Source organism: Helianthus annuus, chromosome 12, assembly GCF_002127325.2.
Source record: "Helianthus annuus cultivar XRQ/B chromosome 12, HanXRQr2.0-SUNRISE, whole genome shotgun sequence".
NCBI classification, from domain to species: domain Eukaryota; kingdom Viridiplantae; phylum Streptophyta; class Magnoliopsida; order Asterales; family Asteraceae; genus Helianthus; species Helianthus annuus.
The window spans coordinates 22,054,435-22,198,613 of NC_035444.2; the positions used below are offsets into that span (position 1 = coordinate 22,054,435).

Consider the following 144,179-nt stretch of genomic DNA (forward strand, 5'->3'; position numbering starts at 1 on the left):
TATATATATATATATATACTAGTAGGGTGCCCGCGCGATGCGGCGGGGGCGACACTTTGCATTGCAAAACTCGTTTCTGGTAGTTTTCTTATTCGTATAATATTTATGATAACATTATTGTGGTGGATATATGTCATAAGTTTACACATATGTAAAAGTTTTGTTCTTTTATAAAAAATAATAACCAAAAGACAAAAAATATTGTTTTTTTTGTATAAAAATTAATAATCAAAAGACAAAAAATAAAAGATAAGTTGTTATAATTGTAAAGTTTGTTTATTTTATTGGTTACATTATAAAGTATAATTTTATTCTTTAAAGTTCATAATTTTTTATAAATATCCACATAGTACTCATCCAATAAACTTTAAGTTTAAAATTTTCGTTTTTATAAAAATAAAAAATAGTATTTGACTCGTAAGTACGTTTTAGAGCTTTAACTTAAATTGTTAAATTTCGGGTTTTTACAAGTATAAAAAATTTATATTTTTATAAGATTTCATAAACTGTTTTTATAAAAAAATAGGGAAATTGGAAATAAATAATCCCTACTCACTGTTATTGCCCAATAATAATCCCAACTCATTTAATCATCAATAATAATCCGAACTATTCACTTTTGTTTGTAAAATACTCCCACGTTAAAAAAACACTAACTAGGTTAAAATATTGCTGATGTGGCTTAACATATGTGGACTGACGTGGCTGGTTAACATCTTACCTGTGTATAAAATGATTACCAGCCTCATTTGCACACACAATCGACTGAATTTGCCCAGTTTGTAGAATTAGGGTTTTGAAGGAGAGTACGATTGTGTGTGCAAATGAGGTTGATAATCATTTTATACACAGGTAAGATGTTAACCATCCACGTCAGTCCACACATGTTAAGCCACATCAGCAATATTTTAACCTAGTTAGTGTTTTTTTAACGTGGGAGTATTTTACAAACAAAAGTGAATAGTTCGGATTATTATTGGTGATTAAATGAGTTGGGATTATTATTGGCCAATAACAGTGAGTTGGGATTATTTATTTCCAATTTGCCTAAAAAATAGGATGATAAGAGTTTATATCTTTTGTTAGGACCGGTTTCGATACCGTTCGATTGCGTAACGTACGTTCGACGTGCGGAATCCGTGAACGTATGTGATCGAACACTCAATAACGTACGAGAAAACGTGATTCTATATAGATGACGTCGTGTACAATGCCGTGAATCACTTGGAGAGACTTTCTCTCTCTAGACTTACTCTCTCTACAACTAGATCTCTAATTCTCCAAATAAGCTCCAAGTCTTCCAAAAGTCTTAACCTTTACAACTAAATAAGCTATTTATAGGCACAAGGATTATAAGGATTTCTCCTTATTTACAAGTTTGCCACCTTGCCCTTTTTAACTAGTTGTAACCTAGAATGCTTAAAACTCTTCGGTTTCTTTGATTTCTGCTACGGAATAGATTGACGGAGGCGATAGACAGATATTGCACTAACAGACTCCCCCTTAGATATTGCCGTAGTCAATCTCGTAGCGCCTTCTCTTTCTCTCTCTTGAACAGAATCCCCGTGGATCTGTCTTCAGGCTCCCCCTTTCGTCAAGCTTCCATGCTTTTGGGATCGGCACCTGGATTTCCGTATACAAGCTCCTCCAGGAATGATACCTGGCTCTTTGCACGCTTTCGTTTGCCTTGAGCTCGTCTTCAGACTCCCCCTTAGACTCAACTGTCGGGATCGTAGTCTGGCTTTCATCGTTTCACAAGTTCAGGATCAATTCCTAGCTTTGTTCTACATCTGCTCAGGACTTGAAACCTGGTTAACCTGCATATCCTCTACCTCATCATAAGTTTCACAAATTTATGTCAAATTAATTCCCATAAACTTACCGGTAGAAATCATTTTCAACAACCATTTTAGTTACATCAAGTTCAAATAAATGACCTTGATTAACCAAATAAACCATTTATATATGTCATTTAAAGTTTTCAACAAACCTGTTCATCATGATTAGCCCTCGAATTTTGAATATCAGCTCTTCAAAATCAGTTGTCGAAAATCTTTTTGGCTTTTCAAAAATTTATGCTAAAACACTCCGAAAATCTTTTTGGATTTTTGTTTTAGAATGAAAAGCAGTAAACAAATATATACAAATAATATTTTTGTGAGTTTGTGTAAGAGGATCATATCAGTTCTTGAGACAAATCACTAGCACCGTTAAGCTTTAATCATGTTAAGTTCTAAACGATTCACCTCGATTGACGATATAGTTGTCCTCTTAAATTTTCACACAATTTTCAATCTATTCAGGATACGATTTAGATGTTTTAGGAACTTAGCTCAATTCATGTGTCCCACCTCTTGAATATACTCCCGTATCCAGAATCTCAATATTCAGTCTTACAGGCAAGAATACTACAATGATGTCTGTACATAAATTAGGGTATGCGAAGACTGAGGGATCTCAGGTCGATACTTCCGTATACGCAGAGAGATATCAGTTTTCGACTTTTGCAATTTGTTCCCTTTAGAGAATCTTTTCAGCTACAACAGATGATTATCAATTTTATTGTTTAATCAATCTGAGGGCTATAATGCTATGTTTCAAGCATTTTGGTGAAAGTATTATCCAAGGACTAGGTCAGAACCACCGTTCAGCAGAAGTCCCGGAATAATACCCCAGACATCATAGAGTATAACCACCTAGTATATCAGAATACGAGACCTTTCAAACGAGATTTCAGGGGTTACCTATATATCCAAGTAGTGTTCCCCACGAATTTCACAAGTTTGAAATTTTAGGTTTATATCCCGAATAAATCTACTAAATGTACGAAAACCTATCGTCACATCATCAGTAAGACCGTTTATTACATTTGACATTACATTTCTTTAGCGTGCTGTGATAGTCCACTGATTTACTATCATTTCCTCTTTTTCACAACAAAACTCATTTTTTAAATTTTTCAATATTTTTGGAATTTTCAAATTTTCTAATTTTTTAAATTTTTCTCCCCCTAAAATCAAAATATGTTTCAATTTTGATTTTCAAGGAAAATTTGAAAACTGTACAATAAAATGACAAACTGATATCGAATCACTTCAATTCTCCATCCACTTGGCGTAAACAATCAGAACTCCCCCTCACAACAAACTATTTTCCCATTGTGATTTCAAAACACTTAAGTTTGTTTTAATCAAAATGGTTTTTCCGGAAAATTAGTTTTGTGTGTTGTTTCATAAACTCGGGGTTATTTCATCACATTGTTTTCCTTTAGTTACTTGACGGAAAGAGAAATCAAGTACAACTTAATGTCCTTGATTAGTCTTTTGTAATTCGAAATATCACAGTTACCAACCTGTGAATTTCTCAAGAAAGATGCCGATACCTGTTCCACACTTACCAACCTGGGAACTCCGGCAAGTCAGGATTTTTCACTTGAAAAGATCCACCCAAGCCTGACCAGCCTCGGGTTTGATAGTTTTTACCTCAACAACTGGCTCTTCTGGTTTTGTCGAACCAGAATCATTGCCTGAGTGTGGCTTGTCTGACTTTGACCTGTCAGATTCATCGCCGACACGTTTCTTTATCTCCTTTTTCTCTGTTGTCCTCAAATTTGTAACTGATGAACTCGGCTTGTTTGACTTTGCAGTCGATTGAAGCGATTCATTAGTACTTTTATTCTTACCAACTGAAGAACCTGAGGACAAAATGCTTTCGAGATACTCTCTCGCCTTCTTCCTTTTCTTTCGCAGTCTGTCTTTTTGCCCCTGAGAAAGTTTTACTTTTGTTTCCTGAACTTTAGGTTGTTGAACCTTCTGTTCTTTGGGCTTGACTATGACTGATTTCTTTGCCTTACTTTGAGATTCAGCCCTCGATCTTCCCATTGATCTCCTTGGGCAATCTCTGGCAATGTGTCCTCGAATTTGGCAGTTAAAGCATCTTCGCGTTTCATAACTCCAATTCTGGCAGTTAACAGCAATGTGACCTCTAACTCCACAAGAGTAACACACTCTGTTATCATACCATATATCACCTTCACTCCAAATGCTCAGATCATAACACTGTCTGGCATTGTGGTAATCTGCACTCCTCCTCAATGTTGGATTTTGCTTTGTCGCACTGTGGTCAAACCTGCACCACTTATTACCAACACTTTGTAAGTTTTCATTTTTAAATTTTTCTGATTTTTGAAAATGATTGGATGACTTATCTGATGAGCTTTTATTTTCTTTTTTAGGGTTTTTCAAATTTTTATCTTTTTGTTTCTGTTCCACAATCTTCTTTACAGGTTTTTGCTTTGAGCATTCACCTTTCTCAGTAGATTGTAAAACAGTATTTTAAAATTTTTCTTTTAAATCTAAAAATATTTTTCTTTTCTTTTCTTTTTCCTTTTCATCATCAGATACATCATCACAATCTTCAATTTTGACTTTGTCAAAATTTGTGACCTTGTCACTTATTGGAACAGAGTTGATTGGTTTTGGACAGGGAAAATTCAACCTATCTGATGAAGTCACAAAACCTTTCAACTTCTTTTCAAGTTCTTCAATCTTGATCCTTGAATTCTCAGCTTCATTTTCAAGCTGAGATATTCTTTCAAGATGAGACTTGATTGATTTTTCATTTTCAATTTTAAGATTTTCAAGAACAGATTTTTCATTTTCCAAGACTTTTAACTGTTCTTGAAATCTTGTTTCATTCTCTTTTAGATTTTTGTTTTCCAATTTTATCCAGAGATCTTCATCTTCTGAAGATTTTCTTTTGCTTTCAAAATCTTTTTCATTTTCTTTCAAAATTTTGTTTTCTGTTGTTAAACTCTCAACAATCTTTAAAAATTCGTCATTTTCAGATCTCAATTTTTCACAGTTCAAACGTAAACCCTGAATATGTTCGTCATCAGCTTTCTTCTCGTCTTTCAGAGTATTGTTTTCCAATGTCAAACTCTCCACATCCTTCAAGAGTTTCACACTGTCTGCTTCTGATTTTTCACATTTCGAGCAATTTTCATTCATCTTTTCATATGTACCTGCACAAAAAAGTTTAACAAAATCAAGAGGATTCGAATTTTTATCAATATAACAACCCCTCTTAATATCGTATCTCATATTCCTTTGTGCTGCAAGACACTCATAAATTCGTTCTTTCATTTCAACAATCACATTCAAATCTATATCTTCTAAGTTCTCTTCTAACTTCACTAACAACTCTTTCTTTTTCTTTTCAATTTCACAATTTTGTGTTCTAAGCTCTCCAATGAACTCTCTTGAACTAAATTTTGAGAACCTAGAATCCTTTTTCACCTTACACACAAATTCATCCCACTCTAAAGGTAAAGCATCTTCAAACTTAGATTTCAGTTCAGCGTCTGAAATTTTTACATAATGCATTCTCAAACCGGAAAGTAAATCATCATATCGCATTTCCAGTTTTCTAAAATTCTCATGTTCCTTACGCATAAAATGTTTGAATCTTTCAAGCACGACCTCCTTTGATTGAAGATAACTATAACCATACCAATCGTTTGATTTTTTAAGTTTAATGTTTTCTTGTTCATCAAACATTTTTGCCAAATTTTGAATAATAGTGACTTGATTTAAAAAATGTTTTTCGCGCAAAGTTCACACAATTTCAACTTCTTGAAATTTGCCCCTTGTAAAAACACTTCGAATCTCCTGTGAACACACAAACAAATGATTAGTTAAAAAAAATATCAAACTCTCAAACTGAATCGGATTGTAATTGGATGTGACAGATAGACAAAACTGTGATGTCCAGAAAAAACGATCCAAATCTGTTCGTAAACGTGAATCCAAATATATCCAGATAATCGGATCAGATAACCCAAACGATCAGATCAGATTTTTCAATTTCGCGAACTGGACAATGTCGTAAAATTGGACCAGTTGTAAAAGCGGACCAAATCAGGTTAATTGGATTAATCAATCAGACCAAAATTTTCAGTCCAATCAAATTAATCAGTCAATCGAGCGGACCCAATTGTACAGTCGAGCGGACCAGCTTCACAACAATTCGAGCGATCCTGAAGATTAGTTCGAGCGGACCAGGCTGGACAATTCGAGCGATCCAGCAAGTTAGTTCGAGCGAACCAGATCTTTCGAGTCTTTCGAGCGAACCAGCCTTTCAGATAAGCGATCCAGTCCTTCAAGCGAGCCACGAATGTTCGTTCGAGCGACCTGTACTTCGAGCGATCCAAGACTTGTAATTCGAGCGGTCTAAGCTGTTCGTTCGAGCGAACCACCCTGTCCGTATGAGCGATCCAGGAAGGTTATTTCGAGCGATCCAGGAAGTCCAAATAAGCGATCCAGACCTGATTCCTTCGCGATTTCGGACCAAAAAACCTCGATTTCTCTCAAACGGCTTGGAATTTTGATCTGAAACTTGGTAGGGTTTTTATCTAGTATATTTCGCACAACATACTCGAAAATCAGCCGAAACGGACCGTAAAATCACGTTCAATTTGACGAATTTCCGTAAAAACCGTAAGAAATGAGTAGAAGATGAAGAATTTGATGAAATTGATCTCTGAATCTGCTGTAATCAGGTACGAAAATGCTGTGTTTGATCGTGCAATCGAGCTCCTTGCTCTGATACCACTTGTTAGGACCGGTTTCGATACCGTTCGATTGCGTAACGTACGTTCGACGTGCGGAATCCGTGAACGTATGTGATCGAACACTCAATAACGTACGAGAAAACGTGATTCTATATAGATGACGTCGTGTACAATGCCGTGAATCACTTGGAGAGACTTTCTCTCTCTAGACTTACTCTCTCTACAACTAGATCTCTAATTCTCCAAATAAGCTCCAAGTCTTCCAAAAGTCTTAACCTTTACAACTAAATAAGCTATTTATAGGCACAAGGATTATAAGGATTTCTCCTTATTTACAAGTTTGCCACCTTGCCCTTTTTAACTAGTTGTAACCTAGAATGCTTAAAACTCTTCGGTTTCTTTGATTTCTGCTACGGAATAGATTGACGGAGGCGATAGACAGATATTGCACTAACATCTTTATTAACTTTATATCATACTAAGTTCAAACTTTTAGTTCCTAACTAATCTTATCTATATGAGTCTACTTTTAACTAATAATCCCTAAAAATATGCAACACAATCTACTACTATGTATCTAGTCAAGTTGGTAAATAATTATTTTAGAACTGACTAATATTATCTATAACAATATAGTTGAACTTATAATTCCTAAAAATTTGGAACCCATTTTAGAATTTATCTAGTAAAGATTGTAAATTTCTGGAGTATTTTATTTATATTACTTGCTATAAAAATGTTTATAAAATAATTATTTTTTTATTAACTTTATATCATAGTAAGTTCAGTTTTTTAGTTTAACTTTAAAGTTTATTTCTTTATTACTTTTTAATTAAAAAATGCAAATTATTAAATTAATATCCAAGAATAACTGCAATAATTATTTTTTTATTAGTTGACTTATAATTCCTAAAATTTTGGGACATAGTTTACTATTTATCTACTAAATATCGTAAATTAGTATTAAATAATTCCTAAAATTTTGGGATATAGTTTACTATCTATCTACTAATCCGTAAATTAGTATTAAATAATTCCTAAAATTTTGGAACATAGTTTATCTTCTATCTACTAAATATCAAAGTTTTGTTTTGTTATAAAAATTAATAATAAATAAAGTATAGAAACACTGTTTTAAACATGTAAAGATTCGTTTGTTAATAAAAATACTAAACAAATGACAAAAAATAAAAAATAAGTTGCTATCATTATAAAGTAAGTTTATTTTGTTGGTGAAATGATAAAGTTTATAATTTTATTGTTTAAAGTCCATAACTTTTTTAAATATCCACATCATACTCATCCAATAACTTTAATTTTAAAATTTTCGTTTTTGAAAAAGTAAAAAGTAAAAAATAGTAGGTGACTTGTAGGTACGTTTTAAACACCTTTAACTAATGTTAAATTTCATTTTTATAAATATTTAAAAAATCATATTTTGATAAAACAGTTTTTATAAAAATAATAGGATGTAAAAATTTATATCTTTATTAACTTTATCTTTTTATTTAAGAAATACAAATTATTCAAAAAATCTATAATATTATATAATTATTTTTTCGTATCTGGTGTCGTCCAACAGTTTTTTTTATAGAAGGCACTAATGGATATATACGAAATCCTCGTGAAACATGACTGTTAAATTGAATAAGTTTAGTGTGCTTTGTAAATACAATCTTGAATTTACTCCAAACCAAGAGGTAGTTTTCATGTTTTGGCCATTCTTGGTAATCGAATTTATCTCTTTGGAAATGATCAAGTACGAACATGTAAATTATATAATACGAACATGATTAAGTACTAAAGTATATTAATTCAATCGAGATGTAAATTATACGTGCAATAAAATAACACAAAACATAAACTTCAAATATAAAATAAACTTTATTATTCATGGGATAGTCTATATCAAACAAAAACAACTGAAAATGAAAAAAAAACATAAAAACACTTGATATATTTCATCTAAAATCTCTACTTCTTTCATCCGTTTTTCTTGTTTGTGCTCGAATCAGCAGTATCATCTAATTCATCTTCTTTCTCATCGTCCTCAGAATCATCTAAATTTATAACCTCGACCCATTTCCATTCAGAGAGCCTCTTAGATCTTTTCTTTTGATTCTCATACTTCTGATCCTTAAAAAAAAATTTAATAAAAAAGTTAAAAAATGATTAAATAAATTTAAAAAAAGAACAAATATAGAATACAAAAATTTAAAAAAGATTAAATAAATTTTAAAATTACCTCTTCACGAAATTGACGTTGAAGCTTAGACTTGTATGGACTGAACATTGCAACATAAGAAATAATTTCAACACTATTATCACCATCATCCTACAATAAAACACCAAATAATAATATAACGAACTTGTTAATATGAAAGATTATAAGCGAAAATATTACTTAAAAACTAACAAAAGCTTGTTCGACAACTGGGGTGTTTAAATTGGTGTGTTGAATCTGAAAAATCAAATAAGTTAGTATTCACATAAAAGTAAATAAAAGAAAACAATTATTCATTATTTCGATATAACAAAACTTATCATAGAACCGACCTTAGATTCTTCAATATCGCATGCTTGTTTTATCGCATCAAGTGAATTCAGAACTGGCTCCATATTTTAAATCTGTTTAGCAATAGAAATGAAGAATTGTGAGTGTTTGCTATGTATTTATAGTAGTCCATTAGGGTTTAGTTTTAGATTGGTCATCCATTTATTTAGGAAGTTTGTTGTGAGTTTTAAGTTTTTAAAATAAGATGCACATATCCTGTTTAGTTTGTTGTGGCATGTTTAATAGGAAGTTTCTTGTGAGTTTTATCTATACTTACTATATTAAACATGCCACAACAAACTGACTCTGTACAAGTAAAATTAGGGAATATTTTAGTTTATTAATGCCGTTCAAAATAAAAAACTTGGGTAAAAAACAAATGTTAATGTACGGTAGCTAGGTAATGGTCAAAGCTGGCTTGGGTAGAAAACAAATGTTGGCTTTAATCAATTGTACATTTACGCATCGGCTATTTGTACTTTATGAACGCACGATGAAACTAAAAAAGACAACTATAGAAACGTTTAAAAAAATGTGCCGATCGTCATGGTACCTTCGGATTTTTTTAAAACATTACGGGTTGTAAAATTTGCAGGAATACATTAAAGAATAAAGAATTAAAGGGGGGGGGGGAAGTGTAACTAATTATCCATAATTATGTTAAAAGTCAAGGATTTAAATGTAATAGATTGAGGGACTAAAAAATAATTATGGTTTAAAAGACCACTTTACCCTCATTCTAGGGGTTTATTTATAAATAATGGGGGAAGAAGTTCTTAACTTTTGGGAATCCTTCCCTCATATATATATATATATATATATATATATATATATATATATATATATATATATATATATATATATATATATATATATATAATTGCGCTAAAATAAGAACCACCTCGAGTTGTAAGAACCGCGAGAACCACACCATCCGGGTCGCCGTTTACCATGATTTTTTTTACAACTAGATGTGTGTATTATAAACACAGCCGTAAAAAAAAAATTAAACGCCGCGGCCGAGGGGGTAGTTTTTTACACCACAAGTTTGGTGTAAAAAAAAAAGAAAAAAGAAAAAAAAATAAAAACACCAAACTTGTGGTGTAAAAAACTACCCCCTCGGCCGCGGCGTTTAAATTTTTTTTTTTTTACGACTGTATTTATAATACACACATCTAGTTGTAAAAAAAAAATCATGGTAAACGGCGACCCAGATGGTGTGGTTCTCGCGATTCTTACAACTCGGGGTGGTTCTCATTCTAGCAGCCCCCTATATATATATATATATATATATATAGGAGAAGGTTCATTTGAGAAGAAAATTTTATTGAGAAGAAAAATAATAAAAGGGTACAATTGTAAAACATTAAATAGTTTTTTTCTCATCCCATTTATTATTATGTTTGACTAATTAATTAGTCATTAAGACTATAATCCTCCACATTAAATATTTTTGCCTACACACATCAAAAGTTATCCTAAACATTTCGAAATTTATCCTACACATATTGAAATTTATCCTACACCACTCGTAATTTATCCTACACGCCTCGTATTTATCCTACAATATAAATGAATTTTTACTTTAATTTTTTATGAAAAATATATATCTTAAAAATAAGTTATAAATTTAATATTAAAGATGAAACTACCAATTAATGATGTATGTAAGTTTACTAACATACCCTTATAGTTACATTAAGTACAAATATTTAATGAATTCTAATAAAGCATTCCTATTGATTGAAATTTCTTCTTTTTTCTTCTTACAAAGAATTTCTTCTCATTTGAACCCTCCACTTATATAATATATATATATCTTGGGAAATACGTTCCCGTACCGATGATCCTCCTCGCTACCCAGGGACTGCCCATTCTAATGAGTAAAACCTACATATAAAAATAGTGTTAATTTATTTTCTGTGCAAAAATGTCTGTAGCTCGTTCAATTCGTGCAAGTTTGAAATGCTACATAATTTGGTCTTAAAATAAATAAATGGTGGCCTTTAGCTCATTTTTTTATACTGTATTTATGCCTCTGGATCATGTAACGATGCTTTGTATGATTCTTTTTATGTGTATAACTTAATGTTTTATATGGGTATTTTTTTATACTGTTCGCTCCTAATCATCTCTCTTACATATACACCCACACACGTGTGTGCACGTGCGTGCGCGCAGACACATATATATATATATATATATATATATATATATATATATATATAGGGGAAGGTTCATTTGAGAAGAAAATTAAATTTAGAAGAAAAAGAACAAAGGGTACAATTGTAAAATATTAAATAATTTTTCTCTCATTTCATTTATTATTATCTTTGACTAATTAATTAGTCATAAAGACTATCACCCTCCACACTAAAATTTTTACCTACATACATCAAAACTTATCCTACAAGTTTTGAAAATTTATCCTACACATATTGAATTTTATCTTACACATCTCGTATTTCATCCTACACATCTCGAAATTCATTCTACACTTTAAATTAATTTTTTTTCTTCTTTGAAAAAATATAATTTTTGAAAATAAGTTACAAATTTAATATAGTTAGCTATTAAAAAGGAAGACTACCAATTAATGATATATTTAAGTTTACCAATATACCCTTACACTAATATTAAATACAAAAATTAAATGAAATAAAATGAAGGATTCTTATTGGTTGAAAATTCTTCTTTTTTATTCTTACAAAAAATTTCTTCTCATTTGAACTCTCCACTATATATATATATATATATATATATATATATATATATATATATATATATATATATATATATATATATATATATATATATATATATATATATATATATATATAATTGCGCTAAAATGAGAACCACCCCGAGTTGTAAGAACCGCGAGAACCACACCATCCGGGTCGCCGTTTACCACGATATATATATATATATATATATATATATATATATATATATATATATATATATATATATATATATATATATATATATATATATATATATAGGGGGCCGCTAGAATGAGAACCATCTCGAGTTATAAGAACCGCGAGAACTACTTGATCCGGGCCGAGGTGGAGCAATTTTTTTTTTAAAATGTAGATGTATGTATTATAAACACATTCGTAAAAATAAAATTTAAAAAAAATGCAGTGCGTATAGTTTTTTACACCACAAACTCGTATAGTTTTTTACACCACAAGTTTGTGGTGTAAAAAACTACACGCACGACATTTTTTTAATTTTTTTTTTTTTTACGAATGTGTTTATAATACACGCATCTACGTTTTTGAAAAAAAAAATTTGGTCCACCTCGCCCCGTACGGTGTGGTTCTCGCGGTTCTTACAACTCGAGGTGGTTCTCATTCTAGCGGTCCCCTATATATATATATATATATATATATATATATATATATATATATATATATATATATATATATATATAAATACGGTAAGGTTCATGCGAGAACCACCTTTATTGCGATAACCGTGAGAACCAATGTGAATACAAACTAAAATAGCTAAAAAAAAAAAACTAACCCCCACCCCCCAAAAAAACCTAAACCCCCCACCCCAAGCTAAATGCTAACAACTAAACCTCCCAAAAAACCTAAACACCCCCCCCCCCAAGCTAAATTGTTAAAAACTAAACCCCTAAAAAATCTAAAAAATCACACAAAATTTAAAAAAAAAAATTGGCTACTAAAAGTGGCGATTTTTTTGTAAACAACATTTAATTTTTTTTTTTTTGTGTTTTTTAGCTATTTTTAGGTATTTTTGGTTGTGTTCACATTGGTTCTCGCGGTTCTCGCAATAAAGGGTGGTTCCTAATGGATCCTTCTCCTATATATATACATATATATAAAGAGAAAAATAAATAATAGAAAAAGAAAGGGTAAAACTAATTAATAAAAAATGAAGAATAATTGATTTTAATAATCCTAACTATTAGCCGTTGGCCGAAAACAGTCCCAACTTAAAAAATAACCAGTGATGGTCCCAACTTTTCATAGTATGTAAACGATTGGACCTTTACTAAACCGAAAATGATAAAGGGACAAAAAGAAATTAACGTTCTGTTAGTAAAGGTTCATAAGTTTACAATATGCGAAAAGGTGGGATCACCACCGGCTATTTTGAAGTTGGGACTATTGTTGACCAATGGCTAATAGTTTGGATTATTAAAATCCATTATTCCAAAAAATGAATATAGAGATGGTATGGTGAATGGGATTTTTGGGGGTTTTTAAAACGAGAAATAGATTTAAAAAAGTATGAGTTTTAGTTAAATTATAGGGTAAAAGATGGTGAAAGGGATGTGAAAATTATAAATACTACGGACATCTTTCCATCGTCTTTACGTATACGTTTTTTGGATTTTAATAATCCAAAGTTTGACCAGTTGGCCGATAATAATCCCAACTTAAAAAATTTCCTCTAACAATCCTAACTTGTAAGAATTTGGTCCCCATTGATCCTTTTATAACATATAATAATTTGGTCTCCTTAATAGATTCAAGTGCAACTGCAGCCTCCTTAATTGAATTAAGTGCACCTACAATTTAAGAAGGATCGATGGGGGCCAAATTCTTACAAGTTAGGATCGTTGAAGGGAATTTTTAGAGTTGGGATTATTATCGGCCAACGTGTGAAACTTAAGATTATTAAAATCCAATAACCCTTACTTATATTTATAAAGCCAGCAAAAAAAGTTTTTTTAGGTAGTGTGAAACAATAATATCAGGTTTAATTTCTCAATAAGATACTCAACATGTATTTTACAAGCATAAAAGCCATAAAAATGAATACTAATATTGGTACTGATTTTGTTTGGCGATATCGATTTGGTTCATTACATTACTTGTATGAAAGCAATTGAAAAATCAAATTTAATTATAAATGAAAATGTCGAAACCGCAAATTATAAAAAAGAATATTGGTACCAGGGCTTATTTTGTTTGATCGCTATTGTTTTGGTTTAGTACAGTCGTGATACAGTATTGGTTTATCAAAACCCGAAACCGTAAAAATGAATGCCAAAGATTTCTCCTTTTGTTTACATTAGAGACAAAGTTTTAACCAAAGATTTCACTTTTTGATTTAGTTTTTCTTGAGAATATGACCCAAAACATGTAGTTTTGTGTGTATGGTGAAAATGGGGCTATATCTAGTAGATGACTAGAAGTGGAATGTTGATAGGATAGGGACAAGCCTAGGTTTGAAACACTTACCCTTCTTGGTATGTGTGAGAAGAACCTTGATCTTGTTGGAATAAAAGTGAGAGCTTAAGTGAAGACATGGTACATGTAAGCATCTTGTCTTATAGCAGCTTGTCAGGAGGCATAATCTGTGTCTAGCAGACATGGGGAGTGCTTTGTAGAACCGAGATTTTTGGTCAAAGATAAAGACACGGAGTGTGCTTGGTAGACACGACCCATACTTGGGGAACTGGAGGGGCTTTTTTCCATCCTCGGGCAATAGGTCTTCCCCTTCCTCATCGAGGAAACCCTCATATCTCTTAAGGCGATGTCCATTTACCTTAAACGTGTCACCGTTTACTAGCTTAATGTCAAGTTTCCTTGAAAGATCCTAAGCCTAGAGATGTACAAGAGGACTGGTCTCCTTCACTGAAGTCCTTCAATCCTCGAAGATGTTGATCATGCATTTTCTTAGTTCGACTTTGTAGATTACGGAGTTATCGCAGGCTCGGTTGCGTAATTCTTCCAGTTCGTTTAACTGGGAAACCCGACTTTTCCCTATATCGTTCAAATCCAAGTTGGTGGTTTTGAGTATCCAATAAGATTGGTGCTCAAGTTTGACCGGTAAATGATAGTTTTTTCCGTAGACAAATCGGGATGGTTTCATGCCAATAGGGGTTTTATAAGATGTTTGGAATGCCCAAAGAGCATCATCCTGCGATTCTGAGTAACTGTTTTGTCGAGGATATGCTTAATTCCTCGGTCAGTTACCTCTGAATAACCATTAGTTTGTGGATGGTATGCAGTGGAGAATCGATAGTTGACTCCTTATCTTGACATTGCTTTCTCAATTTGGTGATTGCAGAAGTAGTGTCACACCCCTATTTTCCACGTATCACCGGTGGGTCCGGTGAGGAGTATCGTGACGTCATTGATATCATCATAGTCAAACAACACAACATATAAATGCACAGCGGAAGCAAAAGATATAGATTCATTTCAACTGAATAAATTGTAATTTTTAAGTATCACAAAACAGTCGAAACAGATCCACAGGCGGATCAAATAAAAAGGAAAGCTGTTCAACAGACTTTGACATCTAAAGCTTGCGAGACTTGAGTAATGATGCCTGGAGTAGCCAGCCTATTTCGTCTAGCACCTGCACTTAGCCTTTTTGGAAAATACGTCAGTTTGCACTGGTAAATACAACTTAACTGACTCATTTTGAAAAGAGTTTGAAAATTGATTTAAATGCACTTCGGCAAAAACATTTTATAACTTGGGACAATTATTCAAAATAATCTTGTATACAGTTTTACTCATTTGTCGTCCATTAGGGCCGGTTTGTAGGGCCAGACTTAAGTTAACTGACACGCCACAGGTATAATGCCCACAAGGTCGATTCCTTATAGTGGGATACCAGTTTTTACATAATGCAACTGTCAGGGGTACGCCTACACCCCGTGCTTAGGTCGTGGCCATTTCATGAATGATGCCAAGGATATCCGGGACATGGTCATTTAACCCCCAAGGGCCATACACCAAATAATATATATCAAACAGGTTATGTAAATACATCAATCACAATACGATTTAAATGACTACATACACCCGACCAAGCGGTACTTTTATAGTACCGTATCCCAAGCTCGTATAGGGAAAATAAGTTAAGGGTATTTACCTGAGCAATAGTATAATTCAATTACAGCAAGTGCACGTAGCTTTTACTGGGCTCCTAATCTGGAACGAAGGTTTTTTAATAACCTATTAGAATCCTAACGGGTCTTTAATTAAGCTTAGACTTAGACCGGTTAGTTTTCAAAAGGAAGACACGGTTCAAACGCATGATATAGCGAAGACCGGTTTAGAATGTGGTTTTGACCCGACAAGCTTGCATTCTTGTTTAATATGGGTAACTTAAACACATTCTGGATTTTGAGACAAAAATGATATGGTTTGACCCGTTTCGGCTAATACATGCAAACTAGTCACATAGGCCGATCCGAACGCGAAACATGCGTAACGGGTAACCATAAGAGTCATGAACATGTTCCATAAGTTAATATGCCTTAAATATGTTGTGACATCAGTAGGATGTCTTCTATTATGCCCAACACGAATTTAAAACCAATTTATGCCTCGCAGGGGCATTTTGGTCATTTAAAAGGTTATAAAAGGGTTTAAATATGTTTCTGAGTTTCGGGTCTGATGAAATCAGTAAAAATACTTAATTTACTAATTCTTATCAGTAGGGTATAACCTATATGTGAAATTTATCATTTCTAACCATTCTATGTACCGAAAGGGTATTTTGGTAATTTCACCTAAGGTTTAAAGGTCAAATCCGGAAATCTGACTTCAAAACTTTTACCTACTGTTGAAACATAAATGTTAACTTAAAATATCAGTAGGTATCAAGTCTTATATATCTAATATGGTTTTAATACATACTATGTGTTTAAAACGCTTAATAACGCTTAAAATGGCGATTTTGAGCTATTTCCAGGTTCTTAAGGGAAAGCTGATATTTTTATTATTCCAGAAGGCTCAAAATACTTTATTTATCATATTAGATCAGTAGAAAAAGGTTTGGGGTCAAAAGGATTTGTAAAACTCATTTTATAGCCCAAAAGGGCAAAACCGGCAATTACCGAATCAAGCTTAGAATCCTAAGTTATGCTCAGCCTAAAAATAAATAAAAATCTTCAAAAATCCCAAAATATTATATTACATCAGTGGATAATAAGTTTGGTATCAAAAATTGGGTTTAGATAGGCTATATGCTAATTATCCGGTTTAATTACTAAAAAGCTTCTTATTTACGCTAATGAGCATAACTCCTAATCTAGACCTCAAACTGATGTCAAACTTTAGGGACAAGTTTATAAATCAATGGTGAAGGTTTCTATTCTTTCACTTTTTCAAAAATCATGTTTTAAGGTCAAAAGGGCATAATAGTCAACATTTAAGCATTTAACGGAATCATGCATATGAATTGGATAACCAATGAACCAAGTTGTATACACACAGAGGGTTATACTTATAGGTAACTTGGTCCTATTAAAGCTCTAAGGCATTCCTAATTCATGCTCAAACGGGTCAGAACTGAAAGTCAAAGCATAAGTCAAACTATGCGACTTTCGGCCCCGAACCGAGCTTAAACTGAAAATTGTCGAGTCGAACATGTTTAGACATGTTCTTATATTAATTACCAAGTTATATGAGTGTCAAAACAGGTTTCATAGCTTACACATTAATAATTATGTGTTTATTGACAAAATAGCTTCCTGTTGACTTTTTGTAACCAAGTTTGACTCGACAATTGACCTAATTAGAGTGGGAATCAGAGGGAGACCTTTTAGGGGTTTAATGCCCACATAATCACCAACTCATAGGTACTTTCATATTGATAAATTACTGGAGCAATTAAGATTAATGACGAAGTCAAACCTTAATTACAACGGTTTGACTAAACGCTTATAAACTAAGCAAAACTGAATTAAAGGAGGTTAAGCATACTTACAATAGTCCTAAGCACAACTAAGGATCACTAAGAAAGATGCTTGAGCTCCAGGAACCTCCAGGAAGTGAGCTTGTGAAGTTACAAGTGAATGTGCAAATGAAAACCCAAAGTTCATGGCCTTATATAGGTTTCTTGGATCATTAAGATCATGCCAAACAAGTGTAGGGATGTTATGGGATCATTACAAGTATCCCTAGGCCTTAATATACCAGCAAACAAGCCCATAGAATCAAAAACAACCATTTTAAGTCGGTTACAAGGCTTTAACAGGCAACTGTCATGAATTTCTGCATCTGACACCCTGACACGGCCCGCGTAAGGATCCATAAGGATCTTACGCGCCCCGCATGGCTAGTCTGATCTGGTCACAAAGTTTCATAAATTGCAATTTTGGTCCCTGGTCCTTCCAAACTTGATTTTAAGCTCATTTCTTGTACTATAAACCCCCAAACTTGACTTTTAAGGACCCCAAGTCATAAACCAACTTTGTTTAGTCCCCGGTAATTCATACGTTCACCAAAAAGTCTTAAATTTCAACGTTGACGCTTTTAACCCCTCGTATACGAATATTGTCATAACTTTCTCATACTTTATCGAAACCTTGTGAAATTTTTATCACATATTCTTGTGAGTATAATTTATCATTACAAAGCTTCGGGTCCGCTAAAAGATCACTCAGAGGTATACTTTAAACATGTTGACACATTTAGCCCCTGCAGTTTGTAATTCCTTACTTTCTTTCACAATTAGCTTCGTATGATCCATGATTTATTCGTTTAAGGGTATAAACATCTTGTAGGGTTATTGAAAGATATATTTATTCATCGTTGACATTTCGAATCCTTTTACACACATAGATTCCCTGTTTGTCAACTTTAGTCCCTCTAATTCAATCCTTTACACGTTTTAAGTCCATGACACGTGTCGATACATTATTGGACATGAATTTTCATGGTGTTACATCCTCACCCCCTTAAAAGAAATCTCGCCCTCGAGATTTACTGAAATAAATGAGGGTACTTCTCTTTCATTGTGGATTCTAACTCCCACGTGTATTCGGGACCGCTACGGGCATCCCATTTAACCTTTACAATAGGTACATACTTCCTCCGAAGCTTCTTCACCTGCCGATCCTTAATCGATACAGGTTTTTCCACAAATTTCAAGCTCTCATCTATATGCACATCTGTGTGTGGTATGACTAGTGATTCATCAGCTAGACATTTCTTCACATTGCAGATGTGGAACACATTGTGAATACCACTGAGCTCTTCAGGTAAGTTTAACTTGTAAGCCACTGATCCTACACATTCGATAATCTCGAATGGTCCCATGTATCTCGGGCTTAACTTACCTTTCTTACCAAATCGCATCACTCCTTTCCAGGGCGACACTTTAAGCAGGACTTTATCTCCAACCTCGAACTTGAGGGGTTTTCGCCTTTTATCAGCACAGCTTTTCTGCCTATCTCTGGCAGCTTTCAGGCGATCACGAATCTGGACAATCTTGTCCGTCGTCTCGAAAACTATTTCAGGTCCTGATAATTGAGTGTCTCCTACTTCTGCCCAACAGATGGGCGTTCTGCATTTCCTACCATATAATGCCTCAAAAGGCGCAGCCTGAATGCTTGTATGGTAGCTATTATTGTAGGAGAACTCGACCAATGGCAGGTGTTTATCCCAGCTACCGCCTAAATCAATCACACACGCACGTAGCATGTCTTCCAGGGTTTGAATGGTACGCTCACTTTGCCCATCCGTCTGAGGATGGTAAGCCGTACTGAAATTTAAATGCGTGCCCAAAGACTGTTGGAAACTTTTCCAAAAATGTGACGTGTATCTGGTATCTCTGTCAGAGATAATAGCCACTGGTACTCCATGCAGAGATACAATCTTATCAACATACAACTGGGCTAACATGTCAGAATTGTAAGTGTAACAACTGTCACTAAAATCCATAATTAGGATGGTAATTAGCTATTAAGGAAACCCTAATTAAGAAACCCAAGTAATTCTGCACTAACCCTAAAATTTCCAGAACAATCAGAATCAGGATCAGGGCCCCTAAAACTCAGGGGGGGATAAACCCTAGCCAACGATCATCTTAATAACTCTCTGTCGAAATAGAATTTTAAAATTCTATCAACTCAGCAAGCCTACACACGCAAAAACCTACCCTATAAACATAGGTTACCACTCGCGTAGCGCGACGCCCATAGGGGTACCCCTCGCGCTACGCGACGGTGTCAAATTTCGGGTATAAATAGAGGAGTCTGGGACTTGAAATTTGGCACTTGAACGACAAAAAAACTCTTAATATTCTCTGAGTTATAGCAAATACAATTCACAAACACACACGATTATCGAAACGCTGCCGCAATCAGGGTAATAACTCGATCGCTATTACGATTCAACGTCCGGTCGATTATAACTATCCAACGATAGTCCAGGTGCTGCTCAATTGAGCTTGTACTTTGATTATTCGTCGTGATTTCGACTTGAATATTAGAGTGCTGTTCGAATTCGGACTATGCTCTGTTATTCGTTGTGAATCCGATTGAATTATCGAGTATTGCACTGATTAATCGTTGTGAAGGTTTAGTCTCGTGAATTGACGTAATTGCTGTATTAGTTACTAACCTGTTTGTGTGTGCATTGTGTTAAAACTAGGTGTAATCAAGGCTAATCAGTAGGCTTATATCTATTGCTCGTTAATCTGCAATGTGAGTCATTCTCCTTTTTAAATTGTTTTCTCACAGTTTGTGAGTAAGTATTACAATACCTCAAATTATTTTCAAGGTTATAATTACAGGGATTAAGTCTTTGTAATCACCAAATTACAGCTGGTATGTGGGGTATTGTGCACATTACTGTTATTATCACTCTATGTGAGTGAATATTACTCTATGTGAGTTATTATTACTCTGTGTGAGTACACCGTCACTATTTGGGCAACGGGACCCAATAGTGGTATGACCACAGTCACAGAAATGAATCGAGTGACAAATACCCATTCTTGATAATTGGTTGATAGAAACATTGTAATCGCTCTTAATACTGTAAATTATAACTAACGGGTCGTTTTAGAAAACAGAATGATTCACTCAGTATTTCCCCGCTGACAAAACCTTTTTCAAACATGTTTCAGGTGATCTGTGTGATCCAGGAAAAGTGCAGTAAAGCATTATCAAGCTCAGAGAAGTGGCTCAGTGTAAATAAACCAATAAAACGTGTTTTGAAAAATAAAGATTTCTGTGTGAAATCAACTTATTGTAAATTATGGGATTTATCCCTTAAACTTTGTGTAATATATTAAACGAGCATTTTACGGTGAAAAGATCCTGTTGTAAAAAGACTTCCGCTGCCGCATAAATTAAATACCACGGGAACTGCCTCGCGGGCCCCGACTCCGTCCAGGGTGGGTCGGGGGCCGTGACAGTAAGTTTCCTTAATGGGTAGGAAATGTGCTGACTTAGTCAGTCTATCTACTATCACCCAAATGGTATCATTTCCTTTATTAGTCTTTGGCAACTTGGTGATGAAATCCATCGTCACCATTTCCCATTTCCAAGTGGGAATTTCAGGCTGTTGTAGCAAACCTGACGGTTTCTGATGTTCAGCTTTGACTTGAGCACACGTCAAGCATTTAGCTACATAGGCAGCTATGGACTTCTTCAAGCCTATCCACCAATAATTCGCCTTTAAATCCTGGTACATCTTATCAGCTCCAGGATGAACGGAATATTTGGAACTATGGGCTTCCTGGAGGATAACATCCCGAAGTCCTCCATAAACTGGAACCCATATTCGTCCATTCAACCTTAGGATTCCGTCCTTGCCGTAGGATAACTGCTCCTCAGTTACTCCTAGCTTCTCATCATGATGGTTAGCTTCCAGCACTGCTTCCTTCTGTGCTGCTAACAATCGTTCATTCAAATTATTCTTTATCTCAATGCTCTTGGCATTGATTCTTATAGGCCTTATCCTTTCCTTTCCTTTCGACTTAAGGCATCAGCAACCACATTTGCCTTGCCTGGATGGTATCTTATTTCACAATCATAGTCATTTAAAGTTTCCATCCAACGTCGCTGCCTCATATTTAAGTCCTTCTGATTAAACAAATGTTGAAGGCTCTTGTGATCAGAGTAGATTACACACTTCGTTCCATACAGGTAATGCCTCCAAAGCTTCAGTGCAAATACAACGGCACCCAGCTCCAAGTCATGGGTGGTATAATTCCTTTCGTGCACCTTTAACTGACGTGAAGCATAGGCAATGACCTTGCCTTTCTGCATAAGCACACACCCCATCCCGGTGTGTGACGCATCACAATATACTACAAACTCATCAATTCCATCAGGCAATGTCAAAACAGGAGCGTTGCTCAACTTTTGCTTCAATATATCGAAGGATTCTTGCTGCTTAGGCCCCCAATTGAACTTACTATTCTTGCGAGTCAGCAAAGTCAGGGGTGCTGCAATTCTTGAGAAGTTCTCGATAAATCGTCTGTAGTACCCGGCCAATCCTAAGAAACTGCAAATCTCCGTGGGCGTCTTTGGCTCTTGCCAGTTCATGACAGCTTCAACTTTAGCGGGATCTACTTGGATACCACGCTCACTCACAACATGTCCAAGGAATTGGACTTCGCGAAGCCAAAATTCACATTTTGAAAATTTGGCATAAATTTTCTCCTGCTGAAGTAGCTTCAGAATGCAACGGAGGTGCTTCTCATGGTCAGCTTGACTCTTTGAGTATATGAGAATGTCATCGATGAAGACAATGACAAATTTATCAAGTAAGGCTTGCAGACGCGATTCATGAGATCCATGAATGCGGCAGGTGCATTAGTGAGCCCAAAAGGCATCACTAAGAACTCATAATGACCGTAGCGAGTCCTAAACGCAGTCTTGTGTACGTCTTCATCTTTAACCTTCAATTGATGGTAGCCTGACCTCAAATCAATCTTGGAGAAGTAGCTTGCCCCTTGAAGCTGATCGAATAGATCATCGATCCTAGGCAAAGGGTACCTATTCTTGATAGTAACCTTATTAAGCTCACGGTAATCAATGCATAGACGCATTGATCCATCCTTCTTCTTGACGAATAAAATTGGCGCTCCCCATGGAGACGAACTAGGTCTTATAAAACCCTTGGCTAGCAAATCATCTAGTTGCGTCCTTAATTCCTTCATTTCTGTTGGTCACAACCTATAAGGTGCTCTCGCAACAGGCGCTGCTCCGGGGATGATATCAATTCTGAATTCCACTTGCCTATCTGGTGGCAAACCAGGTAGTTCTTCAGGGAAAACTTCAGGGTATTCAGAAATGACTAGAATATCTTCAATCTTGGGCTTCTGCTCGTCGATCGTTACTTGTGCCATATAAATGACACAACCCTTCTTCATGCATCTAGATGCCTTGAGCATAGACACTTGCTCAGGCAATCCGTGCTGGGTATCTCCTTGAATGGTAAGTGACTCACCAGACGGAGTCTTAATCACTACTTGCTTCTTGTTGCAGATGATCTGGGCTTGGTTATGCGATAACCAATCCATGCCCAATACTATATCAAATCCGGCTAACTTCAAAGGAAGCAAGGACAAAGGAAAAGAGTGGTTCCTAAAAGATATAACGCATCCATCTAACATGGTTGAGGCGGTTTCTAAGGTTCCATCGGCCAACTCCACCTCATATTTCACACTTAAGGTTTTAACAGGTATATTCAGCAACTTACAAAACTTGTTATCTATGAACGACTTATCAGCGCCAGAATCTAACAATACTCTAGCATATACATCATTTACGAGGAAAGTACCTGTGATCACATTATCGTCCTGAATTGCCTCCTGCACGTTCATTTGGAAGACCCTAGCATTGGTCTTCTTGGCTTCCTCAGGTTTCTTGGCGTATTTAGGGCAGTTAGTCTTAATGTGCCCTTTCTCGTTACAGCCATAGCAGGTAGCATCTTTGATCCTTTTGCAATCAATAGTCTTATGCTCCTTAGACTTGCATAACCCACATGCAGGTGATCCTGATTGAGACTTGGTCTCAAGCCTGCATTTTCCAAAGTGGCGTTTTTGGCAAGTTGAGCACTTTGGCTTTTCCTCTGCTCGCTGACTACCTTTTCCATACCCAAACTTCTTGGACTCAGGGTTTCCCTTGTGCTTCTTATCCGACCCTCGTGAGCTATCCTCCTCACTTCCTCTTACTCTCTTCAGAGTTCTTGAGCGATCTTAACCTGACCGCATCCAAGGTGAGGGATAGAGATAGATCAGCAACTGATCTAAAAGTAGTAGGTCTCGAAGCCTTAACATTGGCTTTGATTTCTGGGGCTAATCCCCCAATGAAGCGAGCAATCCTTTTGGGTTCTGGTGTCACAAGGTAAGGGACCAACCTGGACATGGTGTTGAAGCTGGTGAGGTAAGCTTGACAATCTAAATTCTGCATCACCAATGATAAGAAATCCGATTCAATCCTTTCCACCTCATGCTGTGGACAATAGTTCTCCTTAATGAGAACAACAAACTGCTCCCACGACATATTGTAGAGCGGGATCTTCCCAGCAGCTTGAATGAGAGACTTCCACCATGCCAGTGCCTCTCCCTTGAATGATTGGGATACATACTTCACTATATCACTTTCAGCACAACCGATGATATCAACAACAGTGTCCATTTCATCTAACCAGGTCATACAATCTATTGCCCCTTTCTCCCCAGTGAAATCCCGGGGTTTGCAGGAAACAAAGTACTTATAAGTACAAGACTTGGTACGTGGCTCATCATCGAACACTATTCTCTTGGATGGAACACTGTGTTGGTTTGAGGAATGTTCGACATCCTCTTTCTTAGGTTCATTTTTCTTAGAGGGTGGTTTGCTATGAGCTTTTGAATGAGTCTTAGGAACAGACTTAGAGTGGGGTACTGAAGAAGTTCTACTATACGTCTCACTAACCTCCTTGAATTGCTCCTTTACAGCTTTAGACACAGCTGTATCAATCAGTGTACGGAGCTCGCCTTTGGTTATATTAACCCTATCATCATCGCGGCTTTCCAAAGAATGACTGTTTACTTCCTCCGACCTCGCCATGTAGCTTTAATTGCTACATAAAAGAAAACAAGGGCAAGGTTTATATAGAAGCTTATACAGTTTCTATTGTTTTAAACGATTTATTAACTATGGTTTATAATACCCATTTTAGTTAATTATCCAGGATAACCCTAAATTATATATAATAGCACAAAAGGCCTAGTCACGTAGACAGATTTAATTATTAAACCAGGATTTTATAGAATCGAGGTATTAAGGTTTGAATCAAAGTTCATTTCCTTTTCTTGACAGGGAGTTGCAGGCTACCACTGTCTTTAGTCCCAAAGGACGTTAATTATAGCCCGTGGGCACTTCATCCTTAAGGGATGATTATATAAATAAGGAAATTCAGAATAACCCTTTTTAATAATGACTTATGTGATTTTATCGGATCACACTTGGTCAAGCATATTAACATGCTTTCTGATGTTAACAAGGTTTGAATCTTTTGAATAGGTTGTACCATCTTGGCCATGTCTGCAATGACATTTAGGCTAGGTTTTACCTTTAAGATTGTTTTAATATTAAACGCAGAGCAATCCTAAATTGAGATGTTAACAAGGATCTGAATCTAATTGAGGAACTACCATCTTGGCCCTGTCTTAAGGTGACACATGGCTAGGTCTTGTCCTTTTAGATTTTACCATTTTATCATAATGGTAGATCTTATAAAAGAAAGATATTATAATAGGAATGGTTGCCTAAATGGGACTTCTAACTGAAATGACTTGCCCATGCAAGGACTAATCAGAAAAATAAGAAAGGAAACAAAATATAATGAATTAGGATTAGTCCTATGTTCTTGCCTAGACTCGAGAATGTGCAATTGTGTAACTGAGATTAAACACAAAAGGCTAGTGTTTAATTCACTCAGTGTTGGCTCTGATACCAACCTGTCACACCCCTATTTTCCACGTGTCACCGGTGGGCCCGGTGGGGAGTATCGTGACGTCATTGATATCATCATAGTCAAACAACACAACATATAAATGCCCAGCGGAAGCAAAAGATATAGATTCATTTCAACTGAATAAATTGTAATGTTTATGTATCACAAAACAGTCGAAACAGATCCACAGGCGGATCAAATAAAAAGGAAAACTGTTCAACAGACTTTGACATCTAAAGCTTGCAAGACTTGAGTAATGATGCCTGGAATAGCCAGCCTATTTCGTCTAGCACCTGCACTTAGCCTTTTTGGAAAATACGTCAGTTTGCACTGGTAAATACAACTTAACTGACTCATTTTGAAAAGAGTTTGAAAATTGATTTAAATGCACTTCGGCAAAAACATTTTATAACTTGGGACAATTATTCAAAATAATCTTGTATACAGTTTTACTCATTTGTCGTCCATTAGGGCCGGTTTGTAGGGCCGGGCTTAAGTTAACTGACACGCCACAGGTATAATGCCCACAAGGTCGATTCCTTATAGTGGGATACCAGTTTTTACATAATGCAACTGTCAGATGTACGCCTACACCCCGTGCTTAGGTCGTGGCCATTTCATGAATGATGCCAAGGATATCCGGGACATGGTCATTTAACCCCCAAGGGCCATACACCAAATAATACATATCAAACAGGTTATGTAAATACATCAATCACAATACGATTTAAATGACTACATACACCCGACCAAGCGGTACTTTTATAGTACCGTATCCCAAGCCCGTATAGGGAAAATAAGTTAAGGGTATTTACCTGAGCAATAGTATAATTCAATTACAGCAAGTGCACGTAGCTTTTACTGGGCTCCTAATCTGGAACGAAGGTTTTCTAATAACCTATTAGAATCCTAACGGGTCTTTAATTAAGCTTAGACTTAGACCGGTTAGTTTTCAAAAGGAAGACACGGTTCAAACGCATGATATAGCGAAGACCGGTTTAGAATGTGGTTTTGACCCGACAAGCTTGCATGCTTGTTTAATATGGGTAACTTAAACACATTCTGGATTTTGAGACAAAAATGATATGGTTTGACCCGTTTCGGCTAATACATGCAAACTAGTCACATAGGCCGATCCGAACGCGAAACATGCGTAACGGGTAACCATAAGAGTCATGAACATGTTCCACAAGTTAATATACCTTAAATATGTTGTAACATCAGTAGGATGTCTTCTATTATGCCCAACACGAATTTAAAACCAATTTATGCCTCGCAGGGGCATTTTGGTCATTTAAAAGGTTATAAAAGGGTTTAAATATGTTTCTGAGTTTCGGGTCTGATGTAATCAGTAAAAATACTTAATTTACTAATTCTTATCAGTAGGGTATAACCTATATGTGAAATTTATCATTTCTAACCATTCTATGTACCGAAAGGGTATTTTGGTAATTTCACCTAAGGTTTAAAGGTCAAATCCGGAAATCTGACTTCAAAGCTTTTACCTACTGTTGAAACATAAATGTTAACTTAAAGTATCTGTAGGTATCAAGTCTTATATATCTAATATGGTTTTAATACATACTATGTGTTTAAAACGCTTAATAACGCTTAAAATGGCGATTTTGAGCTATTTCCAGGTTCTTAAGAGAAAGCTGATATTTTTATTATTCCAGAAGGCTCAAAATACTTTATTTATCATATTAGATCAGTAGAAAAAGGTTTGGGGTCAAAAGGATTTGTAAAACTCATTTTATAGCCCAAAAGGGCAAAACCGGCAATTACCGAATCAAGCTTAGAATCCCAAGTTATGCTCAACCTAAAAATAAATAAAAATCTTCAAAAATCCCAAAATATTATATTACATCAGTGGGTAATAAGTTTGGTATCAAAAATTGGGTTTAGATAGGCTATATGCTAATTATCCGGTTTAATTACTAAAAAGCTTCTTATTTACGCTAATGAGCATAACTCCTAATCTAGACCTCAAAATGATGTCAAACTTTAGGGACAAGTTTATAAATCAATGGTGAAGGTTTCTATCCTTTCACTTTTTCAAAAATCATGTTTTAAGGTCAAAAGGGCATAATAGTCAACATTTAAGCATTTAACGGAATCATGCATATGAATTAGATAACCAATGAACCAAGTTGTATAATCATAGAGGGTTATACTTATAGGTAACTTGGTCCTATTAAAGCTCTAAGGCATTCCTAATTCATGCTCAAACGGGTCAGAACTAAAAGTCAAAGCATAAGTCAAACTGTGCGACTTTCGGCCCCGAACCGAGCTTAAACTGAAAATTGTCGAGTCGAACATGTTTAGACATGTTCTTATATTAATTACCAAGTTATATGAGTGTCAAAACAGGTTTCATAGCTTACACATTAATAATTATGTGTTTATTTACAAAATAGCTTCCTGTTGACTTTTTGTAACCAAGTTTGACTCGACAATTGACCTAATTAGAGTGGGAGTCAGAGGGAGACCTTTTAGGGGTTTAATGCCCACATAATCACCAACTCATAGGTACTTTCATATTGACAAATTACTGGAGCAATTAAGATTAATGACGAAGTCAAACATTAATTACGACGGTTTGACTAAATGCTTATAAACTAAGCAAAATTGAATTAAAGGAGGTTAAGCATACTTACAATAGTCCTAAGCACAACTAAGGATCACTAAGAAAGATGCTTGAGCTCCAGGAACCTCCAGGAAGTGAGCTTGTGAAGTTACAAGTGAATGTGAAATGAAAACCCAAAGTTCATGGCCTTATATAGGTTTCTTGGATCATTAAGATCATGCCAAACAAGTCTAGGGATGTTATGGGGTCATTACAAGTGTCCCTAGGCCTTAATATACCAGCAAACAAGCCCATAGAATCAAAAACAACCATTTTAAGTCGGTTACAAGGCTTTAACAAGCAGCTGTCATGAATTTCTGCATCTGGCACCCTGACGCGGCCCGCGTAAGGATCCATAAGGATCTTACGCGCCCCGCATGGCTAGTTTGATCCGGTCACAAAGTTTCATAAATTGCAATTTTGGTCCCTGGTCCTTCCAAACTTGATTTTAAGCTCATTTCTTGCACTATAAACCCCCAAACTTGACTTTTAAGGACCCCAAGTCATAAACCAACTTTGTTTAGTCCCCGGTAATTCATACGTTCACCAAAAAGTCTTAAATTTCAACGTTGACGCTTTTAACCCCTCGTATACAAATATTGTCATAACTTTCTCATACTTTATCGAAACCTTGTGAAATTTTTATCACATATTCTTGTGAGTATAATTTATCATTACAAAGCTTCGGGTCCGCTAAAAGATCACTCAGAGGTATACTTTAAACATGTTGACACATTTAGCCCCTGTAGTTTGTAATTCCTTACTTTCTTTCACAATTAGCTTCGTATGATCCATGATTTATTCGTTTAAGGGTATAAACATCTTGTAGGGTTATTGAAAGATATATTTATTCATCGTTGACATTTCGAATCCTTTTACACACATAGATTCCCTGTTTGTCAACTTTAGTCCCTCTAATTCAATCCTTTACACGTTTTAAGTCCATGACACGTGTCGATACATTATTGGACATGAATTTTCGAGGTGTTACAAGTAGGTTCCGCAATCACTGATTAGTGCTTTAGGAAGCTCGAATAGTGAAAATAGTTTATTTGAAAAGTTAACAACTATCCTTGCATTGTTAGTGGGTAAGGCTTCTGCTTTAGCCCACTTTGACACGTATATTTGTTTCCTTGTGAGTCAGGGAAAGGTCCCATAAAGTATAATCCCCATACATCAGAGGTTTCACAGATTTGGATTCCGGTTTGGGGAATCTTGTTTTCCTGATGAGATGTTCCCTGGTAGTTGACACGTCTCACAAGCCCTTACCCAAGCATGTGCATCTTTATATATGGTTGGACAGTAGAAGCCAGAATCGAATACCTTCTTGGCGGTGAAATTTACACCATGATGTCTTCCACAGGGTCCCTCATGGCACTGCCAATGGATACTGACGGCTTCTCGACCATGGACACATCTCCGAATTACGTGGTTAGCACAAATTCTGAAAAGGTAAGGATCTTCCCAGAAAGAATACTTTAATTCTGAAAGGAATTTACTTCTTTGAAGATGGGTCCATCATTTTACCATTTCGCCATTTGCGAGGTAGTTGGTGATATTTGCGTACCAAGGATCATATTTTGATTCCACCATATTCAGAGATTCAAGTGGGAATTATTCATTTATCACTTCCTCCTTTGTTCCTTCCAAGGTGGGATTTCGAGATGTGAGAGATGATATGTTGCGTTGTTTTCTACACCACCCTTATCATGGCTCTCAATGTCAAATTCTTAAAGAAGGAGAATCCAGGGAATAAGACAAGGTTTTGCATCCTGGTTCTTGAAAAGATAGCTGAAGGGCACAAGATCGGTGTAGACGATAGTCTTTGAAAGGACGAGATAGGATCAAAATTCATCAAACGCAAATACAACAATGAGCAACTCCTTTTCCGTAGTTTAGTTTTCCTAGGCATCATTTATAGCCTTGCTGACCTAGTAGATTGGATGAAAATGCTTCTCATTTCTTTGTCCTAGAATGGCTACCTCTATGTAGTAATTGGCATCACACATAATTTCAAATGGCAGTTTCCAGTCAGGCGCAATCATAATAGGGGCGTTGACCAATTTCTCTATCAACAATAGAAATGCCTCCCAACATTCGTTATTAAAATCAAATGTAGCATCTTTTTCAAGGAGCTTGGTCAGTGGTCTAGAGATTTTCGAGAATCCTTTAATGAAGCATATATAGAACCTAGCGTGACCTAAGAAACTCCTAATGGCTCTAACTAAGGCTGGTGGGGGCAATCTAGAGATTGTGACGATTTTTGCTCGATCGACCTCCATTCTTACTTGTGATATTTTATGACCAAGCATGATTCCTTCCCGTACCATGAAGTGGCATTTTCCCAGTTTAATGATAAATTAACTTCTTTTTATAACGAGCTAACATCCTCTCCAAGTTAGCTAAATAGTGGTCGAAAGTGTTTCCGAAAACGGAGAAGTAATCCATGAAAACCTCCATAGACTTTCCGAAAATTATAAGCGTTCGGTTAGATTTATGTAACTAATTCACATTAGTTAACCGAAATGGGTTTAACCTTATCATTTAAACTTCAAATTCCAGAATGTATTTAGTTTACCCACATTCTACAAGTCTTCATACGTTTTGGGTCTAAATTACATTCTATTCTAATCATCGTTTAATCTAGCGTCTGTACCGTAATTCATTCTTTAAACTAGCCGGTCTAAGTCTATGACTTGAATAGAACCCGTTAGCCTTCTAATTGGTTAATATTGCCATTATTTCAAACTAGAGCCTCCTGTTAAAAGCTATCTACATGTGTCTAAGTGAATTATACGACTGAGTTGTTAACTCTTGCATTTAAATCAAGTTATAACTTAGGTAAATACTTTTAACTTATTTTCCCTTATACGGGCTTGGGATACGGTAATTATTACCGCTTGGTCGGATATGGGATCACTTAGCCGGATTGTGGCTATCAAATCTGCATAACCCGTTTTAACCTGTTTTGTTTGATCACTTAAACATTGGGGGTTAACGCGACGGTGTCCTGGATATCCACGGCTCATTTAAGTTACTAATGGCCACGACTTTAGCATGGGGTGTAGGCATACACCTAACAGATGCAAATGCTAAAATATAATTTACCCACAAGGTTGGGAATAACTCCTTTGTGGGTTTATAAAGTGGTGTGTCGGTTAATCATGTTTCGGTTTCTATACTGGGCCCCATATGTATTGACAAACATGTAAATCTGTGTACACGATTAAAATTCTTAATTGTCCCAAGTTATAAAAGATATTTCATGCCTTGTATACCTAAATCAATTTTTTGAAATATTTTCAAATGTGTTAGTTAATTGTATTTACTAGTGTAAACTGACGTATTTTCATAAGACTAAGTGACATGTACTAAACGCAATAGGTCGGGTGCTGCTTGGTATCAATAGAGGATCTTGCAAATCCTTAGGATGCCCAAAAGTCTGTTATCATCAAATCCGGGGAAGTAAGAACGGCTTGAATCCCTTATAAATAAATTACTATTCAAACTTTAAACTGGCTTTGCGAGACTGTATCCCTGCTGACTTAGACCAATATGGTCGAGGGTAGCGTATCCTCCAAAAGAGGGACATGCCGCATTTTTCATTAATAACTTACTTAATTATCTTTCAATATTCCGGCCTTACTGGACTGTATCCCTGCTGACTCAGACCAATAAGGTTGATGGTATTGTTGCTTCAAAAAGAGGGACGTGCCACTATAACTAAGATAATCTTTTAAAATCTTGAAGTTTGGAAATCATCAAATAATACATAAAAGATGAGTCGGAGCCAAGTGATTCTATCTTGTCTGCTTGTTTCTTTATTTTATTTATTAAAAATCTTTCCTCAAAATTCAAAATTTGATTAGATTTGACGTCGACGATATTCCGGTATTAAAAGCTCTTGTGTCCTTGGACGACCTCGGTATCTTACCATCACTATACTACGTCAACGATGGGTGCACTTGCCCTAGCGTATTGTAGAGAGTGATAGTGTTATATCGTGTTTTATAAATTTAAAACTTGATAAAAGAGTAAAAGTACTTAAAATATAATAAAAAATCATACACCCTCGCTTCACGATCAAGAATCCATCCAAAAAAACAATAGTACATATACCCTAAAAGATGCTCAAGCAATTGGTCGATTAAAGGAAGTGGAAAATGGCCCTTCCTGGTGGCATCGTTTAGTTTGCAATAATTGATGCATACTCTCCACCTTATGACAGTTCTTGTAGGTATAAGCTCATTATTCTAATTAGTGATGACAGTCATTCCTCCTTTCTTAGGGAGTACTTAGATGGGGCTAAGCCATGGGCTATCTGATATAGATTAAATTAGTCCTGCACCAAGAAGTCAGATTACTTCTTTATTCACTTCTTCTTGAACATTTGGGTTCACCCATCTTTGTTGTTGTATCACTGACTTGTATACATCTTCCATGAGGATCTTGTGAGTGTAGACCACGGGGTTGATTCCTTTGATATCCATGAGCTTCCACGCAATGGTGTCCTTATGCTCCCTGATTGTTTCGAACAACATTTCTTTTTTCTTCTTTGGACAACTAAGATGAAATTACGACTAGGATCTTAGAATTTGCTTCGAGGAAAGCATACTATAATCCTTTTTAAAGTTCATTTAGTTCAAGATCCGGTGGTTCTTCAATAGAAGGGCGAGTTTGTGGCTTGTCCCTTACTTTGTTTATACCACTGGTCAAGCTCTTCTTGGACTAAGGAAACTTATTCCTCAAAGACTATTTCGTCTTCTTGTATGTAGAAGACTTCTTCCTGGGGATTGGAAATTTCATTATTTATTTGAGGATATTTCATACTTGTTATATTTATAATGGTTTGATCTTCCCCGAGTTGTAACGAAATTTATTTATAATTTTTTTTTGTACCAGAATAGTACTTATGAAGGGTCGCCCTAGAATTAGGGGTGTATTTTCAAGGATGGCAAAGTCGATAGGGATAGCTACACTATTAACTTGTAATAACAGATCTTCTCCAATCTCTTTTGAATAATGGAAGGTAAGATCAAAAAGATATATAGGAAGTTGAAAAGGAATATAGTCATAAGCACCCATTCTTTTAAAGAGTTCATACGGAATTAGACTTATGTACAAACTATCATCTATATAAACGTCTTCAATAAAAATATTCTCGACATCACATGAAGTGATCTTTTTTGTATCATTGTCTAGACAATTTTTTATTATACAATTTTTTTTATCTAAGACTAAGTATGGAATTTCTTTAATTTCTCTACCGGAAAAAAAATTCTTTTAAAAATCTAGCATAAAACGGGATATTATCTAGATTTTCGGGAGAAGTGGAAGTGACATGTACCTCTTAAATTAATGAGAAGTACTTACCTGTATCTTCATTTTTACCTTGGAGGCGTATGATTTGCCTTTCTTCTTGAAGTGCATCATTCTTGCATTCATTGGTTGTTGAGACACGACCCGTGTCTGGCCAAACACGACCTGTGTGTACTGTTTAGCATGAGGTTCCCATGGCCTGTGTCAAGTATTACACAGCAGGGTTCCTGCTCTGGTTCTGCAATATAATCATTAGAATGACTTACCATATCGTAGGAGTATGTGTAACTGATCAACTCTTCTGCTTCTTGCTCTTGTGATGTGCTTTCTGCTTCGAACTCATCCTCCTCTTTGTAATTTTCTGAGGATATTAGCTCCTTGTTGTCATATTCCATAGCCATTTGTTCTTTGGCTAACATTACGTGGATCTTGAATTTGAGATTCCGTAGGGCGCGTATGATACCTTCGTCCACTACGGGCTCTGGTTTTTTATACGAGGGTCTAATACCGAGAAAGGATTGACGGCGAAAATGTAACAATCTTGTTCCATGTGCCAATGACCACATATCATACAACGGTGGTCATATGATCTTTGATAAAAAAATCCATTTATTTTTGTTTTTTTTAATTTGATTTTTTCTATTACTGGGCTCGAGGGACCGCCTGTGTCTGGGTTCCAAAAAAGTTTAAAATTTAGTTGTTTATCGTTCTGCAACTAGGTTGTAGCACGACCCATGTTGTCACGACACGATCTATGTTTGGGTTCCCAAAATCTTTGTATCCCCGGTAACAGCGCCAAAAACTTGATGTGGTTCGGTGTGCTTATAAAATGCTGGTTATTTTTAGGTTATTTTATGCACCAGTTCAAGTTTTAATATTTATAAAAACACAATAAAATACCATCACACTAAACAACTCACGTTGGGCAAGTGCACGGATCGTTGGCATAATATAGTGATGGTAAAATACCGACTTCGTCCACGGACACACGAGTTATGGTACCGAGTCGTCGTTAATGTCTAACCAAGTCTAAAGTTGAGTCAGACGAGGGACTGTGTGTTTTTCTTAGGATCCTTAACACACACACACACAAACACACACACACACACATATATATATATAAACGGGATCAGGAGAAAACGCCTCAAGGTGTGAAAATGGTGAGAACGATTCTCAGCCACAAGATCTTAGTGGTTTATGGCTGAGATTGATGCGATGACATTTTTGTAAATAATAGGGACCTTGGAATTACCAAGAGGATTAAAATAGGAAGATCCCAACAAGGGTACACATGCAAATCACATGTCATTTCCCCCATAATATTTAAACGTCCATAACTCTTTTATACATACTTATTTAAAAAAAATTACACCATAAAATCTAGGGTTTTCTTATGTTTCCAATGAGTATACTATTGATGTACTTTTAAAAAAAATGAAATGAGTTTTTTATGGCGTTTCAACTTTATGTTTTCATAGCGTTTTCAATTGGGTTTTTACGGTGTTTTTCTGAACTTGGTGTTTTTATGGCATTTTCAACTAAGATTTTATCGCGTTTTCTGAACTAAGTGTTTTTTATGGCGTTTTTAACTGGATTTTCATGGCGTTTTTCTGAAATGGGTGTTTTATGGCGTTTTCAACTGAGTATTTTCATGGCGTTTTTCTGAGCCAAACCCCATTTTTTAGAGATGGATCATAAGAAAACTAGTTTAAATGAGAAAACAAAAAAAACTAACTAAAAAGCCTAAAAAACATATCAATTTTTTTTTATAATTTTATTATTTATTTTCGTAAGTTTTTATATATAAAAATAATTTCAAAAAAAAAAGGTATTGCACATGTGCAATAATACGGAAAGCCTAAACCACTTAACCCACCCCCACCGACACCCCCCAAAAACCTAAACCCCCACCCCCCAAAAACCTAAATTCACTTTCTCCCAAAAATCCTAAGCGCCCCACCCCCCCAAAAACCTAAACCCCCCATCCCCCCTCCCAAAAACTAAACTCTAAACATAAACCCGAAAAAAATCTAAACTCTCCACCCTCACCCCCCAAAAACCTAAACCTCCTCACCTCACACCCAAAAACCTAATCCTAATCATAAACCTTCAAAAAATCTATCCCTAAAAGTTAAACTAAACTCAAAAGCTAATTTTAAGCATGTAATGCAGATGTATAGTACACATATAATGCAGATGTATAGTACACATATAATGCACATGTGCAACTCTTTTATACATACTTATTTAAAAAAAATTACACCATAAAATCTAGGGTTTTCTTATGTTTCCAATGAGTATATTATTGATGTACTTTTAAAAAAAAAATGAAATGAGTTTTTTATGACGTTTCAACTTTATGTTTTCATAGCATTTTCAATTGGGTTTTTATGGTGTTTTTCTGAACTTTGTGTTTTATGGCATTTTCAACTAAGATTTTATCGCGTTTTCTGAACTAAGTGTTTTATTATGGCGTTTTTAACTGGATTTTCATGGCGTTTTTCTGAAATGGGTGTTTTATGGCGTTTTCAACTAAGTATTTTCATGGCGTTTTTCTGAGCCAAACCCCATTTTTTTAGAGATGGATCATGAGAAAACTAGTTTAAATGAGAAAACAAAAAACTAACTAAAAAGCCTAAAAAACATATCAATTTTTTTTATAATTTTATTATTTATTTTCGTAAGTTTTTATATATAAAAATAATTTCAAAAAAAAGGTACTGCACATGTGCAATAATACGGAAAGCCTAAACCACTTAACCCACCCCCACCGACACCCCCCAAAAACCTAAACCCCCACCCCCCAAAAACCTAAATTCACCTTCTCCCAAAAATCCTAAGCCCCCCACCCCCCAAAAACCTAAAACCCCCATCCCCCCTCAAAAAAATTAAACTCTAACATAAACCCGAAAAAAAACCTAAACTCTCCACCCCCACCCTCCAAAAACCTAAACCTCCTCACCTCACACCAAAAAACCTAATCCTAATCATAAACCTTCAAAAAATCTATCCCTAAAACTTAAACTAAACTCAAAAGCTAATTTTAAGCATGTAATGCATATGTATAGTACACATATAATGCACATGTGCAATACAAGTTTTTTTTTTTTTTGAAAATTTTTTATATATAAAAATAGCGATTTTTTATAAAAAAAAAATTATAAAAAATTGGTATGTTTTTTAGGCTTTTAGTTAGTTTTTTAGTTTTCTCATCTATATGTAGTTTTCTCATGATCCTCTCCCTATGTAAGATATATATATATATAGGGGAAGATTCATTTGAGAAGGAATTTATACTAAGAATAAAAAGAACAAATGGTACAAATGTAAAACATTAAATAGTTTTTTATTTCAACTCATTTATTATAATCTTTGACTAATTAATTAGTCATAAACACTATCATCCTTCACACTTAAAATTTTTGCTTACACACATCAAATTTATCCTACACGTTTTGAAATATATCCTACACATATTGAAATTTATCTTACACAATTCATCCAACACACCTCATAATTTATCCTACACTTTAAATTATAAATTTTCCTAAAAAACATATCAATTTTTTTTATAATTTTATTATTTATTTTCGTAAGTTTTTACATATAAAAATAATTTCAAAAAAAAAGGTACTGCACATGTGCAATAATACGGAAAGCCTAAACCACTTAACCCACCCCCACCGACACCCCCCAAAAACCTAAACCCCCACCCCCCAAAAACCTAAATTCACTTTCTCCCAAAAATCCTAAGCGCCCCACCCCCCTAAAAACCTAAACCCCCCATCCCCCCTCCCAAAAACTAAACTCTAAACATAAACCCGAAAAAAATCTAAACTCTCCACCCTCACCCCCCAAAAACCTAAACCTCCTCACCTCACACCCAAAAACCTAATCCTAATCATAAACCTTCAAAAAATCTATCCCTAAAAGTTAAACTAAACTCAAAAGCTAATTTTAAGCATGTAATGCAGATGTATAGTACACATATAATGCAGATGTATAGTACACATATAATGCACATGTGCAACTCTTTTATACATACTTATTTAAAAAAAAAATTACACCATAAAATCTAGGGTTTTCTTATGTTTCCAATGAGTATACTATTGATGTACTTTTAAAAAAAATAAAATGAGTTTTTTATGGCGTTTCAACTTTATGTTTTCATAGCATTTTCAATTGGGTTTTTATGGTGTTTTTCTGAACTTTGTGTTTTATGGCATTTTCAACTAAGATTTTATCGCGTTTTCTGAACTAAGTGTTTTTTATGGCGTTTTTAACTGGATTTTCATGGCGTTTTTCTGAAATGGGTGTTTTATGGCATTTTCAACTAAGTATTTTCATGGCGTTTTTCTGAGCCAAACCCCATTTTTTTTAGAGATGGATCATGAGAAAACTAGTTTAAATGAGAAAACAAAAAACTAACTAAAAAGCCTAAAAAACATATCAATTTTTTTTTATAATTTTATTATTTATTTTCGTAAGTTTTTATATATAAAAATAATTTCAAAAAAAAGGTACTGCACATGTGCAATAATACGGAAAGCCTAATGCACTTAACCCACCCCCACCGACACCCCCCAAAAACCTAAACCCCCACCCCCCAAAAACCTAAATTCACCTTCTCCCAAAAATCCTAAGCCCCCCACCCCCAAAAACCTAAAACCCCCATCCCCCCTCCCAAAAACTAAACTCTAAACATAAACCCGAAAAAAACCTAAACTCTCCACCCCCACCCCCAAAAACCTAACCCTCCTCACCTCACACCCAAAAACCTAATCCTAATCATAAACCTTCAAAAAAACTATCCCTAAAAGTTAAACTAAACTCAAAAGCTAATTTTAAGCATGTAATGCATATGTATAGTACACATATAATGCACATGTGCAATACAAGTTTTTTTTTTTTTGAAAATTTTTTATATATAAAAATAGCGATTTTTTATAAAAAAAAATTATAAAAAATTGGTATGTTTTTTAGGCTTTTAGTTAGTTTTTTAGTTTTCTCATCTATATGTAGTTTTCTCATGATCCTCTCCCTATGTAAGATATATATATATATATATATAGGGGAAGGTTCATTTGAGAAAAAATTTATACTAAGAATAAAAAGAACAAATGGTACAAATGTAAAACATTAAATAGTTTTTTATTTCAATTCATTTATTATAATCTTTGACTAATTAATTAGTCATAAACACTATCATCCTTCACACTTAAAATTTTTGCTTACACACATCACATTTATCCTACACGTTTTGAAATATATCCTACACGTATTGAAATTTATCCTACACAATTCATCCAACACACCTCATAATTTATGCTACACTTTAAATTATAAATTTTTTCTTTTTTTTGAAAATATGTTACAAATTTAATATAGTTAGCTATTAAAAAGGAAGACTACCATTAATAATCCATCTAAGTTTACCAATATACCCTTACACTAATATTACATACAAAAATTAAATGAAATAAAATGAAGCATTATTATTGGTTGAAATTTCTTTTTTTTTATTCTTATAAAAAATTTCTTCTCATTTGAACTCTTCTCTATCTCTCTATATATATATAGAGGCCGGTTATCATACAAATACACTAATCGTACATTATGTACGCTTCATCCATAACCGTCAGATTATCTCATTTAAACCACGTGTTTTACTATTAAAATTAATAAAAAGAAACCGCCAAGGTTAAAATCGTCCAATATGAGATCAAAACCCCTGATAATCAGCACACAATAACTCACAAACATACCGTAAAACCCAAAATCAACATTGCATTCTCCTTCTCCCAAGTTCCCTGCTACTCTCCGTTGCGATTCAACTAAGATTCATGAGTTTTGAGAAACGAAGCAAAGCAAACAACGACAGACCACAAGCGAAGAAGATGAATCCAGGTATCAATTGACATTTGCGATTTTATAATGGAATATACAGGGACTTTAATGTCAAATGCGATTTTGTTTGTTTATTAAGGTTTTAGACTGAAACATATAGTTTTATAAGATTAGGTATTGTTCACAACTACGATTTTGTTAGGGTTTATGACTGGTATGGATATTTCTTAGGTTTTGCATGATTATGCAGTTTTCTTAATGATAAGGTGATATATGTGCGATATTATATAGGGTTTTGTGAGGGTTTTGTATGACATATGCGATTTCATATGTTAAAATATTGTTTATTGAACTTTTTGTTTTAGGTTAGATTGAACATGCGAATTGATAAAAGGCACATGCAATTTCATATGATTAGTTAGTTTTAGGGGATTATGATTAAAATTATACATGCGATTTTATATTTTTTAGTTGCTTAAGGCATGCGAATTATAATGATTGACTAGTTTTGGTAATGCTTAACTAACACATTCGAATTGATAACTCATTTATGCGATTTTATCACTTAATGACTTAGTGTACATGATTAACTGATAAATGCGATTTTATAAAGGTTTTTGACTATAGCATGCGATTTTGTAGATATAGAATCTGATGATGACTTTGAAGGCCCAATATCAACACTGATAAAAGTTAACAAAAATAGAAAAAGAAGGATAGTTGAAGAAAGTTCTGAAGAGGATGACTTTGTTAAGCCACTCCCAAAAAAGAAAAAAGATGAGAGGAAATCGAAGATACCGAAAAAAAACATTCAAAAAAGGTGGAACCACATAAAACAGAACATAGGGAATTCTTCGAATACAGCAACGAAGCAATACTGCTGAGATGCCAACCTAACTCATATATGGATACTGTGAAAAATTTTTCAAAAAAACAGATTGATGAGGTGAGGGATATGGGATTTGGAGCTATTCTAGATATGAATATCAACCATATTTCGACACGATTGGCATATTGGCTAGCCAGAAACTTTGACGAGAACTTCCATACGCTAAACGTAGGAAAACTCCAAATAAAGATAACATCGGACACAGTTTATGAGGTATTTGGAATACCAAAGGGGCCAAAGCAGGTTGAAATAATAGCCGATAAGAGAAAAGTTAAAAAGCAGGAAAAAATTGAAAAGAGTAAAGAACCAGGAAATGCTGTCAGTGATACATTCATCAGCCAGTGGGGGGAAAACACGAGAATTACTCATGGCTTAATTGCAACCACAATGGATGATCAGAGAGATAGGGTACCTGTTTAAATTAAATTTCCTGGTGTACTGGATGACGTTCTTTGCGAAGATTACAAAGGCAACAACTACAAATAATAGATGTTTGCTTGGTGTAGAGGCTGTTGAGGAAATACAGAATCTAGATTGGTGCACATATCTACTTGAAACTTTGCGTCGTACACGAGCGGGCTGGAAAAACTATAAAAAACAGTTCGTGGGACCTGTTGCCTTTCTTACGGTATGCATTACTTTTTTTGTTATATAACTAAATGATACATGCGATTTTAAAAATAATTTTGTTTGATCTTGTAATTTATACAGCTTCTGTACACGCATGAGTACAACAAGAGGCTTCAGCTGTTTGAGAAAGTCGTGGAGATACCATTTATCCGTTATATCACATCTTCGGAGATTGATAAAGTAGAAGAGCATATTTCGGATAACGGACCTATGTGGGCATCAAATGAGAGTGAAAATGAAGAAGAAGAGGAGCGTTCAACGGAGCAGTATACACTACGACCGCCAGTTGACACAATAATAAGCTACAAAAGAAGGACTGCACGTGCAGTACAAAACGTAGAAACCGTGGAAGAGCCAAACGATAATGAAAACATTGATGATTTCATGGATTTCAGTTTTGAAATCCATGAAATGTCTCAGTTGAACCTTGAAATGGGAGTTGGAACACAGACACAGAAAATGATGGATTATTGCAACACTCCTGTTCAACTTTCACCATCAGTATTCTACGACACAGCCCACGAACGATAACAAGAGGCTTCAAAAATCAACAAAAAGGTAAACGCAAAAATATATTAATTTCACTTAATCCATTATATTTAACTTCTGGATTGATAGTATCTTAACTCGAAAAATATTACAGAACCCGTTGAAAAAAATGAAAGCCAATGTCAAAAAATACATTAAAATGGTTCAAGATGTTCAAGGGATGAACAACTTAGTTTCAGAAGCAAGAACTAAGTGTTTTTGGGATCGGGAGATTATGGAGGCCTGTAAGCAGTGGGATGAGACGCTTCGGAATAATCCCATATGTGTGCCGCCTGATTCGGTTCAAGAGAATGAAACTGCACCCTCTCCTGTTCATCAAGAGCCTGAAAATCCAGCTTCTGAAGTTCATCATGAAGTTACTACAAACGAAGAAGGCAGACAGGATGAAGAAGCTCAAAAAGTATTATCCAATGTTTTGGTACAAATGGCATCAGAAGGTAAAACATACGATTTCAAAATTAACACATGCGAAATTATGTAAAAAAATCACTATTTCTTATGCACATGCGAAACCTAAAAAAACACATGCGATTTCTGCCAAAACACTTCAAATTTGATTTCGCATGCAATGTCATGTATACCTCTGCCATTTTGATTCTGATGTATTAAAATTTAATAATTTGTATCTATAGGGGTACTGCAGCCAGATGAAGAAGGACTGACAAATAAAGATGATGGAGGAGTAACAGACACCCTTATTGCAAACATTCAAACTGTCGAAACAGGTGTATACGCTTACAAACCACCTGCCAAAGGTAAAAAAACACTTTATATTAGGAAAAAATTTAAAAAGCACAAATTATTATATTTCTTAACTTACTCTGGCCTGCAGAAAGTGGTGAAAACGAAACTGTTATCGAAGAAACAGTGAACTTGGCAGAATCTACACAAACCATTCTACAAAAAGTTCAAGAAAAAGTGCCAGAAGTGGAAGCAGTTTCTTTAGGAGAAACTACACAAAAAGACCCTCAACAACCCGATTCGGGAATCGAAGTTGAGAAGGAACCGGAAGCTGAATGCCCTCAGGTGACGGCTGAGGAATTGTAGTCAGTTGAGTTACTTTTGAGCCTGGGACCCAGCCTGGAAGAAAATAAAGGAAAAAACCCAACTATGGGGAGAAAAAACTCAAAGCCAAAGCAAGTTCCACAACAAGTTCTATCAAAGGGGTTAAATAAACTCCTTTATAAAACAATAGAAGCAGCCAAAATTCAAGCTGAGAAAAGATGTGCAGAGCTTGGAGACAAATTTTGTTCCCCTTACTGCAACAGAGTGGTAAACATGCACAAAGCACTCTTGAATCAAGAATTGAGGTTGATCAGGTATACATTTGCTACATTTGCAGACATAGAGTAAGTAAAATAGTTATATCAACTAACAAAACATCTAAAATATATGCACACAACAATATTAATTATTTATTTTTTGCCTGGTAGAGATGAATTTTACCGATCAAAATCTGAGGTTTACACATTCAAAGCTATATTTGAAAGCTTCTACAGGGGTCAGTACGTAGCATCGAATGGAATAGATGCATTTGTGGATGTTCTAAACCATGAAGAGAAAAAGAGGGATAGAAAATCATCACCATACAGACTCTTCTTGTTTAGCACAATGATGGTATGTTTTCATAAACATTTTGGCATTTGAAATTATAACAGTAAATGCATATTCAATGATTTCGCATGCTAGTTATAGCTAAATCGCATGTAGAATAGGAGAAACTTTTCCTGTGAAAACAAAAAACAACATTTCTCATACTGTTGTAATTTCGCATGTGGTATACATACTATTCGCATGTGAAAAAATCCATTGTTTGGATAACTTTTAATACAATATTTAACTTTGATTCTAATTACATAACATACACCCGGATATCTTTTACGACGAGAAGAAATACACAGACAACCAATGAATAAACATATTTGCCTCAAATTTTGAAGACATCAAACTAAAATATGAGGTAAAAAAACTTGATTCGGTTGACCTGGTGTTTATTCCGGTACTTCAAGTTGACCACTTCTATGTTTTGTGCTTCCACTTGAAAACCGACAAAATTGAGCTGATTGACTATTCAGCAGCTGAACAAGAGTTTCAAGAAAGATACAAGGGGCTTCGAGACACACTGGTAATACAAAAACTTATACATATAAATGTTATATATTATGTAAAAGCTACTAACACAATGTTGCTATGTTACAGAGAAGGGTATTGGTTTTATACCTACGAAAGGCTTTAAAACCAACACCGGCGATAGAAGAACTTGCAACCTCAGTTATAGAAAGAAAAGAGATGGATTGGAGGACGAAGAATAACGGCGTAGACTGTGGAGTGTTTACGATGCGTCACATGGAAACATACAAATGAGAGAAAATACCATGGGTGACTGGATTGTGAACGAAGATGAAGTAAACAACATACAGAATTCACAACTTCATCTCCTAAGGCACAGATATCTAAGTAAAATCATTCTATCTGATCACAATATGCATCGTCAACTAATAATTAAAAAGGCAAATGCTTTCGATAAAAGGCCAGACAAAGAAAGGTATATGAAAGATTTGGATAAGATAATCCCAGATAGGATGAGTAGATATTTTGGAAACCCAAAGTAAACTTGTTTGATGTTAGATTTATGTTAAATATTTAGACTTGTTATATAACATTAGTGTTTTTAATTTCGCGTATATTATGTTTAAAATCGCAAGTTTGACATTGGATTATTAAAATTTGCAAAAATAGGGGAATATACACATGCGAAATAAAAAATCCATTCCATAACACAACATGCGAATTTATTGAAACATGCAAAACTTGGATATTTTATTAAAACAAAGCACTAAAATAAACAAAAGTTCATTCAAAAGTTGAAAGAAACTCCATTTTCATCTTCATCAAGCATCTTAAGACAGTTATTGCATCGGCCAACTCTTTCAACTGTTTCTCGTCCCTCTCACCCAAATCCACCATAAACATAACAGCAATTTCTTTAAGACTACTCACTTGCATCTGCGATAGCAAGTTCAGAATTTCTTGTCTTCTCTTCATGTTTTCTGTTACACGAGAAATGTTGGTCTCCAACATCTCTTGACATGATCGATCCTCTTGAATTTGTTCCTGAATCCTTTTCCTCAAAGCCTGCTTAATACTTGATTCAGAAGAAGAGGATGTTGGTAGATCTGTCATTTTTAATAGGATGTTTGAAATAGTGATAAAAAGATAAAATATATAATAAATGAAAAATTATTGATATGAATTATTGAAATAAATTATTGAACTGAATTATTTGATTTCAATTATTGAACTGAATTATGAAACACACTGTGCGAAAATAAATATAATTATTTTTAAAACGGGCGAAATAAATATATATATATATGGTAAATACTTTCTAGTTTGCGAAATCTCGAACTTAAACATGCAAAATTAAATATTAAACTTCATTGGGTGCGAAATGTCTAACTTAAACATGCGAAATTATACAAATGATTCAATCTTAACTACCTGGACTATGTTAAAAACACCACATGTGATATATCAAACAACACATGCGATATGATAAACTCAACAAATAAAACCAGAAACAACTTATCTTGAACCTCATTACAATCTAATAAAATGAAAAAAGCTTCAAATCAAATAAAACCCAGAACTCAACCTAATAAACCTATTATGAAAAACCAAAAACAAAACATCCTAAATGACGAATCCAGCATTTTCGAAAATCGCAAATCTGGGTTCGGTCAGGAATCAATCAAAAAACCTACAAATTGAATTGATACGAACAATAATTAAATGGACGGTTACGAAATGAACTCTATATCTGCTTCCTAGTTGACGGAATTCCCTGATTAGCCCTCAGATGTTCGAATAGAATGTCTGATATACCCTTATTTAATTAAATTGAATCAGGACACGTGTATTGCTGTGGGTAGCGCGTACATTATGTACGATAAGGAGATTTGTACCATACTCTTTACCTATATATATATATATATATATATATATATATATATATATATATATATAGGGAGGGTATAGTTAAAAAATCATAGTTTCTAGAAAACTCGAAAACTTGTCATTTATGGGGAAGTGGACTTTTAATGAATGAGCGGCAATATTGAAAAAATATATATAACTTTTTAAACCTTTCTATGTCCTTCATGTGTTATTATTATTTTTAAAAATTGTACCATAAAATTACAAATTTTTTTATTTTTCGTTCAAGTATATTCGAGCATATTTTTTTTTTTGACATAAATAAGAAAGATTTAACGTGCCGAACTTTTTTCAATACTATCATTACATATGCAATACTACTTAGCCTTAGGGTTTGGGTTTAGTTTAACTTTTGGGGTTAGGTTTTTGTGGGTTTAGGTTTTGAGTTTAGTTTTTAGGTGTGTGTGTGTGTGTGTGTGGGAGGGGGGATTTTGGTTTTTGGGGGTGGGGCTGGGGGTTTAGGTTTTTGGAGGTGGGGCTGGGGGTTTAGGTTTTTAGGTTTTTGGGGGATGAATGTAGGGGTGTTGGCGGGTTTAGGTTGTTCGTAGTGTTGCACACGTGTAATACTACTTTTTTATATTTTTTTGGTCATTTATTTAATTCTATTATGATATATCCAAAAGATAAAATAAACTTCAAAAAAGAAACACCTTGTGACCTAGTGGTAGGAGACTTGGGTTTTCCAATGGAGACTTAAGTTCAATTCCCACTTGTGTCATATTTGGGTGGATATTGGGCAATGATGGTGACAAACCCACCGAGGGGAGTTCGATCCTGAGCCGCACCCCGGTTTTCATCCGGCTGTTACTTCAGCGAGTCAACTCGTGTGGAGGTAGTACGGTTTCCGGGGGAACTCCGTAACCAAGTCTGGCCAACCCAGCGCGGGCCCGGTTAAGACAACGTAAGTTTAGACAGACTTAGCTAGAGCTGCCAATTAGGCGGTGTGACATTAGGTCACCCAAAAGAAAGTCGCAGTTCAAAAAAAAAACAATTTGTCTTGTCCAGTGGGCGCACTTAGCTATTAATAAATCTGTATAAATGGCTTGCGTTACCCTCTCTCTAGGAACCATTCCAAGAAACTAAAGTGAGTTTGCTCGTTATCTTTTTTAAAATTTGAGGAAATTTGTGAGACTGTGAGTTTATGGCGTAGATGTTTGTGTTTATTTTTATCGATGTGGAATATTTTACCTCCTGTCCTCTAATTCAAAACTTACAAAGTGATGTTTTCTTCTTCTTTTTTCTTTAAAAAAATCAACTGATCATTCTGCCCATGGAATTTCACTACAGGAACACAGATAAGGTTATATAACTTTCAAAAGAAACATTATTAAGATGAGGGTTTCGGTCATAGGTGGAGGCATAAGCGGGTTGGTATCCGCATACGCCTTAGCGAAAGAAGGGGTAGAAGTGGTGTTATACGAGAAGGAGGACTACCTTGGTGGTCATGCTAAGGCGGTGGTCGTGGATGGCATCGATTTGGACCTGGAATTCATGGCCTTCAATCCTGTAAGCATGTCTTCTTAAATGCTCTAGTATCATTCTTCGCAAAAATTGTTCATATGTTCTTTAGTTTTTTCTTTTTAATTCAAATCAAAAAAATCTTTCAGCGTTCTCAGAATGCAAGACGAAATATTCAATTTGAACATACCATGTGAAATAGTAGTAAGAACTAACAACTATCATGAACTACGCATTAATAAACTAACTTACATATCCAATGTTAAATCAAACGTCAGATTTCGGAATATGAATATATCATCCGTTCAAAGCCGGCCAGGGTCGTCGCCGAAAATGTTCGAAGATCTTTAGGCCCGAACAGAAAATACGGGCCATTAAATATAAATTTTTAAAAAGAATATATATAGTACGAACATAAAATACGGGCCCTTAAATACAATTTTTTAAAAAGAATATATATAAAAAAATTAAATATATGAAAATGAATTAATGTCATTTGAATCAACACCAATCATTTAATGTAACTTGAAAAAAATAGGCAATTAATGTCATTTGCATTTAATAAATAGATAATTTGAATATATCGATTCGATTAATTTGAATATTAACATTTGATTCATTAAACACCCCTAACCGGACGGTGTGATACGAAAAATTGCACAAGATGCACTATATATATATATATATATATATATATATATATATATATATATATAGGGAGAGGATAATGAGAAAACTACATATAAAAGAGAAAACTAGAAAACTAACTAAAAAAAAGCTAAAAACATACCAAAAAGGTTTTTTTTACAATTTTTTAACAAAAAATCGCTAGTTTTTATACATAAAAAAATTTTCAAAAAAAAATTGTTGTATTGCACATGTGCAATATATGTGATTATATGTGTACTACACGTACTACACATGTGCACTATATCCGTAATAGTGCACATGTGCAATACAACAAAAAAAATTTATCGTTTATTTTTTTGAAAATTTTTTTCCAGGTATAAAAACCTGCGATTTTTTATAGAAATTAAAAAAAAAATTGGTATGTTTTTTGGGCTTTTTAGTTAGTTTTTTGGTTTTCTCATTTAAACTAGTTTTCTCATGATCCATCCCCTATATATATATATATATATATATATATATATATATATATATATATATATATATAGGGAAAGTATAATGTACTTCAAGGCTTAACCTACATTAACATACATGACAAAAAATATAACGTGCGTTATTATCATAGAACGTGCGTGATTATAGTCCTATGCGTGATTATGTGGTCCCATGCGTGATTATACCCCTGATCCAACGGTTACCATTGTCTCCTACGTGATGTATGATAAGGCTTTTTGTATGTTAACCTTACTCTATATATATATATATATATATATATATATATAGGTAAAGAGTACTGTACAATATTGCTTATCGTACATTACGTACGCTTCAATCTCAGTCGTCAGATCATCTTCCCGCATTTTAAAATCGCATGTTGTTTTTTTTATAACAATTTTGCATATGATAATTTTTGATGAATTCGCATGTTGTTTTTTTGTACCAATTTCGCATGTGATAATTTTGATGAAATAGCATGTTGTTTTTTTATAACAATTTCGCATGTGATAATTTTTGATGAATTCGCATGTTGTTTTTTGTACCAATTTCGCATGTGATATTTTTGATGAAATAGCATGTTTTTTTGTAACAATTTCGCATGTGGTAATTTTGATGAAATCGCATGTTAAAAAACCAACATGCGAAATTGTTACAAAAAAACAACATGCAAATTCAATGCGGGAAGATAATCGGACGGCTGAGATTGTAGCGTACGTAATGTACGATAAGGGCATTTGTACGTTAACCTACCTCTATATATATATATGGGGTTAGGGTAAAATTAAACTGAGTTGTGAGAACTTAGAGAACTCGGTCTTACGGAAGGTTTTTTTAAATTTTTTTTACCAAAAAATCCTTAAAAATCAACTTTTCAAAAAAAAAAACTAGTTTTTTTGCATTTATGGCAGCCATAAATGCTGTAAAAAGTGATATCATGTTTATGTCATCATCTTTTTACAGCCATTGTAAGGGCCGAAAACACCACTTTGATTTTTTTTAAGTCCTAACAAAACTTTTAACTCACTTTGAATTTCTACGGGTGTAAAAAAATAGGAGCAAAACTCACATAGCAAGGCCGAGTTCTCTAAGTTCTCACAACTCGGAGTGGTTTTTCTTTGATCTTATATATATAGATATATATATATATAGAGAGAGAGAGAGAGTTAGGTTAAAATGTAACTTGCCAGTGTTACATTTATTCTGCCTTCAAACCGGAACATTTTTTTCTTTTGTATTTTTTTAAAATATTTACTCAGTGCTTTTTTTTTTCTTGGCTTGAAATGTTTAAAATTATGTGTATTACATGTCCTATTTTTTTTCGAAAAAAAGTTTCAGAACCTAGAGTTTGTATGGTTTGCACAACTCGAGGTGGTTTGCAAAATACCCACCCCCTGTATATATGTGTGTGTGTGGTAGGAGTAGGCTACAAATTTCAAAACTCCTAAAAATGTAAGAAATTTGCATATGTATTGTGTTTTAATATTTAGGCATGATGTTTTAGATTTTTTCGGCATGGCATTACATAGAAAAACATCAAACGTAACAATTTAAAACATAATGAAATTTATTCTAGGCACGAAAGTTAAAACACAATGCCAAGAAAGTTTATCAATATGTTTTAAATTTCATGCATAGAATAGATTTCATTGTGTTTTAAATTGTTAGAGCATTCACATCCAACCCTCCAAATTGCGTGAGAGGGGTTTTTATTTTATGAAAGTGGTTTTTATTTTATGAAAGTGGTTGTAGGTAATCTGTAAATTTGAGAGGACACTATTCATCCTTTATAATTTTTTAATATATTTTGAAAGTGATTGTGAGTGGAAGATAGATAAAATGTAATGATAAAGGTATTAAAAATATTATTTAATTGAAAAGTAGAGAGAAAAGATAGTGATTTTTAGTGAAATATATGATAAAAAAAAAATAAGGGTTTGGATGTGAATGCTCTTACATTTGGTGTTTTTCTATATAATACAATGTCAAAAGAATCTAAAACATTTGTCGTACCTATAAAATTTAAAACATAATATCTATATAGACTTCTCACTTTTTGGGAGTTTGAACTTTCCTCTATTTGTACCTCACTCACCAGAAAAGAAACACAGTAATTATTGCGTTCTTTTTTAAGGAGATGTTATTTTCTTCATTCTTTCTCTTTTTTTAAAGCTCAATGGGGGGCATACAGGATTTTAACATGTATATTTTTTTTATAGTGAGCGGCCGGCCCCCAAGCCTGCCCCTGGGTTAGTCCTAGATGGATGGGTTCATCCTGAACTATTTGTCCATTGAGGTACTTAAAATGATGGATAAATATGCAGGTGACATCTCCCAACATGATGGAGCTGTTTGAGACACTTGGAGTTGATATGAAGGTTTCTGATATGTCTTTCTCGGTGAGCTTAGACGATGTTCATGGCGGCGAATGGGGCAGTAGAAATGGTTTCTCAAGTTTGTTTTCGCAAAAGAAGAATCTGTTGAATCCTCGCTTTTGGCACATGCTCTGGGAAGTAACCAAGTTTAAAGATGATGTTTTGAGGTACAGAAGTTGCAATTGGGGGCGGCACTTATTTACAGCAAAATAAACTACAAGGTCTTTTGAACCGTAAATCTGAATAACTCCAAAAAAATATTTTAATAATTAGAGAAAATAAATGGTTTGATAAAAATCTTGAGAACGGAACTACAACAATCTCTAAAATAGCATTTACAAATTGATTATCCTTTTATATCAACTAATGATTCACTTCAAACTGGATTTCGTAAATTTACAAATTTGAAAATTTATAAATTTTCCAAGTTAAAATATTAAAAGAAAAATGTATTAAGCTTGAAATTTCGTTGAGACATATTTGAATTTGAGCCCAAGGTTTTTTCATACCCTCTGTTTGCCATTTTACATAAACAGTCCCTAAGGTATAAAAGTACCATAATACCCTTACAATTAAGTAGGAAAAAAGTAACAAAGTTAGTTTTATGGATTAAAACAATTATAAAATGCAATCTGTAGGTCAGATATGTCAAAAGATTCCATTTTAGACCGAAGGGGTTAACATTGGCCAAAATAGTAATTTACTCCTTAAATTAATGAAGTTTGATGGATCTAATATCCATTTGAATACATCAAGTGAGCGATCCGGTTTTAATTGATTATATCACGGATCTTAGATCTTGAAGCGACAAAAAACACACTACAACAAAAATGGCTTTTTAGGACCTTTTCTGTGGGACGCTTGTAAAGGAGGGTCCTAAAAAACTATTTAATAGGACTAATGAACTTTTGGGGTCCTTTTATAACATACTCTACTAAACCGGTGTCCTAAAAAACTATTTAATAGGATGGATGATTATTTGGGGTCCTATTATCATAAAATTTAATAGGACACTTAAAATGTAGATCCTAATAAAATAATTTATAAGACATTTAATTGTTAGTGTCCCATTATGTGATACTGTATTAGGACACTTGATCATCTGGGGTCCTATTATAACATAACTTAATAGGACACGCTGTAGTTAAGTCATAAATGTTCAGTGTTATAGGACCATTTCTAGTTGAAGTCATGTTAGAACTTAACTTAATAGGACACTTGACACTTAGGTCTTATAACTTTAAACTTTATAGGACGCTTAATCATTGTGGTGTTATTATAATACACCGTAATAGGACACTTGATATTTGAGTCAAAAAACATTAGTTTTATGGGACGCTTATTCGTTAGAGTTTTATTATAATATAACTTAAAAAGACACTTGAAACTTGGGTCTTATAAATTTAACCTTTATAGGACGCTTAATCGTTATGGTGTTATTATAATACACTGTAATAGGACACCTGATATTTGAGACATAAAACATCAGTTTTATAGGACGCTTATTCGCTAGAGTTCTATTATAACATAACTTAATAGGACACTTGACACTAGGGTCTTATAACTTTAACCTTTATAGGACGCTTAATCATTATGGTGTTATTATAATACATCGTAATAGGACACTTGATATTTGAGTTCTAAAAAATAAATTTTATAGGACGTTTATTTGCTAGAGTTTTATAATAACACTAGATTATTGACCTGTGATTACATGGGATAGTAGTAAACAAACAATAATTTTGAAAGTAAAGTTTCATCATTCATCCTGCTACATTCATTTCCACCCTGGGTTGTGGTTTTCTCTGGTGGTGAGTGGTGGTGGTGGTGAGTAGTGGTGGTGGCCGGTGAGTGGTGGTCGGTGAGTGGTTGTGGTGGTGAGTAGTGGTGGTGGTCGGTGAGTGGTGGTGGTGAGTGGTGGTGGCCGGTGGTGGTTGTGAGTAGTGGTGGTGGCCGGTGAGTGGTGCTGGTGAGTGGTGGTGGTGGCCGGTGAGTGATGGTGGTGGTGGCCAGTGAGTGGTGGTGGTGAATGGTGGTGGTGGTGGCCGGTGAGTGGTGGCCGGTGGTGGTGTTGATTAATTATGGAAAGTTAATCGAGATTAATTGGTGATTAATCAACGCCTAGTCGGGAATCAATCTATGTTTTTTATTTTTATTTTTTGGTTGAATAACGTTATAAATGCATAAGCTTTGAGTACTTATATTTTTAAAATGATGTCCTATATTCTATACATTAAATCGTGTGGAGGCAGTACGGTTTTCGGGGGAACGCCGTAACCAAGTCTGACCAATACAGTGCGGGTCCGGTTAAGACAACATAGTCTAGGTAGATCTTGACCAGGGCTGCAGTTTAAACGGTGTGACATTAGGTCTCAAAAAGAAAGTCACCGTTCAAAAAAATGTAAAATATTGTTAACCCAAAAATAAAACTTACGAATATTTATAAACATCCAATCTAAAATTGTATAAACATATATTTCATTCAAAATGTTGATGTGAAATTATCTAAAATGTTGATTCTAGAAATAAGAACCTACGTAAACAAAGTAAATATGAAATTATCTAAATGTTGATGTGATCAAAAATTGAGATTTAAATATATATTGATGAAATAGAAAAACGATTTGATCCATACCCACATTGGTTGGAATAATAAATTCAAAATGTTAACACCTTGACAAAGTATATAACAATGATGTCAGCTATTTTAGTAAGAGTTAATTGCCATTTTAGTTCTTGTAGTTTGGGTCATTTTGTTAGTTTAGTCTAAAGGTTTCATTTTTAACATCTGGATTCAAAAAGGTTTCATTGTTGCCATTTTGGTCCAACTAACTTAACTCCATCCATATCTGTTAAGTCTCCCAAGGACATTTTAGTCATTTAATTTTTTCCTTTTATTAACCCTTTATTCTTTATTGTTTTTTTCTTTTAATTAAAGCTTTATTGTTTATTGTCTTGCTATAAATAATAGTCACCTCCTACATATATCTGGTATAAGGAAGACAACAAACCATCACCTCCACCACAACAACCATCACCTCCACCTCCACCTCCACCTCAGCCTCCACCGGCCTTAGGCACACCTCCACCACTACCACCCTAGCCAGAACAATTCAGGAAGACAACAAATCGGAAATGATCGGAACCGACAGATAAGATAGACTACAGATCGGAAAGATAATGGTGGTGGTGAACGATTCTCTCTCTCTCTCTCTTTTCTTGGTTCTCTTCAGATTTAACCTAAATTTCATCTGAATCTAACCTGCTATCATCTTCAAATTCATTAACGATAATCAAACAACAAAATCTACATAGAAATTTCATGATAATATGATGCAATTTCATATATAAGTAGTTCAATTGAAACAACGCAAGTGATTTGAATAATTTAGGATGAACATATCAATTTTGACCTAAAATATATTCAAATCTTACTGGCTATCGTCTTCAAATTCATTTAAACATCGATTAAAACAACAAAATCTTCATAAGTTCATAGAATTTCAAGATAAGATGGCGCAACTGTTCTTGATGTTGCTGGTGTGTACCCTTCAACCGCTTCTGGAATGAGATGGATGACGGTTTAATGGTGGTGGCAGCGGATGGTGAAGGACGGCGGTGGCAGGGATGGTGACGGACGGCCGAGAGTGGTGGCGCGGCCAGAGAGTGTAGCGGTTGGTGGATGACGGTGAACTAGCGGTGGAATACCAGTTTGATTCGATCGACGGTTTGATGGTGGTGGCAGCGAATGGTGAAGGATGGCGGTGGCAGGGGATGGTGACGGACGACCGAGAGTGTTGGCGCGGCTAGAGAGAGTGGTGGTTGGTTGATGACGGTGAACTAGCGGTGGAGTACCAGTTTGATTCGATCTCCTTCTCAAGTTGTGTTTGTAGGTTTGAGAAAAATGGGGATTAGGGTAAAGCTTTAATTTAAAAAAAAAGGCACCATTGAAATGATAAAAAATACCCCTTGACTAACAGATATGGATGGGGTTAAGTCAATTGGACCAAAATGGCAACGATAAAACCTTTTTGGATCCATATGTTAAAAATGAAACTTTGGACTAAACTGGCAAAATAACTCAAACCACAGGAACTAAAATAGCAATTAACTCTTTTAGTAATTATTATTTACTAATATATGATCTCTCACGAATTCCTTAAACTTTGGCATCTCATCCGCTACTAACTACCGGAAGAAACGGGATTACGATAAATCTCCTCAACCACACCATATGACAAAAAAAATCCCTGTTCGTCAGTGCAACGCCACCCTGTGCGGCCGAATCAGTATCAACGGCTGCCGCACCAGCGTTGATTAGTCTTTCAACAACAGTCGTTCCGCTCGAGCAGATCCTTGTCGCTGTTGTACTTCACCACCGGGGGAGTTCGTGGCCGCCGCACTACCATATTTATTCTCGTTGTTTGCGGCATCTGATAGGGAGCCGCTGTACCACCTCCAGATTCGTTTTTTTTACTGTTCGCCACTCTAATCTATTTTGTTCGTTCGATTATTGAGGTAAGGGCTTCGATTCTGTTTTCGTTTATCGAATAATCACCGGTGATTATTGGTAATGTTTTGGCTTATGATGTTAAGGAATGAAAATGACAACTATGGATCATTTTTTTTCTTCGGTCACGACAATAATCAGGCAGGCAACTGATACCTTGAAAGCAAAAAGCTAAGAGCACACTATACATTATGTATATAGTATGCATTTGTTTACAAACCTGATGTTATTAAATTGGTTTTCTAAGATATAAAAGTCACTTTATATTTCATACTTTTTGTTGTGTTAACTAAAGATAAACCATGATTTGAAAATGCATTTATAAATAAAGGGTTTCACAAGTGATTTTAGATTTTCTTTTTAGAGTTAATTACTGTTTTCATCCCTGTGGTTTGTCAAAAATCACTATTTCAGTCCATTAGTTTAAAAATTGGGATTTCAGTCCCTGTGGTTTTACTTTTGCAACCATTTCAGTCCATCTCGTAACCATTTCAGTCCCTGTACTTAACAGAATAATGGACTGAAATGGTTACAAAAGTGAAAATACAGGGACTGAAATGGTTACGAAAGTGAAACCATAGGGACTGAAATTGCAATTTTAAACTAATGGACTGAAATAGTGATTTTTGACAAACCACAGGGACAAAAATAGTAATTAACTCTTCTTTTTATATATACGAAAATGCATTCATATGTTCATATGCATTTGATTATGTTTAGTATCTGTTATCGACTCAGTATAAGTTTTGGGATTCAAGTTATGTAAGTATTTGTTTCTATGCCATCTTTTAGATTTGTTTATTATCCGTACCAATCCATTTTGCTCTTCGCATGCCGTCACTACTTTACTCTTGATTTCTCCGTTACTGGTTAACTTTTTGGCTCAGCCGTAGTTTCTTTCTTGTGTTGTCTTATGTGTTTGCAGGTAATCAGGGGAAACAGGGATGAGTGAGAGGAATATGAAGTTAAAGTTTTTAAAGCTTTTAATTTTTTTATTTCAGCAATTGAATAATATAAGACTTAGGTTTTCTGGTGGATTCGAGACTTTTATTTCTTGGTTTCTATCTTTTATTGAAATTCTTTGGTTTTTTATATCTGTAATAGTGACATGCCAGCCCGTTCTGGGTTGGGGTGTTACAAGAATGGTGTGAGGTAAACGTTCAAGTACCAATAAAAAAGATGAAAACTTTGTAAGACCATATGGTTTATTTTCTACAATTCAAGATTGTATTGGTGCATCCATCGCATGGCCCTATCCATTCATCTCGGTATGTATTTGTTAAACTTGTGATACAAATAATTTTAATATCATGCAACTTAATGGTTATACATGGGTGGTTTATTTGTAGGTAGTCCATGAGGATTGAGGACGCATGATGACTCAGGATTTTATACTTCTTATTTCTTTAATTGCTTTTAATTTCTTAGTTAAATGTTAAGACTTTATGTTAGATAATGTTATAACTTATTTATGGTTAGTGTTTTTGTTATGAACATGCTTATTTGAAATATAATGAAGTTGATTAAAAGTAGCTATAATGTTACATCATAACTATTAGGATGTTATATGTTGATGGTCTGTTTATAAAATTGGTTTTATAATCTTATTTGAGATATTAGGACCAGTTTCTTGATATTAAAGTAGCTATAACGTTATCATAAGGGTCCTACAAATTAATTTTTAAGGACGCTTGTATGTGTATCAAAAGATTAAAAGTAGGTAATCACATATTAGAACATAGTAAAAGTGTCCTAATATGTTCTTTTTAGGACGCTATTTAAGTTGTCTATAGACATATTATACGACCATAAAATTGGTTTCATAATCTTATTTGGTATATTAGGACCCTTTTCTTGGTACTAAATTAGCTATAATGTTAAATCATAAGGGTCCTATCAATTAATTTCTAAGGACGCTTGTAACTGTATCAAAAGATTAAAAGTATGTAAGCGCATGTTAAAACATCGTAAAAGTGTCCTAATATGTTTTTATTAGGACACTATTTTGGTTGTTCAAAAACATATTACGCGACCATAAAATTGGTTTCATAATCTTATTTGAGATGTTAGGACGCTCTTTTAGCTCCGGGACTTATTACGACCCCTTTACATGAAACGCTTTTACCGTTGGTCCTATTAAACGAAAGGTCCTATAAAATTGCGTTTTAGGACGCTTTTGCGCGTACTAAAAACCTAGTTTTCTTGTAGTGACAACACCAAAAAATTTCATGAGTTCACCAAGAAAACACACAAAAAAAAAAGTGGGAAACATAAAACCACTAATTTTACATCTAAAGAAATCATTAAAAGATCATTTTACATAGAAAAAAAAAACATTTTTTGCATAATTTAACCGGATCTTTTTAATATAAACAGCAGTTCTAATAAAAAATTTTGAAAAAAAAAATAACTTGTTTTGAACTATTTTCAAACTTTTTTTGGCTTTTTATTTTTCAATTTGTTTTATAAACGACATCTACGTGTTTTATATGCAAAAGCTACGAAAAAAATCAAGTAAAAAATAAGTTTGTTATGAGTTTTTTTTTTTTTTACATGGTTCTCCACTTATGCACGTTTTGGTGATTCCCCATGGAACCTCACTATCGCTATATACATGTGCAAAGCTTTATTGGGGTTGGGAGAGCCCCTATCCCCACCCATTTTTCGCTCGTAGTGTTAATTTTATAGAAAATTCTGATTTTCTTGTAGTGTTAAATATTGGATTATTAAGAATCCGACCATCACCGATTTAGATTTTAAGAGTTCAGCCCATACTGAGTTTTCGATTAAGCTCCGCCATTAAGTATATATGTACCTAAACCAAACTAACACAACCCTTGAATAATGAAAATGTCGGGTAATACTTGACCCAATCCCCTACTATGACCCATGCTTAATTATTCAAATCTTAATCTTATTCTAACTATATAAGATAATAATAAAAGTGCACTTATATTTCTAAAAATATGCTCTTCTCTTAAATGTACAAAGATAATGTTAAGTTCTTGAACTTGCTTGTTTAAATATATGGCTTAATACAACCTTTTGTATTCATGTGTTAATACACATGTATCAAATTTAGCTAATAGTATCCTGTAACTTTATAACCAACACAGGTACCTAGAACACAACCGGGACACTAGTCACTGTGAAACATTGCAAAGCTTCATCATGTCACATGGTTACTCTGAATTATTTCAAGATTCTTATCTTGTGAGCAAACATCAAAACTTTATTTAGTGTTCTTAAATAAGCTTACATATGATCAGCGGCCAGGATTTATTTTCTGGAGAGGGGTGGGGATTGGGATTTTTGCTTACAAATTATACAAATTTATTTTTTGGCCCCCCACCCCCCACTACATGTTGGTCCGCCCATCTATATGAATACCTTGATATGCGTGTGGAGTTAGGTTTGAGAGAAATCACTAAAAACTTGAAAACCATGAAAAACCACTATCAACTAATGAAAGGTTTTTTTCTCATTTCTTTTAATTAAAAGGTTAGTATTGTAAAAAAGTAAAATGGATATTAACATATATTGTTAAAAATATGTGTTTCTATTGTTACATATATTGGGCTTATTTTCATTCGTTGGTTTATATTGTTAGTTGGGTTGTTACTAGTTTGTTATTGGGCTTATGAAGGTTGTTATTGGACTTATGTGTTGTGTAAGCCTGTTTGTTGTTACAGAAATATCTAAGGGCCTGATTGTAAATTGGAGGGCTGATCGTGTAAGCTGTTGATAGTTCTGGACTTGTTTGGAAGATTGGAGTATAAATACCTTGTCTCTCTCTTCAATGATTCAGTTGATCAGTTTCAATTCTCTCTCTCTTGTTGTTGTTACCTTCTAGGGTTTGTACGAACAATCTCAGTAGTTTGAGAGATTGTTCTTCTGGATTTGTTGTATTTCTGTTCTGATGATCATCAGTGGATGATCATCTATGTACTTCTGTACTTGTTTTGATTAGATCTTACAGTTGTAAGATCATTGGGCACTTGGGGGGCAAATATTTTGGGTTGGTTTAATAAGAGTTTTCTCACCTGTTTTTGTCGCTATTTCTTGTGTTGATCAGTTGTTTGTGATTACTTGTTATTTCATAAAATTTCACATGGTATCAGAGCTTCAAGGCTCTGGATCTGTTGTTATTCCGCTGTGATTTGCTGATTTTTTGTTGATTTGTGTCTAGGTCTGTTTGGAGTTACAGATCTGGCTATTATTCTGGATAGATCATCTTGATCTTGGAGTTGTGCTTCGATCTTTGTGCCTGAAACCCTAGCTAGGGTTTTATTGCAAGTGTGAAGGTTCTCCTCGTTCTTGGTGAAAAACACTCTGTGTTGGTCTCTAAATCCTTGAAGATTTAGGGCAAACTGACCAGTAGTGTTTTATTGATTGTTGTTGATTCTAGATCTGTTGTTACAAACTTCAGATCTAGTTGCACCCACTGTGAGGCTATTCTCCCCCTCTCTTTTGTTTTTTGTTGATTGGTTGATTAGTTGAAGTCGGGGTAGTGAGGACCGGCACATTTGATTGTTGATATTTGTTTGTTGATCTTGGTTTTATTTCTTAGATTTGAGTATTGGCTCCTGTATTAAGACCTGTCCAGGCACTATAAGTGATGAACCTGGAATCTGGACACTGATACAGCTTCGCCGTTTTGTGATTGAGTGATTTCTTGTTATTGTTTGTATTGTTGTTATACTGTTTGTTGTGTTTGCTGTGATTGTTTACCATGACTGATAAAGATACTAGTTCGTCTCAAACCTTGATTAGTAAACTGGATATTGGTGACCCTTTGTTTCTGCATCCTAGTGACTCTAGTTCTCTGACCATTGTTAGTATAAAATTAAAAGGAACTGAAAACTACAGAGTCTGGTATAGTGCTATGAAATTAGCTTTGGAAGCCAAAAATAAGTTTGGCTTTATTGATGGTAAATGTGAAAAGAAAACTGATGATTCTGTGCTAAGTAGTCAGTGGGATAGATGTAACTCTGTGGTTTTAAGTTGGTTGTTAAATTCTGTGTCAGAAGAGTTATATCTTGGTCAAGTTTTCTCTAAACTTGCATCTGAGGTTTGGACAGACTTAAAAGAAACTTATGATAAGGTAGATGGCTCAATAGTGTATGACTTGTATAAAAAAATTAATTGCATAACTCAAAATGGTAGCTCAGTATCTGAATACTATCATAAGCTAAATACTATGTGGAAGCAGTTTGATGCTGTGCTTCAACTGCCTACATGTTCTTGTCAAGCTGCAAAAGATTTCAATGATTTTTCTACATTAATAAAACTGATGCAGTTTCTTATGGGTTTAGATGATATTTATCATCCTGTAAGAACAAATTTGTTAACTAGAGAGCCATTGCCTTCAGTCAAAGTTGCTTTTTCAATTGTGTCTAGAGAGGAGTCACATAGAAATTCTAGTAATGTTACTAAAAATCAAAGTGTGTCATTTGTAGCAAAAACAAATCAGTCTTTTGATCAAAGAAAAAGAGAATTTAAAGGTCCTAACCCAAATTTTAAATGTACTCATTGTAATAAAATAGGACATACTGTGGACAGATGTTTTGAAGTTATAGGATATCCTCAGGGGTTTAAAAAGAAACCTGTTAATCAAAGTGGTAAAAATGTGTCTAATCCTAAGTCAAATGCATCTTTTGTTCCTTCTGGTTCTCCTTTTTCTCCTGAGCAGGTTGCAAAAATTCTAAGTTTGTTGGGTGAAAAGTCAAGTACTGAGTCCCAATCCTCTAATATAGGAGGTAAGACTAGTTGTGGCTTTAATTCCTTAGGAGAGGTCATGAGTTGTTCTAGTTTGGTTAATTTTGGGTTTGATTTTAACTGGATTTGTGATTCAGGTGCTAATCAGCACATGGTCAAAACTGATAGAGAAATGTTTAATTGTGTTGATGTTTCTGAATATGATTTGTTTGTGTCACATCCTAATGGTACAAAAGCTAAAGTTTCAAAAATTGGCAGTTTAAAACTTGCTGAAAATGTTGTTTTAATTGATGTGTTTTTTGTACCTACTTATAGTGTTAATCTGTTATCTGTGTACAAATTAGCCAAAGATAATAACATTACTGTTGTGTTTAATGAACATACTTGTGTGCTTCAGGATTTGAAATCAGGGAAAGCCCTGGTGACTGGTAAACAGGATAATGGTTTGTACTTTGTTAACAAAGGTGATAGTGCTGTTAATCTTTGTTTTAATAGTTTGAGTGTTAGCAATTTGTGGCATAATAGATTAGGGCATCCTGCTGATCAAGTTTTGTCTATTTTAAAAACTGATTTAGGTGTTGTTGGTTTTGAAAAACAATCATGTGAAATCTGTCATAGAGCTAAACAGGTTAGAACTCCTTTTCCTTTAAGTGAACACAAGTCAAAACATGTAGGTGATTTAATTCATTTGGATGTTTGGGGACCTTATAGGGTTACTAGTAGAGATGGGTTTAAATATTTTCTAACTGTTGTTGATGACTATTCACGGGTTGTTTGGTGTTATTTGTTAAAAAGCAAAATAGAAGTTTTTGAAAATATTGAAAGCTTTTATGAATTAATATTAACTCAGTTTAAAAAAAGAGTTAAGGTTTTTAGATCTGATAATGGAACAGAGTTTGTAAATCATAAAATGGATATGTTTTGTAAATCAAAAGGTATCTTACATCAAACAACTTGTGCTTATACACCTCAGCAAAATGGTGTTGTTGAGAGGAAACATCGACATATGTTAAACTTGGCTAGATCATTACTGTTTCAAAGTGGTGTTCCTCTTTCTTTCTGGTCTGATTGTGTTTTGACAGCTGTTTATATTATCAACAGGTTACCTTCATCTGTGTTGTTAGGAAAAAGTCCTTTTGAGTTAATGTTTGGTTTTAAACCCTCTTTTGCACATTTTAGGATATTTGGTTGTTTATGCTTCAGCACTATTCTTAATGATACTGATAAAATGTCTTTTAATGCTGAAAAATGTGTTATGATTGGTTACTCAAATGTTAAAAAAGGCTATAAACTGTGGAGTCTTGATAACAAAAAAGAGTTTTTTTCTAGAGATGTTAAATTTTTTGAAGATGTGTTCCCTTTTAAATCTAATAGTATAACCAATCATGATACTTTAACTGATAGCTTAAATCAGTTAAATTTTTTTGATAGTGCTGAAATTATAACAACTAATCCTATACATCCCAATGATGAAGAGGGGAACAGTGGATCTCATGGGGTTTCTGATGATGATCAGCAACCTTTCCCCTCTACATCTACCACTCCAAGCAGTGTTGAACACCAACATTCTATTGGAGTTGAAAGTAGTAGTAGTGAAGGGACTGGTAGGGCAGAGGACATTAGAACTTCACTTGATGAGATCAACCCATCTGAGGGAACAAATGTATCTCTTAGGAGATCTAGTAGGAAAAGTGTTTTACCAAAGAAACTTGAGAATTTTGTGTTAAATAGTAAAGTTAAGTATAGTTTGGATAAAGTTGTTAACTATGCTTGTTTGTCTACTGAGAATTTGTGCTTTGTTACTGCTCTTAATAAAACTGTTGAACCTTCTTCATATGAGGAAGCAGCTAAAGATCCTAGATGGGTTGAAGCTATGAACAAATAAATGGAGGCTTTGTTCAGGAATAACACTTGGATCTTAGCTGATCTTCCTCAAGGTCGAAAGGCCATTGGTTGTAAATGGGTATATAGGGTTAAGTATAAGTCAAATGGAGAGATTGAAAGGTTTAAAGCTCGGCTGGTAGCTAAGGGCTTTAACCAAAGAGAAGGTCTTGATTTTGGAGAGACCTTCTCGCCTGTGGTTAAAATGGTAACAGTTAGAACTGTTATAGCCTTAGCTGTTTCTTATAATTGGCCTTTGTATCAGCTTGATGTTGATAATGCCTTCTTGCATGGAACTATTAGTGAAGATGTGTACATGAAATTGCCTCAAGGTTATTATTCTAAAAATGAATTGAAAGTTTGTAAACTTGTTAAGTCTTTATATGGCCTTAAGCAGGCTCCTAGAAAGTGGAATGAAAGACTAACTGATGTTTTGTTAAATTCTGGTTATGTTCAAAGTAAGTGTGATCATTCTTTATTTGTCATGTTGAAAGAAAGTGTTACTGTCTTCTTGTTGGTTTATGTTGATGATGTAGTTGTTACAGGAAACTCAGAATATGAAATTAAAAAGATTAAAACCATATTGCATGAAACTTTCAAAATAAAAGATTTAGGCATTTTAAAATATTTTTTAGGTATTGAAGTTTTATATGATAAGGATATTATTTGTCTAAATCAGAGAAAGTATTGTCTTGAACTTTTAAATGAATATGGTTTTTTAGGTTGTAAACCTGTTTCTACTCCTATTGAACTGAGTTCTCTTGTTACTTCTAAAATTGAGAAAAATCAACAATTGCTTAATAATGTTACTGGATTTCAAAAACTGATTGGAAAGTTAATATATTTGTCCTTGACAAGGCCAGATATTAGCTATACAGTTCAGTTTTTAAGTCAGTTCATGCATAGTCCTAAAGAAGTTCATCTGAGTTTAGCACTTAGATTGTTAAGGTATTTAAAACAGAGTCCAGGAAAAGGCTTATCTTTTAAAAAAAGTTCTAAACTTGAATTGTATGGTTTTGCCGATTCTGACTGGGCAAAGTGTTTGCAAACTCGTAAATCTGTTACTGGATTTTGTATATTTTTAGGCTCTTGTCTTGTTTCTTGGAAAAGCAAAAAACAATCTACAGTTGCTCGTTCAACTGCAGAAGCAGAATATAGAGCTATGTGTTCTGCAACGTGTGAGCTTTTGTGGTTAAGAAACTTGTTGTCTGAGCTAAATGTTAGTTGTGATCTACCTATGTCTTTAAACTGTGATAGTCAAGCTGCTATTTCAATAGCAGCGAATCCTGTGTTTCATGAACGAACGAAACATTTTGAGTTGGATCTACATTTCTTGAGAGAAAAATTGGCTGATGGTGTTATAAGAACTGTCAAGGTTGATACAGAAAGTCAGCTTGCTGACATTCTTACCAAAGGTCTTACTAGTGATCAGCATGAATTGTTTTGTAATCAACTTGGATTGATTGACATGTTTAAACCAATCGAATGAAGGGGGGATGTTAAAAATATGTGTTTCTATTGTTACATATATTGGGCTTATTTTCATTCGTTGGTTTATATTGTTAGTTGGGTTGTTACTAGTTTGTTATTGGGCTTATGAAGGTTGTTATTGGACTTATGTGTTGTGTAAGCCTGTTTGTTGTTACAGAAATATCTAAGGGCCTGATTGTAAATTGGAGGGCTGATCGTGTAAGCTGTTGATAGTTCTGGACTTGTTTGGAAGATTGGAGTATAAATACCTTGTCTCTCTCTTCAATGATTCAGTTGATCAGTTTCAATTCTCTCTCTCTTGTTGTTGTTACCTTCTAGGGTTTGTACGAACAATCTCAGTAGTTTGAGAGATTGTTCTTCTGGATTTGTTGTATTTCTGTTCTGATGATCATCAGTGGATGATCATCTATGTACTTCTGTACTTGTTTTGATTAGATCTTACAGTTGTAAGATCATTGGGCACTTGGGGGGCAAATATTTTGGGTTGGTTTAATAAGAGTTTTGTCACCTGTTTTTGTCGCTATTTCTTGTGTTGATCAGTTGTTTGTGATTACTTGTTATTTCATAAAATTTCACATATATGTACCTCTCGAAAGTACAAATATGTATCTCATATAAGGTGTATACATGTATTTCGTGAATTACATATAGTTTTTTTTCTCAATAAATCAGTAACATAAATGAATTAAAAAATTATTTGTTGATAGTGTTTACTCGCGGTTATCAAGTATCTTCTAAGCTGTCTTATAATCTCTCCTCTCCTCTGCATATGTATATATTCATGTCTCAATTAATGTACACAACAGGTACCAATGTGCTCTTCAATTTGGCCCTTCCCTGCGGAACAAATTCTGAGTTTCTCTGCCTTTTTAGTTCTCTCGTTCCTTCACAATCACCATAACCTTCAGGTACAACTCTTCTAGAAACAAGAAACATAAGGTGTCTAAAATCTGTCTAGAAGAAGAAAAACGAAGTAAAAAATAACTTTATATAGTAAGTGAGATAGAGAAATATGATAATTTTAATAAATTCTCAATGTCAGTCCGATTGATCATGTGAAACCTTGATGAAACTAATAGTATGTGTTTTTAACAATGATCAAAACATATATAGACATATAGTAAAAGAATATGAGTAATCGTCTACTTCCAAATTTATCCTTAGCTTAAACTAGTAATTCAATCATGAAATAAAAACTATTAGTTATCTTGAAACCAAGATTAATGACTTGGAAAGTTAACACAACACACTGATGAAATGCAATTAAAAAATATGTTCAAGACCAACTTCTCTTAGACTATCCGCATCAGTGAAAGGCTATCATTTCTACAAACAGCCTAATCAGCATGCCACATCAGCTTTTCACTTATTTTTCCCACAAACACTTTTTACCCACAACAATAACATATATATCCTTCCCACAAACAACCTTATTATAATTATTTTATTAAATTTAAACTAAATAAAAAAAAAGAAAGGACCCACCATTCCCCCATTCTTCACCATTCTTCCTTAAGAATCCTTAAGAATGAACACCCTCCATGTCATCCTCTACAACACCCACTAATCCATCCCTCTCACAAATGCCCTCCACATAGGCCAAGAATCACCTACAAACATCCTTGATGTGGATAGTCTTAGATACCAAATTGTTGGAAAACAACTAATTACACACGAGGAAACTTAATATTCCTTTAAAATAAGTCATATAAGCATGATATGTCGAGTAAAAAAAAAGATTAATTGGGACACATGTGATCTTGCTAGAAGGAATATATTTTTATTTTTTATGTTGAGCTTATTTTGTGCATCTTTTATCAGGTTTTTGGTCACCATCAATGGCTCACGACCAGAAGCGGTTCACATACTTATGTCAAAAAGGTGATTCTTTTATATATCTTCCATCTAGCTAAGTCATTGTTAGACCATCCTCACTATATAAGTTGGAATGAATGACAGCTCAAAGAGGATTTGGAACGTAGAGGCTGCCAAATAAGAACAGGTTGCTCAGTTCAATCAGTCTCAAAACTTGATAATGGTAAATAGTTGCATTATACTAGTTAATTAATTTGTTTCTACCTTTTAAATTTGCATCGATAATGCCTAATTTTTTAGTAGCTAGTGTCATTCTCAAAAATTGTTTTGTGAATCTGTGTCAATTGAGTTTCGGACATATATAGCCTACAAAAACAAGTATCAAATAGTATATAACACATAAATAAAGTGTGGGCGACACTTGTGATCAACATGTAGATCCAACCCAGGCTATTAGGTCTTGTCCTTTTTTTCTTTGTTATTTTCATCATGGTTAATGGATAAATTGGGAAACAAGTTCTATGGATTATGAGTTAATTTGTGCTTGTTATTAAGAAAAAAACTATAAAACACATAAATAAAACTTGTTCCTATCAATTCTCCAATGTAGTTGTCATCTAAATTCCTCTCGTTGATTGCATATATCATGATGCTAAAGAATATGTCTACTATAAGTCATAGTTGAACCAATATTAATTGAATGTCACCAAATACAGGTTGTTTGATAATATGTGAAGATGGCTCTCAAGAAAGGTGTAATGGATGCATAATAGCCACACACACTTCAGATGCTCTCAGAATGATAGGAGAACAAGCTTCATATGAAGAGAAAAGAATACTCAGTGCTTTTAACTACGTCTATAGGTATGCTCGCCCTCATGACTTGGAATATATACTTTCCACATGTGCACTCAAGCGCAGGGGCGGATTTAGCATGGTTCCATGGGTTCCCAGGAACCCATTCGATTCGAAGAAAATGGAAAAAATTAGTGTAAACCTTGTATGATTTGTGAAAAATTAATGAAAATTAGTGAAAAACTACCAAAAGGAACCCAGTGGAATCTGACCCTGGATCCGCCACTGCTCAAGCGCCTTTATTTTATGTATTGACATGTTGAGCTTCTTAATTTGCAGTGATATGTTTCTGCATCGTGACACAACGTTAATGCCCCAAAACCAGACAGCATGGAGTGCATGTAACTTCCGTGGATCAACAATGGATAAGAAAGTATGCCTGACATACTGGCTCAATGTGATACAGGTACCTATGTGCTTTGCATCTTATACTTAAAGATAACTTAATATATTCAGGCAAAGCTCTTGCATGAAACTTGGAAAACATACCCGGATAGTATAGAACCAGTGTGAACACCTACTTTGTTTTTAAGTGCATTAAATCATATTAGAACATATCTACTTTGAGAGTGAATGCTATTATCATAAGTGAAAATGTTTTTCCAAAGGATTGAAGCCTTCAAGCAAATAATTAGTAGATATAAATGATCATGAGTGCAACTTTGCAAGTCAAGAACACATGGTGTATACCTTTTCCTCCCAGTAGTAATCATATTGTTCTTGTGCAACAACTATTCACTATTTAAATCAAAATACAGAACATTGATAACAAGGGACTACCTTTCCTTGTTACAATTAATCCACCTCGAACCCCGGAGAGTACAGTGCTTAAGTGGTCGACTAAACGTCCAGTTACATCCGTTGCTGCATCAAAGGCTTCATTTGAGCTTCATACCATTCAGGGAAAGAGAAACATTGTGTTTTGTGGAGCATACCAAGGTACGTAGTAATACTTATTGTACCAACAACTCACATGTTTTTTGCCAATATATGCAACAATGCATTGACCTTCAATATGCAAGTTGAATCGGACGCATCTTCTCACAAAACGGCTCGTATAAACAATTTTTATTACAGCCTTACAATATAGACCTCTAAGTGTTTACAATGACACTTTGACCCGTATACATACTCTACAATAATGACACAGTGGCCATTGTACTAATTAGTTAATTAGTTTATTTTAAACATCAATAAAACACGCATCTTTAAGTTTAAATCAACCAATTAGATACTTGAAAGTCATAAGTTGATTTATAAAATGAGATAAAAGGAGTGGCGCATAACAGGATTTAACTTGTTTATTGGCCAGTCAAAGAACTAAAAGTTGCCATGCACAACTAATTCATTTTTTCCAGGAGCTACAACCCAATAAATCTTAATCTTCTCACAAGATTATATTTATACTGAGTATTCATTTTTTGAAAATTTGGTATTATCATGGTCTTCTTCATCAATTAATGTAACGAAAGGTCTTCTGACCTACACTAATTCCAACAGGTTTTGGATTACATGAAGATGGAGTGAAGGTAACTTCATTTGTATATAAAACTTTATTGAACAATAGCATATCAAAGTATCTCTTGGATAGTTGGTTTAACTGTTTAAGGTTCCATACCGAGTTAAGGGATATATGGCACATCATAGTTAAAAGCATCTAAATATGTCTCACATGGATTTTAATGTGTTGTAGGTGGGCATTCATGCAGCAAACATCATGCTTAATAAGAGTTATGATATTATAAACAACCCTAAACAGATGGTACCCTCTTTGATGGAAACTGGTGCACGGTCATATATTGTTAACTTTCTTCAAGATTATATCGCTATCGGAACTTTAATGTGAGTCACACTTTAATACATGCGATCTTTGTTAAAAGCTTGTCCTCTATTTCATACATATGACAAGACAATCATCTCAAGAGACAGTACTACTTAGTTTCTAGATTTAAAAAGCATACATTAGCTTCCTTTTGACTTATTTCTTCACAGCTGCAACTATACTAACTAATGGAAATTGTATCAAAATGAACACACGATCTTGAAAACGCACACAGAAAAAGAATTGATTGAAACACTTGCACTTCACCATATTATTATTGAATTCACTCTCAAAATTGGATTACACGGGGAGCATTCTTTCCTCCCTTTATGACAAAGTAAAAGATATAGAAAGGTAACCACAAAGTCCAAGAAACCAACTTAAAATCTTGACCTCTATGGACATTAATGTATTGTCGAATCATCCCTGGACTTTAAAAGGTTTTTACCTTTTGCAGTTTGATTGAAGAAAGGGGTATAGTGTTCACCTTTGAAGGATCCAAAAGGAAAAGTCCGTTAAAAGTTTATTTAAAAGTTCACAACCCCCAATTTTATTGGAAGGTTAAAGCTCTATTGCCTTCTTTTACATTGTTCATTCATTTTTACGAGTTTCCGTTTACTCTAACAAAGTTAGCAGTAGATCCACAATATGGAGCACGTTCCATTACTTATGCCATACCATGCATAATGTTTTGTTACGCTAAAAACTTGTTGTAGATTATCACACAAGCTGAATTAGGTTTCGCGGACGCGTACATAAAAGGAGACGTTTCCTTCACCGATAAAAATGAAGGTCTTCTTAATATGTTGATGGTATGCTCTTCGTTGATATACATATACATCTTTTCATGGCTCCCTACTGATTTTTTCATGGTTGCAGCTTTTTATTGTTAATAGTGAGTTACAAAGTTCTGCGTCAAGGTTTAAAAAAAGGTAAATAGAGCTTCCATATGAGCGTACCATGTTGCAAGATTAATATCCCTTCACATTAATAATCAAATAAACTATGTGTGGCTTTACTTCAGAGGATGGACACCAATGTTTTTAACAGCAGCACTATCAAATGCAAAATATATCTATCATCACGTTATGAGGAAAAATACAATTAGTCAAGCACGCAGTAACATTTCTCAACACTATGATCTGGCATGTGAAAGTTTTCTTATCATCTTGACTACCTTTTCCTACTTTTACAGATATTTTGTAGGACAGTTTACCATCTTCATACACCTCATTTATGCTTTTGTCGTCTAATATGTTGTCTTCTCATGTTTTTTAGAGCAATGAACTTTTTTCTCTCTTCATGGATGATACAATGCAATACTCATGCGCAATATTCAAGGTGAAGATTGCAATGATCATATTGTTCCTTGTTTGGAGTTCAAGTAATTAGTATAACACTTTCTAACTGTAATACTTCTGATAGAGCAAGGATGATGACTTGAAAACTGCACAGCTGAGAAAAATATCTTCCTTAATTGAAAAGGTGAGTGATTGCATACTTTTACTTTCCTTTTTTTCTAAGAAAAAATTTCAATTAAATGGGTTGATATTTGTATCCCAAAACCCTGATTTATGTCATTTTGTCTCTAAGAGAACTTTGTGTTGAAATGTTTCATTAAATCAATCAATGTAGGCAAGAGTTAATGAAAACCATGAAGTTCTTGACATAGGATGTGGTTGGGGAAGGTTTGGTATTGAATTAGTCAAACAAACTGGCTGCAAATACACAGGCATCACCCTTTCGAAAGAGCAAATTAAATATGCAGAAAGTAAAGTGAAGGAAGCTGGCCTCCAGGTAAGTGTTCATACGATTACGAAATGCCCAAAAAAGGATATTTACTTTAGAGAAAAGATTAACATTGAATGCAAATTAATTTGCAATCAAGTGCTAACATTGCACAACTTTACAACTCTGACTTCCTTCAATGATTTTCTTAATGCAATTAACTCTTCAGGATCGAATCAGATTTCTACTATGTGACTATAGGCAATTACCTGACACTTCCAAATATGATAGGATAATATCTTGGTGAGTTAAAGCATTTTCCATCTCCATAATTGCTTCCTGATGATGTTAAGTGCAACACATATGATTAATGGTTACTCATAGTCTAAGCAAGAAATGTCTACTTTCAGTGAAGCGATAGAACATGTTGGCCATGCATACTATGAACAGTTTTTCCGATGTTGTGAATCTGCATTAAAAGACGATGGGATTTTTGTTCTACAGGTATGTCAATTCCATTATATGTTACCTTACCAAAAACAACAAAATACAACTTGAAAATTGTTGGAATGTTGTTCAAAATACAATTTCAAAATAAATTACATTGCTAAAGAAAATAATTTGCAGTGCTTATTACAATTGAAAGAAATTAATGAACAAGTACAATAGAAGGAGATCGTGGTTGTGTTGGCCCATACACGGCCGTATATGCTTCTCCACATTCTTATACGGCTGTATATAGCATATGCCCGCATAAGAACACGACAACCCTGTACAATTATAAACACTCCTATATATGCCCCTGTTCAAAGCTGTTGGTGCACTTGTGTCTGTACTTTGTCTGTATTCGGTCTGTATGTAAACGATGTCCTTATCAGTCCTGTAAGTTGACAAAGTCAACCGTCCTCCTGGTTTGACTTAGTCAACAGTTGAAAGATGTTCTGTGTCGAAGGATAAGAGGTCGAAGGATAATGTGGATCCTTCGACCTCATCGAAAGATATGGTTCGAATCATAGACCTCGAAAGGTAATCTTTCGAGGTCCTTGATGATCTTTCGAATACTTGGTCTTCGATAGATGATCCTTCGGACCATCTATCAGATCCTTCGATCAGGCATGCTAGGCTGGGTATATATATACCCATGCAGTGTTGAGTTTGAGATAGGACAGACAGATAGAACACACACATCCGAGAGATAGCTTTGAGAGCATTCTGTCCAGAAAACACACACACACTTAGAGAGTTTATAGAACATTTCTGTAAACATTGAGCTTGTAACCGAACCTTCATTTGCATTAATACAAGTTGTGTTAATCGGTGAACTTGTGTGTTTGTTTCTCTACTTGCTACTAACTCGGTTTGCTTGCTAGCTTGGATTCCGCACTCGCTAGTAGGTTTGTATAACAAGGTTTAGGTTCGTAATCCTCCGTGAAAAAGGGACCTACAAGTGGTATCAGAGCTTGGCTCTTTACCTTGTTTAAAATCGGGTTTTTCAAGTTCTTGGTGTGTGTTTGAACACTTGGTTTAACTCTCGTTTTTGTTGATTTTTCTATATCTTTTAAACTGAAAACGTGTTTTAAACTTACTGGGAGTGTTCGTAAGTGGGTTGGGTAACTAGAAAACTTGTTTTTGAGTGATTTGGTGAATTCCGGCAATATTCCGGTTAAGGTTCCGGTCACCGGTTTCTGGGTTAAATTTTCCTTTTTGGGTAAACTATCTTTCAAAATCTTGGTTGGTAGGAAAGTTGTCAGCCTGCCATACCCTTTTGCCGAAAGTTGACTTACCAACCCATCACCTTTTCACCAACCCGTCACATCTGTGTCAGTGTGTCAGTGCACATTCGAAAGATATCCTTCGACATCGAAAGATATCCTTCGACATCGAAAGACCATCCTTCGATCAGTGACAGCTCGATAGATAAACATCTTTCGAGTAGTCCTTCGAAGTTCGAAACATATCTTTCGATCAGGGAATCCTTTCGAAAGATAGTTGTTTTATCTCGAAAGATAAGGATCTTTCAAGTGTGAATCTTTCGAGATTTTGAGTCTTTCGAAGCCAGTGCTCGAAAGTCAACAGTGATCCTTCGAACACTGTTGATCATTCGAACAAGTGTGATCCTTCGGAAGTTAGCTATTCGAAAGATAAGTGTCCGAAAGATAGGGATTTGACTCGAAAGATAAGGATCTTTCAAAAGGGAATCCTTCGAGTTCTTGAATCTTTCGAAATTATTGTTCAAGACTCAACAGTAATCTTTCGAGTACTGTTGATCCTTCGAACAATAGTTGATCTTTCGAGTGTGGTCTGTTTATTGTTAACAAGTTTCTGTGATTTCAGATCTTTCGAACAGGATCGTTCGGCTGTGTTATCTTTCGGATTATTCACTTAGCATTTATTTTGCTTATCGAAGATGAATCCGAGTTGGTGGAATCCTGCCCCAGACGGTGGAAAATATACCAGTTCTGGTGTTACTCCTTCATGGTGGGGTACACCGGCTCCTGATAGTGGAAAATACACGTGTACAAGTCTATCACCATCATGGGCCGAATCTCCAGTATCTACATCTTCACAAGTAAATGCTTTACCATCAAATAAATGGGCATTAGTAACGGGTCAAACTCCGAGTGTACAAAGTATCTTATTAAGCGAAAGCGAAACAGGAAGTTTGAATCGACCCCCAAAGCTGATGAGTTTGAATGAATATCCAGGATGGGCTGAGAGGTTTAAAACATATGTTCTTGGTCAAAATACGGAACTGTGGATACGTTTCACCACAGATTTCGATCAAGCCATAGAGGTTGCTGCTTCAGAGACTGCGTCATTTGCTGATCTTCCCGAAGATAAAAAGAAAACGTATGATCTGGAAAAGAAAGCATACGCCATTCTCACCCAGGCTTTGAGCAAGGATATTTATCACCAGTTTGTCAGCTTCAAGACAACTAAGAAGTTGTGGGACGGGTTGAAAACAAGAGGAGTAGGGAATGAAGCAACACGTCAGTTGCGTCATGATCTGCTCAAGAAAGAATTTGACAGCTTCGCTTGCATGGATAAGGAGTCTCTGGGAGACATGACAAGTCGTTTCTATCACCTGCTTACTGAGTTGAACAATTTTGGAGTTACAACAACTCAAGCAGAGGTGGTAAAGAAGTTTGCTGATGCCTTACCTCCGCAATGGAGTAGTTTCTTGGAAATCCTTAAGTATAACGGAGCGTTGAGAACTACAAGTTTTAACGACTTCGTACAGCTTTTGGAAAACAAGGATCAGGAGGAAACATTGAAGGCGAAGAGAGTTCCATTGCCACAGAATCCAGAAGTGTATTATGGAACTTCCAGCTCTTCGTCTGCAAGAACTGGTTCACATGCTCCAATTCAAACGGCGTTTGTCACAAGTACAGATTGTTTTGGCAATCCAATACAAGTTCCTGTTAAGCCACCTCCCACCACAGACATATTTGGAAATCCAATCCAACCACCTCCACCTCCACCTCCTCCTGCTCAACAACAACGTGCATGTTATGGAGGAACATCATCTGCTGGTCAACAATCAAAGCCAAATACAGTACAGCTCGACACTTCAAGCTTCTCCAAAGTCAGTGTAGAAGTAGCCAAGGAACACATGGAGCTACTTAACACTATAGTGAGCGCGTACTGTGGGTTGATAGAAGGTCAGATTGGCAACATTAATCTGACACAGGAAGACTATCGGCAGATAGATAAAGAAGAGATGGACTTGATGGATATCAAGTGGGCCTTTGCAAGTGCTGTAAGAAGAGCAAAGGATTGGATGGAAAGTACTGGCAGAACCAGCTTGGAAAGTAAGCGAGACACCAAGTATGGGTTCGATAAACAAGCTGTTAAGTGCTTCAACTGTGGTGAACGGGGTCACTTTAAACGGGAATGTGCAAAGCCAGCACAGCATGGAAACCAGAACCCCTTCAGAAACCAGGGCAACCAGCAGAACCAGAACAGAAATAATGAACGTACATTAGTGCCTGTCAACAATCAAGCCAACCGGGCACTTGTAGTTCAGATGGATGAAGGTTGCGACTGGTCAATCCAGTTTGGTGGTGATGCTCCTAATGGTACAGCTTGCTTTGCTCAAGTTGTGAAGGATGTAGTTAACACCAGTGGTGGAGAATCTTCCGCCAGTGGTGGTGAATCTTCTGAAGATGAAGACCCTTCTGGGTACAGCAGGAGTGTTGATGAAGATTCATCTGGGTCAGGCGATGAGAATATGGGTGAGACATCTGGTGTCTCAGTTGATGCTGATATTGATGAACTTTTGGAGGAAGCTGCAGCAGAAACTCAAAGAAGATCTGTTCTGATGGATCAAGCTGCTTGTACTTCGTCTTCTCTCCATTCAGCCTTTATGGCTAATGTCGACAGTTCTTCAAGTCAGGTATGTGTCGATGAACCCATTGCTGTAAACTGTGATAACTGTGATAGCTTGCAGGCTAAATGTGCTGAGTTTGAGGCAAGCATGTCTGAGTTGCAAGCCAAACATGATGCTTTACAAGCTAGTTTGTTTGACTTGCAAGACAAACATGGTTCCTTGAATGATGAGTGGTGTGCATTGCAAAGCAAACACGAGGCTTTGCAAGAAAAATATGATGTGACATTCATCCACAATCAGAAGTTGACTGTGGATCTTTCAAAATGCACAGAAGCCAATATGTTTTATGAAAACCATGAAAAGGAATTTAAGTCAATGATTGAGACATTAAAGAAAGATAAAACTGAATTGACTAAAATGGTTTCCAGAAAACAAACGGACATTAATTTGTACATCTCACGTCTTGAGGCAATGCAAAAAGAAATGGTCTGTGTAAAAACGGAAAGTGAGGCAATCCAACTCAAGCTAGACAGTTATTTGAGCTCTAGCTATGTGTTGGATCACATCATTGACGTTCAGAAAGAGAAGAAGGATGTCACATGCATAGGATACAAAAAATGTCCACCACCAGTCAGACACAATTATGATGCCATGCCTGATGAGGAGGATAGAGTGTTCTTCGAACCATCTGTTCCTCTTGATGTGAAGGAGTTTGCAGCAGGACTCGGATACCAAAAGGAAGTATCCTCAGATTCAGATGTGTCAGCAGATACATTTGTGAGTGCTGAACAGAATCAAGATCCTCCAGTTGTGATTGAGGATGCTGATTCGTCTGATGATGAATCTGATGATACTGTCCCAGCAAAGTCTGATGCGGTAGTAAAAAAAGAGGACATACCTCTTGAGAATCACATTCTATGTGATCCCCCTGCCACACCCGCTAAGACTGTTGCAACTGAGTCCTCGTCTGAGAAGGAGTCGGAGAGTGTGACCTTGCTGTACACTTTGGTTGGTGATGATAAAATTTACTCAGACAAAGATTTTCCTATTAAGAACGTTAATCAATCCTTAATCGATAAAGTCTTTGAAAATTCGACAAGTAAGTTTTTGGGGAAGAAAGGACCACATGTTACAGTTACACAGTGTCCTCCAATCCCAAAGGCTGAAGTTCGAAAACAATTTGGCAACAAGAAATTACCAGCAATGCCAAAACAGCAAAATCACACCAAGCCCAAAGGAAAGGCACCGGCTCAAGTCCAGAAGAAGCCGAATCAAAAGAAGAAGAAAAATGTTAACTTTGTGAAATCAACGGGAACGGACAAAATTGAAACGTTTGAAAATAAATCTAACTTAGATTTTGTCAAGAAAGCTACTGTTTTGAAAAGAAATGAACAAAACAGTTCACAGCCTAGTACCTCGGGTTCACAAAGTTCAACATCATCGGCTAAGAGAACACATGATTCTTCGAGGTATGTTGAACGAAGATCATGTTTTGAGTGTGGAACCATTGGGCATATAATTCGAAATTGCCCTTATCTTCATAAGCAAAAAGGAAAGATTGATGATCCCCGTGGCAAGACTGACCGTAAGCAATCTGTTTCCACAAAACAAGATCCCCGACTTGTAAAAGAAAGGGAGAAGAAGCAGAAACGCCAACAGGTCAAAAGGATTGAAAAAGCAATTAAAACCGATGTGGTTCAAAAACAATCTGTTTCTGTAAAATCAACAAATTCAAAAACTTCAAACTGTAATGAAGTTAAAATTTTAAAGAATGACACTGATAAAACAAAACAGACATGGAAACCTAAATCGGTTACTGAATCAGGGGGGCCATCACAATTTACAAACCATCAAAGACAAGAAGTTATTGTCATTGATGAAAATGGAAGACCCAAGACCACAATGGCTTGGGTCCCACTCTCTAACTAATCTCTGAGTGAGTGTGCAGGAAGTTCCAGGAGGAACTATTGATAGTCTTAGGATTGTTGATAGTGGAATGTCCTTGCACAAGATAGGCGACAGAAGAAATTGTTGCCTTTGATGGAGAGAGAGAAAAGAAAAAGAAAATTTGGATGAATGAAGTTGCAAAATTCGACCAAATGAAGAATGTGTCAAAATTTGGTCATTATGGTTTTTTGATCGGGTCCTCAGGAACGAATGAAGTGAAATGTGTGTCGATGCCTTTGCATGGATTGAAAATCCGCACACCATTTCTGAAAGAGAAAGTCAAAGACCTTCGCTGGTGAAATGTGGAAGACCAGCCGGACCCGGAGGTTTATGATTTTATTGCTGTCAAGAGATTTTTCAGTAGTTGCACATTCGACCTTGAAGTTCACACCGGGTGAATATTAAGTTGGGGGAGTGCTTAGATTCCTTGCAATGCACAGAACAGTTGCAGGAGACGCCTTTAAATCCTTAATCTCTCCTATACTTGTCGATATTTAAGCTACTTTGTGAATTATTATTATCTCGAACAGCACTCTTTGACCTGACACGTTGATCTCGGATATCACCTCACACGTGATTGTTTCAATATGAAACTCATCAATGTTGTCATGGTCCGCACCGCTTACCGACATGCCAACTCATTTTTCCAAAATTTGTTAAATCTTTTCTGATAAAACTTAATTTTGGTAAACGGCATTAAGGTCAAGCACTAGAGTAAACCAACATCGGAAAATCATTTTTGTAAATATCCTTGTGTGTTTTTAAATTTATCTTAGTTTATTGATTTTAGGGGGAGTAAATCCAATATCTGAAAATCCAAAAACATCGAAAAATTCAAAAACACAAAAACAATAGAAAAACAAAAATGAGTTTCCTGGCGAGCAAAAGAGAAAATGATAGTACATCAGTGGTCTATCCTAACCTCTTTAAACCTTAAATGCAAAACGATAAGCAGCTCTATATAAGATGTATCGGTAGGCTCACAATCATTTTAAAGTGTGCAGGGTGATATAAATCTTAATCGACTGAAGACCAGGTGGGAACCATTCATTGGCATATGGTCTTAGTACCGAAATTTCGTTTGATAGATTGCCGAGGTTCTGAGATATTCGGTCTTTATGCTGCTTATCATCTGGGTATCATGGTTGTATCTTTTACCGAAAACTAACGGGGACGCAAGTCTAGATCTTCCATGATACTATACATACGTGTACATATTACATACTGCATTCGACCTCAATAAGTGATAAACAATCACATGTCCAAATCAAATAAGTGATAAAAATATCACATCTATCCGGGTGTCAAGTTCGTCTCTCTGCTGTACGGAAGTACTGACCTGTTCACGGACTTGCACATGTGCCCTCATGCATACGAAAATCAAGTTCCTCATCAATAAGTGATTATATCACATAGGACTTGTTTTCAATTCAAAATAAGTGAGTATCTCACAATTTATACGGTCAAACAGATGATAATCGGTATACTCACCGGTAAGATGAACCCTCGTGCATACCTTGATACGGGAATGTGTCGTGATGTGGATGAACACCGGTCGGTAAGTATAAATCATACCTTAACGTATCCCCTCGCCATGATTACATCTGATAAGTTGAGCTTAAGTGGACAACAATACCGATAATTGTTATAGGATGCTTATCTTAATGTTAATTAACTGAACAACAAGAGTGTTTTGGCATGACCGTACACTGATATGATTCTCTTACCCTCGAAACTCGCAAAAAGAATGTTTGTATATATTTATTTATTTACTGCTTAACTTTTATTGTTTTTCTTTTAAACAGTTTCGTCGTTTGGTGCATATCAGCACGACATTAGCGGTGATGTTGTTTGATAACACTCAAAGGATTTTAAATTGTTGTCTTTTAATTTCAAAAATACCAAAAAGATTTTAGGTGTGTTTTAATATAAACTTTATAAAAGCCAAAAAGATTTTCATTCTACTTTATTTTCGATCGTACGATGTTGGAGCTCAAGTCTTCGTTACCTGAAACCTGACTGAAAACCGAACTGACTAAATCTTCATAAACGGTCAAAAATTTGCAGATTTTGAAAGTTAGAATTTAAATTGATAAATTTATTAAAACTTTCAAACTGTCGGACGGTGTTTGATTATGACATGGTCATTCGTGTGTCATTTGTTTATACTATATTCCAAGCAGTGTTCTCATTACGCGTTTAGATTTCTTGCATGTGCAGATTCTAAAGGCTAGGAGAACATGGTCGATGACAAGCTCTGGAATGAAGACACGACGAGAAGGCGCTCAAGTGATGAAAATGATCGAGTTGCCGTTGACCATCATCAACACCACAAGGATCTCACTTCATAAAAGATAAAGTCTTTTCACGAGCATAACTCAAGGAGGAGCTTATGTTAAGGGGGAGTTTGTCAACACACTTCCTACATGATACTGGTAGTTTGTTGATACACTCTCTGCTTTCAAGACGTGAAGACTTTGAAGATCCTCCGACATTGAAGACTTGAAAGGACTTCAGAGTTTTGAGAACTCGAAGACCAACGACCGTCGAAGTTCGAGACGAGTCTACAACTATAGAAGATAAAGACAAAGCTACAGCCAAGGGGGAGTTTGTTGGTGCACTTGTGTCTGTACTTTGTCTGTATTCGGTCTGTATGTAAACGATGTCCTTATCAGTCCTGTAAGTTGACAAAGTCAACCGTCCTCCTGGTTTGACTTAGTCAACAGTTGAAAGATGTTCTGTGTCGAAGGATAAGAGGTCGAAGGATAATGTGGATCCTTCGACCTCATCGAAAGATATGGTTCGAATCATAGACCTCGAAAGGTAATCTTTCGAGGTCCTTGATGATCTTTCGAATACTTGGTCTTCGATAGATGATCCTTCGGACCATCTATCAGATCCTTCGATCAGGCATGCTAGGCTGGGTATATATATACCCATGCAGTGTTGAGTTTGAGATAGGACAGACAGATAGAACACACACATCCGAGAGATAGCTTTGAGAGCATTCTGTCCAGAAAACACACACACACTTAGAGAGTTTATAGAACATTTCTGTAAACATTGAGCTTGTAACCGAACCTTCATTTGCATTAATACAAGTTGTGTTAATCGGTGAACTTGTGTGTTTGTTTCTCTACTTGCTACTAACTCGGTTTGCTTGCTAGCTTGGATTCCGCACTCGCTAGTAGGTTTGTATAACAAGGTTTAGGTTCGTAATCCTCCGTGAAAAAGGGACCTACAAAAGCCAAAAACAACAAAAACATAACAATCTGTTTTAATTTCTTCAAATCAACCAAATGCTTAAAAATGGTAAGCTTACATCCATTCTAACTTGTTTTAAACAAATGCACCGCAATCTTTTAAATGCCAATCATATTCATTATAACTCTTTAAGTTTGGATCAAGAACCACTTACCACTTGGTTTTTCTCACTTGAAGATAATAATTATTCCTTAACTAGGTTAGTAATTCCCATATTACATGTGTTAAATAAATGAAATATTAAATAGTTTGTAAGGAAGATTTAGGAATTAATTTAATTATATAGCCTAGTGGCATCTTAGCATGGGATAAGCTAATTAGGACCATTAGGTCCTGGGTTCGATTCCTACAAGGGAATTTTTCTCATATTTATTGGGTTTCCTCCTAAATTTAGTATATAGGCATTATTACCTAGTAGATATGGATATAATCGGGTGGTTCTACTGGTGGCACGAAATTAATTTAACTTTGTTAAATCAAGAAATAGATTACAAATAGATGAAATAAGAGAAGCAATAAAAAATTTTAGACTCGCATAATTGTAACATGTGATGCAAGCAGTTACTTTAACGTATAGACGTCCACCTTCAATTCTCACTGATTTCTTCTCCTCTCCTTGATCACCCAGCTTCTCTTAAGTGTTAATGAACACACACATACACCGAAGATTTAGGTTTTTTTTCTTCTATGTATGCACTTGACATACAGTAGTCTTTAAAGACTTATCCTTTTCACTAAGAACGGGTCATCACCACAATTGTGCCATCCAACTTTAGTGATTTTCTAAATTGGCAACTCTAGCTCCTCAACTCCTTGAGATCTTAGTCCATCATGTATAAACTTTGTTTTATGATCACCATAAATTGAGTAATTGTTCTATCACACCCTTTAATTTATATTATGAATTTATTTACCCAACACTATTAGTCATCCACATATTTTAACTTCCGTATCCAAAAATTAAATCTTAATTATAAGCTTCCATTAGATGTTTTAATTGATAAAACCCATATTGAGATGTTACAGGGATTGCATTCAGGTTAAATAATAATTATGATAATGAATATTTGCGTCCAAAGTCAGTAGAAAACAATAATTTTTACTAACTGGAAAAAACATATTTTTCACTTTTTTTCCAACAATTCCTCACAATGAGACAAATCCATGCATACAAGTTTCAAGATGCAAATTTCAACGGTTGAATATTGTTGGATAAGTAGGAGTTACATAGTCTCATACATAGCTGATTTGTACATAGCTGATTTGTATAAATCATTAAAAGTGATATGCTTGACCTCTTTTATATCATAGATATATTATGTGAATGGAACAGGAAGTATTTCACTTCATTTACAGTTGAGAGTACCCTCCACAATGACTTTAGTTTGTACCATGTTGCCCATTGAACCTAGATTTTAGGGATTTCCAATTTTGTAGATTAGGTTTCCCTTATTTTCACATACTTCACCGACTTTAGTCTAATTCCTCTTGACGACTTATGAACTAACTAATTGCTTATTGACCCATAATTAATGTTATCCTTGAACTTCATATCCTTAACTGTGATAACTCATGTTAAGAGTACTTTTTGTACCGTATTATCTCAACGTCGAATATGCATTGATTTGTCATTGTACGCTGAGCTTTGAGCTCTAGCAATCAAAGATTTGACTATTACGATGCATACAAATAGCTGACATTGGATTTAGCCATCTTGAAATATTTTTCGTCAATTGACGTAGGTTGTGTTTATTAGATTGGTAATAGCAATCAAAGATTTGACTATTACCACCAAATCAAATTTATCCTAGATCTATACAAATTATATCGCCACAGTTTTGTGTTTGACGTACGGGTTGAGAGGTGGTTTGGCGAACCGATCAATGGTCCATTTCCCAGTAAATATTATTTTTTTTTTACTTTTTTTATATTTAATTTACTTGTGTATCTAACTAATTAAAATACAAATAATATATTATCTTTATTAACTATTAAAAAGTTATTATTTAGTTAATCAAAAAATTGTTATGTCTTATATTATCATCAATCTATTTTATAAATTTCCCAATTAACATCTTTGAAATATCTTTAGTTCATATCAGTCCAAGACGGAAAGTATGACGAGTTCAGGCAGGCAGCAGGCTTTGCTAAGGAATACATATTTCCAGGAGGCAACCTGCCTTCACTTAACAGATTAATATCAGCCATGACTGCATCATCAAAATTGTGGTAAGTTTACCATTGGGGGGTCATGTTGTTACATGCCTAGTTTTGTGGATGGGTTAAGCTACCCTCTTTTCCTTTTGGATATCACATTAAAAGTTTTTATATTACCCCCTAGAAATTTCATTATTTTTAAAAATGTTTTTTTAGTCCAAAACACTTTAGTAGAAAAAAATATAAATGTTTATTATAAATTAAACGAGTGGTACTCTCCACGCTATGCATCAGTAGAAAAAAATATAAATGTTTGTTAGATATTAAATTAGTGGTACTCTCCACGCTATACAGTGAAAATATCGATCAGTATCGATTCTGTTTGTTAAAGTATCAAGACTCACTACATCAAACGAAAGTGAAAACAATGTGGTCAAAATCTACAAATAAAAAACCATAACTATTGCTGTGGTCAAAATCAAAGACTATTGCTCTAAGTTGTTATTTAGTATATATAAAAATAGTAAATAAAATGTTTAAGAAAACATCAAAAAAAAAACTGTTTTAGAACAATTAAAAGCCACTATCACACATCGAGAAATCCAAACACTGAGAATGATCATGGCAATTAAAAAACGTTAGTTTTTATTTAAGAAACTCGTTTATACATGTATATATATTCAATATATTGGTTTCTATTATTTCTGAAACCTCAAATTTATTTACAGTTATTTTCTTTTGTAATTTTTTTCTATAGGTTATCAAGAGATAATGGTGGCTAGCTTAACAAACAAACAGCATCACTTTCTTTTTTTTTAAACACCTTAAAACAATGATTAGAAAAGAAGTCTAATAACTTTTGTTGATCGATTTTGTTCAATAGGTTATCAAGAGAAAACAGTTAAATGGTAGCTTAACAAACAGTATCACTATCTAAGAAACCCTTAAAACAATTTTTAGAAGAAAGGTTTAATAAGAAAAACGTTATTTAAGAATATTTAAAAAGTAGTTTAAAAATATTAAAAAAAAATTAAAGTTTACAAAACGTTCTTTAAAAAATAAAGATAAAAAACATTTTCTAAAAAAATAAATTAAAGATAACAAAATGATTAAAAAAAACTAAAAAGGCTTGTATTAACGTGAAACTTGAGAGAAGGGGTATGTTCGGTAAAAATAACAGGATAAACGGTACGTTTAGTAGCACCCTTGATGGGTCTTACTTTTATTGTCATCTAAACACTTCAAATTGCAGCGTGGATCATGTGGAACAGATAGGAAAACATTATTGTCAGACACTTAGATGTTGGAGAGCTAACTTCTTGAAAAATCAGAGGTATATTATATAATGATAGTATCATTCTATCAAACGTTGTTCAATTTCAATTTATGAGTTCAATCATTTGATGATTGGTTGGTTGTTATATTACTCCTAGCAAAATCCTTTCTTTGGGCTTCAACCAAGAATTTATCCGTATTTGGGAGTACTACTTTGACTATTGTGCGGCTGGCTTCAAGACAGAGATACTTCTGGACTACCAGGTACTTCTTGTCATACTTTGAACATGAGAAACACGTAAGTTACGATGAAATTCATCTGGCCTCCTAGCTTCGTTATCCTAAATGATAGAACACTCATGTGTGTGTGTAAACATGTTTATTTACTTCTAATAAAACATTCTAACTTTGAAACTTCACCAACTCTTGCTTTATATTCTTCATTGAAGGTTGTGTTCTCCCGCCCTGGAAAGACTAATGACACACTTGGAGATCCTTACAAGACAGCCATTACAGCTTATTAATTTAAGATATATTTTACCTCTATCCTCTCGGGTGAGATTATGCTTCCAAAAGGTTAAAAACTTGTTGCATGTAAACTAAATAAGTCATCATGGCTTGACACTAGCCAAGTGAAGACTCTTGTGGCTATAATAATGCAGCTTATACAATGAAAGTTGAGGTGAATTCAACACGCATATTTCTAAATAATTGGAATCTAGTATGTACTTCAACTATCTATAAATGAGTTGATCCTCGAAGTAGTAAATTTCTAATAATGGGTATGCAACTTCGTCGTTTTGTTGTAGTTTGACCCTGCAATTTGTTATCATTAGAGTAGTTAAAGAGAAAGTAGAAAAGAATTTCTTTCATTGTGACCCCAAAAAACACATTGGCTTGAAAAAATGAGGCATGAAAGATTAGATACCTCAAAAACACAGTAAAGGAGGTGCTACATTTTCAATAGAGTAGCAAACTAGTTCTAGACGGGCCACCAATACATTAACATCTCGAACCTCTTTGAGCCTAAATCACCTACGTTGTATTAAGGAGATGAATCAAAAGGAGGGCTCGTATTCGGTAGTAGTAAGGAGATGAATATGGCTTTGATATCCAATTGGTGGTGTAAATAGAAGGCTGATAATCAACAGTTTGAGGCTAAGGTAGTAGAAGCAATTCATGTTGGCCTGATTCTTCTATAAAAGATCTCTTGGGGAGTAGAGAGCGGTGACAAAAGCCAGAAGAGTGGCAAAAGGTTTTGTTGAGTATCAAACTCCAATTGATACACAGATGAACACACAAGACACTTGCACAAATCTTATTCACATATATACAAATGATCTAATACAAGGTATTTATACCTACAGATTTGACAGTTAACTAATAACCGTCTTCATCCTTACTTGGCGGCAATGTAACCGATAAACCGCCATAATCTTCTAAGTAAACCTAGACTTAGGATACGTACTATTTACATGATAATGTTACAATAATAAAGATAAACATATGTATATTAAACAACATATAACAACGTGCTTGATGTCATGTTTACGTCTAACATTAAACTTGGCATCAACACAGCAAAAATCTTTCCTTCATGCACTGGCCGGACCACCATGTGGTGGCAAGACCACCTTCACTTTACGCTTCTTGTATGGTAGTTCCTACTCATCGATCTCCATATCTTCTTTGTTGCAAATGATATTTTATTCTTTAACCCACTTGATTCTCTGTAACACCTCGTAAAATCGTGTCCAATAATGTGTTGACACGTGTCTCTAATCCTAATTATATCAAACGTCGGCTAAGAGGGACATTTTTGTCAAAAATGAAAACTATGAATGTGGAGGGACTGAAAGTGTCAACATGCTAAAACTAAGCCTCTGAGTGACCTTACACGCCGTCCGTATTCTCAAATGAGCCACTTGTTGGACGAGAGCAGCCGTTTGCGTAATTGTTTAAAAGTTTGCGCGACGAAAGGTTAAAAGCATCAACATGTTAATTTATACCTCTGAGTGGCCTTTTAACGAACCTAGGGCTTCATGATGTTCGATCATACTCTCGGGAATGCCTATATTGGCCGTTTAGGGCTTTTGTGCCAATAATCGATAATACACACAAACTTGCGAGTTAAAGGGACTAAAAGCGTCAACATATGATTTCTCACCTCTGAGTGACCTTTTAAAGAACCGAGAGTTTTACGATGTTGATCATACTCTTGGGTGTGCGTAATATTGGCCAAGGAAAGCTTTACGTACTAATTATAACGTTACTCGTAAGTTTATAAGTCAAGGGGTTAAATTTGTCAGAGTTTAAAAGAAAACATGTTCTCACGCGCCACGCGCCAGAACCATGTTGTCCCCTCGCGTGGCGTGACGGCACCTGTTTCGCAGAATTCCTGGACAGATGCCATTTTCATGCTTGTTCCCTACTCAAACCACTCTAGCTCCTTGAATTCGATACCATGAGCTCATTGATGGTTTCTAACACCTGTTAAGACACCTGGGATGATCCTAGAAACCCTCTAACACATGGCATGTTCTTGTGAAGTCATGTTCAAGTATAAATAGAGGCTTTTGGTAGCCATTTTCTTTGCACATTTCATTCTTTCTCTCTATCTCGCCTAAGTGGAAGTTCCTGGGCTATTGGGCTTTTAAAGCCAAAAAGTCAAGTGTTTACGATAAACGCTTTGACTTTCAGTTAGACCTTAATGGTCAAGCCATTGTTCACAACGAACATGGCTACCTGATCGTAATTAGGTAGGTGTTAATCCCTCAAAAGGGCACCTCCTAAGAATCACGTTTGCTTGGTCAATTGACGAGTCAACATAATAATGTTTTCAAAAGCCAACGGGTCAGTTTTTGAAATACTTACAATCTGAGTTTAAAAGCGTTCTAAAATATGTTTTATCACTTAAACAACTCGGTAATAATTATTAGAACATGTGTAAACATGTTCAGCTCGTCAATTCCAGTTTTAGGGTCGGTTCGCAACCGAAAGTCGCGAAGTTTGACTTCTGCTTTGACTTTCGATTATAAATTGAATTAGACTAGTATGCTCCTGATTTAAGGTTCTGTTATGATCGTAATATGATGTAGCATAACCCTATAAGGTTATATTACATGATTATAATAGTAATCTGAGTTTTATGCAAGATTCCGTATTTATGCCATACTTTGACCAATATGCCTTTTTTAGCAAAAATAAGGTTTTAGACACCAATAAGCTTGCAAATGATTTAGGTACTGATATGTTAACATGTTTAACATATTTAGATGTACAAATCTGATCATAAACTGAGTTTGCGTATAATGTCGTAAATTAGGCTTTAAAGTGACCAAAATGCCCTTTAGGCGCATAGATCGGTTTTAAGCATAATTTCTTATACCAAACTCATTGCCTACTAATTTAATATCATAATTAGGATATTTTGGGATATCAAATCAGATTGTAAACTGAGTTTATGCACAAGTACTTGTATTATATTCTTAAATGACGATAATGCCCTTATAACACACAAAATGGTTTTAAAGCATGATTTTCATACAAAACCTTTTACCTACTGATATGTTATATTAAATAACATACTTTGATCATATAAACCTGATCATAACATCATTTTTCCTTAAACATCGCACATATCGTCATTTAACGACTTTAACACCGTTTCGGCGCATAAAATGGTTTTAAACCGTACTTAGCAATAAAGACTTGTTACCTACTGATTTCATAAATCATTTTAAATATTTTTACAGTAGGTACATATTATAAACTCAGAATCCCAAATAAGCATTTGAAACTATGTGTGAAATTACCAAAATGCCCCTACGGAGGATAGTTTGGTCTTAAACTATAAAACACACATATGTTTGATATCCTACTGATATTATATCATAAATAAAGTGTTTTCACAGAATGTTTATGGTCGTAACATCAGAATATACACAAGTCCCTTTTATCGAACGCTTGTAATACTTTTATACATTCAAGCTTTTTTTAATAATTTTAATCCAATATTTCCGCTGCATATTATTATACCGTGATAACTGTTATACAACCATCACGATTGTACCCTTCCGGGCCCACCGGAAATCAGGGTGTGACATTCTCCCACTTCATACCTTATTTCACTTTCTTTAGTCTTCAGAAAATACCATTCCATCATCTCCAAGTATCGAAGATAAGTCCTTTTCAACGATTCCAGCATCTCCAAGTATCGGAGATAAGTCCTTTTCGACGTCTCTATCGTATCAGGTTTGTTTCCGAACATTCTTGTTATATTACCCCAACCATTGTTCTTTTCCACTTCATTATATCCTCTCATCTTCTGGACAACCATGTAGGGGGAATTCGACAAGAGGCATTGATTTTAACATAATCTTTTAGAAACCATTCAACCACCATTTCAGATTCTTTGTTAAATAATTCCTTTTTTGTTTCAACATTTGTAGCCATGTAGGGGGGATTCGACAAGAGGCATTGATTTTAACATAATCTTTTAGAAACCATTCAACCACCATTTCAGATTCTTTGTTAAATAATCCCTTTTGTGTTTCAACATTTGCAGATGCTTGTATTACCCTTACAAGTGCCATACAATCCTCAATTTAAGTAATTTCATTTGGATACACCACTGGATTCTTTCCCTTGTTAAACATTTCACGAATTCTTTCACCATCAATCCTTGGTGCTTCGATGTGTTTTTCAAGCAATTCAGTTTCATCAAACTTCTGTACATCATTCCAATTTGTCTTGATTCTTTCATCATTATCCTCCATAATTTCTTTTGCAAACGTTTTTGTGATATAACATGTTTTGTCCTCGAATGTTATATCATAGTCTTGAGTAGAGAGTTGGTTGATACTTAACATGTTCATATTGACTGTGAGTACATAATGAACACATTCAATTATATGACTTTCATTTCTTGAATGAACCACTACGTATCCCATTCCCCAAAAATAGCCTTTATAATACCCATAACCGTGTGTCTCAACAACAAACGAAATTATGAGTTTAATGAACTTGTCTCTATTGCCACATGCATGATTATTTCTGCTAATGCTAACAAACCACATATCTTTTAAGCCATAGTTATCGGGTTTTTTTTTAAATATTTCTGAGTTTTTAATTTGTGTCTCACACATGTCTTACACAATAATCATACGAGTGGTTTCTAAAACCATACCATTTTTGGTTTCTTTTTTACCTCATTTTATGAGATTTCAACATCGCAGTCTTCTTCTCATTCTTCACATTTGTTCCAACACTTCTCATGATTTGTAATTCACCAAACTACACATGATTCCTATATCTACCCGATCCTTCATGTGTTTTTATTGTCCACATCATAAAAACCAGTCGTTGGATTGAACGATAATACATCCACACAGTCTTGACTTCTCGTCGTATACACATCCTCCATTCTTCACAAGTCTCGGTCTCTTTTGGCTCTGATACCAATTGTTAGAGATCAAGAGAGAGTTTTAGAGAAAACTTATAAGTTTCATAGTTTCAAATGATTGATTTGCATGGCTATTTATAGTGTAGGATGCCTTGGGGAAGAAGGCATCATAACTGTTATAACTGCCTAAACTTAGGGTAGTAACAATAATAATCTAACTAATAATCAAACTTAGGTTATAACAAGGATATCCATTCATCTCTTTAAGTACAATTAAGCTCCCCATTTCAATAAACTTTCTCTTTGGAAGTGCCACACCCCAACCGACGGCGGAAACATCGGGGCATGGCACTGAGCGAAACAGATTGTCCATGAGTATCCATAACAACTATTAATTACCGATAATTAAACGCCATGTCCCATACCACAACATATCCTAATAAAACAGTTATTACAAATAATTGTCTCAAAAACAAACACTGTTCCGACGACTCAGATTTAAGCGTGACATAACTAGACCCCTAGCTTGATTCACCAAAGCACAACATTCCTAGCATTTTAAGCACCTGTCACATACGTTAAAATAAAGTCAATACACATAGTGTAAAGTTGAGCATACAAGTTTAATAGTATAGTAGAGTTCGTAATTGTTTATGCATAACCAGCATGTAACATGTACAAAGTGAAGGCAAGTAGGTTATCGACAGAGAAATATGCACAGACGTGACTGCGAGTTGTAGAATGCGCAACACATATCCCCACTAGGACACGTGAAGTAAAGCCCTTAACAACCCCTGTCCACGACAGGTGCTGAATCCAAACTATAGTACTATCGTTGCTAAGGTGTCAGGCAACAATCACTGTGTTAACATAACATACAAGCATTCATTGAATAACACGTAGCATGCAATAACGGTTAGCGTATAAATAGTGTATGTGTTGTGTGTCGATTGTGATTTAGAATAAGTAACGTATGTAACACCCAAAAGTGCGGAAAGCAAAAAGGGTTCGAGTATACTCACAGATAGCGTTTAACAAGTAAACACTCTCTTGGATTGAAGGGAGCGCTGAGGGATTAGCCTGAACAGTTAACGATAGCATAAGCGAAGAACGACGCGTAAAATGGTGAAAAGTGGCTAAGTGTCGGATGGTAATCCGATCGGATGGCTATCCGATCGGTTGACCATTCGATCGGATGTCAATCCGTTCGGATGGTCACCCGATCGGATGGCCATTCGATTGGATTGACATTCATTTGGGATGGATGTGTTTATGTATGATGGCTTTGAAGTTTTCGTTCTAGCATTTTGAAAACCAAGAAGTATCTCTACCCTTCAGGTCGTCGATCGAACGGTCGTTCGATCGAATAGCGATCCGATTGGCAAGACACTTAGTGAGAACAAGTTCACAGCAGGATTGTCGCTCGATCGGATAGCAATCCGATCGGATAGCAATCCGTTAGAACTGATGTTCTTTGAAAGTTATGAAAATGGTTTAGTGTCGAAGTTCCAAATGTTAGATAATTGGATGGTCGTTCGATCGGATGGCATTCCGTTCGACGTTCAGAGCCTTGAAAGTTTGAAAATGTTAAGTCTTGGAACCAAGTACAATCTTGATCAGATACAATAATAAACCACACAAATACTATATCTAACATACAATCATTATAATTAACTTGCGTTTAGTGTTTGCGATTCGATTGCGATAGAGTTGCGATTGCGTTTCGATTAATCACCACAAACATAAGGTAAACATGCACAAGTAACACATAAGTAGCACACACACGTAAAAAAATATTTAGAACCTACCAATCATGGCGCGAATGCGATTGCGATGCGATGCGATTAGTGATAAAGCGAATAAGCGATAAAACATGCGATAAACATCGATTAAATCTCGATTATTAATAGATACTCCACATAATACAACTAAAGCGATTAAAATAAAAGATTTGATTACAAGTCAAAGAAGTCAAATCAGTAACTAAGCAAGGAGTGACAGATCGCAATTAGCAATCTTTTCTTCCTTTAACTTCAATCTTTACTTTGACTTTGACTTTGACTTTGACTTTCGTAACACGGGGTGTTATAGGAAGATCCTTTGTTAATATGTCGACCCTTTCTAGTTCTCCACTTACATGCTCAACTTGTATTTGCTCGTTCTCTATGCATTCTCTGATGAAGTGATATCACGTATTAATGTGCTTAGATCTTCCATGAAATAAAGGATTCTTCATTAATAATATTGTAGATTATTGTCCACGTGAAGTATCACTCTACTTGGTTTTTCACTCGTTAGTTCGCTTAATAGTCCTTGTAAACATAGTGCTTGACAGAGTGTTAGTAATATGGCTTTCATCATACTTCTTGGCATTTCTAGTACTGAGCTATTCCTTCTTTCTACCATACCATTTTGTTGAGGTGTGTATGGTGTTGTTAATTGTCTTAAGATACCCTGCTCTTGACAATATAAAGTGAGTGCATTTGAAGTAAACTCACCTCCTTGATCAGTTCTTAAACGTTTGAGTTTATTTCCGATTTTCTTTTTTATTTCCTCCATAATTCTCTTGAAAATGCTAATGACTTGATCCTTTGTCTAGAATATATATCTATCCACATGTATCTTGAACAATCATCTACTAGTAAGAAGAAGTAGTTATTTCCTGCTGATGACATAGGTGAAATTGGTCCACATATGTAACACCCAAAAAATGGGTTTGGGAATTAAACCATGTTAATATTGAAGAGTGGGTAAAATATTGTTGTGGTAAAATATCTATATCCGATAAACATTGGGATTTAGTTAAATAAATCTAATGTTAAGTAAAAAGTGAACAAATACTTTTTAGTAGGTAAAAGTCTATTAAAGGCTCAGGTCATAGGGGCTTGAATTAAGTCGGGTTGTAAACCTCCCCGAAAACTAGTAATTTAACTAGTAATATTTAACCTAGTTAAATACATGTGATATGTGAATAAAAGAGGAAATGGAATCCTAATCACAATAAAACCAAACCATAGGGGCTAAAATGGGTTATGAGCAAAGGAACGGATACTTAAAGATAATAACACAAAACACACACACAAGAGAGAGTGTGTGTGTGTGTGTGTGTGTGTGTGTGTAGAGAGGGGAAGAAGACTCTTCCAAAATCTTGAGAAAATGTCCAAATTGAAGGAAGATTCATGGTGAAATTGATGCATGACCTTAAGTTCGAGATTATCTAGGCTTGACAAGCCTAAGGTATGTTACAAAACTTGAAATGATGAATTTTGTGTGAAGGTGGTAACCTTAGGTTTCTATGAAATTGATAGTTTGATGACATTGATGATGAAATTATGTTTATGATCATCACACATGCTAGTATATGTGATATACTCAAACAATTTAAAGGTTTAAGCATGTGTTCATTTATGATTTGAAATAGATTTAGATGATATGATGAAATTAATAGTGTTGTAAGGTTCATAACCACCATGCTTGTTTGTATTAGTGAAATACGTGAACAATTTAGAGAATTTACTAAGTGTTCATACATGACATGAAATTGGTTTTGTATGATATGACGAAATTATGTGTTATTGATGTAAAAGATGCTTGAAATCATCATGTTTACTAGTTTGTATGAGAAATTTGATTATATTAGGTGTTCGGATGAATGTCAAATAATATGATAAAATGGGTTTTTACATAGAGATGAAAACCCTTAGTTCTAGCATAATAGATGGATGAACTAGTATTGGTAATTGAAAGCTAATTTAACTTGATGTTAATAGTTGCATGAACTTGTTAAAATGAAGGAAATGGGATGAACTTGGTTGAGTAACTTAGTTAAAATGGTGGCATAAAAATATTGCCTACCGAGTATTTGATAGAAGGCTTAAATGAGTTGTTGAACTTATTAGTGCATTTACATATGTTAATAGGTAGTTTGACTTTTAAACTGACCTACAATAGGATCAAATGGTAATTTTGATATAAATTCTGTAAGGTGGGATAGTCGTGATAAAGGATGACTAACCTAACCATCTTGCGAATGTTAAATGATAGTTTGACACTTGACAAGCTAGGTGGAAGCTTGGAAAGGAACGGGTCTGTTGGTGCACTACATCTGTCGACTTTGTCTTGGATCGAGTCTTACATTGTATTGTATAGATTAGGGCGCGTTTTACGAGAAAATAGGAGATTGTATGTGTTTAGTGAGCAGGTTTCGCTCATAGGGACATTTAGGAGAGGTTTTGCTTTTATGGTCATGATAGTTTCGCTTTTATGAACATATGAGGTTTCGCTCATATGGACATGTATCTATGAGCGAAACCATCTGCACTATATATAGGTGTACTCATGAGCGAAACTATATAGATTCTCTTGTATTCCACGTCGAAGTGCTGCCGGTGTGAAGAACTGCGTGTAATCGTGTGTTAATCAATACAATCAGCAGTTTTAGTGAAGAATCAGCTATTTCTAACTTCGTTTCATGTAATTCTGATGTGCGTTTGGTGTAATATAATTTAGATGTATATTTAAGCCCTTTTTACACTTTTAGCCAAGTTTTAAATTTATAAAACACGATATTTACTAACACTAAACACACATATGGGCAAGTGCACCCATCGTGGACGTAGTATAGTGTTGGTAAGATACCGAGGTCGTCCAAGGACACAAGAGCTTTTAGTACCAGTTTATCCTCAACGTCTAACCAAATCAAAATGTTAGAAAAGATTTTTAAACTAAGAAAGTAAAAACTAACTAAATGCTGAAAATAAAATAAAAATAAAAACAGATAGACAAGATGAATCACTTGGATCCGACTCGTGTATTAGTGATTATTTTCGCACTTTTGCACTTGTTTAAGAGATTATCTTAGTTATTGTTGTAGGCCCCTCTTTTGAAGGCGACGTTACCCTCAACCCAGTAGTTTGAGTCAGCAAGGATACAATCCTAAAGGGTCGTATTATTGAAAGATAATGAATTAAGTTATTAATGCAAATTATGGTAGGCCCCTCTTTTGGAGGTGACGTTACCCTCGACTAAGTAGTCTGAGTCAGCAGGGATACAGTCCTAAATAGCCGGGTTATAGTATTAATAGTAGTTAACTTATGAGGGGGTCAAAGAGTTTGGATCCCCGGCATCCAATACCTATGGGCATTGAAGGAGATCCTACTAAATTTGACCCAGGTCCCTTGCAGGACCTCTAAACGCTGAACAAGGGCAAGACCCTTACCAAACCGTTCCCTTAACCCCGACCAGGTAGCCAACATACCTCCATATAGACCGTGGAGATATGAATGGTGAAAATCTTTTATTTTATATAGACAGTAAAATAATGCCAAGACACCACGGACAAACGATAAGGAAAGATCACCTTCAACATAAGCAACTAGTTATTAAAGTCATTAATACAAAACCAAATAAAAAGTGCAAAAGATTGAAAATAAAAAGTATTATACTAAACACTTGTCTTCACCAAGTGATGTAAGAGAGTTAGGCAAACATGGCCTTGATTGTCAAGAACTCTTACGATCAATCTTGGATCCCGAGACAACTCACACACTCTATGATGGACAATGGATGATGGTGGTGGATGATGGTGTTGTGATGGTGGTGGGTGGTGGATGAAGTGTGAGAGAGGTGGTGTGCCAAGGGATGAGTTGCAATGAAACCAAGCACTCCTATTTATAGGCTGAACAGAAGGCTGGGCACGGCCCCGTGTCCGCTGGACACGACCCCGTGCCTGTCTGACACTCTCTCTCTTCATTAATTGTAATTCGCAATTACAATTAATGCGCCTGCTGTACTTTCGCCACGCCCCCGTGTTCACTGGGCACGGCCCCGTGGTGGGCAATAGAAGCTTCTATAGGTTTGTCTTTTCTGCTGCTTCTTGGGCACGGCCCCGTGCTGGCTGAGCACGGGGCGTGTTCAGTCTTCTGCCTTCTCTATTTTGCTTGGGAGGATGCTGTTGAGGGGTCGGGCAATCCACTTATGTTCCTTTTCTTGTATTTGTGTTAGATTTAGCTGTCTTTTTGCTTCTTTTGTGAATTTGAGCTCATTTAATCCTGAAAATACAAAAGGAAGACAAAAACACTCTTTTTCCAACATTAGTACTTAAAAAGGGTTAGTTTTATGTCTCATTTGATGTAATTTATATGTTGCATTTTACACACATCAAATACCCCCACACTTGAATTTTTGCTTGTCCTCAAGCAAAACTCTTTAATACGTGGCTTACACTCCCAAATGGAATGGGTAGAAGAGAAGGTTTTGGCTTGTCATAGAGTGTCGGGAATCCAAGATCTTTTTGGTTTTATTTTTATTTATTTACAATCCTATTCGTTATGATTTATTTAGAACGTTTCATAGGAGAAATTACTTATTTGGGCATAGCATGCCTTTTTTAAAATTCCATTTATATACAAGTTCACATACCTCCCGGGAGAAATCACTCACACTCGGCCGAAGGTGTATTTTTAGTGAATCACTCGAGAGCGGCGTGGAACTTATCCCTACCATAGGCTTGCCAAGCAATCAATCCTCCTCCTTTTTAACTTGTTACCTTTGTAAATATCAAGTGGACTTTTTGGGTAAAGGCTTGGGCTAAAGGTGGGTAGTTGGGTTAGTGGTTAGTAGAAAATGGTGAAAAGCGTAAAAAGCGTCGGTTTTCGTAAAACATTTTGTTTTAGTGACTTTTTATTCTTAATGAAGTATTTCTTCAAATAAGCTTTTGTTTTAAGAGCTTTGTTTGTTTATTTCTAACTTCATCAAATTTTTTTTTTCAGTCACACGAAAACCGAGCTTGTTACTAAAATTTACAAAAAGGGTTTTGGTGGGTAAAAGGGTTTTAGGGTAAAGAAATGAAAGGTTTAGGCTCAAAGGGGTTAACTAGGGGGAGTTTTTGGGTAGGTGAAAGGAAAAATAAAAATAATGGTTTTGAAAGAAAAAGGGTTAGTCCTAACGCCTCCATCATTTACTTACTTGGATTTAAGTTGGTAAGGACCGGGAATGAATCGTCGTGGCAAGTTCTAGAGTCGTAAGAACCAAGCGGCTATTCACACAAGAAACGAAAAATGAGCATTTAGTCTAAAGATGTGTATTTGTATGCTCAATAAAGGCTCAAAACTCACTTTTTATGGGAATGGGTTTTTCTATGTGATCAAGTATATATAATCGAATTTTAACTAAGCTTGTCATGCCGTTTCATAATTTTCTTATGTTAGTTCTTTTTATCACGAAGCTATCGGTTGTAAACTTGCAAAAATATAACCTTATTAATCTTAGAATTCCCAACTTAAACTTTAGACAAGTAAAAAAAAATGAAAAATTTTTTTTTTTTGAAAAAAATTTGGGGTGATTAGCGGTTCCAATAGAGTTTTGTGTAAGGCTTGTTATTTGGACTTGCAAAATTTCAAGGTTTTAGCATCCCCCCACACTTAAATTACACATTGTCCTCAATGTGTCCCAAAAATAAATTTTTAGGTTGATTGAATGTGTAACATGGTGTTTAAAAGCAAAAATTTATGTTACTGGCAGTCTGGACACAGCCCCGTGGGGACCGGGCACGGCCCCGTGTTCAGGTGCAAGTAACGATAATTAAGAAAAAGAAACAGAAGCCTGGGCACGGGGGCGTGTCTGGTGAACACGGCCCGTGTCCAGTTACCTGACATTTTCTTGCAGGGGGTTCAGCACGAGGCCGTGTTGGCTGGGCACGGCCCGTGTTGAACCTACTGTAACGGAGAAATCGTCGACGTGTGGCCTTGTTCTTGTGCATGGGGCCATGTTTCTCATTTCCCTTATCATCCTTTACCACCATGAGTGTGTTTTATTTCTGCAAATTAAAACTAAAAGATTAAACTAAGCTAAGGATAGTTCCGCGGAATGCCTCCGTGGTGCGCCACGTTTATAAGGGTCCTTGGCTAGACCCAAAGTGAGGTTATATATTTTCTGAGTGGGATGTTTTGCATCCCATGTTGCACCGTCGGAGAGCAGCATCCAAACTCGAATCAATAACCTTCATGTAGTTGACCGGGTCATCGTCCTCTATTCTCTTCCTAACCCCAAACTATACTTCATCATCTCCGTACCTTAAGGTGAGCGTTCCGTTATTCATGTCTACCACTGCTTGTGCGGTTGCTAGAAATGGTCTCCCTAGTATGAGGGGGACTTCGGTGTCTTCTTCCATATCAAGTATAACAAAGTCGGCCGGGTAGACAAATTTGTTTACCTTTACTAGGACATTTTCGATGACACCTTCGGCAAGTTGTATGCTCATTTTTGTAGGACTCGTTGTTCCTAGGCCGAGTCTTTTGAACATTGATGAGGGCATGAGGTTAATGCTAGCCCCAAGGTCGGCTAGTGCATTACGAACGGGGGAGTCCCCGATCGAGCAAGGAATTGTGAAGCTTCCGGGATCGAATTTCTTTTGGGGGAGTTTGTTGAGTACGAGGGCAGAGCATTCTTCGCCTAAGTTAACTAATTGCAACGTTTCAATTTTCCTTTTATGAGTGAGGAAGTCCCTCATGAACTTATAATATTTAGGCATTTGAGTTAGGACATCAATAAAAGGAATGTTGACATGCAATTGTTTTAGTAGACTTTCGAATTTTGCGAATTGCTCATTGGTCTTTTGACGAATTAACCTCCCGGGGTACAGAACTCGAGGAGCTTTGGTAGGCTCTGATGATGGAGGGGAGTCCTTTTCTTGCAGAGGCGGTGGTATAGTCTCCTCTGTCGGCGGTGGCGCTTCCGCAGGCCCCATGGTGCGGTTTCGTAACGTGATGAGATGAACTTGCGCTTTTGGGTTTGTTTCGGTATTGCTTGGTAATGCGCCTGGTGGTCTCTCGGAAAAATTTTGGGCTAGTTGACTTAATTGTTTTTCTATGTTTTGAATACTAGCTTGTCGATTTCTAAAATTTGATTCAATTTGTAGAAACCTTTCCGAGTTTTTCTTTTCAGTGTCGGAGATGAGGCGAGATACAGTATCTTCAAGCCTTTCTCGTCCACCTTGTTGTTGAGTGAAATTTTGTGACTCTTTTCTTGGTTGTTGAAAGTTTGTTCGTTGGTTTTATTGGTTACTACTATTGTCGGGTTCTCTCCAACCAAGGTTAGGATGATTCCGCCATCCTTGGTTGTAAGTGCCCGTTGGAGGACCCAACGGCCTAGGTCTATTGTCAATGTAGCTTACCGACTCTTGTTGATCGTCCGTTTCTTTCATACAACTCCAATTTTCATGTGGCCCACCACACCCTTCACAAGCCATAACCGAGACCGTTTTTGTCATTTCCAATTTTTTTATTTTTGAAGAAAGGGCCTCGATTTGGGCTTGTAACGAAGTGTTTTCATCAACCTTATGGGCACCCCGGGCAATAGATTTATTGCCTCGGGGAGTGTGCCACTGGAAATTGGTTTGAGCAATTTCCTCAATTTGGTTATATATTTCATGCGGGCGGCGATTACCTAAAAGTCCCCCGGAGCTAGAGTCAAGTGTCTGCCTTGTGTGTGGCAACAACCCATTATAGAAAGTGGATACTTGTTGCCATATCGCAAGGCCGTGATGTGGACACTTTCGCAATAGCTCCTTGAACCTTTCCCAAGTTTCATATAAGGATTCCCCGTCCTCTTGTGAATATGTATTAATTTCAGTCATTAATTTAGCCGTTTTAGCGGGAGGGAAATACTTAAATAGAAATTTTTGGGCTAGTTCATCCCAGGTGTTTACCGATCCAGCTGGGAGGGCGTTAAGCCAGGCTTTTACTCGGTCTTTTAGTGAGAAAGGAAACATTCGAAGGCGGATGGCGTCATTTGATGCTCCATTGATCCGAAAGGTATCACATATTTCTAAGAAATTAGTAATATGTAGATGGGGATCCTCGTCCGCAAGCCCATGGAAGGTTGCGGAGTTTTGAAGCATTTGTATCAAATGCGGCCGAAGTTCGAAGTTATTGGCTTCAACATTCGGTGCACTGATAGCGGCGCCAAGGTTACCTACGGTGGGTCGTAGATAATCCATGAGGGTACGTTGATCCGCCATTGGAAGTGGATTTCCCGAAACCTTCACTTGGTTTTTGGCTTTTAGTCTTTTTCTGAGAAAGCGTTCGGGTTCTTCTAGAGGTTCTTTTATGTCCTTATTAGAACTGGAGCTCATACACTACGTAGGGGTGGCGTCTGGTTCCAAGTCCTGCAATAAAAAAAAAAAAAAGAATGCTGGTCAGAAGGTTCACCACGGCCCCATGCTCAGTGAACACGGCCCGTGGTCGGAGTTACAGTGATTGTTTTCCAGATCCCAGTTACTGGAGAGTTGGACATGGCCCCGTGTTGCACCGACACGGCCCCGTGGTCAGCCTTCTATAACTTGGAAAACTAAAAACTGCAGTAACAACGCTGGGCACGGCCCGTGTCCGACCAGGCACGGCCCATGCTGAGCTCTGCAGAAGCTGAAAAACTAAGAAAATCCTAAAAAATTAGAAAGAAATATAAAAATATGATTAGGCCGTTGATTCCTAACTTTCTTAAAATCCTTGTGTCCCCGGCAACGGCGCCAAAAACTTGATGTGCGTTAGGTGTAATATAATTTAGATGTATATTTAAGCCCTTTTTACACTTTTAGCCAAGTTTTAAATTTGTAAAACACGATATTTACTAACACTAAACACACATATGGGCAAGTGCACCCATCGTGGACGTAGTATAGTGTTGGTAAGATACCGAGGTCGTCCAAGGACACAAGAGCTTTTAGTACCGGTTTATCCTCAATGTCTAACCAAATCAAAATGTTAGAAAAGATTTTTAAACTAAGAAAGTAAAAACTAACTAAATGCTGAAAATAAAATAAAAATAAAAACAGATAGACAAGATGAATCATTTGGATCCGACTCGTGTATTAGTATAACCTTTGATTATTTTCGCACTTTTGCCCTTGTTTAAGAGATTATCTTAGTTATTGTAGTAGGCCCCTCTTTTGAAGGCGACGTTACCCTTAACCCAGTCGTTTGAGTCAGCAAGGATACAATCCTAAAGGGTCGGATTATTGAAAGATAATGAATTAAGTTATTAATGCAAATTATGGTAGGCCCCTCTTTTGGAGGTGACGTTACCCTCGACTAAGTATTCTGAGTCAGCAGGGATACAGTCCTAAATAGCCGGGTTATAGTATTAATAGTAGTTAACTTATGAGGGGGTCAAAGAGTTTGGATCCCCGCCATCCAATACCTATGGGCATTGAAGGAGATCCTACTAAATTTGACCCAGGTCCCTTACAGGACCTCTAAACGCTGAACAAGGGCAAGACCCTTACCAAACCGTTCCCTTAACCCACGACCAGGTAGCCAACATACCTCCATATAGACCGTGGAGATATGAATGGTGAAAATTTTTTGTTTTATATAGACAGTAAAATAATGCCAAGACACCACGGACAAACGATAAGGAAAGATCACCTTCAACATAAGCAACTAGTTATTAAAGTCATTAATACAAAACCAAATAAAAAGTGCAAAAGATTGAAAATAAAAAGTATTATACTAAACACTTGTCTTCACCAAGTGATGTAAGAGAGTTAGGCAAACATGGCCTTGATTGTCAAGAACTCTTACAATCAATCTTGGATCCCGAGACAACTCACACACTCTATGATGGACAATGGATGATGGTGGTGGATGATGGTGTTGTGATGGTGGTGGGTGGTGGATGAAGTGTGAGAGAGGTGGTGTGCCAAGTGATGAGTTGCAATGAAACCAAGCACTCCTATTTATAGGCTGAACAGAAGGCTGGGCACGGCCCCGTGTCCGCTGGACACGGCCCCGTGCCTGTCTGACACTTTCTCTCTTCATTAATTGTAATTCGCAATTACAATTAATGCGCCTGCTGTACTTTCGCCACGCCCCCGTGTTCACTGGGCACGGCCCCGTGGTGGGCAATAGAAGCTTCTATAGGTTTGTCTTTTCTGCTGCTTCTTGGGCACGACCCCGTGCTGGCTGAGCACGGGGCGTGTTCAGTCTTCTGCCTTCTCTATTTTGCTTGGGAGGATACTGTTGAGGGGTCGTGCAATCCACTTATGTTCCTTTTCTTGTATTTGTGTTAGATTTAGCTGTCTTTTTGCTTCTTTTGTGAATTTGAGCTCATTTAATCCTTAAAATACAAAAGGAAGACAAAAACACTCTTTTTCCAACATTAGTACTTAAAAAGCGTTAGTTTTATGCCTCATTTGATGTAATTTATGTGTTTCATTTTACACACATCAAATTCCGCACCTGAAACGTAGTTGAACGCCTCTAAACGACTCAATCGGGTCAGAACACGATCCTACAAGTGGTATCAGAGCTCAGGAGGAGGAGTTCTGCAGAGATTAGCTGGATTTTATCATCATTTCTTGCTTCTACATCTTCTTTCTTAAATTCAGAAAGTTTTAACGGTCAAAATTAGATTAAAATTTCACAAACTGTGCGTAATTGGACATATACAAATCCTGGAAAGTTTCGGACCAAAATTCAGATTAAAAATGGGTCAAATTACATACGGACTAGGTTTCGCTTATACAAACTTTGTGTAGTTCCGCTTATTTGAACATCTAGTTTCGCTCGTGTGTCACATAACTGAAAGGATTCGCTCCAAATTGTATTGTAGTTTCGCTTTTGTCAACACAAGTTTTGCTCCAAAGATTCATCAAGGTTTCGCCCCAAAGGACATCAGTAGTTCCGCTCTTCTGAACATTATAGTTTCGCTTATACGAACAAAAATCTAGTTTCGCTTTTGTGGACTTCTGGGATTTCGCTCTTGTGTACAAACATCAAGTTTCGCTTATTTGTCACTGACCTTGAAAACCGTGCTAAGTCATCATGGATACCGAGTTCTATAACGCATTTGCAACACCGACTGGTCCATCTGCTATTGTTCAAGCCATGAATATAGAAAATGAAACGGGAACCACCCAAAAGCCCCCTAAATTGATGAATATCGAAGAATATTACGGGTGGAAAGACAGATTCGAGAACTGGGTTCAGGCAAACCATCTTAGATCATGGGAATGCATTCTGAAGAAATACGTCTTGCCTAGAACAGATTTACAGGTCTTGAAAGAGTTATCAGAATTCACGGATCAGGAACGGGTTATGTACAAAGCAGAGAAAATGATGATCAGTCTGTTGCAGCAAGCTATCAAAGAAGACATATTCATTCTGCTACAGCATGACAAAACTGCAAAGTCGATCTGGGATTCACTTAAAGTCAAATTTGAGGGTAGTGAGAATATGATCAAGAGCAAAAAGGCACTGCTTAAGAAAGAGTTTGATCTATTCAGCAATCTACCGGGTGAAGACACAAAGAAGCTGATTGAGCGTTACTGCCACTTAGTGCGATCTATGTCGATGTTGAGTATTACAAAAGATCGTGAAGAGTGGGTAGACAAGTTAGCCGATGCGTTACCACAGAAAGAATGGGGAACATACTTGATGATTCTGAAAAACACGGGTGTGTACGATGGATTGACTATATCTCAGTTTATCGAAAAAATTGAGAGTCAGGATTTGGAACAGCAAAAGATCGCAAGGATGAACAGTCCGAGTGGTCAACAGGACGTGAAGATTTACTATAAAGGCAGTATTCCGGTTCCTGAATCTGAGAGAAGTCCAAAAATCCAAACTGCATTCAGTGCTGAAGATTCATCAGAAAAAGCTGATCAGGGTTCTACCAAAAGTAGCAACGGATTCTCATCATTTCCAAGTGTCTACCCTAAAGAGTCAAATACAAGCTTTCAGTCTCAAAGCACTAAGACAGGAAATGGTTATGTGATTCAGTGCAATATCGCTCTAAATCTTCCAGAATATCAAAGCTTTTCAAAAGATACTGCGAAAGACCACATGGATCTACTTGGTTCAGTATTGCTTTCATATGAAGGTCTTGTAGCAGGTCGGATCGGAAATCCGATGCTCACCAAAGAGGATTATGACCAAATAGACGCTGAAGAGATGGAACTGATGGATATCAAATGGTGTCTCACGAGTGTTCTTAGACGTGCTGAAAAGTTCAAAACGATTACTGGGAGAAATGACTTTCTTGATGCTCATGTATCTACTTTAGGTTTTGATAAATCTAAAGTTACTTGTTTTCGATGCAGGGAGAAAGGACATTTCAAGCGAGAGTGCAAGAATAGGGAAGCTAGTGGTGCTCAGAATCCGTTCGGAAAAGATGACTACTACCGGAAAGCCATTTATTAGCAGGTTGGTCAATCACAAGACTCACAGACGGCTCAGGGTAGGAAGATTGAGGATTCGAAGAGAGCATGTTTAGTAGATTTCAATTGGAGCAACTACATATCTCCTGATAGCAAAGCCTGTTTAGTTGATCAAGATGATGAAAGACTACCTGAAGGTTTCAGCTGGGATATGTTTGTTGATGAAAAGGGAGAGTTCAAAGCTTTCATTGCCAAGATTGTCAGAGAACCAGACATGTTTGCCACCTAGATGAAATCTATTGGTGTGACTGTAGAAAGTGTGGAGGAACAGTCTGTTACGTCTGACGAAAGCTCAGAAAGTGCTGATGAAAGTTCTCAGAATGCTGATGAGAGTGTTCAGAATGATATTATTTCAGAAAAAGAAGTTGTATTTGATCAAACACCGTCTGATTCTGGTGTATCAGATGTTGATTCTGAAAAATCTGTACAGTTTGATCAATCACCAGTTGATAGAAGTAGTGATGATGAGGAAGAGAAACATATCAATATTGCTAAAACTCATCTTTCTCCTGAAAGTTTTCATTTTTATTTTACAGAACGTATGGAAAAGCTGAAGGCAAAAAGAGCTACAAAAGAGCATATGGAAATGAAAACTGAAAGTGTTGCTGAGGAGAATGATAAGACTGAGCTGGTGAATGAAGAAAAGATGTCTGAAGCTGAGAAGGTGATAGAGACAGAAAAAGTGATAGAAGTGGTGAAGACAATCGAGGTTGAAAAGATTGTTGAAGTTGTAAAGCCTTGCGAGAAGTGTTTGGAAGCTTGCAAGGGATGTGCAGCAAAAGACGAAATAATTGCTGAGTATGAGAAGAAGAAGGAGCAGTTACTGTTCAACCTTAACTATGTGAAAGAATCTTATGATGTTTTGAACAAAACAGTAACTAGTCTCCAAAAGACAAACTCAGAAAGAGAACAAGCACTTACGATGATGAATGCTGTAATGATGACAAAGCAGAAAGCCATCAACTTTTACATCGAAGAGAGTGCCAAATGGAAGCAAGAGTTGGAGACAGAAAAATCGAGAATGAGAGAATTAGACGTTTATTGCAAAGTTATTCTAGTTCTGATTATCTCATTGATCGTATTTACCCAACTGTTGCAGGAATGGAAGCTTTTCAAGACGAGAAGCCGAGGAAAAAGAAAGATAGTGGTAAGAAACCGACTGTTAGCTATAACAAGTGTCTGCCTCCAATTTGGGAAGGATATTCTCCTAGAAAACCAAACGAGGAGCAACTTGAAAAAGCAGTCAATATAAAGCTAAAAACCGACACAACTGATGAATTACAAGAAAACATTGATGTCACGTTTACCTCGTCTGACACTGATCATGAGTCTGAGTTAATCAAAAAGGTGGTCGATCAGGTGTTGGATACTGATGAGGATGAGTCAAAGTCAGAGTCTGGAGGGTCAAATTCATCAGTCAACAGTCCAAAATCGTCGGTCAAACGGTCTTACAGTAAAGAGTTTTTATTATCGAAAGCAAATTTGGATGATGAAACATTTGAAGTCGCATACACTTTAAATGATTCTGACAAATTATACTCTGACAAAGAGTTTCCAATAAGAAGTGTTCGTTTTGACATGATCAAAAAGGTTTTCAAAATGACAGAAATTAATATTTCTGAAATAAAAGATTTAAATCTTACAGAAAAACCTAAAAAGTACACTTCAAGAGTTCAACAACGTTTAAACAACAAAAAGGGTTACAATTCTGGTTCTGGTTTTCAAAAGAAACCTAACCAAAATCGTAGCTACAAAAAGAAAGGTTTAGGCTTTATTCCATCAGAAGATGATAAAAATTTGAAAAATTCTAAAACAAAAACAGAATTTGTTTCAGGAGGAAGTTCAGAAGACGAACAGAAGAAACCATTCTCGAAACAGTCAAATCAAGATTTTCTTGATGAGAGGAAGAAGAATGGAACTGAAAAGATTTATTCAAGAGAGACTCGCACCTATTATAAATGCAATGAAGCTGGTCACATTGCATGGAACTGTCAGAAAAATGCCAAAGCAAAACAGGGAGTTTCTAGGAAATTAAAAGAAAAAGTTGTTGATGTTGAACCACCAATCGAAAAACTTAAAATTTTTGAAAATTCAACTTATGAGGTTGGTGAGTGTTCTAAAAAGAATTTTTATAAAAGGAAAGAGAATGACAACCAAGTGTGGGTTGTTAAGAAGGTTGAAAAGAATGTCGGCGATGAATCTGGTTCCACAAAGCCAGAAGAGCCACAAGGTGAGATGAAAATTTCAGTGAATGATGATGAGTTTCCATCACTGAAATTTGAAGAGATTAAAAAGAAAGTTGGAAATGTTGAAATATCAAATCAGTTTTACAACGAGAAATCTAAGTTTGATGTCGAGAAAACATTCAACGGGAGTGTTAAAAAGATTTTTGGAAAAATGTTGAATGGGAAAGCAAAGGGGGTTAAAGATTTTTATGCAATTAAAAAGGCAACATACAACCCCACTGCGCAAGAACTAAAAGCCATCAAGTCTGAGAAGACTTGGATGGAAGTTTGTTTCCCTTAATAGTCTTAGGACTACGCCGGAGATCCCAAGTTTATATCGTGGATCAGGAATCGGCATTATTCATGTTTTCGATGAGTTAGTATGTAAGTTTGTTGAAAATGTTTGAATGTTTACAAGATGAAAGGACTACGCCGGAGCTTCCAGGTTAGTAAGTGCGAAGCAGGAATCGGCATCCTGGTTGGTAAATGTAGACGTAACATTCCTACAGTGGGTGATTGTGTGTTTTTACAAGTGGTTATTTTTACACGTGGTACAGAGGTTGCTGAATTGCAAATGGTAAATCAGGGACATTAAGTTGTACTTGATTTACTAACATATAAGTGGTTGATGAACAAAAATGATGAACCATATCCCCGATCTTAACAAGTGTTAAACTTACAAGTGGTATAAACAAATTCATTTTCTGGAAAAATCATTTTGATTAAAACAAATTTAAGTGTTTTGAAATCTAAATGAGAAAATGGTTTGTGAAAGGGGGAGTTCTGATTGTTTATGGGCTAGTGAATGGCGAATTGATGTGATTCGATGTCAGTTGTCAAGATTTTTGTACAGTTTGTTTTGTATTCAAGTGGGTCTAGAGCTTAGAGAGTTTTCAAATTTTCGTTAATGTGTTTGCATTTTAAGGGGAGTAGAAAATTTCAGAAAATCCAAAAACATTAGAAAATTTGAAAAAGACAAAAACAGGATAAAATCAAAAATCGAGTTTTGTTGTGAAAAGAGGAAATGATAGTACATCAGTGGACTGTCACAACATGCTAAAGAATTGTAATGTGAAAATGCGATAAACAATCTCACTGCGGATATGCCAGTAGATTTTTACACATTTAGTAAATTGTGACGAGATATAAACATAAAATGTCAAACTTGCTTGTTCTGTGGGTTAACAACTTCTTGGATATATAGGTAACCCCTGAAATCTTGTTTGAAAGGTCCCTTATTCTGAGATACTAGGTCTTTATGCTCAGTGATATCTGGGGTATTATCCCAGGACTTCTGCTGTATGGAAGTACTGACCTAGTCCCCGGATAATGCTTTCTGCAAATGCTTGAAACATAGCATCGCCCTCAGCAAGCTGATGAAACAATAAAATTGATAGTCGCTGTTGTAATCAAAAGATCCTCTAAAGGGGACACACCAAAAGTCGAAGCCGTCATCTCTTTGCGTATACGGAAGTATCGAGCTGAGCTCTCATGGCCCTCGCATTATAACCCCTATACAGATATCATCTGTGGTATACTCACCTGTAAGACTGAATATTGGGATCTGGATACGGGAGTATATTCAAGTAGTAGGACACACGGATAAGTTCAAGCACTTAAAACATTAATTCGTATCTCGAAGCAGTTGAAATTTGTGTACAAATTTAAGTGGACAAACATACTGACAATCTAGGCGAATTGTTTAGAACTGAAAATGTAATCAAGCTTAACGGTGTTAGTGACATGTCTCATAAACTGATATGATCCTCTTGCACAAACTCACAAAAATATTGTTTGTACATATTTCATTTCTGCATTTTGCTGTTTCTACAATTGGTGTCAGTCTTTGAATTTTCAAGTTATGTCATTTATTTTCTGTCAGAAAATCCAAAAAGATTTTATATGTGTTTTAGCATGAACTTTTGAAAAAGCCAAAAAGATTTTCGACAACTGATGTTGGAAAGCTGATTTTCAAAGTTCCAAGTGCTAAACATGATGACATTGTAGTGAGGGAATATATCTTGATTATTAAATGTGTTTTGAAAATCTACAAGTGGTTCATCATAAAGAAAGTAGTTTGAAGGAAGTTGTTGTTGGTAAATATGTTATGAGAGGGAATCATCTGACTATGTTGGAGTTGATGCACTACAAATTGTTAAATTTAGAAATCGTATTTCTGGATTAAGAATGTGCAGATTTAGCCAAGTTTCGATCCTGGAAATTGAAGACTTTGCAGAATAAAGCTTGAGCCAGGTTTCGATCTTGAAACATGAACAGCCAGACAACGATCCTGTATCAGATGTTGCTGAAGAACAAAGGAATGCCAGTAAATCGAGAGGGGGAGTCTGAGGATAGAAAGAGAGAAAAGCCCAGAGGCTGATCAAGATTGAAGATGTATAGCCACAGCATTGTCGTGACTCGATGGACGACTCCGTCAATATCTGAGGGGGAGTCTGTTGGTGCACTACATCTGTCGACTTCGTCTTGGATCGAGTCTTACATTGTATTGTATAGATTAGGGTGCGTTTTACGAGAAAATAGGAGATTGTATGTGTTTAGTGAGCAGGTTTCGCTCATAGGGACATTTAGGAGAGGTTTCGCTTTTATGGTCATGATAGTTTCGCTTTTATGAACAAATGAGGTTTCACTCATATGGACATGTATCTATGAGCGAAACCATCTGCACTATATATAGGTGTACTCATGAGCGAAACTATATAGATTCTCTTGTATTCCACGCCGAAGTGCTGCCGGTGTGAAGAACTGCGTGTAATCGTGTGTTAATCAATACAATCAGCAGTTTTAGTGAAGAATCAGCTATTTCTAACTTCGTTTCTTGTAATTCCGCACCTGAAACGTAGTTGAACGCCTCTGAACGACTCAATCGGGTCAGAACACGATCCTACCGGGTCAAACGGATTTAAGACATGGAAAAAGCATAATCGGACGCAAGGTAAGTAAATCTTACATCGTTTAAATAGAACATTTACTTATGAATTTGGTTAAGAATAAAGTGATCTTGGATGGGAATGAATTTTTGAAATATGATGTTCTGACGCGAACTGATACGGTTCGGAACGAATAAAAATGGTAAGAAACCAATTTTGGTGGTAAACAAGAGTTTTGATAGGGATACCTTATGGTGTAAACCATAATGGGTAAAAAGGGCAAAATGGTAATTTGGTCACACGTTGACAAATAAACCATGTGTTTTGAAAAGATACCCTATGGCATAAGATGTAATGGGTCAAACGAGTAAGGAAACGATCTGTAAGAAATATGACCACATGATGTAAACCTTAACGGATCAAATAGGTGAGAAGGTAAATAAATACCTCATTACAATAAACAATGCTTGGTCTGTCTAGAAATGAGTAAAACGATCATTTGGCCAAACGGGTCAAATGGTGATATAACAACCCTTCTAAAAACCCTTTAAACACTCTAAACATTCCTATTATACCCCGAATATACATTAACGGACCTGAATAACATTTATATTAATAAAAAAAATAAAACAAATAATTACGGCCGCTCACGGGCCGTGACTAGGATAGCTGGCCGGTTCGCGGGGCGCGATGGGGTGACACCACGCGAGCCATCCGGCTGCCATGTGCCCCCATGCGTGTTGAACCTACGGTGTTGATTCACCAAACCTACAACCCTAGTATAGGGTCTCGCGGGCCGCGAAGGGCAGACCCAAATGGGTCGCGGGGCGTGAGCCGCTCTATGTCATCCCTATATAAAGAGGCCGAGACCTCATTTGTTCTCGTTCAATTCTTTTCTTCTCAACGGCCCCTATAATAACAAAGAGTTGCTCGATATTATACCCCTAAAAGTGAAGCTCTACCTCGTTGTAAGTATTATAACCCCCGATCACGTATTTGTTACCTACCCGATTGATCTAGGGCTCCGTAACGCATGTCAAGGCTCTGCCTGACTCAGTTTGTTGGAGTTCTGTCTCGTGTTGTACGGCTAATGTGATTTGGGTTATCTTACTAACACATGTGCATTGTTTAATTTTAATAGATATTAACCAGGAGAATCATCAGAAAGCTATAGTATTATCTAAATCATCAATGTGAGTACATTCTCTTTTTGTAAACCCTTTTTGTGAGTCATCGTTTCAAATATTTTACAAAACCCTAAATGTTTATAGGGATACTTACAGTGATTATGTTTATATAATTCTACAATTATCATCAGTATGTGGGGTTTTGTATGCATTACTTGACACTCGTTACTATTGCGGATAGTAGCATGACCGCAAGCTCGGGGGTCAAAGGTTGCCTAGTAGCAATGTTGTATTGAATAATTGGATAGATATAAACATTGTAAATCTTAATACTGTAAAGTTATAAACACTTATTTTGATTAAACTGGGATGCACTCGTCAGTATTTCTTGCTGATAAAATCTTTTTAAAACGCATTTCAGGTAACTTAATGTGAAGCTAGTAGAAGCCAGCTAGAGAGCACTGAAGGCTTAAAGAAGTGGCTTTAAAAGTTACCTAAATAAATGGAGTTTATGTTTTCAATAATTAGGGTTTACCCCTGTAAATGTATTTGTAAACGAAATTTGGATTTTACCCCATTTATTTATTATTTATAAAAGTTGGTGTTTGAAACTCTGATACTATTTCCTAACTACGGTCCTGATGTCTCATTTCCGTTGCCAAATTAATAAACACCGATACCACTGATCTGAGCTCGCGGCTTCCGCTCCCGGGGTAGGGGTCGGGGGCTGCGACAGGTGATGCTATCACCATTTAAAAATAGTATTTAATGCTTGTTTGTTAAGGCTTATACTTATAGGAAAATCATAGTGTATGGGAATGCATTTCCAAGAGTTAGCAAGTAAGAAAAGTAAGGTATTGATAACGGGTCAATGCTTTGACCCGAGCTAGGTACGCGTAAGGATTCAAACTCTTGTGAGGGTTTATTGCCCGACTAGAGTTAATTGAGTCAAGGGTGGGCATTTCATTACCACAAATGAGGTATATCTAGTAATTTAGATTGGAGATTTTTATGTTCTTAGGAACAAAATAAATTTAAATGGAATAACAGGTTAAAAGTGTCCACTTGGTCAAAATAAGCTTTTAAATGTCCTTCGGTAGTAAAAGGACTAAAACTGACCAAAATCCCTCGGACGATGAATCAGGAAAACTACTGTTAGGGGTAGACTAAAAATGAGTTTTATAATTTGTTAGACCTCTTCGGTAGCATAAAAGTGGGAGGCGTAAGCCTTTTTGGCTTAATGCCTACTAACAGGTCATTTTTGTAAATTGTCAAACCTGAGGGTAAAATCGGAATATAATGCTTTTCCTATAACAATCCACCACAAATAAAGTTGTGGTGAAAGATAAATGGAAGTCTTAGTGTGCAAAGTGGAGGTATGGAAAGAATGAGTGAGATTTAAGCTTAGTGCTCAAATCTTGAAACGGATCAAATAATCATATGCGCGAACCAGGTAACGGATCTGCAAAGTATAAAAATTATAAATCCGGGTTACGGATTATGGGTCAGACATGTAGGTAAATGTTTTACGAATGCATAAAAACAAATTTGGGGTCAATCGGATGAATTTTGATTGAGTTGTGAGAACAATGGCAAAATTTCGTAGTGTTGGGAGATTGCAGCTCCAAGCTAAGCCCCTCGCCCCCTCGAGGGGTTAGTTTTCCGGAATTTTGTTGTTAGGCTTGTTTTGGTATGTGGGTTCGTCTAGTTATGTTTTAAACATTATATAACTAATTTTTAGATGGTTGTCATGACCGAGGTTGCTTACCAAGGAAACCAGAAGATGATCAAGTCACGTAACGAACCGAACACGGTTCAAGGACCAATGCTTCCGCACCTCAACTTTTGGTTTACAAAATCGAAGGAATCCATTGTTTTATGAATACCTTATAGTTAAGACGAAGTTTTAATTTACTTGGTTTTTATAATGAGTCTCAAATTTGCATTTATATATGTAAATAAATGTTAGATTGTATAAAGTTAACGTCTTAGGTGAGACGAATCTTACAACATAAGTCACCATATATCAATTATATGGGAATGGAAATCTTTTTTGCTTTCCTACAAGACATGCATCACACAATTGTGTTGGATGCACGATGGTATCCCACGTGCCATCTTCTTGGAGCTCAATTGTCTTAGTGATTCGAAATTGAGGTGACCTAACCTTGCATGCCACAACCGTGCTTTAGAATCAACTTGAGTCAACAAATTCACAGGTGTTATAGTTCGTAATTTGATCTTATACAGTCTATTCTTAGGCCTTGGTACTTTCATCAAGAGTTTACTACTCGGTTCATACATCCAAAGATGTTCATTCTTCATAAATACTGAACAACCTCTTTCAATTACTTCTCAAGACTTAGTATGCTACTTTGTAAATGTGGGATATAAAATACTTTTGTTATCAATTTTTGTTCATCATGCTTACATTCTAGGAGTATGGATCTGTTTCCCTTTATCTTAACACATGATCCATATCCAAATCTAACTCTACCACTAATCTTTTCATAAATTTTAGCAAAATAGGAGTGTTCACCTGTCATGTGGTTACTTGCTCCATTGTCTAAGTACCAAAACCAATCCTTTCGGCATTCAACTAGGTAGAGACTTGGTATAACTTTCTTTTCATCTAGGATAACCCCCTTTTGTTCACAAATTACCATAAGAAGATTTAGGTCTTCTTCCATCACTAGGTGTGATACTTCATATTTCTTTCGGGGCTTTGAACACTTATTCACGGATTGTCCAATTTTGTTGCAATAGAAGCACTTGACTTTGCTTGGATCCCTTTTGGATTTGTTGTTTTCAAAACGGCTTTTCTTCTTGAAGCCTTTATCATTTCTTTGTCTACTTTGATTATCACCATCAAAGTTTCTTTTCTCGGACCTTTGATTCCTGCCTCGGTTATTGTATGTTCTAAAGTTTTGCTTCCTGCGGTTTTGACCGAAGCTTTTGCGTATTGTTGAAAGGCTTTCTTTCATGCCTTGTGAAAGCAGTTTGTTTGCATCTGAACTACCATATTACTTCTCATCTCTAGACTTTAGGCGTTCCTCCTACGCCTTAAGTCTACCAATAGTTTCATCAAACGTCATCTCATCCATGTCAGAATATTGCTCCATTGAAGCAATAATTGACAAAATTCCATCAAAACCACACAAAATTTCTGTTTTTTTTTTAATTATTTTTGACCCTTCACTGTTACCGTCAAAGAAAAAGATAAAGACAAAGCCAAAAGCCAATTTTGACTTTACAGATTCAAAAATCTTCAAAAACACTGATTTTGTTGAGAACGATTTTCCAAAAACAAATGGATTATTTTCAAAAAAAAAAAATAATCGATTTAATCTTCTGTGTTTGTAATACCAATTTTGTTTAAAAATTCACGACGGACAACAGTGATTGAACCTGACGGACAACAATGATTGAACCTGATCACTGTTTCACGCCAAAAACGAATTATGATACGGATCAAATAACACAGATTCTAATGTTACAAATAGGGTTTAGATAACCGCTTTTTCGTAGATTATATCCAAAGATTGTTGGTTATGATCGAATTATCCTTCAATTTGTGTTTTGATCGGTAGTTTTTCAAAACAAATTTCCGGTGCCAAAACATAAAACAGGGATGATCAACCGCTATTACATCATCCTTAGATTATTCACGTCTCATTTTGCATATTGTAAAAAGTGATTTTGAGTGGAGAAGAGAGAAAACGTTACTATTCATCTATATATTTGGGGGATATTGTTCACCCCCATTAATTTTTAGGAAATTACCAAATTGGTCATTGACCAACATGACTTTCCAAAATGGCCAGCTCACGCGTCGGTGGAACGGGGAATCACAATCCTTATGTGTCGGTTATTATTAAGTTGTGTAAGGACATGTACTAATAGGTTTGTGTTTGTCTTATGTCTGTTAGTTTTGGGTCGGTTAGTTGCTTTGTATGGGCTTGGTCGAACATATTTAGGTGTGCAGGTTTGGGCTTGGCCCGGTTGTAATAGGTCACCCTATGTGATTATAAATAGGGTGCACCTAAGTCATTATTGGTTGTTGATTGTTTCTTGCTTGTAACCGTGTGTACCAAACAATCCTTTGAGATGGTGTGCACTTTTCTAATACAATGACATTACTTGTTTTTCTTCTACATTTTTCTTGTTATTCCGCATCTAGATTAGTGTTTGTGATATCCGATTGAGAGTTCCTAGACTTACAATTGGTATCAGAGCCTACGAAGTCTTTCAAATGCTCGGTTTCAGTGGATATTACTCGAAGATCAAGCTGATTCAAAGACTGAAAAGGTTGAATTCTCGTTCTGTTTCATTGTTTATTTATATTATTCAACTGATCTTTCTGTTGAGGTGTTTTGGCAAGTTTGTGATTTTGAATATTTTGGTTGAAGAACATTAAAAGTTCATAATTTTTAAAGAACAGTTCAAATATTTTTTTATCAATTGCATTAAAAAGTTGTGATTTGATTTGTTTTGATTGACAAGGTGTTTGCAGGAATTTTGGGCATATTGGTGGAAAGAAATCAATAAAATTTTGATTTTAATCTCCTAAAATTTTGGAGTTCTAGTGCACTGGATTGATTTTGGTTTCCAAAGTTAATTTTGGGGAGTGTAAGGGATAAAATTGCATTGTGCGAGTCGAAGTATACGAGGTTGATTGTGCAGACCAGTGTGCGGCTGATATTAAAGAGTGTGCAGAATTGTGGACTCATTTTTAGTGTACGGGCCCAACAACAAGGTGTGCGGCCCAAGTTATAAGAGTGTACGATCCATCAAAGTGGTGTGCGGTTCAAACATTAATGTGCGGTCCGTTGGTAATTATGTGCATGTTGGTTTGAAGCCCAATAGAGTGTGCGGCCCAACAAGGAGGTGTGCGGCCCAATAATTAAGGGGTGTGCGGTCCAAGTTGATAGTGTGCAACTTCAAAAACAGTGTGCGACTGGAACTGTTGAACTCTTGAAATTTTGGTTGAAACTGATAGTGTGCGGTTTTATTTTTGGACTTTTTGGACTGTGCGACTTATCATATTTGGACCTTTTGGACTATGTGACTCGTGTTGACCTGGTTGAGTGTGCGACTGCTTAGACTGTTAAATTTGAACTGTGTGAACTTATATTAAAATTAAAAAAATTATCAATGGTTAAACTAAATTAATTTTTCAATTGTTACTTACAGTTTGATTTTTCGGAAAAGGAACTCACTAACCAGATCTCGTTAAGTAACAAGGATACCATGAACAGGATCCCTAGGCTGCTGTTAGGGGGATCATTTTCATAATGGAAGTTCAGGTTCATTCAATATATGAAGATCAAAGACCCAAAAGCTTGGAAGTCTATCTGCAATGGACCAACTGTGCTCACCTATGTGGTAGACGAAGAAAAGGGGACTACTGCTGTTGAGCCTGCAACTGCTTACAGTGAAGAAGATCATGAGAAGGTTGAGATTGATGGGAAGGCTCTAGCAATGTTACACTATGCATTGGCGCCTGAAATTGATGTTGGGCTCAGAGAAGCTACTTCTGCCCAGGAGCTGTGGAATGCTCTTTTGGCAATGTATGAGGGGGATGAGGAGATGAAAGAAAGCAAAAGGGAGATGTTGACGCAGAGGTTCAACATGTTTAATCATTTCTCGGGAGAAACCCTTGAAAATCAAATCCAAAGGTTTATCTATCTTTTCATCTTCTTCTTCATATGTTTCAACTGTGTCATCATCATGAACACATAATCTTCTAATAAAAAAATGTCGAGTTCTAAGGGAAAATCTAAAGGTTGGTGTTTAATATTGATTTGCATTGATGACAGGTGTTTAGGGTCTTCCTAATGATCATAAACTGCCAAAAAGATTTGAAGATAATGATGATTGATGATATTATTGATGAAATCAGAAGGGTTTTAGGCTTAGAATTAGGTTGCGGGTTAACCGAAGCTAAAAGGTTTTGGTCAGAACAGTATGAGGTGGCCGGAGGGGATGAGATTGTGACGGCGCGTGGGGTTCACGTTCAAAAAGGGGGTCGCTCACTGACATAATGACCAAAAAACCCTCGCACACCCTGTGTATTGACAGGTTTACCCTCAGAGGGTGTGCGGGGTGATTATGCTTACTCAGTTTGACCAAAGTGCCCCTCGCACACTTTGGTATTTGACCATATTGCCCTCTGCACACTGGTATATTACACTGTGCGACTCAAGTGTGTACAGTTTACTTTGTTGACCATCTTAGATGTACGGTTGACTTTTTAACCAGGAGTAGTATGCGACTTGCTTCATTTTTACAGATATGCCCCTCGAACTTAATGTCAAATGACTTTATTGTCCTCACACACTGGTGCTTGGTCCGTACACTCCTGTGTGGACCGCAACCAGCTTGTGCTTGTGCTTGGTCCTGGTCATTTGAAGTTGGGCATGTGTGTTATATTTGTGGACTCGGATCATCTTTAAACATGATTTCGAGATTGTTTTTTGTAAAACTGTTAAAATCAATTTATATTTTTTAAGCTCAAAATTATTTTTAAAGGTTGACCAAGGACTATAAGGTTGGACCAAGTTTACGGTCAAACTCGGGAACCTCTTGTTTCGATTTTAACTATGCAAATCTAATTTGAACTGTTTTGTGCAGATACGGGAAAGCAGGTAGTTGATGTGCATGTTCCAAAGTGGGAGAAGAGTATGAACATTTCGTGTTTCTTGGGCGAACCTCTGAGGGACCATGAAGTTTACAAGTCCATGATGGTGGGATTCGGGATTTCTGGAACAATGCTACGGCTAATAAGAAAGACATTGTGATTAGATCGGTGATTCAAAATAAAGAGATCCTTATTACTGAACAGACAATCAGAGAGGTCTTACTGTTTGGCGATGCTGCTAATGATCCAGTAGAGTATGCAAAGGAAAATATAATCCCAGTTCTTGAGAAGATGAGTTATGAAGGATCGTCCGCCAACAACAAAGAAGCTGATGCACCCGTATTGGAGATTTCTGGCTAATGTCTATCTTGTCTGCATCTGCGGCAATAAAAGTGGTATTGACACGCTTACCATCAGACAAACTTCAGGAGTGGTGGCCTTAGTTGAGGGCTGGAACTTCAAATACTCGACGTACGTGTTCGATGACATGATGGCAAACGTTAGAACACTAAACAAGAAGTATTGCTTCAAGTTTCTGAGGTTTCTACAGATGATTCTGGAAGCGAAGTATCCTCAGTTGCAACAGACCATGAGTATCTACGATACAAAGATAATGAACCATATGGTCTCTCCGATGCTCAATCAAGTGAGGGCAGATGTGCAAGTGTTGTATCAAAACAGGAAGCCTTTAGTGAAATTTGGTGCTTTTCCTGAGATTGCTAAGCAAGTATAAGCACCAGTCAATGTAGTTATGGCCAATGAGCATGATGTAGAAATCATTGATGCTCCTCCTAGATCTGCTGAGCCGGTTGAGAATGTGGATTTGACGGGAGTTGAAAGTGAAGAGGAAGATGTGTCTGAAGAGATGTTGATGGAAGATATTGAGTTTAATGAGAAGGTAGGTGAAATTGAAACAAGGATTGATACTGAAGGCCTCATAGCAGATAAATCTAATGAAGTTCAAACGTTAAGTGTGAATCCTCCTCACACTGAAGCATTTTAACCTATATTTTTTGAACCTGATAATGTGTTAGAAGACCCCATGGCTGATCTTCATCCTAGGAAACAGAGTCGAAGAGATCCTAGGATTAGCCATGAGACAAATGGAACATCAAGTACAAACCCAGAACCAAGCATACCAGTAGCTACTGCATAGCAACCAGTCCGTACTTCTGGAACACCTATGTGTGATGCAATGATCGAGTTTATGTCCAATCCCAGAGCTGCGATGCACATGCCTGCACCCAAGACTGGTGAAGGGTTGAGTAACACTCCTTTTGATGCTGATGTGTTAAAAGTAGTGGAGTTGTTGCAACAGGCCGTAAGAGAAAGTGCGGCAGCAGCTGAGCCAAACCAAGAAAAGGTTCATGAAGCAGCCAGCAGCCCAGATAGCGAGAGTTTATTTGGTGATGTTAATGTTGGAGTATTAATGAAGAGGATCACGGCACTAGAAGAGGATAAAATATTCAAAGACGTTCAAATTGCAAGCTTGTTAAAAGAGATAACCCACAAAAATCAGCAAATCTAAGAGCTTGAGACAAATCTAGGATCACTTACGGCGGTCATGATGGATCTTAAGCAGAAATTGGAAGGAAAATTTGGAAAGGAGTTTGCTGAGCCTCCTAAGGAATACACTGCTAATGAAAGGGAACAAATGGATAAGGAGTGTGAAGAGGCAATAGATAGATATATTCAGAACCCTCCTCGTACAGTCAGTCAGAAAAAGAAGTAGAAGGAGGTGGTTATGAGGAATGTGAGTGCTGAGAAGAACTATGGATATCAAGACTTGCCAGATAGATACGTAATCAAGACGGGCAAAGATAGATTTGATCGCTATGGCAACAGGTCTGGGATTCAGAGTTGGGCATACAACGATGAGAAAGGATTGTTTTTGGTGAAGAGAGTGAATGGGAAAATGGAGTATTACAATAACTCCAGTTCTTTCGAATCATGAACGGCAGTTGATCTTCGTGAGCTGAGCCGAGCTCCATATCACGATCAATGCAGAGATCATAACTGCAAAATCGGGTGGAACTTTTACAGCAAGCTGCAAGACAAATGTTGGTGAACTTCAAAGATATGAACTTGCAGCAGTCATTTCTGAAGACACATAAAGATGTCATTGATCCTTCTACAAACAAGTCACTCCAGAAAGTAACTAAACAGACAAAGACCAGTCCGCTGCTGAAGGATCTTCCAGATAACAGTTTGAAGGATTTTGATTTCTGGATGTATGATCCCGTCACTGGTCAAGCTGTGATTGTTTGTAAGCATGATGAGTACAGAGTTGCTGATGTGAGAGATCTTATGAGGTTTGGAGAAAAAGATATCAAACTTCTGGGAAGATCGCAGATACGGAGTGATCACAGTACGAAGTCTGTGTTAAATCGTATGTTGCTGGGATTGCCCAAATCATAATGTTGAAGATGTGGTCTGGACAGAGATCGAGAGTAGAGACACAACTATTTGGTCCATTCGTTGGAAAAAAACTGCCAGATGTTCAGAAACAGAAGAAAAGATGCAAGTGAAGCTGAATTTGCCAAGACAACATAAATCTAGGGGGATATTGTAAGGACATGTACTAATAGGTTTACATTTGTCTTGTTTCTGTTAGTTTTGGATTGGTTAGTTACTTTGTATGGGCTTGGTCGAACATATGTAGGTGTTCAGGTTTAGGCTTGGCCCGGTTGTAATAGGTCACCCTATGTGATTATAAACAGGGTGCAGCTAGGTCATTATTGGTTGTTGATTGGTTCTTGCTTGTAACCGTGTGTACCAGACAATCCTTTGAGATTGTGTGCACTTTTCTAATACAATCGCCATTGCTTGTTTTTCTTCTACACTTTCTTGTTATTCCGCATCTAGATTAGTGTTTGTGATATCCGATTGAGAGTTCCTGGACTTACAAGTTGACATGTGTCGTATTTGTTGGGATGAAGCAGCCGCTAGTGCATCCCATTCACTTTGTCGGATGTTACGTTTGGCGCAGTTGCTTCATATGGCTCGTTGGCGGCTGCAGGGACAGCTCAAACGGCTCGAAGCCTTTTGGCTTGTGTTGGCAAAGACACATACAGCCTCGGGACTTGCAATTTTATTTTATTTTTTTCATTTTTTTTTTTTTTGTAACTTTTGGGTAACAAAAGAATTTTTTGTGTTTCTTTTGTGTTTAAATATTTGTAAATTTACATTTTTCAGCTTATAAATACACCATGTGTATTTTTTGTGTTTTCAGCCAAAACCCGATGTTTACATAAATACACAATGTTCATCTCTGGTTTTTTCAATAGTCACATAATAGAAGAAGAAGAAAAAAAGATGTTTACTTTGTTTGAACATGATGTTTTTCTTAGTTTTAGAAGTGCAAATGGGCAACGGTACCGAACAAATAACACGGATGTGATGGAATTTTCTCTTTAGGAGGTCAGGTCACATAAGAATTTCCAAGAACTCACTTACAAAGGGAAATTGGAGATGAAAAGGTGTTAATTATCCCTTAAAAAAATTTGTTATATAAGTTTTGTTTTGGTTGTTGTATCGGGAAAAAATATGTTCTATGTATATTTTTGTGTAAGTTATTGTATTTATACAAACTAATTAAGTTGTTCCATGTATGTTTTGTGTTAGTTATGGTTTAATGTTAGGTTTGATAAATAATAAAAGTTGGTTTTTTTCCGCAAATATATGGGCATATTTTAAAATGTTATATGCAAATATTTAAGGGTGAGTAAATTACAAAAGGTGTCCTTTAGGTTTGTATCAAATCACAACCGGTGTCCTTTAACTAACGAAATTACAGGCTCTGTCCTTTATGTTACCGGTTTTTAACACATTATGTCCTTTAGACCTAACCTAGTTAAGTTTTTTTGGTTAAGTCTTACTGTGTGCGTCTCGCATGAATAAACAATATTTTGGAATTAATCTTTGTTTTTTTATCAAACCAATCAAAAGAACTAACTACGATGATGTTGGAAGCTTACCATAAATTTCGACGATGTCGTTTTGTTCTAGTGCTTGTCGTATGTAGAAGGCACCCATTGCAAGGTTTGATTCACGTTCCTTTTTTCTATAGGGTTTTTTTATCAAAGTTTTGAGAGACATAGACAATAGCTATTTGAGATGAAAATGAACAATCAGATGTTATCAGATGTAAGGGGGAAATCGAAATTCATGTTAAATATGTTAAATGGAGATGAAAAGACCATGTTGCCCTCATGTGAGAAGCACATGGTAAGACTTAACCAAAAACTTAACTAGGTTAGGGCTAAAGGACATAACATGCTAAAAACTGGTAACATAAAGGACAGAGCCTGTAATTTCTTTAGTTAAAGGACACCGGTTGTAATTTGATACAAACGTAAAGGACACCGATTGTAATTTACTCTTTAAGGGCAGTACGGTATTTAACTTTAAAAACAGTACTTTCATTTAAGGATGAGTGTGGTATCGGTATCGGTATCGTACCGAACCGGTACCGGTACCGAAATTCGTCAAAACTTGGTACAGGTACCGCTACCGGTATTTGAAGGTAAAATTCGGTATTTTACCGGTACCGTACCGAACTGGTACCGATACCGAAAATTCCAAAAAGTGGGTACCGATACTAGTACCGAAAAAATTCGGTACGGGAAATTCGGTATCACTACCGGTATCCAGTACTAAATGCTCATCCCTACTTTTATTGATATCAAATACAAAATAAAATACAAAGACCCAACAATGTTGCTAGTCAAAGACGCACCAATGTGCTAAGCGTCGTTCGGACGCATCACACTGGAATCGCCACGTGTCATCTTGCTAGTCAAAGACGCAACAATGTGCTAAGTAGACGCAAAACAACCACTAGGAACTGTGTTGCCCCGTTTCACCGACGCGTGAGCTGGCTATTTTGGAAAGTCATGTTGGTCAATGGCCCATTTGGTAATTTTTTTTTAATTTTTTAATATTTTTTAAAAGTGATTGTGAGTGGAGGAGAGAGAAAATGTACTAGTAAAGGTATAAAAAATATTATTTAATTGAAAATTAACAAGTCCGGTTTTCCGAAATTTAAGTAAATAGGGGATTCCTAAAAACGTTTTCGGGCGACGGTTTAAATAGTTTCTTCAATTCCGTCCTTATTTCAATTCGAAGTGATCAAGTACGTCCTTTGATTACTCCGGCTTCAATGGTAATTATACGATTCAAGTTATGTACATAGGTTTGGAAGAACAGGGGTTCCAAGATTGAGGGTGTTTTGTAATTTTTTTACGGGTGAACTGAAAAAACAGGAATGGGATCGTAACACAAGTGTTCTCTAGTTTCTTCTTCACAATCGATGATCGTAACGCGTTCACAGGTTTAGGGTCTTTGGCTCTAATGCCAGATGATGCAATCATGTGTTTATAAAACTCTTTCTATATAATTTTTATAGGAATATTGGATTTTTATAATCCAACCCAACTTTTTGTAACACCTGTCAGTCCCAACTATTGACATATTAGCAACCAATGGACCCTAACTAAAAGAATCCTAACGCCGTTAGTCTCCGGTCGCCGGAAAACCGTTTTTTGCCAGAAAAAAAGTTTCTAAAGGTCCGATCTAAGGTTACAAAGAGGTTTGGGACGAAAATGTTGAGTTTTCCGACCAAAAACTTGAGTTTTCCAGCCAAAAAGAAGTTTCCCCACGACTTCAATAATTGGGGCTTTTTACTAGAAAAGGGTTACTAAAGGTCCGTAATAAGGTTAGAAAGATGTTTGGGACAAAAATGTTGAGTTTTCTGGCCAAAAATGAGTTTTCCGGCAACCGGCGACTAACGGCGTCAGGGTTCTGTTAGTCAGGGTCCATTGGAGGCCAATATGTTAATAGTTGGGACTGCCAATGATTATTTTTTAAGTTGGGACTGTTGGAAGCCAACGACGAACGCTTGAGATTATTAAAATCCAATATACCATTTTTATATTATAAACCTATGTGTGAAACATGGAAAACATTGATTCCATTAAGTTTGTCATCTGATCTTGATTGCTACTATGTGGAAGCCATTGTTGGTTAGAAACAAGAAGGTATTCAAAGGTGACTTCTGGTTGAAGGTTTTGAGTTTTAATAATATCCTTTTTTTTGGCCAGTTAAAAGAAAAACCCTATGCTGTCTTCCAGAGTTTAATAAAGGATTAATTACACATTAAGTCAGTGTGGTTTGTCAAAAATAACCATGTTTGATACTAAACGTTTCAATAAACGGGTTAGGGCTTTATTGTTTTTATTTGTAACAACATTGAGCACTAAGACTAACACCCACTAAAAAGTCTGTTAAGTTTAAATAAAATGGCAAAAATACCCTAGCTGTTAAATAGAAACCTCTATTTATGTCGTTAACATCACCCACCGAACCACCATTGCCTGACCGCATTTTTAGTCTATTCTTCTTCTTCTCTGTCTCTCTCCCCATCTTTATCTACCCCAAATCAAGAACACCCCCGAGTTTGTTGGAGATGGTAACAGAAGATGACGGTTTTGGGATGTTTATAGAAATCAACTAGATCGAAGGGGATGATTCGACAAAGTGACTCCGAAAATTTCACAAGTAGCAAGTTTATTAGCAAGGTAAGAACATTCTAATGTTGAATGAACAAAATCTTCAACAAACTAAACATCTTAAATAAAGTTTCATTGCTCCTCTGCATTCTACTTTAAATTGTGATTTGCATTGCAAATCTGCATACATTTATTTTTTTACTTCCTATTTTTTATAGATATTTTTGCTTCATTTTTCTACACATTCTGTATATTTTAGTATTTCAATTATGTAGAGTATGCATGCTTAAAATAAAGCAGCAAAGGAAACAAAATGAAAAAAGGGTACATATACCATCTTTCCAAAACCCAAAATGTGAGGAGTTTTAACACAATAATGAAAACCGGAAACAAAACAAAAATTGTAGAAAATCGAAACCTAAATAAACATCTTCAAATAACCAACACCATAATCCGAGCATACAGTTTTGAAGCAGCACTAGCCCTTAATCGCATAAAACCGCCATATGAAAGCTATGAAAAATGTTTACTTGGGACCAATATCCTTGAGAGCACAGATCTGCTCTTCTCCCATGGCAGACATAACTGTCACAACAAGGTCCTTCCCTTCAGCAAAACCATCCTTAATCTGCACATAATTAGGACAAGTAGCAACGCTAAAGTTACTACGCTTTAGAAAAAACCAAATTGACTTGTTTGTCCATGATCATGGTTACAAACAATATGATTATATTTGTTCGATTTGACAAGATTTTATCTTTATTGAGTCCGTAACTTTGCATGTTTAATAAATAATCAAAGTCTCATAAACCAAATGTTTTCCACAAACCTGTGTAAGCAGAGTGTCATCGGTTGGAAGCTTGAGGTCATCCTTGGTACCACCACTCTCAGTCAACAAACTCACCTGTACAAACAAGTAAGATATCAGAATATTCACAATATACATTCAAAGAAATCAAAAGATAATAAAATGTGCATACAAATCCATCCTCAGAAATATCAATGAGCTGGTAGTCAGTACGGTTAACATGGGGAACCTGCAAACAACAAGAACGTCATATACCATAAGACATGAAAAAGAAAGAAAATTATCATAAAACTTATCACTGAGGTATGTAAGTAAAACATACATCACAATTGTGGGAAGAAGGAACAATATCTTCAAGTTTCTTTCCATTGAAGATATCAATTGCAACAAAATGACACTTAGCATGACCGTGCTTGCCAGTCTTCGAGGTCGAAACTTCCACAACCTTCAAAAGAGGTTTACACAATTTAACACCCGAACAACAGTGTTAAAGAAGAAAAACATACAATCACTTATTCATAAAAAAAAAAAAATTATATCATAAGTTGTCTTCATCTTCCACGATTAACCGCTTAAGAGGTGACAATTCAAACAAAACCCCAAACCAAAATAAATATCAAACTATAAACTAGTAAAATTTCATACCGAATACTGGTAACCTACTGATACCATACCATACCAGCACCAACAGAACATATACCCAACGGTATTCGGGTTTAAAACTAGCTCAACTTCGGAATTGGTATTACGCAGTAGGGTACCAGTTGGAAACTTTTAACAGTACCTCAACATACTGGTACCAGCCGTCCGTAAACGGTACGGTATTTTAGCTAAATTTCTATATCAATGCTAAGCGGTAAATGACTAGTTTGGTCTGGTACCAATACATATCTCATCCCAATCAAACTAAACCCCAAACCAGATCAACAAATGAACAGATTTGACAACATAGAGCTTTTCAGAAACACTTTAACCTACAAAACATTATCAAATACATAAATCAATCCAAAACTTATTAACAAAAAATTGAACTCAAAAACATTATCAGAAACACTTTAACCTACCATTCGAAACCCTAGATTATCACTAAACTATACAATCAATCCTCAAAAACAAACAGAAACAATCTATGAGTTCAAACAAACTAAATCAGATCCGAAATTTCAACAATAATAATAATAACAACAACAAATCGATACCTTGCAAGCACGATTCTTAATCACAATGTAACCGTTCTTCCTGATGGTACCGGCTTGTTGCGGGAAGGTTTTTGAAGCACCGGCATCGGCCTTTGACTCGAATTGGTGCTCTTCGTCAGACATATTATGGAAATTGATGCAGATAATTTGATGGAGAAAGTGACGAAGAGTGAAGGTTGCAGAGAGAGTTGAAATTGAGGGATTAGGGTTTTTATGAAACCGCCGTACAGAAGATGCTATCTGGTTTTGATGAGATTGAATCCTGGCCCTTGGATTACACTATTAATTTGTTGATTGATATAAGCCCCCTTGCTTATGACTCTTTGTTCATAACACACACCTAATCTTTTTCTATATTTATCTTTAAGCTTCATTTTTTTAGCTGCTTTATACGCAATGGAGTGATTATTAAGTTTATCGGTTCTACTGGTTGGTCCAGTCTGAAAATTATTCAGCTAACAAAAAGTAAGAGGGATGTAATTTTTTTTTTCCAAAATTGACTTGCTTAATATCTATTGACTCATTTGTGTTTAGTCCATTAGCTTGTAGCTGAACTGAATACAAGATAGTTCTTGATTTAAGCAATTCTCTTGATCCAGCTTTTAAGATCATTCGAGTTGAATTAGAAAATTTATGATAATCGGATGTTTGTTAAGGAATCTTTTCTTATCATTTCGATTTTAGGAGACGGTACTTTTAGGTAAAGTTTTTGGCGTTTGTCTTGCTTTGTGAAAGTGTACTTAAGTTGTTATCTCTATGATCTCTAATCTACATGTTTGTATTAATAAAGGACCCGGTGGTCTTTATTTTATACGTCTTGGACGTTCAAAAAAATAAGAAATGTTAGTGGTGTGAAATTTATAACTAAAATGGGATTAGATGTTGTTTAAAATTTGTGTTAGTAATATACACACGTCTCAATTCGTCATTTCAAAATCGATTGACATGATGAACATAGTTGATCTTAAATATAACCCCAAGTGATGTTTTAATAACTATCTAATTCACATGATGTTGATTACTTTTGCATAAACACAATGTCATCTATAACAATTGTGATTATCTAAGTATCATCAAGCAGAAATTGTAAAGGAACCTGTAGAGATTCAGATTAATGAAGCTTAACAAAGCTATTAACAGATCCATCACAAGGAGCCGAAAAGTTTCACTTGTGTCTTCTCATGAGAATCAATATGATTATATAGATGTTACATATAATTTAGTGAGTCAAGTTACACAATAACACCCTACCCACACTACAAACTAATATTGCCCGTTTTGCCAACGGGAGCTCACGTCTTTGTTTTTTGTTCCCCGAGTGGAGACTTTCAAGTTAATCACCCATCTTGAAACTACTCCCACCTCAGCACACCAAACTGTAGAATTCTACTCGCATCCACAACTAAATCCCAACTTACATGCTATCATTAAGCTTTGAAACCTTCTACAACAAAGTGAAGAACATGATTTCAAGAGTTGTGTACAAAAGATATTCGTTTCTCATGGGTTAACAATAAAAACTAGTCACTATGACACACTAAAGACGACATAAAACCAGATAACAGTAAAATTCACCTATTTTGAACCTCCTGCCGAAAAGGAGCTCATGTGTTGGTCATTCATTTCATGTATGTATATCCTTGGAGGTAGTTCCCTGTAAATATTTTCAAGATCAGATAACAGTAATACCTAAGGAAGTATTTTGACAAAAATGGATGAAAAAATAAATAAATAAATAAATATTAAGACGAGTCAAAATATGCTTACAATTCATTCGCTTCTTGGTATGTATAGCTTGAAGCAACAGCCAGAAGTTGTCCACCACAGTTGTATGCTAATGAAGCAATACTGTTTTCAAACTTTGGCATCTGCCATAACAGCAAGATCAAAATTGTGTCAAATCCTTTGAAAAACATTTTAAAATTGCATATTTAATTATTTAGAGCTCCTTTAGTGCCACTAAAACTTTAACTTTAGTTCATAAGAACGTATCATCGGATAATGAAAATTACCTCAAAAACTCTTTTTTTACTTTGAGCATTCCATATGGTGACATAACCGTCATTATCACCGGTGATAAAGGCACCATCAGTCCTGAACACACAAAAATAAAAAAGAAAAAGAACAGTGATATAAAGTTTTATGAAATTTCATGATTATTGAGTAGATAAAGAAAGGCGTACGATGGACTGAAAACAATATCATTCACAGCAGGCATATTATGCCTCTTCTCCATTGCCTTTGGAATGCATCGAAAAGCAAACCTGCAATATACATATATAGTTACAACTTGAAACATTATATTATCAACAAGAAAACATTATCGTGATAACATTACTAGAGAGGGAAAACGCATGTTATTTTAATGCTGTTAAAGAGTATCATGAGACATAAACATACCCATCGTTGTTTTGATTGGATGGATTAAAATACTTCAACGCTACACGTCCTTCAACTGATCCAGCAGCAAATCCTGCATTATATAATAATAATAATAATAATAATAATAATAATAATAATAATAATAATAATAATAATAATAATAATAATAATAATAATAATAATAATAATAAAGTATTAGATATCAATACATAAGTACCATAAGGGCCATCAAAACTTATTACGGGATTACCTTGATCCAAATATGGCCGGATACACTTAATTTGGATGTCCATACGTTTGCTATAATATGAAGTGTTAAACTTGCGTAAATCATACATATTAACCGATGATCCAACAGCAACCATCGCAGTATATCCACTAAGGGACATAGATTCGACCGCCACACTAACTGTATTTACGCAAGTTAGAGCCTTCATTGAACGTGAATCCCAACACTTAATTTTTTTATCCCAACCACCAGTAATAACTTGACCTGCGAAAAAGAAAACCAGTTACAGGAATTTCAGATACAAAGGCAAAATTTTGGCAAGTATGAATATAGCCATATAGGCATATTTAAATTTTGCGATACATATATAATAAATTGTCGCCATTGTACAGTTAGCAATTTGAAAGTAATAACAGTTGCAGTTTACCTGTTTCGTCGGAATATTCAACACAAGTTGCTAAATCATCATGATTTCCAAAAATTTTACTGGTTCCTGAATGTAAATCATACCTACACAAAAGAAAATATGAAGGGTCGTGCATAGAACAAAAAAGTTACAAAGAAAACATGTAAATATGCATCATGTTATGATGTAATCAAATCTGGCCTGAAGCAAAATACGTATGTGATGAATGAACCCAGTAGTGTAACAAAAAGGTACATGATCAGTTAATCACTAAAAGGGGAATTGGCTTGTAATAATCCTATCTAGACCTTATTGGCCATTAATAATCCCACCTCAGAATATTCCCCCCACCAGTCCCACCTTTCACCTATTTTTCCTACAATGGTCCCCCGTTAAAAAAAACTTAACGGAGTTAAGCTTTTTTTCCAAATTACAAACAGAATTTTTAGGGCTTTTTATCAGAACGACGATACGAGTCCATTGATGTAAAACTTACTTCGAAATGGTGATCTAAGTGACTTGATTTTGGTTAATTGGAAATTTAAACACCCGAACCGAAGCGCCGTTTTCATCGTTTGGAGCACCGGTTCGAGTCATGTTTTACAACAATGGACTCGTATCGTCGTTCCAAGCAAAAGCCCTAAAAAATCTGTTTGTAATTTAGAAAAAAACTTAACTCCGTTAAGTTTTTTTAACGGGGGACCATTGTAGGAAAAATAGGTGAAAGGTGGGACTAGTGCGGGGAATATTCTGAGGTGGGATTATTAATGGCCAATAAGGTCTAGGTGGGATTATTATAGGCCAATTTCCCATCACTAAAATATATGTTCAACGTTCACCATTGAGTACCGACCAAATATATAAGGAAAAGAATATAAAGTTATAAGTCATAACCAGTCATATCTTGTTAGTGATTAATAGATATAAAATCAATATACTGATAGAACACTTCCATAGAAACAACAATCAAAATTCAATTATAAAAATGTGACAACAAGATTCACTACTTCCATAGAACACTTGAGTTCGGACCTTCAAGGTCAAACATATAAATTCAACTCAGTTGCATTATTTCTAGATTTTGAGCATTATATTTGACTTGTCAACTAAATTTAATTAAACAGTGTAAACCTGAAAACAAACCTAGTTATTGAACAATCAGAACCAGTACTAAATGCAGCCGCCTCCCCTTGGAAACAACAATCCAGAAGCTCAGCATTTCCGGAAGCTTCAAAAGTCAGTTTAGATCCATCCACATCATACAATCTAAGATTCTGTGCACACAATATTTGATAATTCAATAGTACTGAGTACGTAGCATAAAGAATTGCTCGCACACAGTCACAAACCTACAATAATAATGGTTACTTACGGTATCCCAAGATGAGATGAGGAGATTGTTGGATGCTGGAGCGAAGCGAATTCTGGAAATAGCGTCTTGAATCGGGTTTCCGTCAAACTTTAAACATCGTCCATTCATCTTTGTAAACTGGAAAATCTTGAAGCTGTTGAGCCCTGAGGTACAAATGTACAATAAATATATAGATAATAGCTAAACTTCCTACTAATTCATGCAACCATGTGTTAGTTTGTTATCACTTTATGCAAGATTTTGCCTGTCTAGAAGGTATTACTATATGACATTTGTAACTTAAATGCTGTGAAATGTCATATATCGACACTGTTGTATTAATCGGGATGAATCTCCGATTAATCAGTAGCTTACCAATTGAATTTCACCTAGTCAAACCTAAAAAAAGTTTTGGTAGCCTCTTAATGACCATTCAGATGCTACCTCTTAATGGTTTAAAACCTCTAACTGAATAAGGGGTAACCTCAAGTCTGAATGGTAAATCATCACATGTCATATTCTTCTACCTTCTCATTGGTAAATTCTTAATGGTTCCATTAAGAGGTAGCCTCTTAATGACCATTCAGAGGCTACCAAACAGCCCCTAAGCGGCAGTCAAAATAGGTAAAATTTCCCATAAAATTGATCAAAATCTTTAAAGTATTTTAAAAATTATACTTCCTAAACCAATCCGTTTAATTAATTTGAAAAATTATATTATATAATTTTGAAAAGTTTTGTATGAATAGGTTTGAAAAGTTACATACAAAATTCTAACCCGATTAACGCCTAGCAACTTTTACAACCATGTATATCGATGATATGTAACGCTGCATAACTAATAAGAACCTGAACTTCAAATTCGTCTCCCATCAACAAGAAAGCTATCATAAACACCAAAAGCATATAAAACAAACCATAGTCACATAATTCGCTGGCCATGACACGATTTTCGTTTTGGTTCGTCCGATCCAATTCGCGGTACGAACAGGATCCGGGTTCGCAAGGGATCGCGTTTCCGACGACCATAATGGCAACAATTCAAATGTAATAGAGAAGAAATGGTGGCTAATCGAAGCTTACCTGCTTGCTTGCTTGCTGGCTGATTGAACCCTCCCTGCTGAATCGTAGAATGAAAGAAAGAAGATCTGTCAGTCAGTCAGTCAGTCAGTCGGCTGTTTGTTTTTTAGGTTTAGAAGATGGAGGGAGGAGCGAACAGGGAGATAGACAAGAGGAGGAGAACGGCTGCTTTAGTTGTTTATGTTCCGAGTTAACTTAACGAGTGATAAGTAAAGAAAGTAAAAGTGAGAAAGGAAAGGACGAGAAAGGAAAAAAAAAAAAAGATGACTTTCCCACCGCTTCCTCTCAAATCGGAAGGAAAGAAAAATTAAAGAATTTAGCCTAGTTTTCCTGTCATTTCCTTTCTTTTTCTTCCTTAAATGAAACTCGGGAACACGACATGTTTTATTTTCCTTTCTTTTCCTTCCTTAAATGAAACTCTGGAACACAAAATATTTTTACTTTCTTTCTGTTTCCTTTCCTTCCGTTAGTAAACTCTGGAACATAGGGTTGTTTTAATTTTATTATTTTTATTTTAACTATGGGCATGTTTGGCTAAACTTTTCCAACCAATTTATTGGCTTATTAACTTATCAAAAAGCCAATAAGCAGTTTTTAGTGTTTGGCAAATGGAAAAGTGCTTTTTAAAATGACTTTTTGATATGAAGGAAAAGGAGTTTTTGAAAAGTTAAGAGATTGTGACTTCTTGATTAGCTTATAGCTTTTCAAACAACAAATTACCAATATACCCCTTATTTTTTAACATCCCTTATGAAAGAATGCCCCTTTTAGTCATTTTACATCAATAAGCTAAGCCAAACACTTTTTAAAAAACAATTTATTGACTTATTGGTTTTTCCCACCACATAAGCTAATCCAAACACTTTTTTTAAAAACTACTTTTCAAAAACTCCTTTTCCCAAAAGTCATTTTCCCAAAAGTTCTTTTTGAGTTAAATAAGCTTAGCCAAACATGCCCTATATATATTATTATTAGCCAATGGTAAAAAAAAAATTAATCTATTTTTACCTAACATAGTTAAATTATTTTAAGAGTGAATTTCAAGGATTGTCCTTTATCTTTATACCCATTTTCAGGCGCTGTCCTTTATGTTTAAAATTGACGAGTTTTGTCCTTTATGTTTTCATATCATACACGTTTTGTCCTTTAGGCCTAACCCAGTTAGTTTTTCAGTTAAATTTGTCCATATGCTTTGCACATGAGGGCATTTTAGTCAATTCAAAAGTAAGTTCAATGGCAAATTTACAGCTCAAAGCTTCTGCAACCTTTGAATTGACAAAAATGCCCTCATGTGCAAAGCACATGACCAAATTTAACTGAAAAAACTAACTGAGTTAGGCCTAAAGGACAAAACATGTATAATATGAAAACATAAAGGACAAAACTGGTCAATTTTAAACATAAAGGACAGCGCCTGTAAATGGGTATAAAGATAAAGGACAATTCTTGAAATTCACTCTTATTTTGAGGTTTTTTTTATTTACTCTATCTTTGTTGTTAACATGATTTTTATTTTTTACCCAGTATAGTTAAATTATTTTGAGTTTTTTTTACATACTCTCTTTTTTGCTATTACATCTAACGTGAGTTCACTGCTCTTTTCACAAGCATGCGTCTAGTGGGGACAAACAAACAAACTTACATCCCTTTAGGGGATACTTGACACACTTTTATCCCTAGAGGGGATACGTTATAACCGTTGATGTTGGATAATACACTCAAAACTATCACCTCAAGCAGGGGCGGACCTAGCTCTTTATGAGCCGTAGCACGGGATAGGGCTCAACTTCGTGTCGGTAGTGTATATTTATATATATATTTTTCGGTTTTATAGAAAGGATACCCCTAAACAACTACGATGACACCTCCTAAATGTAGATGAAAATAAATTTTCCGGTCGCCGGAAATGAAAAATCTGGTCGGCAAAAACTTGCGAAGAAGATGAAGTTTATTAAGGTCTTGAAGGGATAATACTAGCGATATCGATTAGAAAAAGAGTGGAGATAAACTTTAGTGCAAGAAAAACGAGCTAAACACTAGGGGATCGAACCATTCCGAAGTTGTCGGAACTCCACCAGAATAGTCGGAGAAGATGAACTGAAGAACGGGTGTTTGTTTTATTTAAGTTTGAAGGTTTTTATATTATACAATATTAGTCCCTGTAATTCTTAATATATTTAAAACAGGTTAGGAACTTTATATCCCTGTATATTTCAAAACTTTGCCAATCAATACCTAGTTTTATAACTAAAAACTCTTATGAATTTGTTGTTTCTTTAACTTGTCAAGCGAAGAAAAAACTAGTTCTTAGATTCCATTTATAAAATTATAAAATAGGATTCCATTTAATTTTATAAAGTTAGAAATTACTTATAAAAAACTGAAAATTAATAATTGTGTAATGATGAGGTAAGAGCTTTATGAATTCACCCTCTAGTGATATAACGTCCCTCTATGACGTGGCGTGGTGTGACACGTCCCCCAAAGGGGCTTTGTGACTACGGATTGCCTATGAAGATGAAGTTTATTAGGATTATGAATGAAAAAGCAAAAAGTTAAAGCGTTGAATATAGTCAAACTTCATTTAAAATGGACGGTGTCGATTAGATCTTGTAGCATATTACATTTCATTAACTAAAATAACGTGTCGTTCATTAATTAAAAGTAATATATATAATAATGACTTAACCCTTATCTTATTATTAAAGCCCGAATTTATTGTTAGCAAAAACAGTTTATATGTTAGCCCAAAATACAAAATAAGTTAAAAACCCTTTTGAAGTTTTAAAGCGCGACAATTGAGTGTTGGAAGGAAACGAAACGTCGACCTGAGTGCAGGGGCCATACGCTGATCAGTGCTCATCCAAACAAGAACAGGCAACATAGTTCTTGTCCTTTAGTTTATCGGGTAGTGAAGCTAGCTTTGCTTTTACCAGCTGCAACCGCAACCATTGCACGGTGAAAAAAAAATCGGGGCACCCCAGAGTCAACGTTCTAGTTCCGCCACTGAGTCCTTAAGTCCCATCTTACTGCTGACTAGTTGCTTGGAGGGCAACGAGATTATTAGTTGACAGCGCTATTAGGTTTGGCACCCTCACAACGTACCTGGATAGGACGGGCGTGAACTAATGACCTTAACCACTCGACCAATGTTTATAGGCATTGGGGAAGGGCAAACAACAGCCGTCTTGCGGTATCGAGTTATTATCAACATGCTTTGAAACTAAACACTTGACAACTAAACGTTTTACAAAACTGTGAACTCGCCAGCTTTATGTTGATACACTTTTTTCTGCATGCTTGCAGGTCGATAGGTATTTTATGTGGGACTTGTAGTCTGGGGAGCTGGAGTGGTCATGGGTCGTGACTAGTGTAAAGACAAGGAGTATTGATTGTTTTTACATACTTTGGTTTTGAGTTACTAAAACAACGAATTATGATTCCGCTGAACGTAAACATGTTTTGAATTTTCTAATTACATTGAATAGGAATTTTTATTTATTGTATTATTGTTAGTTCAATGTGATTAGTGGCTGGATCCTGGTACGTCACACGCTTTGCAGTGAAGAAGATTATTAAGTTGGAAGAATCATATGCTAATACCTAGGGGGACTTCACGAGATCATTGAAAGATAGCTAAAGGGCCTTAATACACACACACACACATATAAACTGGTGGGTGGTGTACGGACAATGGTTGTGGCGGTTAGGGATGAGCTTTTTTTCCCAAATACCCGTACTCGTACTTGTACCGTACCCGAGGACAAGCAAAAGTTCAAGTGTGGGGGTATTTGATGTGTGTAAAATGCAACATATAAATTACATCAAATAAGGCATAAAACTAACCCTTTTTAAGTACTAATGTTGGAAAAAGATTGTTTTTGTCTTCCTATTGTATTTTCAGGATTAAATGAGCTCAAATTCACAAAAGAAGCAAAAAGACAACTAAATCTAACATAAATACAAGAAAAGGAACATAAGTGGATTGCCCGGCCCCTCAACAGCATCCTCCCAAGCAAAATAGAGAAGGCAGATGTAACAACTGTCACTAAAATCCCTAATTAGGATAGTAATTAGCTATTAAGAAAACCCTAATTGAGACACCCAAGTGATTCTACGCAAACCCTAAAATTTCCAGAACAATCAGAATCAGGATCAGGGCCCCTAAAACTCAGGGGGGATAAACCCTAGCCAACGATTATCCTTATAACTAATTATAAAATTCGAAAATTTAAAAACTGTCGACACAGCAAGCCTACATGCATGAAGGTAGGGGTGCTAAACGGGTCGTGTTCGCGGGTTGGCGGGTTCAACCCGACCCGAACCCGTAAATTTTAGACAAACCCGAACCCGACCCGAACCCGAAAATTGTGTCATACACATGAACCCGAAACCGACCCGAATATTCTCAGGCTGACCCGAACCCGACCCATTCAACCCAAATTTTTTTATTTTTTCATTTTTTTCAGCAAATTAATATATTAAAATTAACATCTACAACAAAAAACACAAATTTATATATTAAATTAAAATTACATTAAAATCATAAAATATTATGGCAGTTTCCCTTTTTAAGTTATATTTATGACATAAAATTATACACCTAATCAAATTATGACATAAAACATATTGTAAAAATATAATTTTAATATAAATGGGTTAAATGGATCAACCCGCCAACCCCACCGGGTTGACCCGAACCTGACCCGTTTAGCTAAACGGGTTCGCGGGTTCAACCTGAAACTGACCCGAACACGTTTAGACTAAACCCAAACCCGCGAATTTCGTGTTAAGTTCGTGTCGTGTTTTCGGGTCGTGTCAGAAATTCACACCCCTACATGAAGGGCTACTCTATGAAAGTAGGGTGGTCACTCGCGTAGCGCGACGCCTATAGGGGTACCCCCTCGCGCTACGCGACGGTGTCAAATTTCCAGTATAAATAGAGGAGTTTGGCACTTGATTTCCTGCATTGGTTCGACGGTAAAATTCAATTTGTACACTCAGATATCGTCAAAATACTACAAAAACCCACATAATCTCGAAATTCTGCCGCAATAACAGGGTAATTACTCGATCGCTATTACGATTCAGTTTCCGAGCGATCAATATATCCAAAGAATGTTTAAGTGCCGCCCACATTGGGCTATGCTTTGTCGTTGTCGATAAATTCGATAATGAGTTGAAGCATTGTACTTTGTCGTTGTCGATAATTCGATAATGAGTTGAAGTACTATACTTTGTCATTTGTCATTTTGATAAATGAGTTGAAGTATTGCACTTGGTCATTCATTGCGAGTATTTGATCTCGGGAAATTATCGTAACTGCTGTATTGATCACTAATCCTGTTTTGTGTGCATTATTGTTAAATTAGAAATAATCAAGGCTAATCAGTAGGCTTATACACTGCTCGTTAAATCTGCAATGTGAGTCATTCTTCTTTTTATCAACTGTTTTACAATACTCCAAATTATTTTCAAAGTGTTATAATTACAGGGACTAAGTCGTGGATATCTTGATTTATTGGTTAGTGGGGTATTGTGCACATTACTATTTCTCCTAGTTAGGTTCATTGACCTACTAGGGAGAAACGTCACTATTAGAGTTCATTAACCTAATAGTGGTATGACCATCGTCACCATTGTGACTTGTCACCATTGTGGCAGAAAGCCAGATAAAGATAAAGATGTAAACCATTGTAATCACTCTTATGCTGTAATTTATAACTATGGGTCATTTCCTAAAAACTGAATGAACTCACTCAGTATTTCCCCGCTGACAAAACCTTTTTCAAACATGTTTCAGGTAATCTGTTGTGAGCAAAGAAAAGTGCCAGGAAGCACTACCAGCTTAGAAAAGTGGCTCAGTGTAAATAAATAAAGGAACATGTTTTAAAAATAAAGATTTCCATGGAAATCACATTATTGTAAATTACTGGGTTTTATCCCTAAATTATGTAATGAGCAGTTTTAAATACTAAAGATCCTGTTTTAAAAGACTTCCGCTGTCGCCTAAATTAAAATACCGCAGGATTTCTGTCCCGCGGCTCCTGAAACGGGTCAAACCGGGTCGGGGGCCGTGACAGAAATAAGGTGGTATCAGAGCCACTTCTCAAGCCACTGATTTAAGCCAATTAAGTATTTAGAAAATACTTAATTTTTTAATTGCTATTTTGTGATTATGTGTTCTATTATCTGAATAATTGTGTACAATATGAGCAGATCTTTATATGCTAGTCAATGTAGTAAGTAATGCAAATTCTTAAATAATTTGACTCAAGTATTAGTACCTTTATTATCTACAGTCTAGAAGTCTTATTAAGAAAATCATAAAATTTTCAAATAAAACCTCGTATGATGTAAATTTCAATAGTACCCAGTAGGAACTAATATTTAAAAAGTTTTCTATAAATTTTATGAATTCTGACTATGTCTATTTTTGCTAAACAGCATGAGTAACTTGTCTGAGGCCCTTCAGAATTTAAATCTCTATCCAGTAAGAGTAGAAGTTTCCAGAGATTTCAATAGGTATATACCAGATATAGAAGAACCTATAGAATTCGATGCTTTACCTCTCGAGAAACCCAAGCCCAAGGAAATAGAAATTAGGGAAAGTTCTAGGCAAATTGAAAAGTTACCATCTCAGGAAGAGTTAGATTCTATAATGGCAAGCCCTAATACTATTAAGCCTGTTAATGAAACTATTTTTAATCGCTCTCTTGAAACACCACTACCAATGAACTTAGAACCATCTATTCCAAACCCTTCAATCCACTCGCAAATAGACGAATGGTTAATTAATGAAATACAGTTACAAAACTATCCCTATAAGCTTTTTCCTCAAGTTCCATCTAGAACCTTTACCAAATCCACCAATGAGTAACAAGAATAAGACTGAACTTCGCTTTGGTGAAGAACTAATGGATACTGGGAATAGGATCCAAGAGATTGGGGGACAGATCTCCTGGAACTACGATAAGAGGGAACACAGTTACTAGAATATCGTTGACAAAAAGGATAGGGGATTTATGAAACTGTTATTGTGTAATAATAATAGTAAAATCAGTATGTGTAAGATAAATAATAAAACGGTTATATATAGAAGCATGAAATTTTAGAAAATTTACAAATTTTGTTCGTATACGTGATTATGTGCAATTAAGTGTGATATTGGATTATTTCTTGTATACTAATTATTTATCTATAACTTAGTTGTCAAATGGAAAACGCTAATAATGAACCCGTTAATGAGGTTAATGATTCTGAGCAACAACCGGGGGATCAATATATGACTAGGCAGGATATAGAAAATATCGTTGCTCAAGGGATAGCCAACACTATTCCAACAATGATAGCTCAAGGGATAGCCAACGCTATTCCAGCCATCGTTGCTGCTGTTAAAAATCCAATAGAACCACAACAACCCGTTCCTAGCAAACGTATTTCTGAAGATAACTTCAGTAATAGCGTAAACAGAGGCAATGATCATGTTAATCATGACAATGAACCACAACCAGCGCCGCTCCCTAAGAAAATGAAAGTTGCAACGCCTGGTTGCACTTACAAGGAATTTCTTGCTTGTAAACCATCTGAGTTTGCAGGCAATGAAGGAGCAACTGCGGCACTACGTTGGTTAGAGAAAACTGAGGCAGTAATTGCCATAAGTAAATGTGCTCAGGATGATCAGGTCATGTACGCGTCAAATCTTTTTAAAGAAGGAGCGCTAGAATGGTGGAATACGGTGTTACAATCAAAAGGAAGAAGAATGGCGTATGCTATGAACTGGGAAGAATTTAAGAGCTTGGTAGAAAGAAAATTCTGTCCCGAATATGAAAAGGAACAAATGACAAACAAATTTTTAACCCACCGAATGGTTGATGTAGATTGTCGAAAGTATACTACGACATTCTTCGAATATGCTCGAGTAGTACCAACCCTGGCTTCGCCAGAGCCAGTACTTATTTATCGATATATTTGGGGATTGATTTCTGAAATCCGTAACATCGTCAAGGCTGCGAAACCTCGCACGATTGATGATGCGGTGGATTTAGCCAATACTCTGACTGACGAACTAGTACGGACAAGAGAAGAAAATAGAAGGAAGGAAGTAGCCCAAAAGATTACCCAGGTAATCCGTTCGGATAACCATAACGATTTTAAGAAAGGAGGGAATGGGCAATCTTCTACTAGTTCATTTTGCAATTTTTGCAAAAGAAAGCATTTTGGAAGATGCAAAGGATACTGCAATTTTTGCAAAATTCCGGGGCATCAGGAAGAAGACTGCAGAAGGAAGAAATTTTCAGTTTGTTACAACTGTGGAGAAACTGGACATCTTAGGCCAAATTGTCCAAAACTAAACAAACCATCTGACACTAAAGCCAAACCTGCAGAAGAAGTAAAAAGGAATGCAAGAGCCTTTCATTTGACTGCTCAGGAAACAGAGCTCATTCCAGATGTAATAGCCGGTACGTCCTAGGTTACAACGTTTACACAAAAAGTATTAACTGAATCTGATGCACACCAAAGTTTTATAAATACTTCATTCTGTCAAACTCTTAACTTAAGACAAATCTTTACAGTCAAAACATGCAAAAAGGAAAATATAACTCTCAGGTCATATAATTCTTCGCTAACCTAATTCCTATGAAATTAGCCGAGTTTGATGTTGTGTTAGAAATAGATTGGTTAGTAGCCAACCCTACTCAAATTCTCGGTGATAAGAACTTTATAGAAAATCCAGGTACCTGCCGGAGAAGTATTTATGATTATAGAAAATAAACCACGTAAGGTCACATGATAAATTATGAAGATATTCACTTAGATCCTGCTAAGATAGCAATGGAAGAGTTCGCAATCTTTAAATGGAAAGTAGGAATTTTGTAAATTTAGCCGGATACTATAGACAGTTTATTAAGGATTCTTTTAGATAGATACATCCTTAACTAAGTTAACACAGTTAATTCTAAATAAGAACCCAAACAAAAAGAAGCCTCTAGCTAGCCTTACCAGAAGGAACAGAAGATTTTAAAGTATACGGTAATGCTTCAAAGTTAAAATTTGAATATATGGTAATGCGACACAAAAAGGTAATTGTGTATGCATCAAGGCAATCGCAAAAGCACGAAGAAAGCCTTACCACTTGTAAGCCTAAAAATTAGAAACCACAAGTTATCCTTAAGATTAGGAAACATTATCTAAGCAAGCTTACTATCCATATGGGTCATAAGAATTTAAGATACATATTTGAGCAACAAGAATTAAACATGAGAAAAAAAAAGGGAAATCCTCGATGATTACGACTGTGATATTCAGTATCACGAAGGAAAGGCTGAAGACGGTTAGAAGAACTATACAAATAATAAACAAAAAGCCGTCGAAGTCCGAGTTGGAGACAAAATGCTATTGAAAGTATTTCCTTGGAAAGGAATTTATAAATTCGGTAAGAGAAGAAGCTAAGTCTCTTATACGTAGGACCATTTCCAGTAATCCAACGCATAGGACCAGTAGCTTATCATTTACAACTACCAGAAGAATTAGCTGAAGTACATGATGTGTTTCATGTATCCAATCTCAAGAAACGTCTATCAGGCGAATCCTTGGTAATACCTCTTCAAGATATAGAGATAAATGATAGAGAAACCCCTACAAATAAAAGATCGGAAAATTAAGTTTCTCAAACACAAACGACTAGTGTTAGTGAAAGTCCAATGGGAATCCAGAAGAGAACAAGAGTATTCTTGGGAACTGGAATAGAAATTATACCCTCATCTATTTCAGTAAATCTCGAGGACGAGATTTTCTTAAGATGGGGAGGATGTAACAACTGTCACTAAAATCCCTAATTAGGATAGTAATTAGCTATTAAGAAAACCCTAATTGAGACACCCAAGTGATTCTACGCAAACCCTAAAATTTCCAGAACAATCAGAATCAGGATCAGGGCCCCTAAAACTCAGGGGGGGATAAACCCTAGCCAACGATTATCCTTATAACTAATTATAAAATTCGAAAATTTAAAAACTGTCGACACAGCAAGCCTACATGCATGAAGGGCTACTCTATGAAAGTAGGGTGGTCACTCGCGTAGCGCGACGCCTATAGGGGTACCCCCTCGCGCTACGCGACGGTGTCAAATTTCCAGTATAAATAGAGGAGTTTGGCACTTGATTTCCTGCGTTGGTTCGACGGTAAAATTCAATTTGTACACTCAGATATCGTCAAAATACTACAAAAACCCACATAATCTCGAAATTCTGCCGCAATAACAGGGTAATTACTCGATCGCTATTACGATTCAGTTTCCGAGCGATCAATATATCCAAAGAATGTTTAAGTGCCGCCCACATTGGGCTATGCTTTGTCGTTGTCGATAAATTCGATAATGAGTTGAAGCATTGTACTTTGTCGTTGTCGATAATTCGATAATGAGTTGAAGTACTATACTTTGTCATTTGTCATTTTGATAAATGAGTTGAAGTATTGCACTTGGTCATTCATTGCGAGTATTTGATCTCGGGAAATTATCGTAACTGCTGTATTGATCACTAATCCTGTTTTGTGTGCATTATTGTTAAATTAGAAATAATCAAGGCTAATCAGTAGGCTTATACACTGCTCGTTAAATCTGCAATGTGAGTCATTCTTCTTTTTATCAACTGTTTTACAATACTCCAAATTATTTTCAAAGTGTTATAATTACAGGGACTAAGTCGTGGATATCTTGATTTATTGGTTAGTGGGGTATTGTGCACATTACTATTTCTCCTAGTTAGGTTCATTGACCTACTAGGGAGAAACGTCACTATTAGAGTTCATTAACCTAATAGTGGTATGACCATCGTCACCATTGTGACTTGTCACCATTGTGGCAGAAAGCCAGATAAAGATAAAGATGTAAACCATTGTAATCACTCTTATGCTGTAATTTATAACTATGGGTCATTTCCTAAAAACTGAATGAACTCACTCAGTATTTCCCCGCTGACAAAACCTTTTTCAAACATGTTTCAGGTAATCTGTTGTGAGCAAAGAAAAGTGCCAGGAAGCACTACCAGCTTAGAAAAGTGGCTCAATGTAAATAAATAAAGGAACATGTTTTAAAAATAAAGATTTCCATGGAAATCACATTATTGTAAATTACTGGGTTTTATCCCTAAATTATGTAATGAGCAGTTTTAAATACTAAAGATCCTGTTTTAAAAGACTTCCGCTGTCGCCTAAATTAAAATACCGCAGGATTTCTGTCCCGCGGCTCCTGAAACGGGTCAAACCGGGTCGGGGGCCGTGACAGCAGAAGACTGAACACGCCCCGTGCTCAGCCAGCACGGGGCCGTGCCCAAGAAGCTGCAGAAAAGACAAACCTATAGAAGCTTCTATTGCCCACCACGGGGCCGTGTCCAGTGAACACGGGGGCGTGGCGAAAGTACAGCAGGAGCATTAATTGTAATTGCGAATTACAATTAATGAGGAGAGAGAGTGTCAGACAGGCACGGGGGCGTGTCCAGCGGACACGGGGCCGTGCCCAGCCTTCTGTTCAGCCTATAAATAAGGGTGCTTGGTTTCATTGCAACTCATCCCTTGGCACACCACCTCTCACACACTTCATCCACCACCCACCACCATCACAACACCATCATCCACCACCATCATCTATTGTCCATCATAGAGTGTGTGAGTCGTCTCGGGATCCAAGATTGATCGTAAGAGTTCTTGACAATCAAGGCCATGTTTGCCTAAGTCTCTTACATCACTTGGTGAAGACAAGTGTTTAGTATAATACTTTTTATTTTTAATCTTTTACACTTTTTATTTGGTTCTGTATTAATGACTTTAATAACTAGTTGCTTATGTTGAAGGTGATCTTTCCTTATCGTTTGTCCGTGGTGTCTTGGCATTATTTTACTGTCTATATAAAATAAAAGATTTTCACCATTCATATCTCCACGGTCTATATGGAGGTATGTTGGCTACCTGGTCGGGGGTTAAGGGAACGGTTTGGTAAGGGTCTTGCCCTTGTTCAGCGTTTAGAGGTCTTGCAAGGGACCTGGGTCAAATTTAGTAGGATCTCCTTCAATGCCCATAGGTATTGGATGGCAGGGATCCAAACTCTTTGACCCCCTCATAAGTTAACTACTATTAATACTATAACCCGGCTATTTAGGACTGTATCCCTGCTGACTCAGACTACTTAGTCGAGGGTAACGTCACCGCCAAAAGCGGGGCCTACCATAATTTGCATTAATAACTTAAGGATTGTATCCGGCCCTTTAGGATTGTATCCTTGCTGACTCAAACTACTGGGTTGAGGGTAACGTCGCCTTCAAAAGAGGGGCCTACTACAATAACTAAGATAATCTTTTAAACAAGTGCAAAAGTGCGAAAATAATCAAAGGTTATACTAATACACGAGTCGGATCCAAGTGATTCATCTTGTCTATCTGTTTTTATTTAAATTTTATTTTTCAGCATTTAGTTAGTTTTTATTTTCTTAGTTTAAAAAAAAAACTTTTCTAACATTTTGATTTGATTAGACGTTGAGGATAAACCGGTACTAAAAGCTCTTGTGTCCTTGGACGACCTCGGTATCTTACCAACACTATACTACGTCCACGATGGGTGCACTTGCCCATATGTGTGTTTAGTGTTAGTAAATATCGTGTTTTATAAATTTAAAACTTGGCTAAAAGTGTAAAAAAGGCTTAAAATATACATCAAAAATATATTACACTACACACGCATCAAGTTTTTGGCGTCGTTGCCGTGGACACAAGGATTTTAAGAAAGTTAGGAATCAACGGCCTAATCATCTTTTTATTTTTCTTTTTAATTTTTTAGGATTTTCTTAGTTTTTCAGCTTCTGCAGAGCTCAGCACGGGCCGTGCCCGCTAAACACGCCCTCGTGCTCAATCATTGGAACTGGCAATCCTGTTTTAAGTCAGACAGTAAGCTGAACACGGGGCCATGCTATAACAACCCTCGGTAAAACAGACATCCTCATAATATTTCCGACACCCTAATATATTTTAAAATATCTCAATGTGTCTTTATATGCACCCCGTATGTGAAAACCGAGCCCCAAGATAGATTATATAAAATAAATAAAAACAATAATTATTAAGTTGAGGCGGGCCGCGTAGGGCCTCACCTCAAGTTAAAGCGGGCCGCGCGAGTGTGTACCAGTATATCGCCAAAACCATAAGCCCAAGCGGGCCGCGTACATGTTCGGTTTAGTTGATGCGGGCCGCGCGCGTCCTAAATGGTGGCATGACCCGGAGCCGCCACGTGTCCAGCGCGTGTCGAACCTAGTATGTGAGCCGGACAAGCTAGTCCGTTGACCGAGATTGACGCGGGCCGCGTAGGCCCTGCCCAAATGTCACGCGGGCCGCGTGGGAACCAGATTTCACAACTATAAATAGAAGGCAACGGGCCTTCAGTCTGCTCGTTCAATTTTCGATTCTCAATCACAATTTCTGTAGTAGTATTATTATACCCGGGCATTATACCCCCTAAATTAGCGAAGTTCTGCTACGATGTAAGTATTATAACCCCTGGAGACGTATTAGATACGCTGCCCGATTGATCTAGGGTTCCGTAACGGCTGTCGTGGTTCTGCCCGACGTAGTCGTTGGAATGCCGTCTCGGGGAGGGTATTACTAATGTTAAAATGGGTTATTATACTAACACACGTGCATTTGTGTAAATTATAGATATTCACCAGGAAACCCTAAAGAATCACCTAAGACAGCAATGTGAGTTGATCCACTTTTTGTTAACTGTTTTTACAAAATCTTAAATTTCCATGCGAATAACAGTTATTGAGTATTTGTAAGAATACAATTACAGTCGGTAAATTTGGGGTTTTGTATACAAAATTTGTTACCACCTGGTAAAGGAGTAACATGACCATAAGTCGGAACGACATTACCGTGTGGTGGTAATTGATATAACTTGGAAACAAATGTAATTGCGGATGCGCCCTCAATACTGTTCACTGTGAATTTTTATTTAAACTTGATCAAACTGGGATTCCCTCACCAGTATTTCCCACTGACAAAATGTTTTTAAAACGCGTTTCAGGTAACAATATGTGAAAGCCAAATAGAAGCCAGCTGGACAGCACTGAAAGCTTGGAAAAGTGGCAATAAAGTTACCTAAGAATAAAATGGATGTTTTTATTAAATAAATAGGATTTATTCCTATGAAACGTGTGTATTGAAAACTTGGGTTTTTACCCATATGTTTAATGTTATAAAACATGGTGGTTTACTCTGATTAAAATATTTCCTAACTACGGTCC

General features: G+C 35.8%; 4 protein-coding genes, 1 long non-coding RNA gene and 1 other non-coding gene across 9 annotated transcripts; 5 read left to right on the forward strand and 1 right to left on the reverse strand.

Moving 5' to 3' along the window:
* Positions 1-46,748: 46,748 nt before the first annotated feature.
* Positions 46,749-56,672, forward strand: LOC110894356 (protoporphyrinogen oxidase 2-like). Of its 4 annotated transcripts, XM_035980832.1 has the most exons (4): positions 46,751-47,181; positions 50,580-50,797; positions 56,066-56,408; positions 56,490-56,672. In XM_035980832.1, the coding sequence occupies exons 1-3, from the start codon at positions 47,008-47,010 to the stop codon at positions 56,067-56,069; spliced, it is 396 nt and encodes a 131-aa protein (XP_035836725.1). In that variant the 5' UTR covers positions 46,751-47,007; the 3' UTR covers positions 56,070-56,408; positions 56,490-56,672. The 4 variants fall into 4 exon arrangements, 3 of the variants coding, with proteins under 3 accessions (XP_035836724.1, XP_035836725.1, XP_035836723.1); XM_035980831.1 differs by lacking the exons at positions 56,066-56,408; positions 56,490-56,672 and having other exon boundaries at positions 46,749-46,808; positions 46,963-47,181; positions 50,580-51,540; XR_002566258.2 differs by lacking the exons at positions 46,751-47,181; positions 50,580-50,797 and adding an exon at positions 52,632-55,148.
* A 1,599-nt stretch (positions 56,673-58,271) lies between these two features.
* On the forward strand, positions 58,272-66,264 carry LOC118484818. The gene is made up of 3 exons (XR_004874538.1): positions 58,272-58,353; positions 65,037-65,138; positions 66,052-66,264. It is a non-coding gene; the product is annotated as an uncharacterized LOC118484818 (long non-coding RNA).
* Positions 66,265-66,844: 580 nt separating this feature from the next.
* LOC110894355 lies at positions 66,845-70,616 on the forward strand. The gene is made up of 12 exons (XM_035981219.1): positions 66,845-66,909; positions 67,180-67,306; positions 67,659-67,839; positions 68,401-68,429; positions 68,594-68,742; positions 69,180-69,282; positions 69,439-69,610; positions 69,773-69,867; positions 70,001-70,063; positions 70,148-70,207; positions 70,358-70,519; positions 70,611-70,616. The coding sequence occupies exons 1-12, from the start codon at positions 66,845-66,847 to the stop codon at positions 70,614-70,616; spliced, it is 1,212 nt and encodes a 403-aa protein (XP_035837112.1).
* Positions 70,617-82,087: 11,471 nt separating this feature from the next.
* Positions 82,088-84,096, forward strand: LOC118484817 (tuberculostearic acid methyltransferase UfaA1-like). Its single transcript, XM_035980833.1, has 4 exons — positions 82,088-82,220; positions 83,401-83,481; positions 83,582-83,687; positions 83,873-84,096. Exons 1-4 carry the CDS (start codon positions 82,198-82,200, stop codon positions 83,945-83,947), a joined length of 285 nt encoding a protein of 94 aa, XP_035836726.1. The 5' UTR covers positions 82,088-82,197; the 3' UTR covers positions 83,948-84,096.
* Positions 84,097-98,360: 14,264 nt separating this feature from the next.
* Positions 98,361-98,467, forward strand: LOC118485229. Its single transcript, XR_004875534.1, has one exon. It is a non-coding gene; the product is annotated as a small nucleolar RNA R71 (small nucleolar RNA).
* A 24,269-nt stretch (positions 98,468-122,736) lies between these two features.
* LOC110892587 (mitotic checkpoint protein BUB3.3) lies at positions 122,737-130,046 on the reverse strand. Its single transcript, XM_022139744.1, has 15 exons — positions 129,890-130,046; positions 128,828-128,970; positions 128,599-128,729; positions 127,477-127,559; positions 127,071-127,313; positions 126,839-126,911; positions 126,622-126,702; positions 126,451-126,532; positions 126,206-126,306; positions 126,017-126,092; positions 124,439-124,717; positions 123,562-123,684; positions 123,412-123,468; positions 123,261-123,335; positions 122,737-123,059 (listed from the first exon to the last, which is right to left on the reverse strand). Exons 2-15 carry the CDS (start codon positions 128,933-128,935, stop codon positions 122,958-122,960), a joined length of 1,614 nt encoding a protein of 537 aa, XP_021995436.1. The 5' UTR covers positions 128,936-128,970; positions 129,890-130,046; the 3' UTR covers positions 122,737-122,957.
* Between the last annotated feature and the right edge of the window lie 14,133 nt (positions 130,047-144,179).

Bases quoted from the DNA above. Each gene is read 5' to 3' on its own strand.
- LOC118484817 (XM_035980833.1), top strand. From the start codon at position 82,198: ATGACTGCATCATCAAAATTGTG. The intron at 82,221-83,400 runs GTAAGTTTACCA...TTCAAATTGCAG, and splicing joins ACTGCATCATCAAAATTGTG to CGTGGATCATGTGGAACAGA. The intron at 83,688-83,872 runs GTACTTCTTGTC...TCTTCATTGAAG, and splicing joins AGATACTTCTGGACTACCAG to GTTGTGTTCTCCCGCCCTGG.
- LOC110892587 (XM_022139744.1), bottom strand. From the start codon at position 128,935: ATGAATGGACGATGTTTAAAGTTTGACGGAAACCCGATTCAAGACGCT. The intron at 123,469-123,561 runs GTATGTTTTACT...TGTTGTTTGCAG, and splicing joins CTTCTTCCCACAATTGTGAT to GTTCCCCATGTTAACCGTAC. The intron at 123,060-123,260 runs GTTTGTGGAAAA...AATTATGTGCAG, and splicing joins ATGACACTCTGCTTACACAG to ATTAAGGATGGTTTTGCTGA.
- LOC110894355 (XM_035981219.1), top strand. From the start codon at position 66,845: ATGATAGGAGAACAAGCTTCATATGAAGAGAAAAGAATACTCAGTGCT. The intron at 69,868-70,000 runs GCATGTGAAAGT...CATGTTTTTTAG, and splicing joins TTTCTCAACACTATGATCTG to AGCAATGAACTTTTTTCTCT. The intron at 70,064-70,147 runs GTGAAGATTGCA...TACTTCTGATAG, and splicing joins ACTCATGCGCAATATTCAAG to AGCAAGGATGATGACTTGAA.
- LOC110894356 (XM_035980831.1), top strand. From the start codon at position 47,008: ATGAGGGTTTCGGTCATAGGTGGAGGCATAAGCGGGTTGGTATCCGCA. The intron at 47,182-50,579 runs GTAAGCATGTCT...ATAAATATGCAG, and splicing joins AATTCATGGCCTTCAATCCT to GTGACATCTCCCAACATGAT.